A 144,179-nucleotide genomic window follows, 5' to 3' on the forward strand; every position below is an offset into this window, starting at 1 on the left:
ACTTTCCAGTAGACATTTGCATACTAGAAGTTCAGAAATAAATCCATCAAAATTCAGGGCCCATTTATCTCAATGACATTTCTAGAGGTCCAGTTGATGTGTCATGTGGAGATATATCGTCTAAGTAAAGGATAAATTGTTGCATCTAGCCCTTCTGTGGCCAGAAAAAGAGGTGTAACACATAGTGGAAATGTGGATTTTGGAGGCAACATTATCTTTATTTGAGTGTATTATTAGAACCCATTTATCAAATGTACAGAAATGCTGCTGGTTTATGTGTGTTTTTTTTAAATTGAGATCAATTAACCAACATATGGTACATCATTAGTCTTTGATGTAGTTTCCAATGATTCATGAGTTGTGTATAACACCCAGTGCTCATCAGATCAGGTGCCCTCCTTAATGCCCATCATCCAGTTACTCTCACCCCCCTTCTATCTCCCTTCCACAACCCTCAATTTTTTTCGCTGACTCTTGGTTTCTCATGGTTGGCTTTCTCTCTCTGATATCCTCTCATTCAGTTTTCCTTCCCCTTCCCCACAGTTCTCTGTGCTACTCCTTATATTCTATGTATTAGTGAAACTGTATGATAATTTTGCTTCTACTTTTGAGTGTGATTTCAAAAAGGAGGACTTGTGAAAGGTATGGGCTGCTATGCAAGCTGCACTAGCACTTGGGTTACCTGATCCACCAAAAACAGTGGTGGTCCAATTGGCAATAGCACAGGGGGATGTTGTATGGAGTCTTAGGCTGGTGTCTGTGGGTAAATCACAGCACAGATGCTAAATTTCATGTTAAGCTCTGCCATCACTGTGGACAACTACTCTCCATTTGATAAAGAGCTATCGGTCTGCTACTAGGCTTCAGTAGAGATTGAATGCTCAACCATGGCCAGCAATTTCCCATGGAACCAGAGCTGCCTTTCATGAACTGTGTATTGTATGACCCACCAAGACATAAATTTCAGAGTACATGGCCACAGCATCATCAAATGGGTGTGATATACACATGATGTAGTCTGAGCAGTCCCAGAAGGTATCAGTAAGTTACATGAAGAAGTGGTCCAAATGCCCCGGTTCCCCATGCCTGTTGGCCTGGCTTCTCTATTCCAGCCATACTTCTGAGCTCATGGAAGGTTCTCTGTAATAAGTAAACAAAGGGAAAGATTACCTGGGCCTGGCTTACTGATAATTCTGTAAGATATGCAGATACCTATCAAAAGTGAATGATTGCAGCACTACTGCCTTGCTCTGGGACATCACTGAAGGACAACAGTGAAAGAAATTTCTCCCAGTGGGCAGAATTTTGAGTAGTGAACCTGGTTGTTCACCTGCCTACAAGGAGGAATAGCCATGTGTCTGATTATTTAATAATTCAAGTGCTTTGAGAAATGGTTTGGCTGGATGGTCAGGGAATCTGAAGGTTTATGACTGGAAAATGATGCAAGGAAATTTGTGGAAGAGGCAAAAAACATAGAAATATTTATGTCCTATGTGATGCTCAGCAAAGGGAAACTCAGCAGTGGAGGATTTTCATAATCAAGTAGGAAGAATCACCAAATGGGCTCATGAAATAGGGGGCTATGGTAGTAGGAATGGAGGTTTATATATGAGCTCCACAACATGGAACTCTACTCACCATATACAATCTGGCTACAGCCACTGTTGAATGTCCAGTCTGCCAGCAGCAGAGATTGAATCTGGGTCCCTGATATGGCACCATTCATTGGAGTGATCAGCCATCTACCTCATGACTGATCGGTATTGGCCAGATTCCAATGTGTGGAAAGGAAATGTTTTGTTCTTATAAGAATAGACACGTATTCCAGATACATATTTTCAGTACTGCAAGCAATGGTCCTGACAAAACTATCTGTGGACTAACAGAATTCCTTGTTCACTGTCATGGTATCCCATGCCCATTGCTTCTAATTGAGCAATTTACTTCACAGTAAATACAGTCTGGTAATGGCCCCATGATAACAAACTACCTTGTCTTACTATTTTCCCCACCATCCTGATACAGGGAGTCAGCTAGAATGATAGAATCATCTTTCAAAACACAGTTATTGCACCTTCTAGGTGCTGTTATCAGGCATGGCTCAGCAAGGCTCTCCAGAAGCCTGTAGATTTTCTCAATCAGTGTCCAATACACAGTATAGTTTCTTCCATAGCTAAAATTCATCAGCCCAGGAATTCAGTAGTGAAAATTTGAGTGATACTACCCACCACTACCACTTGTTAATGACACACTAGTGTAATTTTTGCAAGTCATCCTTTGCCTTAATGCTCTGCTGTCTAAAAGTCTTAGATCCAGAGGGAAGAATGTTTCCACCAGCACACACAACAACGATTCTGTTCATCAGGAAGTTAAACCTGGCACTGGGCCACTTTTTCTCCCTGCATCATTATGCAAAGAAGGGAGTTACCCAGCTGGTGAGACTACCAAGGAGAAATTGGACTAGTTCTCCATAATGGGGATGAGGCCAAGTATGTCAGAAATTCAAATCACTTGTATTTTTCTTTAGTAGTACCATTCCCTGTAGTTAAGGTCAATAGAAAACTCCAACAAACCAATTCAGGCAGGATTTCTAAGTCAGACCCTTAAGAAAGAAGGTAGAGAAATCTGACCAGTGAATGGTTTGCTACAGAATAAAGGATTGTGGAATGGGTACTGGAAGAAGAGGTAATTGTAAATAAGAGCTACGACCACATGACTGGTCTCAGAAATGAGGACTGTAGTTGCCATAAAATGTTTAATCCTCAGCTTGGTTAAGAATACACTCGTGTGTGTGTGTGTGCATGCGTGCGCACATGCGCACACATATGTGTGTATACCCACATTTGTATATTTGTATACACATAACAAATTTCTTTGCTTTCCTTCCACTTCTATTCCCTTATCATGTAAAATAAAATGAAATGAATTTATGTCATGGTAACTAATTATTGTTAATTTGACATCATAGTGTTTAAGATACCAGATATCAAGGAAGCTCTCATCAGGTATACGGTATAAAAATCACTGAAGTATTTTAACTCAATTTCTGGGGAAAGGTATAGTGCATTTTCAGCTTTACACAGCATAGTTGTATCATGTTAAGTGGAATTATGACCCTGCTATTGGTCTTACCTGGCACTTAAGTATGGTTTAAGGAATTGTGTATGGGTGTCAAGCTGACAGTGGGTGGACTTGTGATAGTTCATTGTATATGCCAACTTGACTAGTGTGCAAGATGTCTAGATAATTGGATAAATATTATTTCTAGCTGTATGTGTGAGGGTGTGTCCAGAAAAAGTTGGCATTATGTCAATTGACTGAGTAAAGTAGAGGACTTTCCCTGATGCTGGTGAGCATCATCCTAATCCATTGAAAGCCTGAATGGAACAAAAAGCCAGAGGAAGTTGAATTCACTCTGCCTGGTTGGTTGATCTGTAACATTGATACTTTTCTGCCCTTGGTGTTCTTGATCCTCGGTCCTTTCTTCAGAGCTGATGGGTGGAATTTATACCTTTTATTGGCTCTCTTATTCTTACACTTTAGAACTACAACATCATATTTCCTGGGTCTCAAACCTTGCAGACCACAGATCATGGGACTTCTCAGGCTCCATGTTCATATGAGCCAATATCTTATAGTAGATATATTTTATATATATACATATGTATATATATTCATATTTATATATAATATTACATATTTATATGCATATTTCACTTATAGATTGGTAATTTATTAGTTCTGTATTCTGGACAACCCTGAGCAATATAAACTTTGCCACATTAGTGACTTCTTCTTAATCTGAGAAAGAGAGGGAAATATGAAGCAACTGGTAGCTATTGAAGTCAAATAACTCTGTCTTAGAAGGTAACTTTTATGAAGAGGTATCATTATATGTTACAACATGTGTATTATCTTGTATACAAAATTAATTTGAGAAAAATGATTCAAAAGTTGACCCAGCATGACATTAAATTTTCTAATGAACAGATAGCCTTGCCATTAACCTTTGAGAAAGTGGGCTCTTAATTGGCTATCATCATTGTTAATCATGTTTTCAAGAAAAAAATATAGAATCATCCACAATACTTCATTTTTTGAAGAATATGTTCCCTTGAAACCTGCGTTCAGCTGTCCAAACAGAGATAAAAGTATGAAAGCCCTATAGGACAGGAGAAGCCATTGCCCTCACCCCCTCTCCTCTCTGTAACCCCTGACCTTCCCTTCAAAGATCTGTGAGACTTCTTGATGATCCTTCCTCTCTTCCTTGCACAATTCCCGCTACTAACTGCTGCCCCTCCCTGGGGAGCTGGTGCTTTTTCTTTCAGTGGGAAGAATCAAAGATTCTGCCCCAGAAGGGTGAAAAGCTGAAATTGGAGGAGGGACAGAAGCAGTGAAGGCAATGGTAGTACATTCATAAGGTAGTGTTGTTTGAGGTCAGGCCCTAAATGTTGTCCTATCAGAGGAAAACAAGATGAGGGGAAATAAAGAATAAACCACTAGAGCCACAGGCAGGACAAGAGATAGATTTCCAGGGTTCCAGGGCAAACAGAGGGATATCCACGGGTTAAACATGCTTCCTGGTGATGAGGAAATATAGCCACATGTCCCCCACCCTTCTTCCAACCCAGCTCCAGCGCTAGACTTTTCTTTTCATCCCTCTTCCTCATTACAGTTGTGGCCCTAGCCATGTCCTCATGTTCCTGTGTCTCCTGTATGCTCTCTACCCTTCCCTCCCTCTTTTTGCGTGGATCCCATTACAATAAATTTTAAATAAAAACCTGTCTCTGAAAAAAAAATGACAATGGAAATCTTCAAAATACTTGCAGAGTGCTATTTAAGTAAGGAATAGAGAGTATGCAGAAACTGCATTTTCACAGGTCTAATATCATTTAAAAGAGAATTTATCTAGTTCAGTCCCAGCCAAACAACATAAACTACTGAGGAAGGAACTCTATATCTATAGATGGAACCCATCAATCTTTGTTTTCGCAAATGCTCCATGTGATTCTGAGGTCAACTAAAGTTTAAGAACCATTATTTTAAAATCAAAATCAAAACCTTCTGCACAGCAAAGGAAACAGTCATAAAAACAAAGAGGCAACCCACGGAATGGGAGAAGATATTTGCAAATGACAGTACAGACAAAAGGTTGATATCCAGGATCTATAAAGAACTCCTCAAACTCAACACACAAAAAACAGACAATAACATCAAAAAATGGGCAGAAGATATGAACAGACACTTCTCCAATGAAGACATACAAATGGCTATCAGACACATGAAAAAACGTTCATCATCACTAGCCCTCAGGGATATTCAAATTAAAACCACATTGAGATATCGCCTTACACCAGTTAGAATGGCCAAAATTAGCAAGACAGGAAACAACATGTGTTGGAGGGGATGTGGAGAAAGGGGAACCCTCTTCCACTGTTGGTGGGAATGCAAGTTGATGCAGCCTCTTTGGAGAACAGTGTGGAGATTCCTCAAGAAATTAAAAATAGAACTTCTCTACGACCCTACTATTGCACTCCTGGGTATTTACCCCAAAGATACAGATGTCATGAAAAGAAGGGCCATCTGTACCCCAATGTTTATAGCAGCAATGGCCACGGTCGCCAAACTGTGGAAAACACCAAGATACCCTTCAGCGGACGAATGGATAAGGAAAATATGGTCCATATACACTATGGAGTAATACACCTCCATCAGAAAGGATGAATACCCAACTTTTGTAGCAACATGGACAGGACTGGAAGAGATTATGCTGAGTGAAATAAGTCAAGCAGAGAGAGTCAATTATCATATGGTTTCACTTATTTGTGGAGCACAACAAATAGCATGGAGGACATGGGGAGTTAGAGAGGAGAAGGGAGTTGGGGTAAAATGGAAGGGGTGGTGAATCATGAGAGACTATGGACTCTGAAAAACAATCTGAGGGGTTTGAAGTGGCGGGGGGATGGGAAGTTGGGGTACCAGGTGGTGGGTATTATAGAGGGCACAGATTGCATGGAGCACTGGGTATGGTGAAAAAATAATGAATACTGTTATGCTGAAAATAAAAAAAAAAATTAAAAATAAAAAAAAATAAAGAGGGATGTATGAATGAAGGAATAAATAAATAAATAAGGCCTTAAAGGCACTGAAAGGAAGAAAAAAAAAAGAACCATTATTTTAAAAGAAAAACAATAACAAAAGAAGGCCTAGACTACAGAGGTGTTCATAATACATATATACTGATAAGATTATACCTAGCTAGTCTACAACACAGATTGTGAAAAACTGTTCAGGATTTGATTGGTATTTTTTTGAATTTTAAAAATAAACTCCTCTATCTTAGTTTATTATTTTGGGGTCTTTTCTTTTTGGTTTGTTTTCTTGGGGGCTTTGTTTTGTTTTGTAGTTTAAAGCTTTGATTTGATTTCCAGTTGGTTAACATACAGTGTAATATTAGTTTCAGGTGTAGAATCCAGTGATTCCTCACTTACATATAACACCTAGTGCTCATCACAAGTGCCCTCCTTAATACCCATCACCCATTTAGCCCACCCCCTGCCCATCTCGTCTCTAGCAAGCCTCAGTTTGTTCTCATAGCTAGAAGTCTCTTTTATGGTTTACCTCTCTCTTTTATTCCCCCCACCTTCATTTTTTTTCTTAAATTCCATATATGAGTGAAATCATATGGTATTTTTCTTTCTCTGACTTAGTCTAGTTCATCTACATCATTGCAAATGGCAAGATTTCATTCTTTTTTACAGCTGGGTAATATTCCATTATATATATATATATATATATATATATATATATATATATAATGGAATAATAATTGCATTCCATATTCTTATATAATGGAATAATAATATTCCATATATTATATTCCATATTATTCCACATATATATTCTGTGTGTGTGTGACTGTGTATGTGTATAAATAACTCAGCTTTTCTTTATTCTTCATTCAATGATTCAATGATCATTTTGGGCTTTTCCCACAATTTGGGTATTATTGATGATGCTCCTGTCAATATTGAGGTACATGTATCCCTTAAAATTGGTATATTGGTATCCTTTTGGTAAATAACTTGTAGTGAAATTGCTGGATCATAGGGTAGTTCTATTTTTAACTTTTTTAGAATCCTCCATACTGTTTTCCAGAGTGGCTGCACAAGTTTGCATTCCCATGAACCACATCCTCACCAACATCTTCTGTTTCATTTATTTTTAATTTAAGCCATTTTGACAGGTGTGAGGTAATATCTCATTGTAGTTTTTATTTTTATTTCCCTGATGGTAAGTGACGTTGAACATCATTCCATGTGTCTGTTAGCCCACTATATGTCTTCTTTAGAAGCACTCCTGGGTATTTACCCCAAAGATACAGATGTCGTGAAAAGAAGGGCCATCTGTACCCCAATGTTTATAACAGCAATGGCCACGGTCGCCAAACTGTGGAAAGAACCAACATGCTCGTCAACGGACAAATGGATAAGGAAGATGTGGTCCATATACACTATGGAGTATTATGCCTCCATCAGAAAGGATGAATACCCAACTTTTGTAGCAACATGGACGGGACTGGAAGAGATTATGCTGAGTGAAATAAGTCAAGCAGAGAGAGTCAATTATCATATGGTTTCACTTATTTGTGGAGCATAACAAATATCATGGAGGAGAAGGGCGTTGGGTAAAATGGAAGGGGAGGTGAATCATGAGAGACTATGGACTCTGAAAAACATGTTAGAGAGGAGAAGGGAGTTGGGTAAAATGGAAGGGGAGGTGAATCATGAAAGACTATGGACTCTGAAAAACAATCTGAGGGGTTTGAAGTGGCGGGGGTTGGGAGGTTGGGGTACCAGGTGGTGGTTATTATAGAGGGCACGGATTGCATGGAGCATTGGGTGTGGTGAAAAAATAATGAATACTGTTTTTCTGAAAATAAATAAATTGAAAAATTAAAAATAAAAAAGGAAATATGTCCATTCTTCTTTTCTGCTAATTTCTTAACTGGGTTACTCTTGCTTTTTTGGTTTTTGAGTTGGTAAGTTCATTATAGATTTTGGATATTAACTCTTGATCAGGTATGTCATTTGCAAATATCATTTCCCATTCTAAAACTTGCCTTTTAGTTTTTTTGATTCCTTCCTTTGCTGTACACAAGGCTATTCTCTTGATGAGGTTCCAATACCTCACTTTTGCTTTTGTTTCCTTGCCTCCAGTGTCTAGTAAGAAGTTACTACAGACAATGGAGAGCCCAGATGCCTCAGTCAGTTAAGTAGCCAACACTTTTTTTCTTTTTTAGGAAATCTTATACTTTATTAGAAAGTTGTTCATTTCATACATATTTTTATTTTTGAAAATATGTCCTAAATTTTGCTAACAGCTTATCCTAGCCATGGTTACATCTTATTTCCCATTCTTTATTAAAATTTAATTTAATTTTTTCAGTGTTCCAAAATTCATTGTTTATGCACCACACCCAATGCTTCATGCAATATGTGCCCTGCAAAATACCCACCACCAAGCTCATCCAACCCCCCATCCAAAACTCTCAGTTTGTTTCTCAGAGTCCACAGTCTATCATGCTTTGTCTCCCCCTCCAATATCTCCCAACTCACTTCTCCTCTCCATCTCCCCATGTCCTCTGTGTTATTCCTCATGCTCCACAAATAAGTGAAACCATATGATAATTGACTCTCTCTGCTTGACTTATTTCACTCAGCATAATCTCTTCCAATCCCAACCATGTTGATACAAATGTTGGGTATTCATCCTTTCTGATGGAGGCATACTATTCCATTGTATATATGGACCATATCTTCTTTATCCATTCATCTGTTGGAGGGCATCTTGGTTCTTTCCACAGTTTAGCAACCGTGGCCATTTTTGCTATAAACATTGGGGTATAGATGGTCCTTCTCTTCACTACATCTTTATCTTTGGGGTAAATACCCAGTAGTGCAGTTGCTGGGTGATAGAGAAGCTCTCTTTTTAATTTCTTGAGGAATCTCCAAACTGTTTTCCAAAGTGGCTGCACGACTTGCATTCCCACCAACAGTGTAAGAGGGTTCCCTTTCTCCACATCCTCTCCAAAACTTGTTGTTTACTGCCCCAGAAATGGACCTTCAACTCTATGGTCAAGTGGCCAACTCTTGATTTTGGCTTAGATCATGATCTCACGCCCTGGTACTGAGCCCTCTCCCTACTCAATCTCTCACTCTCTTTCTCTCTCTTTCTCTGGAATAATAATAATAAAAAAAAAAGCAAAAAACAAAATAGAAGTTGCTACAGCTGATGTCAAAGAAGTCATTGCCTGTGCTCTCCTCTAGGATTTTGATGGTGTCCTGTTTCACATTTGGGGCTACTACCCATTTTGAATTTATTTTTCTGTATGCTATATGAAAATGGTCCAGTTTCATTTTTCTATATGTTGCTGTCCAGTTTTCCTGAAAACTTTTGTTGAAGAGACTATCTTGTTTCCATTAGATATTCTTTCTTGCTTTGTTGAAGATTAGTTAACCATATAGTTTTGGATCCATTTCTGGGTTCTCTATTCTGTTCCATTGACCTATGTGTCCTTTCTTGAGACAGTACCATACTAACTTGATCACTACTGCTCTATAATATAGCTTGAAGTCCAGAATCATGATGCCTACAGCTTTGCTTTTCTTTTTCAAGACTGCTTTGGCTATTTGCGGTCTCTTTGTGGTTCCATACAAAATTTGTAATTGTTTGTTTTAGTTCTGTGAAAAATGCTATTGGTACTTTCATAAGGATTGCATTAAATGAGTTGATTGTTTTGGGTGGTAAAGACAATTTAACAATATTTGTTTATCCAGTCCATGAGCATGTAATGTTTTTTCATTTCCTTATGTTATATTCAATTTCTTTCAGAAGTGTTTTAAGCTTTTCGGAGTACATTGTATCTCTTTGGTTAGGTTTACTCTTAGGCATCCTATGGGTTTTGATGCAGTTATAAATGGCATTGATTTCTTCACTTACATTTCTGCTGTTTCATTATCAGTTTATAGAAATGCAACAGATTTCTGTATGTTGATTTTGTATTCTGTGACTTTGCTGAATTCATATATCAATTCTAGCCATATTTTTGTTGGAGTCTTACAGGTTCTCTACACAGAGTATCTTGTTGTCCACAAAGAGTGAGTGTCTGACTTCTTCCCTGCTGGTTTGGAAGCCTTTTATTTCTTTCTGTTGTCTAATCATTGACCCTAGAACTTCCAGTACCATGTTAAACAATAGTGGTAAGATGGGACATCCTTGTCTTGCTCTTGACCTTTAGGGGAAAAGTTCTCAGTTTTCCCCAGTAAGGATGATTTTAGCTTGGGTTGTTCATATATGGCCTTTATGATATTGAGACATATTCCCTACATCCCTACTTTGCTGAAGGTTTTTATTGAGTAGTGATGTTGTACTTTATCAAATGATTTTTCTGCATCTATTGAGAGGATTGTATGGTTCTTGTCCCGTCTTTTATTAATGTGGTGTATCATGTTGGTTGATTCATGAATATTGAGCCACCCTTGTAACCCAGAAATAAATACCATTTGATTGCAGTGAATGATCTGTTTAATCTACTGTTGGATTTGATTTGCTATTATATTGTTGAGAATTGTTTGCATCCATATTCACTAGGGATATTGATCTGTAATTCTCCTTTTTAGTGGTGTCTTTGGTTTTGGGATCAAGGTAATGCTGTCCTTATAGAATGAGTTCCAAAGTTTTCCTTGCATATCTTTTTTCTGGAATAGCAGGAGAAGAATAGGTATTAACTCGTCTTTAAATGTTTGGTAGAGTTATCCTGTAAAGCCATCTTCCATGGTCTTTGGTGTGTTGGGAGATTTTTGATTACTGATTCAATTTCTTTTTTCTTTTAAAAGTTTATTTATTTATTGAAAGACAGAGATCACAAGTAGGCAGAGCAGCAGGCAGAGAGAGACGGGAAGTAGGCTCCCTGCTGAGCAGAGCGCCCCATGCAGGGCTCAATCCCAGAACCCTGAGATCATTACCTGAACCCAAGGCAGAGGCTTAACCAACTGAACCAGATTTCTTTGCTGGTTATAGGTCTTTTCAAGTTTGCTATTTTTTCTAGTTTCAGTTTTGGTACTTATATGTTTCTTGAGATTTATCCATGTCTTCCAAATTCCCCACTTTCTTGGCATGTAATTTTTCATAATATGCGCTTATAATTTGTATTTCTGTAGTGTTGGTTGTGATTTCTCCTCTCTCATTAGTGATTTTATTTAACTAGGGTCCTTTATTTTTCTTTTTGGTAAGTCTGGCTAGAGGTTTATCAATTTTATTAATTTTCTCATAGAATCAGCTCCTGGTTTCATTGATCTATTCTACTAAGTTGTTTTGTTTTTGTATCATTTATTTCTGCTCACATTTTTATTACTTCCTTCTTCTGTTGGCTTTAGGCTTCATTGGTTGTTCTTTTTTCTAGCATCTTTAGTTGTGCAGTTAGGTTGTGTATTTGAGATTTTTCATGCTTCTTGATGTAGGCATGTATTGCTATATACATCCCTTTTATAACCTCTTTTGCTGCTTCCCAAAGGTTTTCGATCATAATGTTATCATTTTTCATTGTTTCAATCCACTTTTTTTTAAATTTTCAGCATAACAGTATTCATTGTTTTTGCACCACATCCAGTGCTCTATGCAATCTGTGCCCTCTATAATATCCACCACCTGGTTCCCCCAACCTCCCACCTCCCCACCCCTTCAAAACCCTCGGATTGTTTTTCAGAGTCCATAATCTCTCACAGTTCACCTCCCCTTCCAATTTCCCCCAACTCCCTTCTCCTCTCTAACTCCCCTTATCCTCCATGCTATTTGTTATGCTCCACAAATAAGTGAAACCACATGATAATTGGCTCTCTCTGCTTGACTTATTTCACTCAGCATAATCTTTTCCAGTCCCGTCCATGTCGCTACAAAGGTTGGGTGTTCATCCTTTCTGATGGAGGCATAATACTCCATAATGTATATGGACCACATCTTCCTTACCCATTCATCCGTTGAAGAGCATCTTGGTTCTTTCCACAGTTTGGCGACTGTGGCCATTGCTGCTATAAACATTGCGGTACAGATGGCCCTTCTTTTCACTACATATGTATTTTGGGGCAAATACCCAGTAGTGCAATTGCAGGGTCATAGGGAAGTTCTATTTTTAATTTCTTGAGGAATCTCCACAAATCAGTGGCTTTCTTATACACTAACAATGAAAATACAGAAAGGGAAATTAGAGAATCCATTCCATTTACTATAGCAACAAGAACCATAAGATACCTGGGAATAAACCTAACCAAAGAGGTAAAGGATCTGTACTTGATGAACTACAAAATACTCATGAAAGAAACTAAAGACACAAAAAGATGGAAGACCATTCCATGCTCTTGGATCGGAAGAATAAACATTGTTAAAATGTCTATACTAATAGAGCAATCTGTAGTTTCAATGCCATTCTGATCAAAATTCACTGGCATTTTTCACAGAGCTCAAGCAAAAAATCCTAAAATTTGTATGGAATCAGAAGAAACTCCAAATTGATAAAGAAGTGTTGAAAAAGAGAAACAAAACTGGGGACATCATGTTGCCTGATTTCAAGTTATATTACAAAGCTGGGATCACTAAGACAGCATGGTACTGGCACAAAAACAGACACATAGACCAGTGGAACAGAGTAGAGAACCCAGATATGGACCCTCAACTCTATGGTCAAATAATCTTCAATAAAGCAGGAAAAAAATACAGTGGAAAAAAGACAGTCTCTTCAATAAATGGTGCTGGGAAAATTGGACAGCTATGTGTAGAAGAATGAAACTTAACCATTCTCTTACACCAAACATAAAGATAAACTTGAAATGGATAAAAGACCTGAATGTGAGGCAGGAATCAATCAGAATACTAGAGGAGAACATAGGAAGCAACCTCTTCTACATCTGCCACAGTAACTTCTTTCATAATGACTCCAAAGGCAAGGGAAACAAAAGCAAAAATGAATTTTTGAGATTTCATGAAGATCAAAAATTTCTACACAGCAAAAGAAACAGTCAAAATAAAACAAAGAGACAATGCATAGAATGGGAGAAGATATTTGCAAATGACACTACAGCCAAAGGGCTGATATCCAGGATCTATAAAGAACTCCTCAAACTCAACACGCAGAAAACAGATAATCATGTCAAGAAATGGGCAGAAGAAATGAATAGACACTTCTCCAATGAAGACATACAAATGCCTAACAGACACATGAAAAAACGGTCATCATCACTAGCCATCAGAAAGATTCAAATCAAAACCTTATACCAGTTAGAATGGACAAAATTAACAGGACAAGAAACAACAAGTGTTGGAGAGGATGTAGAGAAAGGGGAACTCTCTTACACTTTTGATGGGAATGCAGGTTGGTGCAGCCACTTTGGAAAAACGTGTAGAGATTCCTTAAGGAATTAAAAATAGAGCTACCTTATCACCCCACAATTGCATTACTGGGTATTTGCCCGGAAGATAAAAATGTAGTGAAAAGAAGGGCCATCTGTAACCCAATGTTCATAGTGGCAATCGCCAAACTGTGGAAAGTACAAAGAGGCCCTTCAGATGAATGGATAAGGAAGATGTGGTCCATATATACCATGGAGCATTATGCCTCCATCAGAAAGGATGAATACTCAACTTTTGTATCTACATGGACAGGACTGGAAGAGATTATGCTGAGTGAAATAAGTCAAACAGAGAGAGTCAATTATCATATGGTTTCGCTTATTTGTGGAGTATAAGGAATAACATGGAGGACATGGGGAGATGGAGAGGAGAAGGGAGTTGGAGAATTTGGAGGGGGAAATGAACCATGAGAGTCTGTGGACCCTGAGAAACAATCTGAGGGTTTTGGAGGGAGGGTGGTGGGAGGTTGGGTGAGCCTGCTGGTGGGTATTATGGAGGGCACATATTGTATGGGGCACTGGGTGTGGTGCATAAACAATGAATTCTGGAACACTGAAAAGAAATTTTAAAAATAAATAAAAATTTTAAAAAATTGTAATAAAATAAAATGAATATATGGAGGTGTAGAAAATAAGCTGCAGAAAGTCTGAAATTAAGGTCAGGAATACTAGTAAAAATGTTACTACTATTGAGTGTTCTCAAACCAGAACCTATAGTAAAACCTCAAATCTATATTTTTTTTAATTTTTTTAAATTTATTTATTTATTTGAGAGGCAGAGATCACAAGGAAGCAGAGAGGCAGGCAGAGAGAGAGAGAGAGAGAGGAGGAAGCAGGCTCCCTGCTGAGCAGAGATCACGATGTGGGACTCGATCCCAGGACCCTGAGATCATGACCTGAGCCAAAGGCAGCGGCTTAACCCACTGAGCCACCCAGGCGCCCCTCAAATCTATATTTTGCTTAAAATGTCCTCATTCTGGGAAAAGTTATATGCAAAATATAGATTTGATGTTTTACTGTAGATATTGATTTAGTGAATCAATTATAAAGGCTAATAATCTGTATTCTACTTGAACTATAAGTGACCCAAACATATGTGACATGGCTAAACTATATGTGAGATGACATTGAGTTTGATGGGAAGATGAAGAGATAGATGGAAAGTGTTCAGAAGGTAGATGCAGTGCCTCTCTGACACATTTCAGAGTTAGTCATTAAAGAATGAATTATCACTTGTCAACTTGGTAGATTCTCATCAAAATTTGATTGAGAACTTAGATGCAGTGTCCAGTTTGTGGACATCCAGTGCATGTGTACTTGGTAGTTTGAGTCTATTTCAAATCATGAATTGAAAATCCTTGGGGTAGACTGAAGATATAGTTATGTATGACCTATCTGTTGGAGAATACATAAAGTGAAGAGAATGGTGAATAACTAAACTGACAACGTATGTTAAAGTGGAGTAAGATATATATCACTTTTAGGTAACCAAACTGATCCTCTTTTCTACGACATAATTTTGATGCCAGCAAACTGTACCACCCATCGTAGGTCCCCAAAGTGCTACAGTTGACTTTCCTATCTCCTGACAACTAGGGTGAGGCGATATGATGTAGGTTTGGTAACTCTACATCACTCACACTAGACTTGAAATTTGGATTGAGGGAGGAAGAGGGACAAGGACAAAAGATAATCTGAATTGCAAAGGCAGCCAAGACACAATATGAAGGTTCCAGCAAATGCACCCTGCATCCACACCAGTAACTCTGTCCATGTGAACAGTGGCATTCTCACATAGCAGTGGTGACAACAGCCCTCATGGAGTCAATGTTGGAATATAATTTTTGCTATTGGCAGATGGCCATGCTTGCTTCTGTTCCTGCCCATTTTTTCTCAGCAGAGTCCTTTAATTTCCCAGCATTTCCATGTTAGATTCCATTCCAAAAAATTTTTTGTTGAAACTAATAGTTCTGACTGGCAGTGAATAAAGACAGGGAGAGACCAGGAAAGGATACTGAGCAGAGTGATCAAGATGAGTGATGAGTATCATGAACACACAGAGAGGAAGATAGTTAAGAAGGACAAAGAAAATTATGGTACCAACTTTATTTATTAAAATAAATGCTCTACTAGGATAAGGAGTGAACAGGTGTGATTGAGCATGGAAACTAATGGCTTTAGCGAGAGCAATTTCTGTTATGTGATGCAGTGGAGGCCAGAGCATAATGGCACTGAATGGGAAACAATTGCACAACAGTGAGAAGGGAAGCAAGATTGAATATTCCAAGAATGTGGACAACAGTTGTTATATGTCTACTGCAGGTGGACAAATAGAACATTTTTCCTTGACGTGGCTTTATTAAAATTTTTCAAAACAGAGAAATGGAGAGAAAGCCATAAAAAGAAGAAAGAAGACAGCAGAAGGAAAAGTTTGGGTGGGTGAAGATCACAAGGTGCAGGAACAGAAATAGGCAGAGAATAATAGACATATGGGTAGATGAGTGTGGGAAAGACAAGTAAAAAAGAATTAAGAATCTATCAGGGGTGAATGGGTGGCTCACTGGGTTAAGAGGCAGACTTTCAATTTCAGTTCTGGTCATAATCTCAGAGTCCTGGGATTATGCCACATATTAGACTATGCAGTCAGCCTGACATCTGCTTGAGGATTCTCTCTCTCTCTCTCTCTCTCAATATGCCCTTCTACCCACTTTCACTCTCTCTCTCTCTCTCTCTTTCTAAAATAAAGAAATCAATATTTAAAAGAAAAAACGAATGTATTAGAGAAAGACTATGGACAACAAAAAAGTAAAAGCCTAGGGTTTAGGGATAAATGTTTATTTTAACCCTGGGTGTTGTTTAAAGTTGTCAACAATGGGAATCTTTTCTTTCCTTATTTTATTCAAATGTCCAAATTTATTTTTCTATGGGATATTTGTATGTAACAGATTTTCCGGTTAAATTTTACATCACAAACTTTACTCATAAATATATTAACACTGCCTGAAATGTTTTTCATATTTAAAAGTTGCCTTACATTTGCTATAACAATGATTAGGACTGACTTTTTTCTAGAAATCCTTATGGTTTTACTTGAGAACACCTTTTCTCTACCAGTGTTTTTGCAGAATAAAATTGAGGCAGAATGGAGTGGAATACAGGTGATATAAATAACAAAGCTACTAATTTCACATGATAGAGGTATTTTTATTTGAAAAGCTTTCTAGGCAATTCCAAATCACTAAATAATGAAAAAATCTCAAATTCAGTTTTCGTGGGTACTTATTAAGCTATAAATGCTGGAAAGAGAAGTGAAGAAGCACCTACTGCCTATTTCCTGCTACATGTATATAAATAGTCAATGAAATGCTTGTCAGAAGTGGGAGATAGCATAGAGTTAATACACAATCGACTTACCTTAAAAGTTTGATTCAGAAAATGTGATCAGTTAACGTAATAGAGCTTTTAATCAGAATAAGCAGAAAAGATTACTTATGTAGAAATCATTATGGAATGATATTTAAATGTAGTTTAAATTGTTGAACACTCTAGTTCATGAATACTTATAAAGTCCTTAGAGATATGCTAAGAAATAATAAAACATTGTTAAAGGGAGTAATTCAGTCTTACAGCTATTTTGCTTACTAGAGGAGAGTCATTAAGATTTAATATGTAAATTATTCAGTATTTATTTCCCATTACTCACCTGGCTTTTAGGCTCTTGTAAACCCAATGTAAAATTATTAAAATTCAAGAGTATGTCAAACTTATATATAAAGAATAATGAATTTTATAGTAATCATTTCTCTCTTATCCATATCTTATAAGAAACTGAGAAAATTCTTTTGAAGTGTTAGATTTTCTAAAGTAGATAAGAAATGCAGTAGCACTGAAATGACCAAAACATGTGTATTAACTTCTTGCACACTGATTCACTTTGGAGGCTTCCTTTAACAAGCTCAGGAGAATGTTGTTTATATCAATTTGTTTCAAGCACAAGGGTCAACCAGTTTTACAACTCTGGGATTTTTGCCAGAATAGGAAGGAATGAAAAACTAAAATTGTCCCAATAGCACCAAAGGCTTCCCTTTAGGACAAAACTAAATTGTTCTTCTGGACAATGTAAACTTCAACATGTGTGAAAAATCCAGGTAGCTCATAGGGCATTATAGACTCTGAAACCATAAACATCAAATCATCATAGATATTATATTTTGTGCCCCTATTTTCCACTACTAATGATGCCTCTGACATATTTATGCATATTTAAATGTATAAATGTTGATGCTTTCAGTGCTTTGATTAGTATGATCACATCTGAGCCAGTCATACGTGATTTTAATGAAGCCAAAGTGCTGCATTCCCTTCAGGGGAACCTTAACTACAAGTGTCCTTTTCATACAAAGTGCAGCTCATGTTCCAGAACTACACTGAACTTTCACACTTTAATTTGTGACAGGTGAGAAATCTTACTTCACAAAGGTCAAGGGAAGGTGAAAGGGAAAACAAAACAAAGGACCATAGTGGGAGTTGGCATATATCCATGCTTCTCAAACATTAATGCCTGTGAATCGCCTAGTAATTTTCTGAAAATGCAGATTCTCTTTTGATAAGTCAGGCAGGATGTCCAAAGTCTTCATTGACAAAGTGATGACCTGGACATTTGCTACCTTTAGGGCCTTCCATCCTTGGAGGACCTAGATGATCTCAGAGCTAGAACATTAGAGAAGCACATAAAGAAAAGTGGTAATGTAGCTGGTATCCAAAGAGAAGCAAGAGGAGCCAGATGGGATGAGAAAGACCAACATGGTTGGGCTCACATGGGATCTGAAGGGTAGGTCAGGCACTTTGATTTTTATCCCAATTTTAAGGACAGATAGTGAGATATTTTGAACACAGTGGTAAGGTGTTCATACTTACCTTTCAACATGAAGAGAGAAGTGACATAATGTTCACTCAGAAAATAATGACATTATATGTGTCAAAAGAGTACAATGTACAAATTGTTTTGATTTAGTATCTAAAGAGGAGTAAAAGTGCTTAACCTCCACATGGGACTTGATGGCAGCAAGTGGGAAAGCAAAGGGCCTATATTCTGATGTAGTCATTAATCAGTTATTCTGTGTTCTTAGACTTTGTTTGTGAAAGCCAAAGAAAGGGGGGAAATAAACTACATAGATAAAAGAGAAGCCCTGTCATAACTTAGTAGAAGGGTGTGTAAGCAATATGTGCACTGGGAATTTCAACATAATCCAAACTTGAGTTAAATCAAATTCTTCTCTTCAATTTTGTGTATTTATCTCTCACCTCATATTGTGGTCCATCTACGGTACAAAAGTCTGTATTGCTGCTTCAATATTAGTAGTCTTCTCAATTTTAGTTATTTTCTTAAAGATATCTATCTATTTATTTATTTATTTAGAGAGAGAGAGAGAGCACAGAGGAAGCATTAGAGGGAGAAGCAGACACCCCACTGAGCAAGAGCAGGATGCAGGACTCGATCCCAGGACCCTGACATCATGACCGGAGCAGAAGGCAGATGTTTAACCAACTGAGCCACACAGGTGCCCCTCAATTTTAGTTATTTTAAGTGGTGGGTCAATGTATCTCACTATGGTCATTTGATTTTCCCAATGATGAATTTTATTGAACATATTTTTGTGTCTCCATTTAATATCTGTGTATCTTGTTTACTGAAGTGTCTACATAAATATTTTCTCTTTTTTAAATTGAGTTATATATTTCTTATTTTTTAGCTTTGATATTCTTCTTCTATTCTGCTTATGAAGCTCTTATCAGATACATGATTTGCAAATATTTACTCAATGACCTTGATCTTCTTTCCCTTTCATAAGATATCACATTTATTCCTTATGGAGCAACTACTGTAGACCTATTGGTAGATATTTGTGTACCAGAAATTGAGAAATATAGTCAACAAAATTCAAGGCCCATTTATCTAGGTGAAATTTCTAACCGTCCAGTGGTGGGTCATGGGGAGACATCTCTTCTAAGGTAAAGGATAAGTTGCTGCATCTGGCCCTCTTTCAACCAAAAGAAACATATAACACCTATTGGGAGCCTGTGGATTTTGGAGCCAATGTCATCTTCATTTGGGTGTATTATTCCAACCCACTTACCAAGTGTCTAGGAAAGCTGTTAGTTTTAAGTGTGACTCTGAACAGAAGAAGGATTTACAAAGGTGTAAACAGCCGTACAAGATGCTCTACTCCTTGGGTCACATGATCCACCAAAGCTAATGGTAATTGAAGGCATAGTGGGAGATAAGGACACTTTTTGGAGACTTGGGCAGGTCTCTCTGTAGGCAAATCACAGCACAGGCCCTTAGGTTTAGAGCTAAGCCATGCTATCACTGCAGACAATTACTCTTCATTTGAAAACCAGAAGGATGGACTAGAAAGAACTAGAACTAAAAGGATGGAATTGTCATTAATGGAAATGGGTAAGAGGGTGGTTTGGGGAATAGGTTTGGCAAAGAAAATCAAAGTTCCTATTCATTTAGGTTTTTGTCTTCTCCACCTTCCTAGTCTTCTTGCATATCTATTCTCATTCATTTTACTGCTCAAACTGTTCCTTCCTTGTGCCCATGACTTAAGCCTACTGCTGAGAACTACTGGCATTCACTGAGCATCAGTGAATCCTGTGTGTCACTCAAGGCCAAATAAGTTGCTGTCCTCTGGGAACATCTTTCTATATCACTTTTTATTTCAGAGAATAATTACTAAAAGGTTTTTTTTTTAATGTTTATAATTAAAACAACAAGTAGTCATTGTTGTTCATGTTGCAGAGTCACTTGATGTGGTCACAAAATGCATAAGTTTCACACTAAATGAGCAGTTCATGGAGAAATTTGTTGATCTTAGAAACCATAGTAGAGGGCTTGATCTGCTTCAGACCTATGAGTACATTGATCTCAGCAGTACAGTTGGGGGGAAAAGGAAATAAATTTGCCATTTGTTGGTCTCTGCTATTGACCCAGATGAGTCAGTACATTGCATCAACTTGGAATAAGTGGTATCCCAGTAAACTCTGTTCTGTTGATAATATACTCTAAAGTTACATACATACTTACCAAAAGCAGTGAACCCATTGGATGAATATAGACCTCCCCAAAAGATGTAATTACTGGGCCATTTTAAAGAGTGAAATTTATTTTATTTTATTTTTAACGTACAAAGAAATTTTACTTTCTGGTCTTGATGACAAGTAAATGCATAATGAGCAGCAACCCTTGAATCTTCTCTTCATATTCTTTTTTCTCCCCTAATAGAACAGTGAACCTTGCAATAAGGTTTTTTCCTTCCTCCCATCCCCCAGTGGCATCCAGGAAAAATAGTCAATTAGTGTTTGTGCCCATGAATTACTAAGATCCTTCCAACTTCTCTGAGGCAAAGAGAATTATATGGTTTATATGATGAAATCAATAGCTTTTTTAAAAATTAACATATACTGTATTATTTGCTTCAGGGATACAGTTCTGTGAATCATTAGTCTTATACAAATCACAGTCCTTACCATACCACATACCCTCTCCAATGTCCATAATCCAGCCACCCATCCCCCCCCACCACCACCAAACCCAGCCACCCTAAATTTGTTTCCTCAGATTAAGAGTCTGGGGATTTTTCTCCCTCCCCAGTCACATCTTGCTTCATTTTCCCCCTCTTCCCTCCTTGACCTCCCCACCTATCTCTCAAATTCCCCATATCAGAGAGATCATATGATAATTGTCTTTCTCTGATTGACTTATTTTGCTTAGCATAATACCCTCTCGTTCCATTCACATCAATACAAATGACAAGATGTTGTGGGGTTTGGGGTTTTTTTTTTTGAGATTTTATTTATTTATTTGACAGACACATATCACAAGTAGGCAGAGAAGCAGGTGGTGGGGGGGAGAAGCAGGCTCCCTGCTGAGAAAAAAGCCCAATGTGGGGCTCAATCCCAGGACCCTGGGATCATGATCTGAACCTAAGGCAGGGGCTTGATGACTGCCTATTATTCCATTGTGTATATATACCACATCTTTATTCATTCATCTGTTGATCGACATCTAGGTTCTTTCCATAGTTTGGCTATTGTGGACTTTGCTGCTATAAACATTCGGGTGCACATGCCCATTCAAATCACTACAATTCTCTCTTTAGGGTAAATATCCAGTAGTGTGATTGCTGGCCATGGCATAGCTCTATTGCCAACTTCTTGAGGAACCTTCATACTGTTTTCCAAAGTGGCTGTGTCAGCTTGCTTTCCCACCAACAGTTTAAGAGGGTTCCCCTTTCTCTGCATCCTTGCCAACCTCTGTCATTTTCTGACTTGTTAATTTTAGCCATTCTGACTGGTGTGAGATGGTATCTTACTATGGTTTTGATTTGTATTTCCCTGATGCTGAGAGATGTTGAGCACCTTTTCATGTGTCTGTTGGCCATTTTGGATGTCTTCTTTGCAGAAATGTCTGCTCATGTTTTCTGCCCATTTCTTGATTGGATTATTTGTTCTTTGGGTGTTAAGTTTGATAAGTTCTTCATGGATTTTGGATACTAGTCCTTTATCTGATATGTCGTTTGCACATATCTTCTCCCATTCTGTCAGCTGTCTTTTGGTTTTGTTGACTGTTTCCTTTGCTGTACAAAAGCTTTTGATCTTGATGAAGTCCCAATAGTTCATTTTTTTCCCTTTCTTCACTTCCTTTGGTGATGTTTCTAGGAAGAATTTATTGCCGCTGAGGTCGAAGAGGTTGCTGCCAGTGTTCTCCTCAAAAATTTTGATGGATTCCTGTTTCACATTGAGTCATTCATCAATTTTTAGTCTATTTGTGTGTGTGGTGTAAGTAAATGGCCCAGTTTCATTTTTCTGCATGTGGCTGTTCAATTTTCCCAACACCATTTGTTGAAGAAGCTGCATTTTTTTTCACTGGATATTCTTTCCTGCTTTGTCAAAGATTAGTTGACCATAGAGTTGAGGGTCCATTTTTGGGACATCTATTCTGTTCCATTGATCTACATGTCTGTTTTTGTGCCAGTATCATACTTCTTGTTTATTACAGCTTTTTAATAGAGCCTGAAGTCTGGAATTGTGATACCATCAACTTTGGTTTTCTTTTTCAACATTCCTCTAGCTATTTGGGGTCTCTTCTGGTTCCATATAAATTTCCTTGGAAAAAAAGTGGTATTTTGATACGCATTGCTTTATATGTGCAGATTGCCTTAGGTCTCATAGAACTTTTCACAATATTTGTTCTTCCAATCCATGAGCATGGAATATTTATCCATTTCTTTTGTCTCCCTCAATTTCTTTCATGAGTAATTTATAGAAATAAGGAAGGTATCAAGTATACAACCTAACCCTACACCAGAAAGAAAGCATAAATCCTGCAGGAGCTTGAGAAAGAACAGCAAAGAAAGCCTCAACCCAACAGCAAAGAAAGCCTTAACATAAACCATAAATAATTAAGATCAGAGTAGAAATCAATGAAATAGAAACCAAAAAACAATAGAACAAATTAACAAAACTAGGAGCTGCTTCTTTGAAGGAATGAATAAGATTAATAAACCCCTGGCCAAACTTATCAAAAAGAAAAGAGAAAGGATCCAAATAAATAAAATCATGAATGAAAGAGGAGAGAGAACAAATGACACCAAAGAAATACAAACAAGTATAAGAACATATTGTGAGCAACTATACACCAGCAAATTTGACAATCTGGAGAAATGGATGCATTCCTAGAGACACATAAATTACCAAAACTGAACCAGAAAGAAATAGAAAACCTGAACAGACCCATAACCAGGAAGGAGATGTAAGTAGTCAACAAAAATCTCCCAACAAACAAGAGACCAAGGCCAGATGGCTTCCCAGGAGAATTCTACCAAATTTAAAGAATTAATGGTCATTATTCTGAATCTGTTCCAAACAATAGAAATGGAAGGAAAACTTCCAAACTCATCTTATGAGGCCAGCATTACCTTGATCCCAAAACCAGACAAAGACCCTGCCAAAAAGGAGAATTACAGACCAATATCCTTGAGGAACAGGGATACAAAAGTTCTCACCAATATATTAGCCAATAGGATCCAACAGCACATTAAAAGTATTATTCACAACGACCACGTGGAATTTAATCCTGGACTGCAAGTTTGGTTCAACATCTGCAAATCAGTGTGATACAATGTATTAATAAAAGAAAAAACAATAACCATGATACTATCAATAGATGCTGAAAAAGCATTTGACAAAGTATAGCATTCTTTCTTCATCAAAACTCTTTCACAGTGTAGGGTTAGAGGGTACATACCTCAATATCATAAATCGATCTATGAAAAGCCCACAGCTCATTCTTAATGGGGAAAAGCTTAGTTTTTCAGGAACACAGAAGGGTCAGGAACACAGAAGGGCTGTCTACCATCACCCCACTATTCAGCATAGTACCAGCAGTCCTAGCCTCAGCAATCAGACAACAAAAAGAAATAAAAGGCATCCAAATTGGTGAAGAAGATGTCAAATTCTCACTCTTTGCAGATGATGTGATACTTCATGTGGAAAACCCAAAGGATTCCACTCCAAAATTGCTAGAACTCATACAGGAATTCAGTAAAAAGTGTCAAGATATAAAATCAATGCACAGAAATCAGTTGCCTTTCTATTACACCTACAGCAAGACAAAAGAAAGAGAAATTAAAGAGTCAATACCATTTACAATTGCACCCAAAACTATAGGATACCTAGGAATAAACCTAACCAAAGAGGCAAAGAATCTTTACTCAAATAGTAAATTTAGATAAATAACAAATTCCTATATTTGAGATAAACATTTCAGTTACCTGAGTTTAGATAGGGATATCTGAAAAAAGTTGATTAAAAGCTCTATATGAGTCAAAGTTCAGGGTTACGAGAAATGTTAATCCAGTCTTCTGCAGCAGTAACAAAAGTATAGATATCAAGAACAATGAATATATTTAAGAGGATTCTGTTCTTTGATGGTCAGCCTACTTAGGAAATACTGTCTTCATATTTAGACCTGATATTCAGGCTGTAGATACTTTCTGGCACTTATGAGAGGAAGCATTGAATAAATATGGCAAGTAGACTTGACCCTTGAATAATGTAGGGGTTAGACTACTGACCCTTTCACACAATCAAAAATCCATGTATAGCTTTTCACTCCCCCAAAACATAACTATTATTAGCCTACTGTTGATCAGAAAGCCTTACCAATAACATAAAACAGACAATTGAGACATATTTTGTATGTTATGTGTATTATATGCTGTATTCTTACATAATGTAAGTTAGAGAAAAGAGAATGTTACCAAGAAAATCATAAGGAAGAGAATATACATTTACAGTATTATGCTATTAAAAATCTGCATGTATGTCAGTCTGTGCAGTTAAATTGTGCTATTCAACATATTCAATTTTGTATTGCAAATATGTAGGAAGAAGTTTATAATTGACAGACTGAAGGGAAAATGGAAAAAAAGATTTGTGTAGTTCCAAAAGTAAAACAAGCCCTAGAAAGTCGAATTTGGTTTAGAGTTGGTATTAAGACATTACTAATAATTAAAATAATGTATAAATGGAGGATGGTTTGTAAAGTCATCAGCTATCTTCCTATGTTGTTGAGGAAATTTATGGTAATTAAAGGTGCCATTTGTTGAGTGCTGAGATCCTCTGCTTTATGCTTTATGTATATTCTTTCAATAGGTCTTTTATAATCACCATTCACTTACTACTTATTCCTGCCTTGAGATCCTATAAGGATGTAGATTTATTTGTATGTAGAGCCAGGAGGTTTTGCTTCTAATGCTGGCTCTACCAATTACTTGTTACCTTGTACAAGTTATTTGTACCTCTTGCCTCGGTGCCCTCATTTATAAAATTTATACATCCTTCATAGGGCTTTAGGGAGGATTAATACACAAAGCATGTGCAGAACAGTACCTGGCACAATGAGCCTCAGTAATTGTTAACTGTTAATGTTCTTTTACTTTAATCTGGTAGCATCTTTTTTAATAAAGTGCTTTAAAGAAAAATTCACAATATTAAAGTATTCCTTTCTCACTTTAAAAAAAATATTTTAAAATTTATTTTAGAGTGAGAGAGGAGAGAGATAGCATAAGTAGGGGGAGGGGCAGAGGGAGAAAGAGAGAGAATCTTAAGCAGACTCCCCGCTGAGCATGGAACCCAGCACAGGGCTCTTTTTCAGGACCCTGAGATCACCACCTGAGCAGAAACCAAGAGTGAGATGCTCAACCCACTGCACCATCCAAGGCCTCCTTTCTCACTTTTTGATAAAAGATCTTATTAGTCCATGAAACTGTCATTGTGCAAAAAAAAACTGTCTAAAATCGTGATAACATATCCTTTTTTTCTCTTTTTTCAAAATCAGATCTTTGACGTTGCCAGTTCCTTTCCTCTTCTTTAATCTTGAATTGATGTGCTTTGGGGCTGTGATTGGACTTTGTGCTTGCATTTGCCGGAGTTTGTATCCCACCATTGCCACAGGCATTCTCCATCTCCTTGCCGGTGAGTCTTGTACCTTTTATCTTCTTCCTGTTTCCATAGAGACAGAGTCATAATTCTTAAACATTCACATATTGTTGCCCTGTCGTGTTGCCTAAAAAGCTCTTAGGATGCTCTTACTTAGTTATGTTTTGTTTTCCTCAAAGATTGTACGCTGGACTCAGTGAGTTGTTATGTTGCTGGAATTGAGCTACTCCACCAGAAGCTAGAGCTGCCTGAGAAGGTGTCTGGTGAATTTGGATGGTTGTTCTGCCTGGCTTGCATCTCAGCTCCCTGACAGTTCATGGCTTCTGCTCTCTTCATCTGGGCTGCTCATACCAACAGGAAAGAGTAACCTTAATTAAAGCATATTGTGTGGCATGGGTGGGAAGCTACCTGCTTTGCAATTGCCATTTTATTATTTCTCAATATTAATATTTCCCCCTTGTCCCCCCCCCCACTGTTTTTAATTTAATTTTTTTTCTTTGTGGATATTTCCTAAAAATCCATTCTATCTATTTACAGACAATTGTTTCTTAATACCACTAAACCTTATATGGATAATTCTGAATGAGTCCATCTTTTAAACAAACTAATCTAGGTTTAGAGTCCAGACAGCAAGAAACGGGTAGACAGCTGCCACACATTTGTGAAAGAAAACTGATATTGGGAAATTAATCCAAACACATCTACTGAAGTCTGTTAAAGTTTCCAGGTAAACCGATAGTAAATAACGATCTGTTGAACTAGAAACTCTATTTAGAGTCTCTGAGAAGCCTCTCATTGTTGTCAGAATCTGTGGTCACTTTGCCATTGTAGATAGCCTGTCAGCCAGAGCATTAATGCTCTTTTCAAAGACTTAAGTGATATAAAATAAGGAAATTATCTAAGAACCTTTTCCCCAAATACAGCTTTATTCAAGGTGAAGTATGGCAGCTGTTTAACCAGACTGTGTCTGTCTATAAGAATGGAAGTGAAAAATACAGTGTTTACTTGAAATTTTAACTTTGTAAACTGTAAGAATTCCAATTCAGCTAGACAAGAGGATTAACCTTATTTTACTTCACTTTTTTTTTAAGCTTTCCTTAATGTCAGTAGGATTTTCAGTACAACCAAACTATTTTGGATATTTGCTCCTTGCCTCCTCACACATCAGGCTTATTAAAAGTGCTTTCTTTCTAACACGACTTTGGGGTCACAGAGTAAAATTTTCCAACTCCTATCTTATTTATTCCAGCTCAGTACCATGAAGAAGTTTCCTCCATAATGACCCTCCAGAGCTAGGAAAACTACCACAAGACCTATAGCTATGGGTGGTCATTAACTTACAACTAATATCTTTATTTCTTGTGGTGAAATAACATGCTTTTCCTTGTCTAAATCCCTTCCCAGTGTGCATCAACATTATTTAACATGTTCTAATTCAGTCATTATTTTTATTAATATGTCTATAAACACTGAACATTAAAAAAATCTTATTTATTCCATTACTGTAGACTTGATAGATTTTTAAAAGGTAACAGTAAAATCTCACAATATCCTATATCGGTCTTTTTAAAAAAATATTAAAAATGAGAAGAAACTCAATTGTGTATCACATCTGAGTTGATTTAAATCTCACTATTTCAGGATAAAGAAGTACAGGATTCTGAACGAGTGTCTCTGTGGTTCTTCAGAAAATGCCTTGTTTCTGGCGTCTCTGTTTTATCCTCCAAAAAATATGGGAAGTCCTTGCGCCCATTAGAAAATAAGAGCCTCTTTATCCATTATGTTTCAGAGTTTTAAAAACATGTTTTCAGAGTAGTTTTGTGGCCCTGTGTGTCCTATTTAACATGGCTAGATTTTTAAAAAGTCATATAATGGCTGTGGGTATTTGTGTTCTATAGCATAGAAATAATCAAGTCTGCTTACAGACTTACAGTAGAGCCAGTACTACTCTGCAGCTGATAACCGCCTATGCAGTTGCTGCTTATTCGCTTTTCTACCTCTTCCTCACTCTTCAAGTATTGTGCCTTTCAGCACCTTCCATGGAAGGCAGAAAACCTAAACAAAGATACAAAGCACTTGGGCATGGGGTTTTAAAATTATTGACTAACATGGCATTTTTCTATTAGGAAGTTATTTATTTAGGACAATATCCCTGCCTCTTGTCACCCCAAAGTTGTCTGTGAATGTGAGCCCAGCATCAGTCTTTTAATATGCACTGTGGAAAGTCAGGCACTATGGCACTATTGGACCTTGTGAGTTACAGCCTCACTGGTAGTATCCTGAAGCATGGGATGCTGGCACCATAAACCCTGGTGTTGAATATATGTTGTGATTAGTATGTATTTCAAGCATATTTCAAAATAGCTGAGGTCATCCTCTCTTGAGAAGACTTTGTTAGAACACATGGGGTGGGTTGTTTCATTTAATGCAAAAATTAGTTTTCCAGCTGTCTCCTGTTTCTAATTAGGTAGAATCATATGAAATTGCTGATATTTGACTATTTTTTATTAAAATATATAGTAGAAAATGAGTTTCAAATAAAGTTTTGTTAATGTCTTTTCACCTAATCTTTGAAAGCAACCCCCAAAGTGAAAACATAATTTTCAGGTTTTTTTAAATATGAGTTTTAGGACAATATAAGAAACGTGTTTTAAAATCTTAATTTTATGAAAAAATGAAATAAAATAAAAGTTCTAAAAAAAAATAAAATCTTAATTTTATGGTTCCTAATCTCATTAAATAATGTGAATAAATATTTTTATATCCTTTTGGGAAAAGATTCATTTCTTTTTTTTAACTTTTTTTTTTATTTTGTTCAGTTAGCCAGCACATAATACATAAGTTATTGTAGTGTTCAAGGATTCATTAGTCATGTATAGCAACTGCCAAAGTGTCCCTCTAAGAAAGTGCCTTTATTGACAAAAGATGATTAGGAGGCGATTGGTGGAACCATTGCTGAAACATCCTGCTGGTTTGCCGGAGGAAATAGGGAGGAGGTTACCTCAAGTTAGAAAGACCCTCAAACATTATCCTCAAAAACCATGCATCAAAGGGGCCCAAATTTAATTGCGTATGAATGTAGAACAACTTATTCCCTAAGGCATTTGAGAGAGAGAAAGAGAGAAAGAGTGCTATTGCTAGGAGTTAATGGGGCCTAACAGCTGTATGTGATCAAAGAAAAAGAGGACCTATGATAAAACCATGGTCATCCCAAAGGACTGTGTAGATGCTGCATCCTCTGAAGAGCAACATCAGAGTCTTTACACTGCAGAGGAAATGGACTTCTCTCTCTCTCTCTCTTTCTCGCTCTCTCTCTCTCACACACACACACAAACATTATCCACCCAATTCCTAAACAAATCAACAAAGATATAACAAGACCGAAGGATGAATGAGTATCCAGAGTTCTACAGTGTATTATTTTAAATGCCAAATTCTCAACAACAACAAAAAAAGACATGAGATAGGGAAAAATTGTTACCTATACATCATAAAATTAGCAGACAACATAAACTGTCTGTTAGAGTAATAACATATTGGATTTAACAAAAAAAAAACTTAAAAACTAATCATGATAAATGTGTTCATAGATCTAAAGGAAACCAGGATTAAATTTTAAAAAAAGGAAGGTATGAATGCAAAGTTATGTGAAATAGACTATGAATGAAGAGAAAGTATAAAGAAACAATTAAGTAGAAATTCTGTAATTGAAAAGTACAACCGAAACTTAAAACATCACTGCAGAAACTCAACTGTAGATTTAAACTGATAGCAGGAAGATTGGTGAATTTGAAGTTATTTCAACAGAGAGTATGCAATCCAAAGGATGAAAGAGAAAAGAAATGAGGAGAAATGCACAGACCCTCAGAGAAATAAAGCCAGCACTAAGTGCATCAGCATGGGCTTTTGGGTGTACCAGGAAAACATGTTTCTGATAAAAGACTTGTATAAGAAGATCCAAGTTGTTTGTTGTTTGTTGATAAACAAAGAACAGAAAGCACAGAAACAATCCAATAAAAATTGGGCAAAAGGGCTGAACAAACATTTTACCAAAGAAGAAATACAGATGGTAAATAAGCATATGAAAATCTGCTCCTCATTATTTGCCATAGGGAATTACAAATTAAAGCAATAATTGCATAACATAAAAGAAATCTAAAATTTTAAAAAAAAATTTTAAAGTTATCAGTTGCTGGCAAGAATATGGAATGATAGGAGGACACACACATACCCTAGCTCTGCCAGCTGACAGGACCCAGAAGCAATGACATTGCAGAAACAATTAGCATACTTATGGCCCAGATGTTTGTTCGTAATATCATTTTCCAGTCGAAGGAATTAAATCTACTTGGAGAAATAGCTGATGTGGTGACGAGGGTAGACAATAAATATGCAGGATGAGCCTGGAACATCTTGTAATGCCAGAAAATAGAAAAAAGAAGAGAGAGAGAAGAGAGAGAGAGAGAAAGGGGGAAAAAAAGACGGGGAGAGAGGAAGGAAGGGAGAGGGAGGGAGGGAGGAAGGAAGAAAAAAATCAAAGCTAAAGAACAAACGAACACAAAACTTCCCCTGCATACACAGTGATGGATGTATGCCAAAGGGACACAGGAGCCCATGGAAAGAGCTCCCTGTGGCCAAAACTAGAATGATTTGAGCACCAAAATTAACAGAGTAGTATTAAATTTTCTCTAAGTGTAAAATAAATATCTATGATTCTATACTGATGTAAATAGAAGATTGAATGTGTAAATAAGTGAGGTGAATCGACAAATCTTCCATGCAGAAGAATTCCAGTTTATATAGATACTTCATCCCACGGAGGTGATCCATTTCTCTCTTCTCTGTAAGTGTGGGCTGTAGATAGTGACTTCTTCCTTACCCAACACAGTAAGAGAAGGTGGAGAAAGAGAAGCTCCACAATGGAGAAACCCGGCAAACTCTACCTCAACCAAGTGGTCAAGTTCAACATCAAAAGAGTTACAAGCAATAAGGACAGTATTTGCCACCAGTAGGATGTAAAGAAAATGGTGATTTACCTCTGTGGCTTTTCTCCTAAAAAGCTATCCCCCGCAGCCTAATCATGAGAAAAACATGAAAAGGATCCCAGTTGAGGGACATTCTACAAAATGCCTGATTAGTACTTCTCAAAACTTACCAAGGACATCAAAAATAAGGAATGTTGGGGATTGGGAGGGAGACAAACGATAAGTGATTCTTAATCTCACAAAACAGACTGAGGGTTGCTGGGGGGACAGGGGACGGGAGAGGGTGGTGGGGATATGGACATTGGGGAGGGTATGTGCTATGATGAGTGCTGTGAAATGTGTAAACCAGGCGATTCACAGACCTGTACCCCTGGGAATAAAAATACATTATATGTTTATTTAAAAAAATTAATAAATTCATTTTTTTAAAAAAAAGGAATGTTGAAAAGCTATCACTGACACCTGATGACTAAAGGGGGGTGATGAGTAAATATAAAGTGATACACTGAATGGGATTCTGGATGCAAGGACACAAATTAAACTATGGAAATCTGACTCAAGTATGAATTTCACTTCATCATAATGTATCAATATTGGCTCATTAATTAAAACAAATGCACCATACTAATGTAGAGTATTAATGACACGGGAAAATGGATGTGTCATATATGGGAATTCTCTACACTATCTTTATTATTTTCTATAAATCAAAATTGTTGGAAGAACTTTTAAAAATTTATTAAAATCTTTGAGGTAAAGTTTTTGTTTCTCAGAATGAACTCAGAGAACACTTGGGGAAAAACAATCATCAGCCTTCTGCTTCCAATGATAATAATTGATTCAAAAATTTAAAGACATCAGATGCTAAAACTGTTGATGAAAAATTATTAGGGAACAAGAAATTCACATGACCTTAATATATCACCCTAAAGATTGATTTTAATAGCAAAGAAATAAGTTATTTTTATCATAGTGCTGAGGGCACCACCTTAATGAAGTAATCAGTGAACAGTTAACAAGACAAGCTGATGTGATAGACCTCATGATGGGAGAAGAAAACAGTACACCCATGATTGCTGAATTGTTTAATTTAATCTAATCATGAGCATACATTACAAAAATAGAGATGGTGGGATACTATAAATGATGTCTGACACAAATATTTAAAAATTTTAATATGTCATGAAAGAAAAGAAAAGCAAGAAGTTTATTCTACATTACAGGAGATCAAATAATGATAATAAAGCAAATAATGGCCCTTAATTGAATTCTTGATGAAAAAATAAATTGCTAGAAAGGAGAATTTTGGGAAAATTTTAATATGAACATCATATTAGGTGATATTAAATTTCTTGGGGATAATAATTATATGATGGGGTGCCTGGATGGCTCAGTCAATTAGTGTCTGTCTTCAGCTCAGGTCATGATCCTGGAGTCCTGGGATCAAACCCAAACACCTGGAGCTCCTGCTTCTCCCCATCCCACTTATGATCCCTCCCTCTTTCTCTCTCTCTCTCTCTCTCCCAAATAAATAAACAAAATCCTTAAAAATATGATATGACAGTGTAGGAAATCTCTTTGTTCTTTTGAGATATATGTTGAATTTATGGATAAACTGTCATAATCTTATATATATGTATAGACATAAATACATACATTAAATATGTATATATACACATTTGCAGATGTATTTTTGGGCAAAGGTGGTGCAAGGTTACAATCATCTTGATATAAAAAAATTCATGGACATTCTCTCAACTTTTCTGTAGGTTTGAAATTTTTCAAAATAATCTGGAGAAAAATGTCATTGATTCACATTTTTCTTGACCCACTGCCCTATTTCTCTATCCACTTAACAGCTAAGTTTCTTGTAAGTTTTCCTCTCCAACTACTTTTCACTTCTCTATGTTGTCTATAATATGACATAGTAGTTAAGAACATGGATTTTGGGTTTGATCTCTACATTTGATCCCTGAGCTCACCTTAATATTTCTGTGGACAAATTATGAAACCTATCTGTTCCCCATTTTTTCAGTGGGGTTGTAGGAAATTAAAATATAGAAATAAAAGAAAAAATGTAATAGATATGTTGAATAGTTAAATGGATACTGATAAAAAGTTATTGGCAAGTTTAAAAGGTATCTGTGAATAAATTTAAAATAAAACAAAAATGACATGAGGCAAGAGATATGAATATATCTGTTAATATTTACTCAATTGTAATAAAAGCATTTTTTTCCAAACAAGTTTAATGGTAAGAAGATCTATTGGATTTTGAAATGAGAAGGGATGCTTAATTCTACAGATTCTGGATCTGCTCTGTGATTCCCTCAGTTATGCCCTCATTTGTGTGTTGACTTCATTTCCAGGCTGGTTTCTCTTTTGGTGGCAAAATGGTTCGGGACTGTGCCAAATTTCATATCCACACAGCATGACATTCAGAAGAAGAAAGACTACATTTTCCTGTGGATCTCTTTTAAAATAAAGGAAACATATAACCCAGAAACTTTCACAAAATTACCTCTTGACTCACTGGACCTAAGTAAGCCATGGACACTTCCCTTAACAGACCTCTAGGCTTCAGTGTTGGTAAGAGTTGGAAGCAGTTGGCACAGAAATACATAAAGAGAATTTGTGGTACCCCTTAAAAAGGGAAAGGGACCAATGAATGTGAATATGATAACCAAAATTATCTTCTAAAACAGAGAGTGGATACAAAGGAACACATTCAATGAACTCAGGGTTCTGGATTACTATACACTTTTAAAAAAATGTGTTTAAGACCCTGTAGAGCTTTGTGTTTGTGGGTTATAGCTAAAAGTATTTGCAATACTAGAAATTAAAACCAAGAAATTAAAAATATTCACTGACTTATTTAAAAATAAAAATAACAAACATGTCATATATTAAATTAAATGATTATATTAAAATACATTTACAGAAAAGGCTAATGAATGACCAAATGTGTCAGGTAGCTTTTCAAAGATTAGTGATAGGAAATCAGTCACAACCAGGTTGGTACTCACAGGAAGAAGACAGGCCTTCATTTTATTATCAGGTAGTCACAGTTTACTATTTTTTCTTTAAAATGTTGCTTTTATCTGTGCCCTCCTCCCCTTTCATCCTCCAGTGTCAGCTCTCATCATTTAATATATGAATTCTGGCAGTTAGCCTCATTGTTTCTAGCCTCCTTCCCAATCAATTGCCGATTCGTTTTCTGAAAAATAGAGTCATATTATCTGGTTCTAGGAAGAATTCAGGGTCTGATGCCTCTGCGATAAATTCAGAATTTTTAGGGTGGCATTTAAGATTCTCAGTAACCTGATTCCCTTCCATCCTTTTTCCCCATATTCCGCAACAGCTTTTATGGACAGTTTCATCAGCTTTCTGACTCTGTCCATGGTTCACCTCCTTCATCCCAGTTCCCACTGTCACACTTATTTCCATAAACACTGTGGTCATACTCATTCCTTTTCTCTTCCAAACATCATTTTCTAAAAATCATTTTTAAGACACATCTTACTTCTGATGCTGCATAGGACTAAATATCCCATGTGACAAGGCTCTCCATTCCCTTAACTTCTAAGCAGCATTGATACAAATTTCAGCTCAATCTGAATCACCTGGTTGAACTTGAGCAAGCCACTCAGTGTTTCAAAGCATGAGGATTTTTATTGAGAAAATTCATTAGAAAGTATATCTAACCAGTTGGTAGGTAATATCTATTTAAGGTGTAGCTTTGTGCCTAGCAGATAACATGTTTTCAGTAAATCATTTTTTTCATTCATATTTGTATATGTAAGAGATCAATAAATATTTATGTTTAGATATTCAGAAATTTTACTATATTGTGCCTCAATTATGCTTATAGCATCTCCAACTTTTTTGTTAATGCTATTAATGTATCAGTAATTTACACTGGAATAAGTACAAGTGGGTGGAATTCCTAGTAACAAACGTGATAAGTAATATCAAAGAGAAAAACACCTTCATTATGTATAATGTATTCAAAATTGTGCTTCATTTTTGATGGACACCTAATCAAACTATATAAAAATATCCAAATCTATATGGATTTATGTATGAATACCATCCATTTCATCTAGAGATTGATAAATCACAAGTATACAGATACACTACTTCAGAAAACATGAGAGTAAAATTGACTGACACTAAAGATCAAAATAGTCTTTTTTTATTATAACTCTTTACTAGTATTCTTTTCTTGTCTTTAATACTTTTAATTGTGGCAAATGATACATAACAAAATTTCCCCTTTTAAAGGCGAAAATATTCTTTTTTACTGAAAGATTTTATTTATTTATCTGACAGAGAGAGATCACAGGTAGGCAGAGCAGCAGGCAGAGAAAGAAGGGAATCAGGCCCCCTACTGAGCAGAGAACCTGATGCTGGGCTGGATCCCAGGACCCTGAGATTATGACCCAGGCTGAAGGCAGAGGTTTAACCCACTGAGCCACCCAGGCTCCACAAGAATGAAAATATTCTTCTTTTTGAGAATAGATATTCCGTATAAAGTAATATTCAAATATTGTCTCTTGAAAAAACTCAAAGAAAATTGGGAATCAAATATATACAGTGTATTTCTGACAGATGGTATAGGTTAAGAATGGATTAATTCTTGAGAACATGGAATGTGCCAGACTTTGTATGATTATGCTTTGGAATTCCAGAAACTTGTTGGCCATATTAAATGGAGGTGACCTTTACATATACTGACTTATATTCCTAGTATTTGTTGTATTTCTTAAAAATTGTAACTCATTACTCTTTGAAACAATTAGTTAATAGTTTGGCTAATTTTTTTGTGGCACAGTTTGTGACCTCAGGAAAAATTATTTAATTCATTCTTGAAGGAACCTAGTAACTAAGATTTTGGAAAACATTGTAGCAGAATCTCTCCTTGCAGAACTTACTTATTTGATTCCCATACTAACATGTATTAGTAATTGAATATTTTATGGACAAAGTGGTCCTTTTCTACTTTCTCAATATTCTATGATTTTGAATTTTTTTTCAAATTTAAATTAATTTTCACAGGGATGATATTTCTTCTAAGAATGTTATAAAATTTTCTTTATAACTTTTTTCATAGCATTTATTACCTCCTTATTTCTTAGACTATAAATAAAAGGGTTTAATAAAGGGATCACTAGAGTATAAAAAACAGCACCAGGTATGTCTTCATCCTCTTCTTTAAGTGACTGTGGTCGAGTGTACACAAAGAGAAGAGAACCATAGAATATTGAGACAGAGAGAAAGTGAGATGAACAAGTAGATAAGGCTTTGCCTCTTCCCTCTTTGGATTTCATTTTGAAAATCATAAAAAGGATGCAGAGATAAGAAATTAGGACTACGATAACAGAGAAGACTAAAACTGAACCTGCAAAGATAAATATCATCAATTCATTGATGTAAGGGTCAACACAGGAAAGTCTGTATAATGGAAAAGCATCACAAAAAAAGTGATTAATTTGATTTGACCCACAGAAAGTTAACCTAAAGAGAAACCCTACATGAATCATGGGATGCAGGTTTCCAGCTATATAGGCCCCTATGGTCATCTGAACGCAGAGTTTCTTTGACATTATGGTGTGGTACTGCAGAGGGCTACATATGGCCACATAGCGATCATAGGCCATTGCTGCCAGGAGAAAACAGTCTGTAGTTTCAGCAAGGCAGAGAAAATAAAACTGTGCCATGCATTCATAAAGGGAAATCATTTTGTCCTTTGAAAAGAAGTTCTCTAACATTTTGGGGGTAATAGCACAGGAACAACAGGAATCCATCAGAGCCAGGTTGCCCAGAAAGATGTACATTGGTGTGTGAAGACGATGCTCCATAAAAATCAATACCACCAGACCCAGATTCCCCACCATAGTGACCATGTAGATAGTGAGAAATACCACAAACAGGAGGCTCCTCAACTCTGGGTGATCTGTAAATCCTGTGAGGATAAATTCAGTGGTGAGGGAGTAGTTATCCTCAGTCATATCCACCTTCTCTGTTGAGATAGGAATTCTGGAAATACAAGATTCTAATTTAGAGTGTGTATAACTTTCCTTCCAACTATATCTTTTTACAACAAAGAGAGGAGCTTCTTCAAACTTCCCTTAGTATCTCTGGATACAGACACACAAACCTCTAGGAGATAGTCATTCCCCTAACATGTCAGTTTTATAACCTCAATTCTGAAAATCAACATTCCCATGAATATTTTTGTAATTGCAAGAAGAACGCTTACAAAGGAAAAGGTTTGTCTTCATGAATTCATGTATGAATAGTGTACAAATCTTCCATACCCATATTTGGTTCATTGTTGACATAATTTCATTGTTGACATAATTTTAGTGTCAATTTTTGTATTAATGATCCTTAAAATAAATTTACCATCAATTTCCATATATACACATTTTTGTAACTGAGCAAAAATACTTCATATACTCTCCCGGTGGAGTGAATGCCTGAAAATAGCATTCAACAAATATTAAATTTATATCTTAGGAATTGTTGAAGATCACAAAGGTTTAGGAATAGGACTTCATTTTTAAAGAAAATTACTTTGGCTATCCAAGGAAGTAATTATCTGTATATTTTCACCTCATTCATCACTTTCTCTGGGATTAGATCCATTTCCATTAAAACTGATTTTGTCCATCCCATCATTCCTGTTGAGTTTTCCCAGATATCTAAATCCTCTTTTTCTTTATGTAAAGTTTACATATAATGTTACTTAAGAAAGTTTTAACTAAATGCCCCAGACCACACTGATTTTTACTTCTTGCATTCTCAAGCATATCCTATATATGCAACACAATCTAGAATTTCTTGTGTATAATCTACATGGCTTTTTCCTTATATGCATGCACAGTTTCCTTATTAGAATTGTAGACATTTGAGTTTAGTTATGACTTATGAGTTGTTTATGCTATAGAAGAAAAAAAGTATTGATTCCAGTCCTAGCTTCTCTCATACTACCACTGATCCCTAGTGATCTCTTCGGTTTCTGCAAATTGAGACTGCTAATTTTGAACAACAGCCTACAATGGAAATTCTTGGAAATCTATCATTAAAAAAATTTCTGTATCATTTTCTTATCTGAATTGACCCATATAATATATTCCTGCTTCCTAAGAAACTTATATAAGATTTTCTGGTGTATAGCACTGTAGTTTGAAATCTAATAAAATAAGTTTGCCTGTATATTTTAGTTTTATACTACTTAGAGAAAGAGAAAAAAAATCTTAATAAGATTTTTGAGATGGGGCTCCTGGGTGGCTCAAATGGTTAAGTGTGCCCTTTGGATCAGGTCATGATCTCCAGGTCCTCCAATTGAGCCCCATATCTGGCTCCCTGGTCAGTGGGGAGTCTGCTTCTTCCTCTCCTTCCACTCTCTGCCAGCTTGAGCTCTCTCTGTCTACCTCTTTCTCTCAAATGAATAGATTTTAAAAATTTGTTTTAAATATGATTTTCAAAGACAAATTTTGCTTTGCCTCAAAGACTATATTCTATCATTACTTTGGGATCCATTGGGGTATTTTGACCAATATGTATAATTATGTAAATTTTCTGGTCAAAATGGGTTTATTTTTCCATAATGAAAACATCAAAATATAGGCACAGGTTGAACATTTTATTTTCTTGTTTTAAAGTACTAAATATAAGCCATTTATTTATTCAGCTGTGTTAGAAATTACTCTCAATGTACTTATCTGAATTATTTAACAGAATTAAGCTGCATTCTTACCTGTATGTTTTGAACGTTTACCTTATAATCAGAAAAGGTCAGCAGGAACTGAGTTTAAATCTCATGCTAATTTGCCATAGCCCTCAGTTGTAAGAAGAGCTAGGAAGGTGAGAAGTTGAAATCTGCTAACTAATTCAGATAAATCAATACTTATGGATGCTAATAGCAAACGTAAAGATAAATTTGAATACTTCCTTTACCTGAGTGCTCTGAGAAGAGTCTTACAACTTCAGATTTCTTTTTTTTTAATGGTGGTATGTCTTGTAGAATTTCAGAATATAAATTATGGTCTCAAAAACATTTTGGGATTGAAAGAATGAAAGTCTATTAGACTACTAAGAGGTCAGTGTCAATAATTATGTTCCTTACAATGCAAAGGTAACTTTCCCATCAAATGCTTATGGGACTTCCCTATGATGACATCAATGTATTTCTATGGGGAGATTCAGCTTCCAAAACATATTAACTCTGTGACATGAATTAAAGATGACCTGTGAGACAATGAGGTTAAAGTAAATGACCTTTGCTAAAGTCCCTAAGTCATTTGATGATCATCTTGCTGGTTCTTATGTAACTGACATCATTTCTAGAATTCTGTTCATTATCCTATGCATAAAATGTAAAATGAGGCAAAGAGAGTCTTGGGTCAGCTTGGACAGTTACTGGAGAGATTAATACGGTTTATAAAAGATGATTAGCATTTAGAGAGGAGAACAAAAGGTGTGGGAGGATTAGTTAGGCTCATCAACTCCTTCACTCTGAGTTGAATTTGTTCCATGTATTGCAAAACCCTCATGGAAATGATAGTCTACTGCTCAGGAAGTTGCCATGCTCTTTTTCTAGTGTCTAACCAAATCCATTTTTCTTTTTTTTTTTAAGGTGTTTTTTTGTTTTTGTTTGTTTTTGTTTTTGTTTCAGATTTTACTTATTTACTTGAGAGAGAGAGTGAGTGAATGAGAGAGAGGGAAGGAACAGAGGAAATAGAAAGAGAGAAGTTGACTCCCTGCTGAACAGAGAGCTGGACATGGGGCTCTGGGGTTTGGCCCCAGGACTCTAGGACCATAACCTGAGTTGAAGGCAGAAGCTTAGCTGACTGAGCCACCCAGACACCTCCAAATCCATTTTTCTTATTTTGGTATTCCAGATTTTCCAAAGTCAGCCTGTGTCTTACCTATCAGTTTCCTTTCTTCCTCTTACATCAAGGCACTTGGCCATGTACATCCCTTCACTGACCTTCTGTGCTTCAGCTAATCATCCCTTCACTGATAATGTTTACATCATCTAAAACTCCTTCTCTCTTTCCTTCCATCTCAATACTACTCATCCTTGAGCTCAAATCAGATCTCCTCCATGAGAACTTTCCTAGGTCTTTTAAATAGATTTGATTTTTTTTCTTTTCCTGATTTACATGATACTTAACTGCTTTTATAATGCATTCACCAATGTATCAGGGGCGACTCTTACATGTCCTGATTGTAAAAGTCTTGACTAAATGTTAAGTCACCAGTCATGTCATGCATCTTTTGAGAAACGATCAACACACTGAGCTAGATCCTCAATACCTGCTGCACTAACTGCTAACATTTCCATTCTGCTCAACTTTTATCAAGTACTTTCAGTATGCAGGTAATGGAAAAGACAAAGGGGACTGTGGAACTGGATGTGCAAATGGTGGAGGCAAGTTCTTAGTTTTTATATATGGCTCCTACTAGAGCTCATCTTCTAGTGGGGAGAAATAAAGGTACTTACATTGGTAACTAGTGTGTAATTTCTGATTATATCCTTCTTTCTGATTATATCCTTGACCTTCCTCTTCTTTCATTCTAGACTTTTCCCCATATTAGCTCATCTACTCTTGTTTTTCCAACTACCTTTCATCTTCTGATGGCTTTGGTAGAGGAGATATTTCAAACCATTTTGGTGTACATTCATACTAATAAGATCATTGGTAGTATGTCTTAAATATATATATTCTTACTTACAAATTAGATAGGTGTGCTACTATGCTAAAATATTATGCATTATAAAACATGAAAAGAGAAATTTAAAAGCAGTTAAACTAAAGAAATGGTATTAAAATTTTTAATTTTATATATCAATAATATTAAAACTTTGTTTACTCTCCACTAACACTATTATTAATTAAACATTCTGGTCAGAAAAATTGTGATATATGGCTTAGTATTTAAATTGTAGCTTAACACAATAATACAGCAATTAATTAATTAGTTAATACAGCAATTCAAGCACTTGCTTGAATTTATTTCCAAACATCTCTTAAAATCCTACAAAGTTGAAAAGATACTATACACAGATAGACCTGCTCAAATGGGAGAAGAATACGAGTTTTGAGTGGGTCTCAGAACAAGAAAGCGCTCTTCACCAGGTCAATACTGACTCAGCATCCAATAGTATTAGAAATATCTGAGACACAGCAATAATATGGATGTCCTGGGGGGAAAGCATTTGCTGTGATCCACTCCTTCCTTTTCTAGGGCTTGGGGATATCCCTCAGGAGCAGATGATCTGGTCTAATCTTGTGATGTGTACTTCCAGACTATAGAATAGTTAAAGTGTTTGAATAGTTAAACATCTTTTAAACAGATCGATGTTTAAACTAAACTAATTGAATAGCTTCTTCCTGCTATTTTGTCATAGCCCAACCCAGAAGCCTATCCTAGCAAGAAAAACAAAAATAATTCACTTTAAGTGTATGATATAAGCAACTGTTATATATATTATATAAATATATTTTATTATATTTATTTTATTTATAAATATGTAATAAAAATAAATAAATCTAGACAGACACATGAACACAAACATATACAAGTGCATATATGCAGATCTAGATATATACTGGATTTGCACATACTCTGGTAGCAATGACAATCCATTAAAAATTATGAAAAAAAGATATGATTTAATCAGAGTTGTTTCTGAAGAATAACAAGGTGGCTATGTTAAGGAAGGAATCTTGATACTTCAAGATGTAAAAGTTAAGTAACCAAAGTGTTGCAAAACACAGAAGCAGGGCGAAGCCTTCAGGAGAATCAGTAGTAAAGAGTGTGGAGTTTCAGTGTTGAGAAAGGCAGGACAGGAATGAACTTGAGGATGGGTCACTCATTATACTTAGAGTATGGGGTACAAGAAAGCTAACATTTAAGAATTCTTAGGACAGGGAATATCCAAAATCGTGCTCATTTTCATGTCTTTCCCAACCATCCACTAGGCACTCTGACATCACATTATCTTAACATTATTTGAATTTTGGAAACATACTTTTATTTTTTTAATTTTTTATTTTTTATAAACATATTTTTATCCCCAGGGGTACAGGTCCGTGAATCGCCAGGTCCATACACCCCAGGGCACTCACCAAAACACACCCCCCACAATGTCCATAACCACACCCCCTACTCCCAACCACCCTCCCCCAGAAACCCTCAGTTTGTTTTGTGAGATTAAGAGTCACTTATGGTTTGTCTCCCTCCCAATCCCATCTTCTTTCATTTATTCTTCTCGTACCCACTTAAGCCCCCATGTTGCATCACCACTTCCTCATATCAGGGAGATCATATGATAGTTGTCTTTCTCCAATTGACTTACTTCACTAAGCATGATATGCTCCAGTTCCATCCACATTGTTGAAAATGGCAAGATTTCATTTCTTTTGATGGCTGCATAGTATTCCACTGTGTATATTTACCACCTCTTTATCCATTCAACTGTTGATGGACATCTAGCTTCTTTCCATAGTTTGGCTATTGTGGACATTGCTGCTATAAACATTTGGGTGCACGTACCCCTTCAGATCACTACGTTTGTATCTTTAGGGTAAATACCGAGTAATGCAATGCTGAGTCATAGGGCAGTGCTATTTTCAACATTTTGAGGAACCTCCATGCTGTTTTCCAGAGTGGTTGCACCAGCTTGCATTCCCACCAACAGTGTAGGAGGATACCCCTTTCTCTGCATCCTCGCCAGCATCTGTCATTTCCTGACTTGTTGATTTTAGCCATTCTGACTGGTGTGAGGTGATATCTCATTGTGGTTTTGATTTGTATTTCCCTGATGCCGAGTGATATGGAGCACTTTTTCATGTGTCTGTTGGCCATCTGGATGTCTTCTTTGCAGAAATGTCTGTTCATGTCCTCTGCCCATTTCTTGATTGGATTCTTTGTTCTTTGGGTGTTGAGTTTGCTAAGTTCTTTATAGATTTTGGACACTAGCCCTTTATCTGATATGTCGTTTGCAAATATCTTCTCCCATTCTGTCAGTTGTCTTTTGATTTTGATAACTGTTTCCTTTGCTGTGCAAAAGCTTTTGATCTTGATGAAATCCCAATAGTTCATTTTTGCCCTTGCTTCCCTTGCCTTTTGCGTTGTTCCTAGGAAGAAGTAGCTGTGGCTGAGGTCAAAGAGGGTGCTGCCTGTGTTCTCCTCAAGGATTTTGATGGATTCCTTTCACACATTGAGGTCGGTCATCCATTTTGAGTCTATTTTCATGTGTGGTGTAAGGAAATGTCCAATTTCATTTTTCTGCATGTGGCTGTCCAATTTTCCCAACACCATTTATTGAAGAGGCTGTCTTTTTTCCATTGGACATTCTTTCCTGCTTTGTCGAAGATTAGTTGACTGTAGAGTTGAGGGTCTATTTCTGGGCTCTCTATTCTGTTCCATTTATCTATGTGTCTGTTTTTGTGCCAGTACCATGCTGTCTTGATGATGACAGCTTTGTAATAGAGCTTAAAGTCCGGAAATGTGATGCCACCAACGTTGGCTTTCTTTTTCAATATCCCTTTGGCTATTCGAGGTCTTTTCTGGTTCCATATAAATTTTAGAATTATTTGTTCCATTTCTTTGAAAAAGATGGATGGTACTTTGATAGGAATTGCATTAAATGTGTAGATTGCTTTAGGTAGCATAGACATTTTCACAATATTTATTCTTCCAATCCAGGAGCATGGAACATTTTTCCATTTCTTTGTGTCTTCCTCAATTTCTCTCATGAGTACTTTATAGTTTTCTGAGTATAGACTCTTAGACTCTTTGGTTAGGTTTATTCCTAGGTATCTTATGGTTTTGGGTGCAATTGTAAATGGGATAGACTCCTTAATTTCTCATTCTTCTGTCTTGTTGGTGTGGAGAAATGCAACTGATTTCTGTGCATTGATTTTATATCCTGACACTTTACTGAATTCCTGTACAAGTTCTAGCAGTTTTGGAGTGGAGTCTTTTGGGTTTTTGACATATAGTATCATATCATATGTGAAGAGTGATAGTTTGAATTCTTCTTTGGTGATTTGGATGCCTTTAATTTCCTTTTGTTGTCTGATTGCTGAGGCTAAGACTTCTAGTACTATGTTGAATAGCAGTGGTGATAATGGACATCCCTGCCATGTTCCTGACGTTAGCGGAAAAGCTTTCAGTTTTTCTCCATTGAGAATGATATTTGCGGTGGGTTTTTCATAGATGGCTTTGATGATATTGAGGTATGTGCCCTCTATCCCTACACTTTGAAGAGTTTTGATCAGGAAGGGATGCTGTACTTTGTCAAATGCTTTTTCAGCATCTATTGAGAGTATCATATGGTTCTTGTTCTTTCTTTTATTGGTGTGTTGTATCACATTGACTGATTTGCGGATGTTGAACCAACCTTGCAGCCCTGGAATAAATCCCACTTGGTCGTGGTGAATAATCTGTTGAAACCTATTGGCTAGCATTTTGGTGAGAATTTTCGCATCTGTGTTCATCAAGGATATTGGTCTATAGCTCTCTTTTTTGATGGGATCCTTGTCTGGTTTTGGGATCAAGGTGATGCTGGCCTCATAAAACGAGTTTGGAAGTTTTCCTTCCATTTCTATTTTTTGGAACAAATTCAGGGGTATAGGAATTAGTTCTTCTTTAAATGTTTGGAAGAATTCCTCCGGGAAGCCGTCTGGCCCTGGGCTTTTGTTTGTTTGGAGATTTTTAATGACTGTATCAATCTCCTTACTGGTTATGGATCTGTTCAGCTTTCTATTTCTTCCTGGTTCAGTTGTGGTAGTTTATATGTTTCTAGGAATGCATCCATTTCTTCCAGATTGTCAAATTTGTTGGCTTAGAGTTGCTCATAGTATGTTCTTATAATAGTTTGTATTTCTTTGGTGTTAGTTGTGATCTCTCCTCTTTCATTCATGTTTTTATTTATTTGGGTCCTTTCTCTTTTCTTTTTGATAAGTCTGGTCAGGGGGTTATCAATTTTATTAATTCTTTCAAGAACCAGCTCCTAGTTTCATTGATTTGTTCTATTGTGGCTTTTTTGTTTGTTTGTTTCTATTTCATTGATTTCTGCTCTGATCTTTATGATTTCTCTTCTCCTGCTGGGCTTAGGGTTTCTTTCTTGTTCTTTCTCCAGCTCCTTTAGGTGTAGGGTTATGTTGTGTACCTGAGACCTTTCTTGTTTCTTGAGAAAGGCTTGTACCGCTATATATTTTCCTCTCAGGACTGCCTTTGTTGTGTCCCACAGATTTTGAACCGTTGAATTTTCATTATCATTTGTTTCCATGATTTTTTTCAATTCTTCTTTAATTTCCTGGTTGACCCATTCATTCTTTAGAAGGATGCTGTTTAGTCTACATGTATTTGCGTTCTTTCCAAACTTCCTCTTGTGGTTGAGTTCTAGCTTCAGAGCATTGTGGTCTGAAAATATGCAGGGAATGATCCCAATCTTTTGATAACGGCTGAGTCCTAATTTAGGACCGAGGATGTGATCTATTCTGGAGAATGTTCCATGTGCACTAGAGAAGAATGTGTATTCTGTTGCTTTGGGATGAAATGTTCTGAATAGATCTGTAATGCCCATCTGGTCCAGTGTGTCATTTAAGGCCTTTATTTCCTTGGTGATCTTTGCTTGGATGATCTGTCCATTTCTGTGAGGGGAGTGTTAAGTCCCCTACTATTATTGTATTATTGTTGATGTGTTTCTTTGATTTTGTTATTAATTGCTTATATAGTTGGCTGCTTCCACATTGGGGGCATAGATGTTTAAAACTGTTAGCTCTTCTTGTTGGACAGACCCTTTGAGTATGATATAGTGTCCTTCCTCATCTCTTATTATAGTCTTTGGCTTAAAATCTAATTTATCTGATATAAGGATTGCCACTCTTGCTTTCTTCTGATGTCCATTAGCATGGTAAATTCTTTTCCACACCCTCACTTTAAATCTGGAGGTGTCTTTGGGCTTAAAATGAGCTTCTTGGAGGCAACATATAGATGGGTTTTGGTTTTTTATCCATTCTTATACCCTGTGTCTTTTGATTGGGGCATTTAGCCCATTATCATTCAGGGCAACTATTGAGAGTTATGAATTTAGTGCCATTGTATTGCCTGTAAGGTGACTGTTACTGTATATGGTCTCTGTTCCTTTCTGATCTACCACTTGTAGGCTCTCTCTTTGCTTAGAGGACCCCTTTCAATATTTCCCGTGGAGCTGGTTTGGTGTTTGCAAATTCTTTCAGTTTTTGTTTGTCCTGGAAGCTTTTAATCTCTCCTTCTATTTTCAATGATAGCCTAGCTGGATGTAGTATTTTTGGCTGCATGTTTTTCTCGTTTAGTGCTCTGAAAATATCATGCCAGCTCTTTCTGGCCTGCCAGGTCTCTGTGGATAAGTCACCTGCCAATCTACTATTTTTACCATTGTATGTTACAAACTTCTTTTCCCAGGCTGCTTTCACGATTTTCTCTTTGTCACTAAGACTTGTAAATTTTACTACTAGGTGACGGGGTGTGGGCCTATTCTTATTGATTTTGAGGGGCATTCTCTGAACCTCCTGAATTTTGATGCTCATTCCCTTTGCCATATTGGGGAAATTCTCCCCAATAATTCTCTCCAGTATACCTTCTGCTCCCCTCTCTCTTTCTTCTTCTGGAATCCCAATTATTCTAATGTTGTTTCATCTCATGGTGTCACTTATCTCTTGAATTCTCCCGTCGTGGTTCAGTAGCTGTTTGTCCCTCTTTTCCTCAGCTTCTTTATTCTCTGTCATTTGGTCTTCTATATCGCTAATTCTTTCTTCTGCCTCATTTATCCTAGCAGTGAGAGCCTCCATTTTTGATTGCACCTCATTAGTAGCTTTTTGATTTCAACTTGGTTAGATTTTAGTTCTTTTATTTCTCCAGAAAGGGCTTTTATATCTCCTGAGAGGGTTTCTCTAATACCTTCCATGCCTTTTTCGAGCCTGGCTAGAACCTTGAGAATTGTCATTCTGAACTCTAGATCTGACATATTACCAATGTCTGTATTTATTAGGTCCCTAGCCTTCAGTACTGCCTCTTGTTCTTTTTTTTTGTGTGTGTGGTGAATTTTTTGCCTTGTCATTTTGTCCAGATAAGAGTATATGAAGGAGCAAGTAAAATACTAAAAGGGTGGCAACAACCCCAGGAAAATATGCTTTAACCAAATCAGATGAGATCCCAAATCCTGAGGGGGGAGAAAAGGGGATAAAAAGAGGTTCAAAAAGAAAGATAGGAAAAAGAAGAAAAGAATTAAAAAAATAAAACGAATAAAGAAAAGTATAAAAAAGAAAAAATATATATATATTAGATAAACTAGTTTAAAAAGTTAAAAAATAAAGGGCAAAAGTTAAAGAAAATTTTATCAAAAGAAGAGAAAAAAATGAAAAAGAAAAAAATTAAATTAACTGCAAGACTAAAAAAAATCACAGGAAAAAAGCCATGAGTTCCGTGCTTTGCTTTCTCCTCCTCTGGAATTCTGCTGCTCTCCTTGGTACTGAAACTGCACTCCTTGGTAGGTGAACTTGGTCTCGGCTGGATTTCTTGTTGATCTTCTGGGGGTGAGGCCTGGTGTAGTGATTCTCAAGTGTCTTTGCCCCAGGCGGAACTGCACCGCCCTTACCAGGGGCCTGGCTGAGTAATCCGCTTGGGTTTGCTTTCAGGAGCTTTTGTTCCCTGAGCGCTTTCCGTAGAGTTCTGGAGGACAGGAATACAAATAGCGGCCTCCTGGTCTCCGGCCCAGAGGAGCCGTGAGCCCGGGGCCCCACTCCTCAGTGCACCCTCAAAGAACAGCGCCCAGTTACTCCCGTCTGCCTGACCTTTGGCCACGCTCCGAGCGCACCTAGTCTGCAACCGGTTCAAGGTAACCCCGAGCTGTGATCTTACTGTCGGCTCTGTCTCTGTAACCGGCTTTCCCGTTCTAATTCCCACAAGCTCTGCGACACTCAGACACCCCCGATCCTTCTGTGACCCTGTGGGACCTGAGGCCATGCTGCCCCCGCGTGGGCTTTGTCCCGGTTTAGCCTCTGGAGCGATGTCCCTCAGTGGAACAGACTTTTAAAAGTCCTGATTTTGTGCTCCATTGCTCCGCCGCTTGCCAGGTCCAGCCCCTCCCCCCAGGGTCTATCTTCCTGTTGCTTTGGATTCTCTTCTCCACCAGTCCTACCTTTCAGAAAGTGATCGTTTTTCTGTTTCTAGAATTGCTGTTCTTCTTCTCTTCCAACTGCCGATGGATTTGCAGGTGTTTGCAATCTTTAGATAAGCTATCTAGCTGATCTCCTGCTAGCTGAAGTAGTCTCAGCCTGCTACTTCTCCGCCATCTTGACTCCTCCCCTCGGAAATATACTTTTAAAGCCCTCTTGTCATCAACACATTTTAAAAATCACATATTACTGTTGTATTTTACTAGCATCACTCTTTTTTTATTAAAGGAAGATTGACCATTTCCTTTCTATTCTGCTACTTCTCTTTTCTTCTCCAGACCATCCCACTTAAAATTCTGCAGTCTCCTCTCTTAGCTTTCTGAATTAGTGAAGTTTTACAGATTAACTTACAACATACAAACACAGCTCGAAGAGGCATATAGAAGGTGTTGTAGGCAATGAAAGGCAACTTTACCCTTCCCCCTGCCCTGCTCCCCTCATTTCTCATACACACACACTGGGCTAAGACCATCTCTTACAATTTGGCTCGATCCTCACTGTTTAAACTCCCTGCTTATATTTTCCTAATTGCTCCCCCATTTCTTTTTGTTTCCCTCAGTGCTACGAGAGTCATTGAATTCCCACATGAAGTGAAATTCACCATGCCACAAATAAAGTGGAAGGAGAGACCTTTCAATGGCTAGCAGAATTCTTGGGATTTGTTGCCATTTGTTCAATCATAAACCTTCCTTCACTGTGGAGTGAAATGTGTGTGGCCCTCGCTCCAGACTATATGGCTATAAAATGATCAAAGACATCATAACAATTCCTGTTCAGAAGAAGTACACTCTATAGTACTGAATGATTTTATAAAATTACAACGAAGAATATATAAGCATACAAAATGTTTTTATTTGTTTCATGCTTCAAATATTCTAGTATGATATGAACACATGTAATAAATCATTAAACCCTAGGGAAATCATAACTGGAAAATCTTTGCACACTTACCAACAGAACCACATATAATCTGCATAATTTGTGATGCTTTTAATGAAAAAGAGAACAGATAATAGTGTGAGATCTATATACTTCCCTTTAACATTTTTCTCAGTGACTCTATAATTTTTTTTTAAATTTCTCAGGCTATAGATCATTGGATAAAACAAAGGAATTATGACAGTGTAAAATAGAGTCCATCATATCTTGATCATCTGATTGTGCAGATCCAGGACACACATAGCTAAGGAGAAGGCCATACTATAAAGACACAGACAAAAGATGGGCTCCATAGGTGGAAAAGGCTTTTTTCATGCCCTGCAGAGACTTCTTTCTTCAAATTGTAAAGAGAGTAAGTGTATATGAGACCAGAACAATCAGATTGGTAAATACCTGTATTGACCCAAAGAAAATAAAAACCATCAGAACATTAAGTGAAGGATCAGTACATGTAATCTTAAACAATGGCATGATGTCACAGTAAAAGTGATATATTATGTTAGAATTACAAAAAGTTAATCTGAATAAGAAACATGTATGAATTAAAGAATGAACAAAGCCACCTACAAATGATGAGACTAATAGCCAGCTGCAAAGTCTATAGATCTTAATCATTGGATAAAGTAATGGTTTGCATATGGCTACGTAGCGATCACATGCCATTGTTGCCAAGAGTAAACATGCTGTGGTTCCCCCAATGCAAAGGAAAAAATCTGTATCATGCATTCAGAGAGATCATCTTACTCTTCGCTAGGAAGTTGACCAGTATATCGATTTGGGCAGAAAGCTCATGAGAATTGGCCAACATTGTGCAGTAATTCAGGCATGCTTGCCCTGTGTTCGGAGCACGTTCTGCGTAGGTGCTTGTTGAGACCCTCAGGGACAATGGGATGGGCCCACGTGGCTCCCCTGAGGGCCCCGCTGAGTCAAGCTCCCCGGGAACAGAGTTGATCAAGGGGATCAGACTGAGAAACAGGCTCCAGTTTTGTGGCCTTGTGGCAGCCTAAGGTGGGGGTGGCCCCAGGAGTATGCAGGTTTCTCCCACTCTGAAGGTTCTGCACAGCTCCAAAGGGCACGGATTCCTACTGGGTGGCAGGTGGAGTCCTGGGGTTGGCTCAGGGGTCCCTAATCTGGAGGGCTTGGGGGCCAGGACTCTGGGGACAGAAACCTGAAAACTCAACTTAGATTTCATGTTAGGGCCTAGGACATAGCAGGCCTGATCTGCCAGTGCTGAAGCAGATTCCCAAGGGGCTACGTGGAGGAAAGAGGCAGACAAGGCTTCAAGCTCTGGGTTTTTGCTCTGGGGGTAGTCTCCAGAAGCATTCTCTGACTCTGAGGGTTTTGCACTGCTACAAATGGCAGTTTCCTCCTGGGTAGCTGGCAGAATCCTAGAGTGTGGCTTAGGGGTCCCCAGTCTGGAGGGCTTTAGTGCCAGGCTTCTGTGGACAGAAGCCTGAAACTCCAACCAAGGGTTAGGGTTAGGGCCTAGGTGCAGTCAGACCTGATCTCCCAGAGCTGAAATGGGCTCCCAAGGGGGCTGAGTAGAGGGAGGGGTTGGCCATCCTTGCACCTGGTGCCTAGTGTGCTTTCCTGCAGGGCTCTGGCCACGACCACTCAGGACCATGGATCAGGCCTAAGCGGTTCCCTGAAAGCCCATGCCACATGAAGCGAGATCGCCCGGGTTTCTGGCCAATTCTCAGGAGCTTTCTGCCCAAGTCAATATTGATTTGGGCAGAATTAGCCGAGTGTTGAGAACTGACTCAGTGTTGTGCAGTGATTGATCTTCTTTCCTCCCATAAGATCAGTATCTTATTCTGATTTGACCTAATGAGCAAGAAGTAACAATTACTCTAGACTGTAGTATGTACCTAAGAAGAAGGAGTCCAGAAGGATTTCAGTAACTCATTTCAGCATAACACAGAATCCATTAGGAGTGTTTTAGGAGACTTCAGAGTCAAATCAAGGTTTTGGGGGGGGTGAATCTCCAGTAATGCAAGGGAGAACATGTGTATATGTGCACATGAATACATACATATTAAAGATATGCATAAAATAACTTTGGGACTAAAGTCATTAACACTAGGACAATTATAACTGCAAACATTATTTAAAATCAGTCAATACAGGGGTGCCAGTGTGACTCAGTCAGTTGGTTGTCTGACACTTGCTCCCTGCTGGGGTCTTGATCTCAGTGTCATTAGATCAGGCCCTGTGTTGGGCCCAGCACTAGGCATGGAGCCTACTTTAAGACAGCAACAACAACAGGGGAACTTTGGTGGCTCAGTTGGTTAAGCTCAGTTTGTTCTGCCATTGGCTTAGGTCATTATCCCAGGGTCCTGGGATGTAGCTCCACATCGGAATCCCTGCTGTTTGGGGAGTCTGCTTCTCCCTCTGCCCATCTTCTCTACACCTGTGTGCTCTCTTGCTCTCTCTTTTTCAAATAAATAAATAAAACCTTTAAAAATTATTATAACAACAACAAACTAATCAAAACATAACAAATATATAATCTGTCAGGGATATATACAATCTATATAATATGTGTAGAGATATCTACTTATATCATTCATTTTGTACATATTCCATATGAATAAATATAGGGATATAAAGAGTACTAGATATGTATACCATTTTTAATAATCTGGTCAATATGAAAAGATGCTGAAGTGGGATATTATTTAGTCAATGTTTTGGAAGTAAGAGAATATTAACAGGATGTAGAAAAAGTAACAAGATTACAACAAATGACAGAAGTGAGGAGTCTTAGTTATAACAATAGAATGATGTAGGTAATCAGTGATGAGAGAGGAAGGGCAGAGGTGAACCTGAAATCTGGTCACTCATTATACTTTTCGGTACTTGTTCACTCAAATACAACCCTGACTCCAATGTGGAATGAATGTAATGTGAGTCTTTGGGGCACATAGCTGTATGGCAGTCCAATATACCATATTCAAAGTCTCTTTAGAGAAATTACCCTATTTCAATGCTTAATGCATTTACGAAGCCACACTGAAACATGCAAACATATAAAATATTTTATTTCCTTTTAAGTTATTTTTTCATGAACACTTGATTAAAATTCCCTTTGTTTTGACTACATATACATATATTTATTTTGTAATCTCACCTTAAGTCATTTAAACATTAGGACAATTATAACTTCAAAAACTGAACCCTAATCAACACAGAGAAAATATGTAATCTGTACAGTTTGTCATTCTAGTGAAAAGAGAACAGATAATAATGTGAATTCTCAGAATTTCTCTTCAATATTTTCCTCAACTAATCTATGACTTTCTTATTTCTCAAACTGTAGATAATTGGATTTAACAAGGGAATTATGATAGTGTAAAAGAGAGAGTCCTTCACACCTTGGTCTTCTGATTGTGTAGATACGGGGCACACATACATGAAGATAAGAGCACCATAGTATAAGGAGACAGATAAGAGATGGGCTCCACCAGTAAGGAAGGCTTTCTTTTTTTTTTTTAAGATATTAATTATTTACTTGACAGACAGAGATCAAAAATAGGCAGAGAGGCAGAGAGAGAGGGGGAAGCAGGCTCTCCACTGAGCAGAGCGCCCGATGCGGGGCTTGATCCCAGGACACGGGGATCATGACCTGAGCCAAGGCAGAGGCTTTAACCCACTGAGCCACCCAGGTGCCCCAAGGAAAGCTTTCTTTATGCCTTGTAGAGACTTCTTTTTTAAGATTATAAAGAGAACTAATGTGTAGGAGACAAGAGTCTCCATCAGAGTGGTGAATATTTGTATTGACCCAGCAAAAACAAATAATATCAGATAATTGATAGAAGGGTCAGTACAAGAAATCTTAAGCAATGGTATAATGTCATAGTAAAAGTGATGTACTATGGGAATTGCTTAAGATTAATCTGAATAAAAAAGAACTATGGGGGCGTCTGGGTGGCTCAGTGGGTTAAAGCCTCTGCCTTCGGCTCAGGTCATGATCCCAGAGTCCTGGGATCAAGCCCCACATCGGGCTCTCTGCTCAGCGGCAAGCCTGCTTCTCCCCTCTCACTCTGCCTGCCTCTCTGCCTACTTGTGATCTCTCTCTGTCAAATAAATAAATAAAATCTTTAAAAAAAAAAAAAGAAAAAGAACTATAAATTATGGCATGAAGAAGGCTACCTAAAAGTGACAACACTAACAAGCGGATGCACAGTACATTGGACATAATCACTGGATAATGTAATGGTTTGCATATGGCCACAGAGAGATCATATGCCATTGTTGCCAAAAGAAAGCATTCCACTTTTATACTTACTGTAAAGGAAAAAAATTGTATCATGCATTCTGAAAGAGATATCATTTTGGTCTTGGCAAAAAAGTTGACTAGCATCTTGGGGGATACTGTGGGTGATATCCAAGCATCCACAAGTGTCAAACTCCTGAGGAATAAGTATATGCAGATGTGAAGCTGAGGGTCATCCCATTTGAGAGCAATTAGAACAAGAATCCCCAAAATGGTGAGAAAATAGATAACCAAGAACACCAGGAACAGGGATATCTGCCACTGTGGTTCATATGTGAGTCCTGTGAAAATCAAATCGGTCAGCAATGTTATATTTCCAAGTTCTTTTCAATGTTCCTTTTCCAAATCCTCACTGAGTGTTGCCTGAAATGAAATTTAGTAAATGGGAAAATGTCACTCAATTTATAACATGAAAATATGGATAGGAGATATGAAATAGATTATACACATCAGAATCTCGATTTTGTGTATTGACTCTCTGTTGATTGGAATCTATTTTGAGGGCTTCAAAATAGTGCAATTATTTCCATTTTTAAAATGTGCAGCTATGAAAAGAATTAGAAAAATGAAAGATATTGTAGTAAGTCCTAAATTTATGGGATAGGATTGGTGTGATTTGGAAATTGTATGTTTGGGACATGGATACAGGGCAAAAGGATAAAGGAGCTTGAAGGTTTTCAGTAACAAAATGAGCTAAATGGCATGTGAAAGATCATGAATATTATTCATCATGAAAAAAGCATGCACTGAAACTTAAGAGAAGGGAGTACTACCGGTAGATTCTTTTTTAAATGAATATACAGACATGTAGAAAATAGGCCATAGAGAGTTTGAAATTAAGGTCAGGAATACTAGTTAAAAAGTTACTACTATTCGGTGTTCTCAAACCAGAACCTATAGTAAAACTTCAAATCTACATTTTGCATAAAAGGTTCCCCAAAATGTGTAATACAGGGAATATTTTATACAAAATACGTATTTGAGGTTTTATGGTAGACACTGATTTAGTGAAGTAATTATTAAGGCTAATAATCTGTATTCTTTTTTTTTTTTTTTTAGAATTCTTTTTTTTTTAATATAATTTTTTATTTTTTATAAACATATATTTTTATCCCCAGGGGTAAAGGTCTGTGAATCACCAGGTTTACACACTTCACAGCACTCACTAAAACACATACCTTCCCCAATGTCCATAATACCACCCCCTTCTCCCAAACCCCCTCCCCCCAGCAACCCTCAGTTTGTTTTGTGAGATTAAGAGTCACTTATGGTTTGTCTCCCTCCCAATCCCATCTTCTTTCATTTATTCTTCTCGTACCCACTTAAGCCCCCATGTTGCATCACCACTTCCTCAAATCAGGGAGATCATATGATAGTTGTCTTTCTCCGCTTGACTTATTTCGCTAAGCATGATACGCTCTAGTTCCATCCATGTTGTCGCAAATGGCAAGATTTCATTTCTTTTGATGGCTGCATAATATTCCATTGTGTATATATACCACATCTTCTTGATCCATTCATATGTTGATGGACATCTAGGTTCTTTCCATAGTTTGGCTATTGTGGACATTGCTGCTATAAACATTCGGGTACACGTGCCCCTTTGGATCACTACGTTTGTATCTTTAGGGTAAATACCCAATAGTGCAATTGCTGGGTCATAGGGCAGTTCTATTTTCAACATTTTGAGAAACCTCCATGCTGTTTTCCAGAGAGGTTGCACCAGCTTGCATTCCCACCAACAGTGTAGGAGGGTTCCCCGTTCTCTGCATCCTCGCCAGCATCTGTCATTTCCTGACTTGTTGATTTTAGCCATTCTGACTGGTGTGAGATGATATCGCATTGTGGTTTTGATTTGTATTTCCCTGATGCCGAGTGACATGGAGCACTTTTGTATGTGTCTGTTTGCCATCTGGATGTCTTCTTTGCAGAAATGTCTGTTCATGTCCTCTGCCCATTTCTTGATTGGATTATTTGTTCTTTGGGTGTTGAGTTTGCTAAGTTCTTTATAGATTCTGGACACTAGCCCTTTATCTGATATGTCGTTTGCAAATATCTTCTCCCATTCTGTCAGTTGTCTTTTGATTTTGTTAACTGTTTCCTTTGCTGTGCAAAAGCTTTTGATCTTGATGAAATCCCAATAGTTCATTTTTGCCCTTGCTTCCTTTGCCTTTTGCGTTGTTCCTAGGAAGATGTTGCTGCGGCAGAGGTCGAAGAGGTTGCTGCCTGTGTTCTCCTCAAGGATTTTGATGGATTCCGTTCTCACATTGAGGTCGGTCATCCATTTTGAGTCTATTTTCGTGTGTGGTGTAAGGAAATGGTCCAATTTCATTTTTCTGCATGTGGCTGTCCAATTTTCCCAGCACCATTTATTGAAGAGGCTGTTTTTTTTCCATTGGACATTCTTTCCTGCTTTGTCGAAGATTAGTTGACCATAGAGTTGAGAGTCTATTTCTGGGCTCTCTATTCTGTTCCATTTATCTATGTGTCTGTTTTTGTGCCAGTACCATGCTGTCTTGATGATGACAGCTTTGTAATAGAGCTTGAAGTCCGGGATTGTGATGCCACCAACGTTGGCTTTCTTTTTCAATATCCCTTTGGCTATTCGAGGTCTTTTCTGGTTCCATATAAATTTTAGAATTATTTGTTCCATTTCTTTGAAAAAGATGGATGATACTTTGATAGGAATTGCATTAAATGTGTAGATTGCTTTAGGTAGCATAGACATTTTCACAATATTTATTCTTCCAATCCAGGAGCATGGAACATTTTTCCATTTCTTTGTGTCTTCCTCAATTTCTTTCATGAGTACTTTATAATTTTCTGAGTATAGATTCTGTGTCTCTTTGGTTAGGTTTATTCCTAGGTATCTTATGGTTTTGGATGCAATTGTAAATGGGATTGACTCCTTAATTTCTCTTTCTTCAGTCTTGCTGTTGCTGTAGAGAAATGCAACTGATTTCTGTGCATTGATTTTATATCCTGACACTTTACTGAATTCCTGTATAAGTTCTAGCAGTTTTGGAGTGGAGTCTTTTGGGTTTTCCACATATAGTATCATATCATCTGTGAAGAGTGATAATTTGACTTCTTCTTTGCCGATTTGGATGCCTTTAATTTCCTTTTGTTGTCTGATTGCTGAGGCTAGGACCTCTAGTACTATGTTGAATAGCAGTGGTGATAATGGACATCCCTGCCGTGTTCCTGACCTTAGCAGAAAAGCTTTCAGTTTTTCTCCATTGAGAATGATATTTGCGGTGGGTTTTTCATAGATGGCTTTGATGATATTGAGGTATGTGCCCTCTATCCCTACACTTTGAAGAGTTTTGATCAGGAAGGGATGCTGTACTTTGTCAAATGCTTTTTCAGCATCTCTGGAGAGTATCATATGGTTCTTGTTCTTACTTTTATTGATGTGTTGTATCACATTGACTGATTTGCGGATGTTGAACCAACCTTGCAGCCCTGGAATAAATCCCACTTGGTCGTGGTGAATAATCTTTTGAATGTACTGTTGAATCCTATTGGCTAGTATTTTGTTGAGTATTTTCGCATCTGTGTTCATCAAGGATATTGGTCTATAGCTCTCTTTTTTGATGGGATCCTTGTCTGGTTTTGGGATCAAGGTGATGCTGGCCTCATAAAACGATTTGGAAGTTTTCCTTCCATTTCTATTTTTTGGAACAGTTGCAGGAGAATAGGAATTAGTTCTTCTTTAAATGTTTGGTAGAGTTCCCCTGGGAAGCCGTCTGGCCCTGGGCTTTTGTTTGTTTGGAGATTTTTAATGAGTGTTTCAATCTCCTTACTGGTTATGGGTCTGTTCAGGCTTTCTATTTCTTCCTGGTTCAGTTGTGGTAGTTTATATGTTTCTAGGAATGCATCCATTTCTTCCAGATTGTCAAATTTACTGGCGTAGAGTTGCTCATAGTATGTTCTCATAATAGTTTGTATTTCTTTGGTGTTAGTTGTGATCTCTCCTCTTTCATTCATGATTTTATTTATTTGGGTCCTTTCTCTTCTCTTTTTGATAAGTCGGGCCAGGGGTTTATCAATTTTATTAAGTCTTTCAAAGAACCAGCTCCTAGTTTCGTTGATTTGTTCTATTGTTTTTTTGGTTTCTATTTCATTGATTTCTGCTCTGATCTTTATGATTTCTCTTCTCCTGCTGGGCTTAGGGTTTCTTTCTTGTTCTTTCTCCAGCTCCTTTAGGTGTAGGGTTAGGTTGTGTACCTGAGACCTTTCTTGTTTCTTGAGAAAGGCTTGTACCGCTATATATTTTCCTCTCAGGACTGCCTTTGTTGTGTCCCACAGATTTTGAACCATTGTATTTTCATTATCATTTGTTTCCATGATTTTTTTCAATTCTTCTTTAATTTCCCGGTTGACCCATTCATTCTTTAGAAGGATGCTGTTTAGTCTCCATGTATTTGGGTTCTTTCCAAACTTCCTTTTGTGGTTGAGTTCTAGCTTTAGAGCATTGTGGGCTGAAAATATGCAGGGAATGATCCCAATCTTTTGATACCGGTTGAGTCCTGATTTAGGACCGAGGATGTGATCTATTCTGGAGAATGTTCCATGTGCACTAGAGAAGAATGTGTATTCTGTTGCTTTGGGATGAAATGTTCTGAATATATCTGTGATGCCCATCTGGTCTAGTGTGTCGTTTAAGGCCTTTATTTCCTTGCTGATCTTTTGCTTGGATGATCTGTCCATTTCAGTGAGAGGAGTGTTAAAGTCCCCTACTATTATTGTATTATTGTTGATGTGTTTCTTTGATTTTGTTATTAATTGGTTTATATAGTTGGCTGCTCTCACGTTGGGGGCATAGATATTTAAAATTGTTAAATCTTCTTGTTGGACAAACCTTTGAGTATGATATAGTGTCCTTCCTCATCTCTTATTATAGTCTTTGGCTTAAAATCTAATTGATCTGATATAAGGATTGCCACTCCTGCTTTCTTCTGATGTCCATTAGCATGGTAAATTCTTTTCCACCCTCTCACTTTAAATCTGGAGGTGTCTTCGGGCTTAAAATGAGTTTCTTGGAGGCAACATATAGATGGGTTTTGTTTTTTTATCCATTCTGATACCCTGTGTCTTTTGACAGGGGCATTTAGCCCATTAACATTCAGGGTAACTATTGAGAGATATGAATTTAGTGCCATTGTTTTGCCTGTAAGGTGACTGTTACTGTATATGGTCTCTGTTCCTTTCTGATATACCACTTGTAGGCTCTCTCTTTGCTTAGAGGACCCCTTTCAAGATTTCCTGTAGAGCTGGTTTGGTGTTTGCAAATTCTTTCAGTTTTTGTTTGTCCTGGAAGCTTTTAATCTCTCCTTCTATTTTCAATTATAGCCTAGCTGGATATAGTATTCTTGGCTGCATGTTTTTCTCGTTTAGTGCTCTGAAAATATCATGCCAGCTCTTTCTGCCCTGCCAGGTCTCTGTGGATAAGTCAGATGCCAACCTAATATTCTTACCATTGTATGTTACAGACTTCTTTTCCCGGGCTGCTTTCAGGATTTTCTCTTTGTCACTGAGACTTGTAAATTTTACTATTAGGTGACGGGGTGTGGGCCTATTCTTATTGATTTTGAGGGGCGTTCTCTGAACCTCCTGAATTTTGATGCTCGTTCCCTTTGCCATATTTGGGGGAAATTCTCCCCAATAATTCTCTCCAGTATACCTTCTGCTCCCCTCTCTCTCTCTTCTTCTTCTGGAATCCCAATTATTCTAATGTTGTTTCGTCTTGTGTTGTCACTTATCTCTCGAATTCTCCCCTCGTGGTCCAGTAGCTGTTTGTCCCTCTTTTGCTCAGCTTCTTTATTCTCTGTCATTTGGTCTTCTATATCTCTAATTCTTTCTTCTGCCTCATTTATCTTAGCAGTGAGAGCCTCCATTTTTGATTGCACCTCATTAATAGCTTTTTTGATTTCAACTTGGTTAGATTTTAGTTCTTTTATTTCTCCATAAAGGGCTTTTATATCTCTCGAGAGGGTTTCTCTAATATCTTCCACGCCTTTTTCGAGCCCGGCTAGAACCTTGAGAATTGTCATTCTGAACTCTAGATCTGACATATTACCAATGTCTGTATTGATTAGGTCCCTAGCCTTCGGTACTGCCTCTTGTTCTTTTTTTTGTGTTGAATTTTTCCGTCTTGTCATTTTGTCCAGATAAGAGTATATGAAGGGGCAAGTAAAATACTAAAAGGGTGGCAACAACCCCAGGAAAATATGCTTTAACCAAATTAGAAGAGATCCCAAATCGTGAGGGGGGAGAAAGGGGATAAAAAGAGGTTCAAAAAGGAAGAACGAAAAAAAAAAAAAAGAAAAAAAAAGAGAAGAAAAGAATTAAAAGAAAAGAAAACACCTAAGAAAATATAAAAAAGAAAAAATATATATATTAGATAAACTAGTAAAAAGTCGTTAAAAAAGTTAACAGTTAAATAAAAAATTTTACCCGAAGGCGAGAAAAAAAAAAAACAAAAAATGAAAAAGAATAAAATTAAATTAACTGCAAGACTAAAAAAAATCACAGGGAAAAGGCCATGAGTTTAGTGCTTGGCCTTCTCCTCCTCTGGAATTCTGCTGCTCTCCTTGGTATTGAAACCGCAGTCCTTGGTAGGTGAACTTGGTCTCGGCTGGATTTCTTGTTGATCTTCTGGGGGAGGGGCCTGTTGTAGTGATTCTCAAGTGTCTTTGCCCCAGGCGGAAATACCTTGCCCTTACCCGGGGCCGGGGTGAGTAATCCGCTCGGGTTTGCTTTCAGGAGCTTTTGTTCCCTGAGCGCCTTCAGTAGAGTTCTGGAGGACGGGAATACAAATGTCGGCCTCCTGGTCTCTGGCCCGGTGGATTCGAGAGCCCAGGGCCGCACTCCTCAGTGCACCCTCAGAGAACAGCGCCCAGTTACTCCCGTCTGCCTGACCTCCGGCCGCGCTCCGAGTTCACCGAGCCTGCGACCGGTTCAAGGTCACCCCGAGCTGCGAGCTTACTGTCGGCTCCGTCTCTGTAGCTGGCTTTCCCGTTCCAATACCCGCAAGCTCTGCGACACTCAGACACCCCCAATCCTTCTGTGACCCTGCGGGACCTGAGGCCACGCTGACCCCGTGTGGGCTTTGCCCCGGGTAGCCTCTGGAGCGATGTCCCTCAGCGGAACAGACTTTTAAAAGTCCTGATTTTGTGCGTGGTTGCTCAGCCGCTTGCTGGGAGCCAGCCCCTCCCCCCGGGGTCTATCTTTCCGTCGCTTTTGATTCACTTCTCTGCCTGTCCTACCTTTCAGAAAGTGGTTGTTTTTCTGTTTCCAGAATTTCTGTTCTTCTTCTGTTCAATCTGCTGATGGATTTTCAGGTGTTTGCAATCTTTAGATAAGCTATCCAGCTGATCTCCGGCTAGCTGAAGTAGTCTCAGCCTGCTACTTCTCCGCCATCTTGACTCCTCCCCCTGCTTTTGATTTTTTATTTTGATTTCTTTTTTGATCCATTGATTGTTCAATAGTGTGTTTTTGGTTTCCACATATTTTTGAATTTTTTAGTTTTTTAATATTACTAATTCCTGTTTCTTACTGTTGTTGTTGGAAAAGATACTCATATGATTCTATATTTTTAAAAAATGATTCCAATATCCTTAAAATTGCCAGGGATTCTTTGTGGCCCAGCCTATGATCTGCAGAATGTTCCATGTGCACTTGAGAAGCAGGTATATTCTGGTGCTACTAAATGGAATGTCCTCTTACACTCATTTTGTCTCTTGTGTTATTCAGGTTGCTGTTCACTTATTGGTTATTGGTCTGGATGATCTATCCAATGTGAGGTATTGAAGTACTCTTCTCTTCTATTTCATAAGGGCTATTTCTCCCTTCATTTCTGTTAATATTTGTTTTACATATTCAGGTGCTCCAATGATAGGTGCATATGTATTTGCAATTGTATCCTCCTGATGAATTGAACCCATTATCACTATATAGTGACTTTATCTTGTGACTGATTTTATATTTTTATTCTTATTTTTAAATTTACTTTTATTTTTTTCAGTGTTCCAAGATTCATTGTTTATGTACCACACCCAGTGCTCCATGCAATACATGCCCTCTTTAATTCCCAACACCCGGCTCACCTATCCCCTCATCCCCTCCCTCTCCTTCTATGACTGATTTTAAGTGAAATTCTATCTTATTCTGAAATTCTATCCTATCTGTTATCATAGTAGCCCTTTTGGTTATTGTTTGCATGATTCTGTGTGTGTTTTTAAAGCTAAAGTGAATTTCAAAAAAAAAAGCTAAAGTGAATTTCTGACAGGTAGCAAATTGTTGGATCTTATTTTTTGTTTTGTTTTTATTCACTCAGCCACTCTGTCTTTAGATTATAGAATTTAGTCCATTTACATTTAAAGTAATTATTGATAACTAAGGGCTTACTATTGCCATTTTGTAAATTGTTTTCTGATTTTTTTAGTGTCTTTATTCTTTTCTTCCTCTCTTGTTGTCTTCCTATGTGATTTATTTTTTGTAGGGGTATGCTTTGATCCTTTTTTATCTTCTAAGTATCTATTATAGGTTTTTTTTTGTTGTTGTTATTACCATGAGGATTAAGTAAAACATGTTATAGATCTAATAGTCTATTTTAAATGATAAAACTTACCTTCAAATGCATATGAGAGTGCACTTTTGTTTCTTTTGTTCCCACATTTTTATGCTGTTGCAATGTTAACACTTTGCATCTTTTTCTGTAGGGTATCCATTAAATTACTGTGACTATAGATATTTTTAATATTATTATTTTACACTTTTATACTTGAAATAAAAAATGATTTATGCATCATCATTACAGCATTAAAGTATTCAAAATTTGGCTACACATTTCCCTTAAGAATGAGTTTATACTTCTATATGTTTTCATGTTGTTTCTTGGTGTCCTTTCATTTCCTCCTGAACAACTCCCTTTAACATTTCTTGTAAGGCAAGTCAAGTGGTGATGAAATCCCTTAGATTTTGTTTGTTTGAGAATGTATTTCTCCTTCAGTTCTGAAGGGTAATTTTACCAGTTATGGTGTTCTTAGTTGGTAGAGGGTTTTTTTTTGTTGTTGTTGTTGTTGTTTGTTTTCCTTTCAGTATTTTTACTAAATCATTATACTTCCTCCTGCTGTACAAGGTTTCTGCAAAGATATTTGCTTATAATCTTATGGGGGTTCCTTGGTAGGTCACAAGTCATTTTGCTCTTACTACTTTCAAAATTCTCTTATTGTCTATTACTTTGATACTGTGTTTATAAAGTGTATAAGACTAGTCTTCTTTGGGTAGATCTTGCTTAGGGTCCTTTGAGTTTCTTGTGCCTGGGTATGCATATCTCCCAAGATTTGGGAAGTTTTCAGCTATTATTTCTTTAAGTAAGCTTCCAGCCCCTTTCTTTCTCTTCACCATCTGGAACTCCATTGAAATAAATTTTCATTTAATTTGTGATATACTATAATTAACATAGACTTTTTCACTCTTTTTCAATCATTTTTAAATTTTTGTTCCTTTAACTGGCTTATTTCATACAATCCCTCTTTGATTGTTTTGATTATTTTTTCTGAATGATTAAATTTCTTGTTAAAACTCTATTGAATTTTTTACTTCTGTAATTGTATTCTTCAGCACCAGGATTTATTTGGTTATTTTTTATGGTTTCCATTTTTTAAAAATATTTTATTAATTCATTTGAGAGAGAGAGAGAGAAAGAACACAAGTGTGGAAGGGAGCAGAGGGAGTAGAACAAGCAGATTCCCTGCTGAGTGGGGAGCATAATGTGTGACTTCATTCTAGGACCCTGAGATCATTACCTGAGGCAAAGTCAGACACAACTGAATGAGTAACCCAGGTGCCCCTATGGTTTCTATTTTTCTATTTAACTTCTAATGTTATGTGTGCATTGTTTCCTCATTTCATTTAGTTACCTGTTCTGTTGTATTTCTTTGAGTTTCTTTTATATAATTATTTTGAATTCCTTGTCAGACAAACTATAGATCTCTATTTCTTTGATCAATTACTGGCTTAAATAGTTTCCTTGATGGTGTTCTATTAGTATGGTTCTTTATGAGCTGTAGAGCCTTGCATTGGTGTCTGTTGATTTGAGGGAGCAAACACCTCTTCCGGTCTTTACTGACTATTTTAACAGGTAAAAATTTCTTTTCTTTGCTGGTTCCCCATGTCAATAGGATTACCACATAACTACAGTAGTGCTGATTTGTAGCCAGTTATGTAGCTGTTCCTAGGTCTGCAGTGGGGACCATGACTGGCAGTCTTGTAACCAGACATTCAGGAGGTTGTGATCCTGTCTGGTACCTGGGTAGAAGGGACTAACTTCTGTACCTTTTTCAGTGAAGTGGCAGTGCATCTACTTTCTGAACTCTTTCATCTGTCCCTTCATCTTCCCATCAATCTCAATGTCATTTCAAACATGAATCAGCCATGTCACATATATTTGAGTCACTTAGAGTTCAAGTAGAATACAGATTATTAGGGAGGGAGGAGTCAAGATGGCAGAGAAGTAGCAGGCCGAGACTACTTCAGCTAGCCGGAGATCAGCTAGATAGCTTATCTAAAGATTGCAAACACCTGAAAATCCATCGGCAGATCGAAGAGAAGAAGAACAGCAATTCTGGAAACAGAAAAACAACCACTTTCTGAAAGGTAGGACCGGCGGAGAAGTGAATACAAAGCGACGGGAAGATAGACCCCGGGGGGAGGGGCCGGCTCCCGGCAAGCGGCGGAGCAACCACGCACAAAATCAGGACTTTTAAAAGTCTGTTCCGCTGAGGGACATCACTCCAGAGGCTACCCGGGGCAAAGCCCACACGGGGTCAGCGTGGCCTCAGGTCCCGCAGGGTCACAGAAGGATTGGGGGTGTCTGAGTGTCGCAGAGCTTGCGGGTATTGGAACGGGAAAGCCAGCTACAGAGACGGAGCCGACAGTAAGCTCGCAGCTCGGGGTGACCTTGAACCGGTCGCAGGCTCGGTGAACTCGGAGCGCGGCCGGAGGTCAGGCAGACGGGAGTAACTGGGCGCAGTTCTCTGAGCGCGCACTGAGGAGTGCAGCCCTGGGCTCTCGGCTCCTCCGGGCCGGAGAACAGGAGGCCGCCATTTGTATTCCCGTCCTCTGGAAATCTACGGAAAGCACTCAGGGAACAAAAGCTCCTGAAAGCAAACCCAAGCGGATTACTCACCCCGGCCCCGGGTAAGGGCGGTGCAATTCCGCTTGGGGCAAAGACACTTGAGAATCACTACAACAGGCCCCTCCCCCAGAAGATCAACAAGAAATCCAGCCGAGACCAAGTTCACCTACCAAAGAGTGCGGTTTCAATACCAAGGAGAGCAGCAGAATTCCAGAGGAGGAGAAGGCCAAGCACTAAACTCATGGCTTTTTCCCTGTGATTTTTTTTAGTCTTGTGGTTAATTTAATTTTTTTCTTTTTCATTTTTTGTTTTTTTTTTTTTCTCGCCTTCAGGTAAAACTTTTTTATTTTTTAACTGTTACCTTTTTCTTTTTTAATGATTTTTTACTAGTTTATCTAATACATATATTTATTCTTTTTTATATTTTTCTTAGGTGTTTTCTTTTTTTAAAATACTTTTCTTTTTTTTTCTTTCTTCCTTTTTGAACCTCTTTTTATCCCCTTTCTCCCCCGTCACGATTTGGGATCTCTTCTAATTTGGTTAAAGCATATTTTCCTGGGGTTGTTGCCACCCTTTTAGTATTTTACTTGCCCCTTCATATACTCTTATCTGGACAAAATGACAAGACGGAAAAATTCAACACAAAAAAAAGAACAAGAGGCAGTACCGAAGGCTAGGGACCTAATCAATACAGACATTGGTAATATGTCAGATCTAGAGTTCAGAATGACAATTCTCAAGGTTCTAGCCGGGCTCGAAAAAGGCGTGGAAGATATTAGAGAAACCCTCTCGAGAGATATAAAAGCCCTTTATGGAGAAATAAAAGAACTAAAATCTAACCAAGTTGAAATCAAAAAAGCTATTAATGAGGTGCAATCAAAAATGGAGGCTCTCACTGCTAAGATAAATGAGGCAGAAGAAAGAATTAGAGATATAGAAGACCAAATGACAGAGAATAAAGAAGCTGAGCAAAAGAGGGACAAACAGCTACTGGACCACGAGGGGAGAATTCGAGAGATAAGTGACAACACAAGACGAAACAACATTAGAATAATTGGGATTCCAGAAGAAGAAGAGAGAGAGAGGGGAGCAGAAGGTATACTGGAGAGAATTATTGGGGAGAATTTCCCCAATATGGCAAAGGGAACGAGCATCAAAATTCAGGAGGTTCAGAGAACGCCCCTCAAAATCAATAAGAATAGGCCCACACCCCGTCACCTAATAGTAAAATTTACAAGTCTCAGTGACAAAGAGAAAATCCTGAAAGCAGCCCGGGAAAAGAAGTCTGTAACATACAATGGTAAGAATATTAGGTTGGCATCTGACTTATCCACAGAGACCTGGCAGGGCAGAAAGAGCTGGCATGATATTTTCAGAGCACTAAACGAGAAAAACATGCAGCCAAGAATACTATATCCAGCTAGGCTATAATTGAAAATAGAAGGAGAGATTAAAAGCTTCCAGGACAAACAAAAACTGAAAGAATTTGCAAACACCAAACCAGCTCTACAGGAAATCTTGAAAGGGGTCCTCTAAGCAAAGAGAGAGCCTACAAGTGGTATATCAGAAAGGAACAGAGACCATATACAGTAACAGTCACCTTACAGGCAAAACAATGGCACTAAATTCATATCTCTCAATAGTTACCCTGAATGTTAATGGGCTAAATGCCCTTGTCAAAAGACACAGGGTATCAGAATGGATAAAAAAACAAAACCCATCTATATGTTGCCTCCAAGAAACTCATTTTAAGCCCAAAGACTCCTCCAGATTTAAAGTGAGAGGGTGGAAAAGAATTTACCATGCTAATGGACATCAGAAGAAAGCAGGAGTGGCAATCCTTATATCAGATCAATTAGATTTTAAGCCAAAGACTATAATAAGAGATGAGGAAGGACACTATATCATACTCAAAGATTTGTCCAACAAGAAGATTTAACAATTTTAAATATCTATGCCCCCAACGTGGGAGCAGCCAACTATATAAACCAATTAATAACAAAATCAAAGAAACACATCAACAATAATACAATAATAGTAGGGGACTTTAACACTCCTCTCACTGAAATGGACAGATCATCCAAGCAAAAGATCAGCAAGGAAATAAAGGCCTTAAACGACACACTAGACCAGATGGGCATCACAGATATATTCAGAACATTTCATCCCAAAGCAACAGAATACACATTCTTCTCTAGTGCACATGGAACATTCTCCAGAATAGATCACATCCTCGGTCCTAAATCAGGACTCAACCGGTATCAAAAGATTGGGATCATTCCCTGCATATTTTCAGCCCACAATGCTCTAAAGCTAGAACTCAACCACAAAAGGAAGTTTGGAAAGAACCCAAATACATGGAGACTAAACAGCATCCTTCTAAAGAATGAATGGGTCAACCGGGAAATTAAAGAAGAATTGAAAAAAATCATGGAAACAAATGATAATGAAAATACAACGGTTCAAAATCTGTGGGACACAACAAAGGCAGTCCTGAGAGGAAAATATATAGCGGTACAAGCCTTTCTCAAGAAACAAGAAAGGTCTCAGGTACACAACCTAACCCTACACCTAAAGGAGCTGGAGAAAGAACAAGAAAGAAACCCTAAGCCAAGCAGGAGAAGAGAAATCATAAAGATCAGAGCAGAAATCAATGAAATAGAAACCAAAAAAACAATAGAGCAAATCAACGAAACTAGGAGCTGGTTCTTTGAAAGACTTAATAAAATTGATAAACCCCTGGCCCGACTTATCAAAAAGAAAAGAGAAAGGACCCAAATAAATAAAATCATGAATGAAAGTGGAGAGATCACAACTAACACCAAAGAAATACAAACTATTATAAGAACATACTATGAGCAACTCTACGCCAACAAATTTGACAATCTGGAAGAAATGGATGCATTCCTAGAAACATATAAACTACCACAACTGAACCAGGATGAAATAGAAAGCCTGAACAGACCCACAACCAGTAAGGAGATTGAAACACTCATTAAAAATCTCCAAACAAACAAAAGCCCCGGGCCAGACGGCTTCCCGGGGGAACTCTACCAAACATTTAAAGAAGAACTAATTCCTATTCTCCTACAACTGTTCCAAAAAATAGAAATGGAAGGAAAACTTCCAAACTCGTTTTATGAGGCCAGCATCACCTTGATCCCAAAACCAGACAAGGATCCCATCAAAAAAGAGAGCTATAGACCAATGTCCTTGATGAACACAGATGCGAAAATACTCAACAAAATACTAGCCAATAGGATTCAACAGTACATTCAAAAGATTATTCACCACGACCAAGTGGGATTTATTCCAGGGCTGCAAGGTTGGTTCAACATCCGCAAATCAGTCAATGTGATACAACACATCAATAAAAGAAAGAACAAGAACCATATGATACTCTCCAGAGATGCTGAAAAAGCATTTGACAAAGTACAGCATCCCTTCCTGATCAAAACTCTTCAAAGTGTAGGGATAGAGGGCACATACCTCAATATCATCAAAGCCATCTATGAAAAACCCACCGCAAATATCATTCTGAATGGAGAAAAACTGAAAGCTTTTCCGCTAAGGTCAGGAACATGGCAGGGATGTCCATTATCACCACTGCTATTCAACATAGTACTAGAGGTCCTAGCCTCAGCAATCAGACAACAAAAGGAAATTAAAGGCTTCCAAATCGGCAAAGAAGAAGTCAAATTTTCACTCTTCGCAGATGATATGATACTATATGTGGAAAACCCAAAAGACTCCACTCCAAAACTGCTAGAACTTATACAGGAATTCAGTAAAGTGTCAGGATATAAAATCAATGCACAGAAATCAGTTGCATTTCTCTACAGCAACAGCAAGACTGAAGAAAGAGAAATTAAGGAGTCAATCCCATTTACAATTGCATCCAAAACCATAAGATACCTAGGAATAAACCTAACCAAAGAGACACAGAATCTATACTCGGAAAACTATAAAGTACTCATGAAAGAAATTGAGGAAGACACAAAGAAATGGAAAAATGCTCCATGCTCCCTGATTGGAAGAATAAATATTGTGAAAATGTCTATGCTACCTAAAGCAATCTACACATTTAATGCAATTCCTATCAAAGTATCATCCATCTTTTTCAAAGAAATGGAACAAATAATTCTAAAATTTATATGGAACCAGAAAAGACCTCGAATAGCCAAAGGGATATTGAAAAAGAAAGCCAACGTTGGTGGCATCACATTTCCGGACTTCAAGCTCTATTACAAAGCTGTCATCATCAAGACAGCATGGTACTGGCACAAAAACAGACACATAGATCAATGGAACAGAATAGAGAGCCCAGAAATAGACCCTCAACTCTATGGTCAACTAATCTTCGACAAAGCAGGAAAGAATGTCCAATGGAAAAAAAACAGCCTCTTCAATAAATGGTGCTGGGAAAATTGGACAGCCACATGCATAAAAATGAAATTGGACATTTCCTTACACCACACATGAAAATAGACTCAAAATGGATGACCGACCTCAATGTGTGAAAGGAATCCATCAAAATCCTTGAGGAGAACACAGGCAGCACCCTCTTTGACCTCAGCCACAGCAACATCTTCCTAGGAACAACGCAAAAGGCAAGGGAAGCAAGGGCAAAAATGAACTATTGTGATTTCATCAAGATCAAAAGCTTTTGCACAGCAAAGGAAACAGTTAACAAAATCTAAAGACAACTGACAGAATGGGAGAAGATATTTGCAAATGACATATCAGATAAAGGACTAGTGTCCAGAATCTATAAAGAACTTAGCAAACTCAACACCCAAAGAACAAATAATCCAATCAAGAAATGGGCAGAGGACATGAACAGACATTTCTGCAAAGAAGACATCTAGATGGCCAACAGACACATGAAAAAGTGCTCCATATCACTCGGCATCAGGGAAATACAAATCAAAACCACAATGAGATATCACCTCACACCAGTCAGAATGGCTAAAATCAACAAGTCAGGAAATGACAGATGCTGGCGAGGATGCGGAGAAAGGGGAACCCTCTTACACTGTTGGTGGGAATGCAAGCTGGTGCAGCCACTCTGGAAAACAGCATGGAGGTTCCTCAAAATGTTGAAAGTAGAACTGCCCTATGACCCAGCAATTGCACTATTGGGTATTTACCCTAAAGATACAAACGTAGTGATCCAAAGGGGCACGTGCACCCGAATGTTTATAGCAGCAATGTCCACAATAGCCAAACTACGTAAAGAATCTAGATGTCCATCAACAGATGAATTGATCAAGAAGATGTGGTATATATACACAATGGAATACTATGCAGCCATCAAAAGAAATGAAATCTTGCCATTTGGGACAACATGGATGGAACTAGAGCGTATCATGCTTAGCGAAATAAGTCAAGCAGAGAAAGACAACTATCATATGATCTCCCTGATATGAGGAAGTGGTGATGCAACATGGGGGCTTATGTGGGTAGGAGAAGAATCAATGAAACAAGATGGGATTGGGAGGGAGACAAACCATAAGTGACTCTTAATCTCACAAAACAAACTGAGGGTTGCTGGGGGGAGGGGGTTTGGGAGAAGGGGCTGGGATTATGGACATTGGGGAAGGTATGTGCTTTGGTGAGTGCTGTGAAGTGTGTAAACCTGGTGATTCACAGACCTGTACCCCTGGAGATAAAAACAAATGTTTATAAAAAATAAAAATAAAAAAATAAAAATAAATAAAAAGCATCTATAAAGAACAAAACTACAACATTCCAAAAATAACAGGATAATGCAAAAATAATTCTAAAAGGGAAGTTTACAGTAATAAAAGTGTACATTAAAAAAGATCTACCCAACATTAAATTTCAAAGAATTAGAAAAAGAAAAAAAATTAACCGCAAAGTTAGGGAAAGGAAGGAAATAGTAAAGATTAGAGCAGAAATAAATAAAAGACACTAAATGGCAATAGAAAAGATCAATAAGATTGAGTTTGTTTTCTGAAAGATGAACGAGATCAAAAAACCTTCAACTCTATTAAGAGAAAGAGAAAGGACTTAAAGTTCTAAATGAAAGAGGAGACATTATGGCTGACACTACAAATATACAAAGAATCATAAGAAGCTATGAGGAACAATTATAAGGAAGCAAACTGAATAACATAAACTGATGGATAAATTTCTAGAAACATACAATCTACCAAGCCTTAACCATTAAGAAACAGAAAACGTAGACTAACCAATAACAAGTAAGAAGATATAATCAGTAATCAAAAATCTCTGAATAAAGAAAAGCTCAAGAATGGGTGTTTTCACTGGGGAAGTCTACCAAACACTTAATGGATTAATGTCAGTTCTCAAATACTTCCAAAAAGGAAAAGAATATGTTCAAACTCATATTTTAAAGAATTACCTTGATATCAAAGTCAGATAATAATACTAAAAGAAAAGAAAACTATAAGATAATATCCCTAATGAATGTATATGTAAAAATATACAACAAAATTCTAGCAAACTTAACAGGATCCATTAAAAGGATCATATATCATGATCAAGTAGGATTTATCCCTTGTATACAAGGATGGTTCAACATACATAAATCAATAAATGTGATATACCACATTAAAAGAATGAAAGATAAAGATCATATGATTATTCAATAGATGCAGAAAAAGCATTTGACAAAATTCAACATCCTTTCATAATAACAGCTCTCAACACATTGAATATAGAAGTAGCATATCTCAACATAATAAAAGCTATATACAACAATCTCACAGCTAACATTCCAAGCGACAGTGAAGAGCTGAAATTTACCTTCAAAAATCAGGAAAAACACAAAGTTGCCATTCCAACCATTTCTATTCACCATAGTACTAGAAATTAGAAATCCTTGCACAGTAATTAGATTTAAAGAAAAAAAATGAATAAAGAGGAAAGGAGGAAGTAAAATTGTCCTTGTTTGCAGATAGCATAATCTTTTTTTTTAAATTTATTTTTTATTTATTTTCAGCATAACAGTCTTATATGTAGAAAACTCTTAAGGACTCCACCAAAACAGTTAGAAGTCATCAACAAATTAAAGTTGCAGGATAACAAAAATCAACATACAAATATCAGTTGTGTTTCTATTCACCAACAACAAAATAGCTGATAGAGAAAGAAAATAATACTATTTACAATATTATTGAAAACTAATAAAATACTTGGGAATAAATTGAACCAAGAAGGTGAAAAATTTGTACACTGAAAACTGTAAGACATTGATGAGAGAAACTGGAAAATATGCAGATAGATGGAATAATAGCTTGTGCTCATAGATTGGAAGAATTAATATTGTTAATATGTCTATGCTACCAAGAGTCATCTAGAGATGCAATGCTTATAAAAAATCCACTGACATTTTTCATAAAAAGAAAAAGGAACCATAAAATTTGTATGCAACCACAAAAGAATCCAAATGTTAAAGTAACCTTGTGAAAGAACAACAAAATGGGAAAGATCAGACTTTCTGATTTCAAACTAAAAATCTATAATAATCTAAACAGTATGGAACTGGCATAAAAATGGTTACATAAATCAATGAAACAGAATTGAAAGCCCAGATAAAAAAATCACACATAAGCAGTCAATTAATATTTGAAAAAGGAGTCAAGATCTTTTCAGTAAACAATGCTAGGAAAATTGGATATTCCCATGCAAAAGAGTAAAATTTAATCATTACCTTACACAACTCACAAAAATTGAGACCAAATGAATTAGAGATCTAAGACCCTAAACCATAAGTCTCCTTAAAAAAAAAAAAAATTCTTGATTGTGGTCTTGGTCAATGATATTTTGAACATAATGTCAAAAAGCACAAGCAACAAAAGCAGAAATAAACATTACTTTCATCTAAACAGCTTCTGCATAGCAAAAGAAATGATCAGCAAAATGAAAAGGGAAACTATGGAAAAGAAGCCAGTAATAATAATCTGATTAAAAATGGACAGAGGTCCTGAATAGACTTTTTCCAAAGAAAATATACAGATAGCCAACAAGTCAATGAAAAAGATGCTCATGGTTGCCTGGGTAGCTCAGTGAGTTAAGCCTCTGCCTTCAGCTCAGGTCATGATCTTGGGGTCCTGGGATTGAGCCCTAACTGAGCTCTCTGCTCAGCAAGGAACCTGCTTTTCCCTCTCTCTGTGCCTGTCTCTCTGTCTACTTGTGATCTCTCTCTCTCCGTCAAATAGGTAAATAAAATCTTTTTTTAAAAAAAAAGAAAAAGAAAAAGATGCTCATCATAAGAAAAAAGCAAATCAAAACCACAATTAGATATCACCTCACAACTATCAGAATGATTATTTTCTGGGGACAAGAAATAAGTTTTGGTGAGGATATGGAGAAAAGGAAATTTGGTGCACTATTTGTAAGAATGTAAACTGGTACAGCCACTATGGAAAACAGTATAAAAGTTTCTCAAAAAATTAAAAGTAGAACTCCATCTGATCCAGCAGTCCCATATCTGGGTACATATCCAAAGAAAATGAACTGACTATCCTGAAAATATAACTTCATCCCCATGTTTATTGAAACATTACTCACAATAGTCAAGATATGCAAACACCCTAAGTGTTCATCAACAGATGAAGAAAATGTGGTATATGTGTACACATACACCTGTATACATGTACAGACACATGCATACATACATATGATGGAATATTACTCAGCCATAAAAAAGAAGAGGGTCCTGCTATTTTTGACAACATAGATAGACCTTGAGGACATTATTCCAAGTGAAATAGGTCAGACAGAGAGAGACATTTAAAAAGTTGCTGATTTTAGGAGTCATATATTTTTCTGCTAATAAAAGACAAGTGTTCTAAATTTGCTGCTCCATTCTCTGATGATAAGACCCTATTCAACAAGTATTTTAGAAGTCATTAACATCTTTATTTTGTCCTTTGATATAAATGTGATGTTTAAGCAGAAAGCAATTGTTTTTCAAAAGGAAATCAAGCACTACTGAGAATTTTGAAGACATATTTGGGATGTGTCCACATATCTTGATATGATTTTGTAGGTAAAAATTATATGAGCAGCATGTTAATTTTTTTCATGTCTGCATATATTATTTTAAAATCTTGGAAATGGAATTTTATCACCTACATGAAAATATTCCAAAGAAGCTCAGTGATGTTTGATTTATCTTAAACATAAAGAAAAATTGAGCACATTCTCATTAGTTTGCAAGAGCAGATGATTACAAGGGAATATGGTAACTTACTAGGTAAATACTGGGAAAATCCTTTTAAAAATTAGCAGTTAGCTTTCAAAACAGAAACCCATCATTTTGTAAATGTATTCAAGGATGCACTCTTTACAACAAATGTATATTTGTGAGGAAATGAGGATCTAATACAAATCCAAAGACTCCTGGGGGGATGGGGGGACAGTAATGTAGAAATAGAAAATGTTATCACAGAAGCCTGATGAGAGAGTTTGAGTGTGGTCAAGAGTTCCATATAATATAGTTAGTTAATTAAGATAATAATAATTGACAAATGTGCTTTGGATTGGGTGACTAGGAAATGAGTTTGGTCTTGATGAGAGATCAGTGTCATCAAAATATAGGGGGAAGATGTAGAACCAGTTACCACCTGAACCTCCAATTCCTCTTCTTATCCTAGCATGCACCTAGACTCTGGTTACTTGCCCTGTCTCATTCTGCATTCCTTAAATATGCCTATACATTGAAACTCCCATGATTTTACCTTTAATTATGCTCTCCTTTCAGCCTATAAATCCTTACCACACATTTTCTGCTTATTGAAATCTAATATATCTCTCAAGAAACATCATTCTCAAGAAATGTCATTTCTTTGTAACGTTTTTCTCTTAGTCCTCTAAGTTACTTCCTCTTTTGTATTCCCATATATTGCTTATAGATCTTTGGGTTTTTTTTTTTAATATTAAAAAATATACATGCTCTATATACATTTTCTTTTTTTTAAAGATTTTATTTATTTGACAGTGAGAGCTCAGAAGTAGACAGAGAGGGAGGCAGAGAGAAAGGGGGAAAAGCAGGCTCCCCACTGAGTAGAGAGCCCAATGTGGGGCTCAATCCCAGGACCCTGGGATCATGACCTGAGCCAAAGGCAGAGGCTTAACCCACTGGGCCACCCAGATGCCCCACTATATACATTTTTGTAAGTGATTTTACTCTCTGAATTAGCAGCTCCATGAGGGCAGGATTATTTCTTACTTATCTATGATGTTTCTTTCCCAACCCTACTCCTATTGTGGGTTTCTCTCTAATCAATGCTGACTCAGTGACTTGTTCATTGTAATTATCACTTAATAAATGTTGAATTTCATTTAAATTTTGTAAACATTTTAATAAACATTCTTTGAAGGCCACTATTATCTGTTATATATACTAAGATATGCATAGTGTGAAAAGTCAGAAAGAAAATTAATCCACCTGAGAATAAACAAGATTTTCACATGAAGAAGAGCTGGCCAAACATACAAGGGAAGCACAGGTAAGAACTCTTTGTGTTACAAAGACAGTAAGCATTTTGCAGATCAGTCAGTTGAAGATGTCTTCATGGAAGGAATCAGACCTCCTATAAAGACAAAATAAGACTTGGGTAGAGGAATAAGTCAAAGAGGGCATTTTAGATAAGAAGTAGATTCTGAGTAAATATTCTAAGTTATGATGTAGCTCTAGTGCTTCAATGAATTGAGAAGTGATTGGTATGTTTCTGGAGATAGATTCTTAAAGGTGAATGGTAGAAAATTAAGTCATAGGTATTATAAACCTAGTGTATGAAGTCCTTGAAATACTGAGATAAGGGACAAAAATTTGGTTTGAGAGTAAAGAAGAGCTAAAAACATTTCCAGTCCATAAGAGCATGTGTACAATAGAAAAAGATATTTATAGAAAACCAATTAAAAAGTGCTCTTAATCTGTAAGAGGGAAATGAAACAGTACAATATCAGAGTTGTTTCAGAGGATGAATCTATAGGATTCGGTCAGATTAATCAAAGGGAATGAAGAAGACTGCAACTTTGGTATATATCACATTTTTGCCTCTTTTCTATAAATCCTAATATCTCTCCTAATCTTGGTTTAACTCCCACTTCTTCCATAATTAATCAACATGAATTATTTTTCTCTTCACTATTGTTTTCAAATAAAGAACACTTGAGAGAGAGACAGAGGAAGAGACTGTGCAAAAAAATCCAAAACAAGATGGGATTGGGAGGGAGACAAACCATAAGTGACTCTTAATCTCACAAAACAAACTGAGGGTTGCCGGGGGGAGGGGGTTTGGGAGAAGGGGGTGGGATTATGGACATTGGGGAGGGTATGTGCTTTGGTGAGTGCTGTGAAGTGTGTAAACCTTGTGATTCACAGACCTGTACCCCTGGGGATAAAAATATATGTTTATAAAAAATAAAAATAAATAAAAATAAATTAAAAATTAAAAAAAAAAAATCCAAAATATACTTAGGCTAACTTTAGTAAAAGCCTTTTGATCTAACTTCAGAATTCCAAAGGATATCCATCTTTAATTGATGCCTTTTGGTTTACCTCTGTTTTGGGAACCATATCTCTCAGGCTAAGAGTCTTTACCGAAATACCCAGATGCTAGTGCCAAGGAATCCCTCTAGAATCAATGGAGAACTTTAACTTTACCCCAAGGCTAACATAATTATTGTCACTGACCTACTGGTAGAGTGTGCTAGATCATAATTTATTCCCAAATGCTTTAAAGACCAAGATATTTATTCTTAATTTCTGTAATAACAAATATCACATGGCCAGTCAGCTACTATAAAATGTTTGTCAGTGAACTCAAAATATGAGAATTGATTTCTAACTTATTTAGAATATTAAAATGCAGAAATACACATTTCACTAAAATACATCAGCATTTTAATTGGTAATACATTTTATCTATTTAATAACTAAATTTTTGGTTTGTCTCTAAATTGAAGATACTATGTAAAGCCATAATGAGACACAGTAAAGTGGATCATTCTGACCTATTCTGAGTTCAAAAGTACCATTGTGTTATCAATAAATATACAGGTAAGGGTATAAATGATTCTGTAATATAATCCTGAGAGATAGAATAAAATTGATTTTTATTTCAGCTGGATAATTTACATTTTAAATTAAGGGAGAGAAAATGAACTTTCATTCATTATTATTCTAATTCAGTATCTTCTATATAAAATAGTGATTATAGAAAACTAACCTAGATTCCACACATTTTTTCAGTTGATTCACCATTACGTGTTACTAAAACAATGATAAAAAGCTGTCTTTGAATACTTTTACTGTTTTTCCAAAACATTATAATTCTGAAAGATTTTTTACAGTGTTATAGACCTAAAATATCAAAGGCAAACTTATTTTATTCATTTGATTACAATCCTCTAGTGATAAAACTCCAGAAAGCCTTACCATACTATGTGAGTAAATAGAAAAAATAGGATATTAAATTCAATGTAGAGAAGGATAAGAAATAGAAGACTAACCAAAATGTGGTTTTGGAACAATATACTAAGAAGTTACAGGCTCTTCTCCAAAATTGTCTAATTGAAAAATGGTGAGGCCATAGACTTATAGCAATTTTTGGAAGAAAAGTATTTTATCATTCTTTAAAACCAAAGTTTCTTTTTATATTGTGTTTGCTAACCTATACTAAATATAAATTTAGTGATCATTGAATTTTAATAAATCTGTAGTGGGTTAGGAGTAAATAATGAGTTTATAAACACAAATAATCATATAACAAAGGTAGAATCTTTATGGGATTCACAAAAACAAGAACATTGGTTTCTACAGAAGTATAAAAGAATACAAGATAGGTATTTATCATGAGGAAGATAAACATTCTGAATGAAGACTTGGTAGTCAAATCTCGTTAGATATGCATGTAAGACACTTAAAACTAGAACGTATTTGGATAAATTAATAATTAAGAATAATAATTTATTGGAGTGTATCATAACCTCTATAGGAATAGGATCTAGAATGTATTGAAATAAATACAAAAACAGTATCAAAATTAACTTACTAAGAAAATTTTAAATGTTCTATATTTTTACCCCATTTTAGAGACTGAATAGGTATTAAAATATCCTTTGGTAAGCTTCTCCATGAAGGAATACTAAGCTAGAGAAATCATTTTTTAAAACCCACTGTGATTCCATGAAATTTTAAAAATAATACACTTAGACATTTAAAAGGTCTAAAGTAACTTTTTTCCAAACATTACATCAACCCAATAGAATAGTAGTTAAAATGTGTCTATTATTTTATTTTCTTGGAGAAAATGACACCATAAGAAAATGTCTTCTAATTTTGGAAATGCTAAATTATATATACTGACCAGGAAATCATACATTAACATTGGATAATTTATGCAGAAAATACCTTTCTGCCATGGAAATTCACACAGTCATTTTTAGATGATCACTGTGTATATAATCTCTTATACTTTTCTTCTTGTATTCTGACCTACAGTGCGTGTGCTAGTTTGTTAAAACAGCATAGGATGATTTAAAAACAGCTTCTTTCTTTTTGTACATGCAAAAATGAGAGGGGAGAATAAACACAAATTTAGGATTTCATTTTTCTATTATTTCTATCTCAGCTGAGAAGCCAGGAATGTCTAAGGAGAATCAATCCTTGACAACAGAGTTTATCCTCATAGGATTTACAGATCAGCCAGTAATGAAGATTCTTCTGTTTTTGGTGTTTGTTGCCATTTATTTGATCACTATGGTGGGGAATCTTGGTCTGGTGGCATTGATTTTTATTGAGCGTCGTCTTTACACACCAATGTATATCTTCCTGGGCAACCTGGCTCTGATGGATTCCTGTTGTTCCTGTGCCATTACCCCCAAAATGTTGGAGGACTTCTTTTCAAAGGACAGAATGATTTCCCTTTATGAATGCATGGCACAGTTTTATTTTCTCTGCTTTGCTGAAACTTCAGATTGCTTTCTACTGGCAGCAATGGCCTATGATCGCTATGTGGCCATATGCAACCCACTGCAGTACCACACCATGATGTCAAAGAAACTCTGCATTCACATGGCTATAGGGATCTTCATAACTAGTAATCTGCATTCCATGATCCATGTAGGGCTTTTATTAAGGTTAACTTTCTGCAGGTCTAATCAAATTGATCACTTTTTTTGTGATATTCTTCCACTCTATAGACTCTCCTGTACTGACCCTTATATCAATGAACTAATGATCTATATTTTTTCAATGCCAATTCAAATCATCACCATTGCCATTGTCTTTGTCTCTTATATCTGCATCATTTCCACCATTTTCAAAATGAAGTCCAAAGAAGGGAGAGGTAAAGCTTTTTCTACCTGCGCATCCCACTTTCTATCTGTTTCAATATTTTACATTTGTCTTCTCATGTATATTCGACCTTTTGAAGAAGGGGACAAAGATATACCAGTGGCAGTTTTTTATACAATAGTAATTCCTTTATTAAACCCTTTTATTTATAGTCTAAGAAACAAGGAGGTTCTAAGTGCTCTTAAAAAACATATGAGGAATAATAATATTGTTAAAAAACTTCGTCTTCCATGGAAAATTGATTTTGATTTATAAAAATGTTTTATAAAGAAGGGACAAATAAAAAGAAAACTGTTTTTATATAAAATATTATCTCTAAATCATTAGACTGTTTTGCTCAAAGATATATGGATATAATTTCAAAATTGTTTGGCAAATCTTACTGCAAATTCCACAATTATCAGAGCAAATCATGAGAACACTCAATGGTAACTTTCATTACCAACTCTTATTACCATCTCTGAATTGTGTCAGGCTGTTATTCCAAACCTTAATAAACCAACATAGCATCAAATTTAAATGTCTAAATGTGTAGAAAAGTCACCCTGATTTATCTTGTCTAATTAATGGAAGATATTATATCTGGTCCTATTATACTGTTTGAAACATTTAAAATTTCCTAACAGGGAAATAAAATGATAATTTTCATTTCAAAAACTGACATGGGAGACATATGTCAGTAAGTCTGGGGGGAGAGAGGTTAAAATAATGAAGTCTGATCTAGATAAGACTCCAAGAATGAGCAAAAATGGAATGATAAGGAACACTCATAGTCAAACACACATTTTATAGAATAATTAACAATGAATTATAACAAATTGGCTACAGTAGATTAAGATCTACTTTAACACATAGTATGACTAAGGTTCTTTTTTTTTTAAAGGGGTCAATCATATAATGTATTACGAATATAGAACAGCAACATAAATAGTAAATACTCAATAAGCATTTAAAAATATTTTAATGAAGGTACTGCTGCATGTTTTAATATTTTGAGCAAGAGTAAAATGTATTACTACTTTATGTGTTTATTGGTCATTTTTGCTTCTACAAATTATCTGATCATTTTTTCTTTAAGTCTCAATTTTCCTCATTTATTTGTACCACTCATTACAGACAAAAGATATTAAAATGTAGCTATTTGTGGCTAATAATTTCTGTGTGTTAAGATTATTTTAATATATGTGTTATTTATAAATGATAAATATAATCTTATATACTCACATTTATTAATTTTTATCTTATGCAATCCCTTACATGCTTTGTTTAGAATTTTTCTTAATCTGACATCTACTATTAACCAATATTTTTTTCTTCTAGCTCCTACCCTTTTTCCTCAACTTCCTCCTCATCGTTCATTTTTTTAATAGTTAAATTTTTTGCACTAAGCTCTTAATTCTTCCTGGAGTTTATTTAGTATATAGCATGAATTGAGGATATGACTCTATTTGACTTCTTCTTTCAAAAATAATACACAGATTAAGTTACTCAAATAAATATCCAAGGAAGACTTCTTTAGAAACCTGGCAAAATAATTCTAAACTTTTTCTAGAAAACTAATAACCGACAAACAGACTTGATGTATCATGTATTAAAATATATAATGAACTTCCAATAATTAAAACAACTTGGTTTTAAATCAGGAATCAGTGACTAGATCAATGGAAATTGATTATCCAAAAGTAAACTTTCATGTAAAATAAGAACATCATAAATAGATCAGTAAAGAAAAATTATTTAATGAATAGTCCTAGGTTAATTGATTAACCATTCATCTTTTCCACTGTGTTAACTGTATAAGTTCCATCTCATTCAGAGGTATTATATAAACATAATTAATATTTTTTCTTTTTTCATACCTCAAATTTTTATATATAGCACTTTTACTCAACTGGGATTAACGTCATAATGTGAAGTGAGAATTAAAGTTTTATTTTTTCATGGCTAATCAGTACTGCTAAAAAGTTTATTAACTAACTCTTCCTCACTCACTGATTTTTTTTTATGCCTCCTTTTTTGTTCCTACACTCACATGCACATATATAAACTAAGTCTATTTCTAGTCTACCTAGTTTGCACAACAAAAACAAGAGAGCTCTGGCCCCTATATTGACATTGCAGAAGGGAAGACAGGCTTTTTTTTTTTTTTTTTAAGAGTAATTAAACTAAATTGCAATAAGTAGCAGGATTGGGACTCTTCTGCCTCTACCCATAGTTGAAATGATAGGATTGAAAAAGACTCAGCTGTAAGATTCTTTATTCTAGTATTTCTATTATTTTTATATGATTTCATCTATTTTTATGGATTTTTAAAAAGATTTATGTATGCATGTATGTTATGTATGTTTGTATATATTTATTTATTTGACAGAGAGAGAGAGAGCACAGTGTTGGGGGGGGGGTGAGCAGCAGAGGGAGAGGGAAAATCAGCTCCCTGCTGAGCAGGGAGCCTGATGCAGGGCTCTATCCCAGAACCCAGAGATGGTGAACCAAAGGCAGATGCTTAATCCACTGGCCCACCCAGGTACCTCTATTTTTGTGGCTTTAATTTCATTAATATGAAGGTGACCCAAAATGCATATTCCCAGCCCGACATCTTCCCTAATCTCCAAACTTATTCAATTGCTAAGCAGGATTTGAAGTAATTTGAATATTTCAAAGACATCTCAAATTTAACATGTTCAAAAGGCCACTCTAATTTGCCTATAAACATGGATATCCCTGGTCTTCTCTATCTTGATGGAGCATCCTCCAACTAGTTGGGCAAAGAAGAAATCTTGCATCTCTCTCTGCTTTCACATGTAACATCTCACACAATCTATCAGTTCTATCTCAGAAATATACCCTGACATGTGTCCACATCCTTCCATTTATAGTAATTCTCACACACTATGCTTCTATCATCTCTCACTGAATAATATTAGTGGCTTCAGCTCTCACTGCTGTTAGTCCTTTTATTTCATTTTAATTTTCATTCAGGAACCAATTTAAAAAATAGTATCACAAAATGCATTCCAAAGACTACAGTCTTCTGCCCACATGACCTTGTGATTTTCTTTATTTTCTGTAGCAACTGGTTGTGATATTAAAAGAAAACAAAACCCAGACTCTCAGATGGAGTTGTGCATGTAGAAGTTTGTTGGAGAATGCTCTCAGGCTCCATAATTATTGATGGATTGAAGGAAGTAACATTGGACAGAAGGTTGAGTTGACTATAGTCACAACAAAGACCTTAGCCAATCTGGTGAAGAAGTAGGGATTTGGGTTCTCCCATCAAAGTTTCCACGCCTAAGGCAGGGACCTGGAATTTACACTTTCCATGGAACAGTCATTAACAGTATTTAGCAGCAATACATCTTGGCTTGCCCCAATATACCAAGCTAATTATCTAAGAACCAACATGGCTGCTGACGTCGACAAGTGAGATGAGGACAAGAGATCAGTGCAATGGTGGAGGATGACACAGAGGTCTGGATTACCTATTTGGGCAACCTATTGTATTCTCAGGCTCTGTTCATGCCAGATGCTTGCATGTGCCTTTCTCATCTTCTAGTGAATTACTCCTAGGCCTGCTCAATCTTATACTTACTTGTCTGACTTATACTTATTTGTCTGTCCAGCTCATGAAGGCAATTCTGGCCCCTTGGTCATGTGATGTCCCAAGGTTAGAATCTCTTCCTCTAGCAAGGTTCATAGCACAACAGGAAGTTATTTTTTGAATATTTTATAATTCTCTCCTAACGAGAATAAAGTCTCTCTGTGAAACCAAAAGGGTGTATGTTATGGTTCTCCTATCCCAGTTTTCCATAAACTCTAATATTGGATATTCTATATCCAGTTTATTTCCATAAACTCCAACTCAGGTATTTCTAATACTATTGGTCTGCTCAGTCAGTGTTAACCTGCTGAAGAAAGCTTTCTGGTTCTGAGACCCACTCAAAGCTTGCATTCTTTTCCCATTTGAGCAGATCTATCTGTGTATAGTAACTTTTCAACTTTGTAAGACATTAAGAGATGTTTGGAAATAAATTCAAGCAAGTGTTTGAATTGCTGTATCACAGTGCTAAGCTATAATTTAAATAATCCATAAGTCACATTTTTCTGAATATGATTATTGATTAATAATAGTGTTAGTGGGGAGTAAACAATGTGTTAAATCTATGAATACATAAAACTAAACATTTTAATACCATTTCTTTAGTCTAATTCTTTTTGAATTCCTCTTCTCATGTTTTATAGTACATAGTAATTTAGTATATGGGTACATCTATCTAATTTGTAGGTAAGAATATATATATTTAGAACATACTACCAGTGATCTTATTAATATGAATGTTCACCAAATGGTTTGAAATATTTTCTCTAGTGAAGACATCAGCAGATGAAAGATAGGTGAAAACTCAAGAAAAGATGAGATAATGTGGGGAAAACTTTAAAATGAAAGAAGAGGGAGGTCAAGGATACAATCAATCGAAAAGAAGCATCATTCTTTCTGGGCAAAGAGGGAAACACGACTGAGTGTCAACACTTAGATGGAACAATCAAGAGGACAAAGGCAGAGAGGGTTACCAAAAGAAGACATAGAAGACTTCATAGTACAAAACCTATATTTGGTTAGGAATATAATTAAATACTCCTTAGAATGATGGCCAAATGTAATATATGCATTTAATTAAATATTTCAATTAGATTTACACCCTATAAAGTAACTTCACATGTACTATTTCATTTGATCATTGTGACATTCTGTGAAGTATGTGCTAAAACTATCCCCATTCCACCAGTGAGTAAATTCTGACTCTGAAAAAAAAAAAAATAAAATAAAATAATTAAATATTCTTCAGGGCTGACATTTAAAGTTAGTTGTGACCTTAGAGAGAGAAGGTTTTAGTGAATTGGCAGGGCAGAGAAAATAAATGGGAAGGATTCAAATAAGACAATTTCCAATCTATTTTCCTATTCTTTTTATATTACCTATTGGGTCTCCTTGTTATCATGTACAATAAACTTCAGCAACTCTAGTTTATTGTCCTTTTTTAAAAAAATTAGATCTGACTCCTCTTAAAGTCCAGCTTCTATACATGGTTCCTTCAGTCTACTGCTTTTCCTCATGTTCTTCTCCAATTCTTATCCTGCTTATCCTGTAAAGTTATCTGAAATTATACTTCCTCTGGGAAGCCTTCCTTTCTTCTTCTGGGTCACCATTCATTTCCCTCACTATATTTTTACATAACATGTTCACAGAAAATCCTCAAACTCAGAGAAAATCAATGACATAGAAACGCAGAAAAAGAATTAGAGAACACACCAAGAAGAAAAATGAAGTATTAATAAATATTGATAAACAAATGGCCTGACTTATCAAAAGGAAAAGCCATCTCCACATGAAAGCAATTCCAATCAAAGTAAAATTTTTTTTATATTACAGCCTAAATTGCAAATTAGTTCACAATGTAAGTGCCTTTCTTTCTGTCCACTAGATGATGACCTTCTTGTCAGGAGTCACATATAAAAACTAAGAACTTATCTCCACCATTTCCACATCCTGTGCACATACTTCTCATAGTCTTTTCCAATACCCTTCATGTTGAAAGTACTTGATAAAAGTTATGCAGAATGGAAATGTTAGCAGTTAGTGCAGCAAGATCTAGCTCAGTTTGTTGTCAGTTTCTCAAAAAGATGCATGACATGATTGGTGACTTAATATGCAGTCAAGACTTTTACAGTCAAGACACATATGAGTCACACTTGATACAGTGATGAATGCATTATAAAAGCAGTTAGGTACCATGTAAATCAAGAAAAGAAAATATCAATTCTGTTTAAGGACCTAGGAAAGTCCTCATGAAGGAGATCTGATTTGAGCTCAAGGACAAGTAGTTTTGAGATGGAAGGAAAGAGAGAAGGAGATTTAGATGAGGGAAATATAGTAAGTTAATTAGCTGAAGCACAGAAGAGCAATGAAGGGATGCACATGACCAAGTGCCCTGACCTAAGAGGAAGAAAGGAAGGGGATAGATAAGACAGCTGACTGTGGAGTATCTGGAATACAAAAAAAAAAAAAAATAGAATTCGGTTTAAAAACTAATAAGAGACCATTGCAAATTCCTGGGCAGTAGAGTATCATTTTTTAAATTCATTTAACAAATATGTGTTAAGCACTACAAAGTACCACTATTGAAGGCTTTAGAAATGAAGAAATGATAATTGTCTTTCTCTGACTTATCTCACTTAGCATAATACCCTCTAGTTCCATCCACGTCGGGGCAAATGGCAAGATTTCGGGGTTTTTATGGCTGCATAGTATTCCATATGATCTCTCTGATATGATGAAATGGAGAGAGAAATAGGGGGTTGTGCGGGGAGGGGAAGGGAGAAAATGAGACAAGATGGGACGGGAGATGGAGACTAACCTTAAGAGACTCTTAATCTCAGGAAACAAACTGAGGGTTGCTGGGGGGGTGGGGGGGATAGGGTGAATGGGTTATGACATTGGGGAGAATATGTGCTATGGTGAGTGCTGTGAATTGTGTAAAACTGGTGATTCACAGACCTGTGCCCCTGAAGCAAATAATACATTATATGATAATAAAATAAAAAAAGAAAAAGAAATTAAGGAATGAATGTCACAGAGAAATCCCTTCCATGTTATGTCTATAGCAAATGGTGGCAGTGGAAACAAGGGACTGCTTATAGACCTGATCTACGTATGGTATTTTTATTAAATATACAGTATATCTATGTGATTAGTAGAGTGAAGGGGGAAAACAGGGTAAGAGAGATAAAGGAATTGGGGTGAACTGAAAAGAACAGAGGACAACTCAGTAAATCATATGTGGGGCTAAAGGGTAACAGCAACGTTTCCATGAGGGTTTGGCAATACATGGGAAAAAATTCAACTCAGAGTGAAGGTGTTGATGAGCCAGCTAACCCTACTACAACTTTTGGTCTCCTCTCTAAATGCTCATCATCTTTCATAAACCCTATTAATCTCCAGTAACTGTCCAAACTGACCTGAGACTCTCTTTTGCTCATTTTATGTTTATATGCACAGGATAATGAACAGAATTCTAAAAATGATGTCAGTTACATAAGAATCAGCAAGATAATATCAAATGACTTGTGACTTTAACTAAGATCATTTATTTTAACCTCATTGTCTCACAGGTTATCTTTAATATGTCACAGAGTTAATATGTTTTGAGTACTGAATCTCCCCATAGAAATCCGCTGTCATTGTAGGGAAGTCCCATAAGCATTTGATGGAAAGTTTAATTTTGCATTGTAAGGAACATAATTATTGACACTGAACTATTAGTAGTCTTCCAGATTTACATTCTTTTAATCCCAAATGTTTTTGAGACCAGAATTTATATCCTGAAATTTTACAAGACTTAACACCATTAAAAAAAAAAAAAGGCAATGTGATTTTATAAAACTCTTCAACATTCAGGTAAAGAAGTATTCAAATTTATCTTTACCTTTACTATTAGCACCCATAATTATTTATTTATCTGAATTAGGTAGCATTTTTTCATTGTTCCCAGATTTCAACTTCTCACCTTTCTAGGTTTCCTACAACTGAAATTTATAGTAAATTAGCATGAGATTTAAACTGAGTCCATGCTGATCTTTTCTGATTATAAGGTAAATTTTCAAAACATACAGGTAAGGATACAGCTTAATTCTGTTAAATAATCCAGAAAGTACATTGAAAGTTACTTCTAAGACAGCTGAATAATTAAATGGTTTATATTTAATATTTTAAGACAAGAAAATAAAACATTCAACCTGTGCCTTCATTTTGATGTTTCAATTATGGAAAAATAAACACGTTTTGACCATAGAATTCACATAATTAGATTGGTCAATATATCCTAGTGGATCACTAAGTAATGATAAAAGATAGTCTTTGAAAGAAAACAAATTTTGTCCTCAAAAATCATATTTTTAACCTTTTTTGGTGTATATTCATTTGACAGAGAGAGAGACAGAGAGTGCAAGGAAGGGGAGAGGTAGTGGGAGAGGAAGAAGCAGACTCACCACTGAGCTGGGAGCCAGACATGGGACTCAATCCCAGGACCTGGATGTCATGACCTGACCCAAAGGCAGATGCTTACTCATCTGAGCCACCCAGGAGCCCCATCTCAAAAATCATATTAAGATTTAAGGTTTTCCCCCTTTGCTAAGTGTTACAAAACTAAAATATACAGGCAAGCAGGCAAGCTTATTTTTTTTAGCTTTTAAAGTACTGTGATATTCTTCAGAAAATCTTATATATAAGTTTCTTAGGAAATAGGAAAATAGTAGACGGGTTAATTGGATTAGAGAATGATACAAAATGTTTCTAATGATAAATTTTGAAGAATTTCCTTCTGTAGGCCATCCTATAGGATAAGCAGTCTCAATTTTCAGAAACCAAAGCTGCCACTAAGGATCAGTGGTAGTATACTGACAAGTTCACCTATCTCAGGTGTTTGAAGCTAGGGCTAGAATCAATACTTTTTTTCTCTATAGTATTAAATAACTCTTACTATAAGTATAGGTCATAGCTTAACGCAAATGTCTACAATAATAAAGAAACTGTATGTGCATATATGAGGGGGAAAAGCCACGTAGATTATACACAAGCAACTCTAGATTGTGTTGGGTATCTAGGATATGCTTGAGAATCCAGGAAGTAAAAATCAATGTGGTCTGGAGAATGTAGTTTAAACTTTCCTAAGTAGCATTATATGTATGCATAAACATTATATGTAATTATTATATGTATGGTTTACATAAAGAAAGAAGGGATGTGGAAATCTGGGCAAAGATCAACAGGAATGATGGCATGGACAGAGCTAATATCAGGGAAAGGGATGAAAAGAGGTGAAAATATATAGATATTTATTTCACTGGATATTCCAAGTAATTTTGTCTGAAGGTGAAGATCCCATTTTTAATCCTTTGTGATCTTCATACAATTCCTAAGATATAAATTTAATATCTGTTGAATGTTATTTTCAAGCATTCACTCCCCTGGGAGAGTATATGAAAGCTTTTTGCTCAGTTAAAAACTGTGTATATATGAAAATGGATTGTAAATTTAAGGATCTTTAATACAAAAACTGGCACTGAAATATTTTCCAACAATGAACTAAATATAGGAATGATAAATTTACACTAATCATGCATGAATTCATAAAGATAAACCTTATCCACTGTAAGCATTCTTCTTGAAATTACAAAAATATTCATGGGAATACTGATTTACAGAGCAGAGGTTATAAAGCTGGCATTTTAGGGGAATGTGTGTGCCTGTATCAAGAGATATTAAGGGAAGTTTAAAGAAGCTCCTCTCTTTGTTGTAAAAGAAAAATTTGGAAGGAAATTTATGCATACTTTAAATTAGAATCTTATAACTCCAGAATTCCTATCTCAACAGAGAAGGTGGACATGACTGAGGATAACTACTCCTTGACCACTGAATTTATCCTCATAGGATTTACAGATCACCCAGAGTTGAAGAGCCTCCTGTTTGTGGTGTTTCTCACTATCTATGTGATCACTATGGTAGGGAATCTTGGTCTGGTGGCATTGATTTTTATGGAGCATCATCTTCACACACCAATGTACATCTTCCTGGGCAACCTGGCTCTGATGGATTCCTGTTGTTCCTGTGCCATTACCCCCAAAATGTTAGAGAACTTCTTTTCAAAGGACAGAATGATTTCCCTTTATGAATGCATGGCACAGTTTTATTTTCTCTGCTATGCTGGAACTGCAGAATGCTTTCTCCTGGCAGCGATGGCCTATGATCGCTATGTGGCCATATGCAACCCACTGCAGTACCACACCATGATGTCAAAGAAACTCTGCATTCAGATGACCACAGGGGTCTACGTAGCTGGAAACCTTCATTCCATGATTCATATAGGATTTCTCTTTAGGTTAACTTTCTGTGGGTCAAACCAAATTAATCACTTTTTTTGTGATGTTTTTCCATTATACAGACTTTCCTGTGTTGACCCTTATGTCAATGAAATGGTACTATTTATCTTTTCAGGCTCAATTCAAGTCTTCACTATTGCCAGTGTCTTAATATCTTACCTCTACATTCTCTTTACTATTTTCAAAATGAAATCCAAAGAGGGAAGAGGCAAATCCTTATCTACTTGTGCGTCTCACTTTCTCTCTGTCTCAATATTCTATGGTTCTCTTCTGTTTGTGTACCTTCGCCCACATTCAGTTAAAGAAGCTGATGAAGATATACCTGGTGCTGTTTTTTATACTCTAGTGATCCCTTTATTAAATCCTCTTATTTATAGTCTGAGAAATAAGGAAGTAATAAAAGCTATGAAAAAAATCATAAAGAATATTTTATAACATTCTAAAAGAAATATCTTCTGTGGAAAATTAACTTAAATTTGAAAATAATTTTTTAAATCATGGAATGTTGAGAAAGTAGAAGAGAGCCACTTTGTACATAAAATATTCAATTACTAATACATAATAGTATAGAAGTCAAATTACTAAGTTCATCAAGGAGAGATTCTGCTACAATGTTTTCCAAAATCTAAGCCACTACCTTCCAGTATAATGAACTAAGTAATTTTTCTTCAGGTAACAAACTGTTTCACAAAGAAATTAGTTAAACTATTAACTTTGTTTCAAAGAATATTGAGTTACAATTTTCAATAAATGTAACACTAGGAATAGAAGTCAGTGTATATAAAGATCACCTCCATATAATATTGTTGACAAATTTCTGGAATTCCAAAGCAAACTCTGGGATATCCCAGGATCTCAAAATTAATCCCTGATCAAGCAACACCATCTGTCAGAAGTAAACTGTATATATTTGATTCTTAATTTTCTTTGAGTTTGTTCAAGATAATATATTTAAATATTAGTTCACACAGAATATTCTCAAATCAATATTTTCATCCTTGAAAGTGGAAATTTTGTTATATATCTTTTACCACCATTAAAAATTACTAAAAACAAGAATACTAATAAAATGTATAATAAAAAAGACTATTTTCATCTTTAGTGTTAGTCAATTTTATCCTCAAGTTCTCTGAAATACCGTATCTATACACTGGTGATTTATCAATCTGTAATTAAAATAGTTGATACTTGTGGATTTTATATCCACATGGATTTGGGTATTTTCATATACTTTGATGAGGTGTCATTCAAAAATGAAGTGTAAGCTTGAATACATTAAATTAAAAGTTTTTTCTCTGATATTACTTATCTTGTTATCAGGAATTCCACCAACTTGTACTGACTCCAGTGTAAGTTACTGATACATTCACAACATTAACAAAAAGTTGGAGATGTTGTAAAGCATAAATGAGGCACAAATTAGTGAAAATTGTAAATACGTAAACAAAAATATTTATTGGTCATTTAAATACACAAATATGAAAGAAAAAAGTAATTTACTGAGGACATGTTATCTGCTAGGAACGAAGCTAGAACTTTCATATATATTACCTACCAACTGGTTAGATATGATTTTATATGGATTTTCTCAGTAAAAACCTCATACTTTCAAACAATGAGTGGCTTGCTCAAGTTCAACCAGGTGATTCAGATTGAGCTAGAATTTGTATCAATGTTGCTTGGGAGCTTAGGAAATGGAGATCCTTGTCACCTAGGGTATTTAGTCCTTATGCAGAATCAGAAGTAAGATGTGCCTTAAAAATAATTTTTAAAAAATGGTGTTTGGAGGAAAAAAGATATGAGTATAACAGTCAATGTTTATGGAAATAAGTGTGACACTGGGAACTGGGATGAAGGAGGTGAACCATGGACAGAGTCAGAAAGCTGACAAAAACTCTTGTTAAAAGCTGTTGTGGAATATGGGAAGTAAGGGTGGAAAGGGATCGGGTTACTGAGAATCTTAAATGCCACCGTTAAGAGTCGGACTTTATCTCAAGAGGCATCAGACACTGGATACTTCCTAGAATCAGGTAATATGACTGTATTTTTTAGAAAACTAATCCAGCAATTGATTGGAATGAAGGTTAACTGCAAGAATTCATATATTAGATGATGAGAACTGACACTGGAGGATAAAAGGAGAGGAGGGCACAGATATAAACATTTTAAAGAAAAAGTAGGAAACTGTAACTACTGGATAATAAAATGAAGGCCTATCTTCTTCCTGTGAGTACCAACCTACATATTACTAATTTCCTATCATTAATACTTAAAAAGGTATCTAACACATCTGGCCATTTATTAGCCATTTCCTTTAATATAATCATTTATATTAATATGTAATGGGTTTGTTATTTTTATAACAAGTCAATAAATAATTTTAATTTCATGGTTTTAGCCTCTAATATTGTAAGTAGTATTAGATATAACTCACAGACATAAAGCTCTACAGGGTCCTTAACACTTTTTTAAGGGTGTAAAGGAATCTGGAAACCTGAGTTCTAAGAATGCTTTTCCTTTTTAGCCACTCTCTATTTTAGGGGATATTTTTAGTTGTCAAATTCACATGCTTTAATCCCTTTCCTTTTTCCAGGAATATGACAAATTCTGTTTTTGTATTTCTGCACTACCCACTTCTAACCCTTAGCAGCCCTGAAGCCTAGAGGTCTGTTAAAGGAAGAATCCATGACTTATTTGGGGCCAATGAGACATAAGAGGTAATTTTCTGGAAGTTTCTGGGATATAGGCTTCCTTTGTTTTAAAAGAGATTCACTAAAAAAGGTAGTCTTTCTTCCTCTGAATGCTATGTTTTGTGGATATGAAATGTGGCACAGTCTACAACCATTTTGCCTCCAAAAGAGAAACCAGCCTAGAGATGAAGTCAACACACAAATGAGGGCATAGCTGAGGGAATCACAGAGAGGAAGACTCAAGGTCCTTGGAATTAACCATCTCTTCTCACTTTAAAATCCAATAGATCTTCTTACTGTTAACTTTGTTTGGAAAAAATGATTTTATTACAATTCAATAAATATTAACAGATGTATTCATGTCTCTTGCTCATCTCTCACTTTCTGCTATATTTTAAATTAATCCTAGCATACTCTTTTAGCTTGCAAATAACTTTTCATCAGTATCCATTTAACTACTCAATTTATCTATTGTATTTTTTTACTTCTACTCCTGTATTTTAATTTCCTATAGCCCCACTAAAAAAAATGGGGAAAAAAGGAGTTTCCTAATTTGTCCACAGAAATATTAAGGTGGAGCTCAAGGAGATTAAATTGAGGGATCCAATCCAAAATCCATGTTCTTAACCACTAAGTTGTATCGTACACAACATAGAGAAGTGAAAGTAGCAGGAAAGGACAACTTAACAAGAAACTAAGCTGTTATGTGGATAGAGAAATAGGGCAGATAATCAAGAAAAATGTGAATCAATGACATTTTCCTTCAGATTTATTTTGAAAAATTTCAAGCCTAGTTGGGAAAGTGTCCATGAATTTTCTTAAATTAAGATGATTTATTGTTAACATTGCACCACATTTGTCCAATAATCCATCTGAAAATGTATATGTGACATAACAATGAGATTATGACAGTTTACCCATAAATTCTTGAACATATTCCTCATAAGAACAAAGACATTTCCTACACTGTCATATTTTTGTTAAGATTTTGTTTATTAGAGAAAGAAAGCAAGAGTGAGAGAGAGAGAGCAAGCACTAGTGGGAGGGTGTGTGGTGAGGAGAGAAGGGGAGGGAGAAGCAGGCTCCCTACTGAGGTGAATGTGGCTTGATTCCAGGACCCCAGGATCATGACCTGAGCTAAAGGCAGACACTTAACTGACTGAGCCATCCAGGCACCCTATCATATCATTATTAACCACAAGAAATTTAACATCACCTGATAGGGTGTTCACATTAAAAATTTTCCTAGTTTTCCCCAAATTGTCCTTCTTAGCAATTTATTTTTCATCGAGAATTCAATTAAAGGCCACTATTTTTATCCCCAGGGGTACAGGTCTGTGAATCGCCAGGTTTACACACTTCACAGCATTCACCATAGCACATACTCTCCCCAATGTCAATAACCCCACCCCCCTTCTCCCAACCCCCCTTCCCCCAGCAACCCTCAGTTTTTATTGTGAGATTAAGAGTCACTTATAGTTTGTCTCCCACCCAATCCCATCTTGTTTCATTTACTCTTCTCCTACCCCCTTAACCCCCACTGTTGCATCTTCACTTCCTCATATCAGGAAGATCATATGATAGTTGACTTTCTCCGATTGACTTATTTCACTAAGCATGATACCCTCTAGTTCCATCCACGTTTTGCAAATGGCAAGATTTCATTTCTTTTGATGGCTGCATAGTATTCCATTGTGTATATATCCCACCTCTTCTTTATCCATTCATCTGTTGATGGACATCTAGGTTCTTTCCATAGTTTGGCTATTATAGACATTGCTGCTATAAACATTCGGGTGCACGTGCCCCTTCAGATCACTACGTTTGTATCTTTAGGGTAAATACCCAGTAGTGCAATTGCTGGGTCATAGGGCAGTTCTATTTTCAACCTTTTGAGGAACCTCAATGCTGCTTTCCAGGGTGGTTGCACCAGCTTGCATTCCCACCAACAGTGTAGGAGGATACCCCTTTCTCCGCATCCTCGCCAGCATCTGTCATTTCCTGACTTGTTGATTTTAGCCATTCTGACTGGTGTGAGGTGATATCGCATTGTGGTTTTGATTTGTATTTCCCTGATGCCGAGTGATATGGAGCACTTTTTCATGTGTCTGTTGGCCATCTGGATGTCTTCTTTGCAGAAATGTCTGTTCATGTCCTCTGCCCATTTCTTGATTGGATTATTTGTTCTTTGGGTGTTGAGTTTGCTAAGTTCTTTATAGATTTTGGACACTAGCCCTTTATCTGATATGTCGTTTGCAAATATCTTCTCCCATTCTGTCAGTTGTCTTTTGGTTTTGTTAACTCTTTCATTTGCTGTGCAAAAGCTTTTGATCTTGATAAAATCCCAATAGTTCATTTTTTCCCTTGCTTCCCTTTCCTTTGGCAATGTTCTTAGGAAGATGTTGCTGTGATTGAGGTCAAAGAGGTTGCTGCCTGTTTTCTCCTCAAGGATTTTGATGGAGTCCTTTCTCACACTGAGGTCCTTCATCCATTTTGAGTCTATTTTTATGTGTGGTGTAAGGAAATGGTCCAATTTCATTTTTCTGCATGTTTTCATTTTCTGCAATTTTACCAACACCATTTATTGAAGAGGCTGTCTTTTTTCAATTGGACATTCTTTCCTGCTTTGTCGAAGATTAGTTGACCCTAGAGTTGAGGGTCTATTTCTGGGCTTTCTATTCTGTTCCTTTGATCTATGTGTCCTTTTTTGTGCCAGTACCATGCTGTCTTGATGATGACAGCTTTATAATAGACCTTGAAGTCCGGAATTGTGATGCCACCAACTTTGGCTTTCTTTTTTAATATTCCTCTGGCCATTTGAGGTCTTTTCTGGTTTCATATAAATTTTAGAATTATTTGTTCCATTTCTTTGAAAAAAGTTGATGGTATTTTGATAGGGATTGCATTAAATATGTAGATTGCTTTAGGTAGCATAGACATTTTCACAATATTTGTTCTTCCAGTCCATGAACATGGAACATTTTTCCATTTCTTTGTGTCTTTCTCAATTTCTTTAATGAGTACTTTATAGTTTCCTGAGTATAGATTCTTTGCCTCTTTGGCTAGGTTTTTTCCTAGGTATCTTATGATTTGGGGTGCAATTGTAAATGGGATTGACTCCTTAATTTCTCTTTCTTCTGTCTTGTTGTTGGTGTGGAGAAATGCAACCTATTTCTGTGCATTGATTTTATACCCTAACACTTTACTGAATTCCTGTATAAGTCCTAGCAGTTTTGGAGTAGAGTTTTTTGGGTTTTCCACATATAGTATCATATAATCTGCGAAGAGTGATAGTTTGACTTCTCCTTTGCTGATTTGGATGCCTTTAATTTCCTTTTGTTGTCTGATTGCTGAGACTAGGACTTTTTTTTAAATTTATTTATTTTCGGCATAACAGTATTCATTATTTTTTCACCACACCCAGTGCTCCATGCAATCCGTGCCCTCTATAATACCCACCACCTGGTACCCCAACCTCCCACCCCCCTGCCACTTCAAACCCCTCAGATTGTTTTTCACAGTCCATAGTCTCTCATGATTCACCTCCCCTTCCAATTTACGCCAACTGCCTTCTCCTCTCTAACACCCCTTGGCCTCCATGATATTTGTTATGCTCCACAAATAAGTGAAACCATATGATAATTGACTCTCTGAGCATAATATCTTCCAGTCCCGTCCATGTTGACACAAAAGTTGGGTATTCGTCCTTTCTGATGGAGGCATAATACTCCATAGTGTATATGGACCACATCTTCCTTATCCATTCATCTGTTGAAGGGCATCTTGGTTCTTTCCATAGTTTGGCTACTGTGGCTATTGCTGCTATAAACATTGGGGTACAGATGGCCCTTCTTTTCGCTAAATCTGTATCTTTGGGGTAAATACCCTGGAGTGCAATGGCAGGGTCATAGGGAAGTTCTATTTTTAATTTCTTGAGGAATCTCCACACTGTTCTCCAAAGAGGCTGCACCAACTTGCATTTCCACCAACAGTGTAAGAGGGTTCCCCTTTCTCCACATCCTCTCCAACACATGTTGTTTCCTGTTTTGTTAATTTTGACCATTCTAACTGGTGTAAGGTGGTATCTCAATGTGGTTTTAATTTGAATCTCCCTGAGGGCTAGTGATGATGAACATTTTTTCATGTGTCTGATAGCCATTTGTATGTCTTGATTGAAGAAGTGTCTGTTCATATCTTCTTCCCATTTTTTGATATGTTTGCCTGTTTCATGTGTGTTGAATTTGAAGAGTTCATTATAGATCCTGGATATCAACCTTTTGTCTGTTCTGTCATTTGCAAATATCTCCTCCCATTCCGTGGGTTGCCTCTTTTTTTTTTTTTTTTGTTTGTTTGTTTGTTTGGTTGGTTTTTTTTGTTTTTTGGTTTTTTTGACTGTTTCCTTGGCTGTGCAGAAGCTTTTGATTTTGATGAAGTCCCAAAAGTTCATCTTCGCTTTTGTTTCCTTTTCCTTTGGAGATCGGAAGAATAAACATTGTTAAAATGTCTCTACTGTCTAGAGCAATCTATACTCTTAATGCCATTCCAATCAAAATTCCACTGGTATTCTTCAAAGAGTTGGAGCAAATAATCCAAAAATTTGTATGGAATCAGATGAGACACCGAATCACTAAGGAAATGTTGAAAAACAAAAATAAAGCTGGGGGCATCATGTTACCTGATTTCAAGCTTTATTACAAAGCTGTGATCACCAAGACATCATGGTACTGGCATAAAAACAGACACATAGACCAGTGGAACAAAGTAGAGAGCCCAGATATGGACCCTCAACTCTATAGTCAATTAATCTTCGACAAAACAGGAAAAAAATATACATTGGAAAAAAGTCTCTTCAATAAATGGTGCTGGGAAAACTGGTCAGCTATATGTAGAAGAATGAAACTCAACCATTCTCTTACACCATACACAAAGATCAACTCAAAATGGATAAAAGACCTCAACGTGAGACAGGAATCCATCAGACTCCTAGAGGAGAACATAGGCACTAATCTCTTCGATATCAGCCACAGCAACTTCTTTCAAGATATGTCTCCAGAGGGGGCGCATGGGTGGATCAGTGGGTTAAAGCCTCTGCTTCGGCTCAGGTCATGATCCCAGGGTCCTGGGATCGAGCCCCACATCGGGCTCTCTGCTCCTCAGAGAGCCTGCTTGCTCCTCTCTCTCTGTCTTCCTCTCTGCCTGCTGGTGATCTCTGTCTGTCAAACAAATAAATAAATCTTAAAAAAAAAAAAGGCTGTCTTTTTTCCATTGGACATGCTTTCCTGCTTTGTCGAAGATTAGTTGACCATAGAGTTGAGAGTCTATTTCTGGGCTCTCTATTCTGTGCCATTGATCTATGGGTCTGTTTTTGTGCCAGTACCATGCTGTCTTGATGATGACAGCTTTGTAATATAGCTTGAAGTCCGGAAATGTGATGCCACCAACGTTGGCTTTCTTTTTCAATATCCATTTAGCTATTCGAGGTCTTTTCTGGTTCCATATAAATTTTAGAATGATTTGTTCCATTTCTTTGAAAAAGATGGATGGTACTTTGATAGGAATTGCATTAAATGTGTAGATTGCTTTAGGTAGCATAGACATTTTCACAATATTTATTCTTCCAATCCAGGAGCATGGAACATTTTTCCATTTCTTTGTGTCTTCCTCAATTTCTTTCATGAGTACTTTATAGTTTTCTGAGTATAGATTCTGTGTCTCTTTGGTTAGGTTTATTCCTAGGTATCTTATGGTTTTGGATGCAATTGTAAATGGGATTGACTCCTTAATATCTCTTTCTTCTGTATTGCTGTTGGTGTAGAGAAATGCAACTGATTTCTGTGCATTGATTTTATATCCTGACACTTTACTGAATTCCTGTATAAGTTCTAGCAGTTTTGGAGTGGAGTCTTTTGGGTTTTCCACATATAGTATCATATCATCTGTGAAGAGTGATAATTTGACTTCTTCTTTGCCGATTTGGATGCCTTTAATTTCCTTTTGTTGTCTGATTGCTGAGGCTAGGACCTCTAGTACTATGTTGAATAGCAGTGGTGATAATGGACATCCCTGCCATGTTCCTGACCTTAGCAGAAAAGCTTTCAGTTTTTCTCCATTGAGAATGATATTTGCGGTGGGTTTTTCATAGATGGCTTTGATGATATTGAGGTATGTGCCCTCTATCCCTACACTTTGAAGAGTTTTGATCAGGAAGGGATGCTGTACTTTGTCAAATGCTTTTTCAGCATCTATTGAGAGTATCATATGGTTCTTGTTCTTTCTTTTATTGATGTATTGTAACACATTGACTGATTTGCGGATGTTGAACCAACCTTGCAGCCCTGGAATAAATCCCACTTGGTCGTGGTGAATAATCTTTTTAATGTACTGTTGAATCCTATTGGCTAGTATTTTGTTGAGTATTTTCGCATCTGTGTTCATCAAGGATATTGGTCTATAGCTCTCTTTTTTGGTGGGATCCTTGTCTGGTTTTGGGATCAAGGTGATGCTGGCCTCATAAAATGAGTTTGGAAGTTTTCCTTCCATTTCTATTTTTTGGAACAGTTTTAGGAGAATAGGAATTAGTTCTTCTTTAAATGCTTAGTAGAATTCCCCCGGGAAGCCGTCTGGCCCTGGACTTTTGTTTGTTTGGAGATTTTTAATGACTGTTTCAATCTCCTTACTGGTTATAAATGGTGCTGGGAAAATTGGACAGCCACATGCAGAAAATGAAATTGGACCATTTCCTTACACCACACACGAAAATAGACTCAAAATGGATGAAGGACCTCAATGTGTGAAAGGAATCCATCAAAATCCTTGAGGAGAACACAGGCAGCAACCTCTTCAACCTCAGCCACAGCAACATCTTCCTAGGAACAATGCCAAAGGCAAGGGAAGCAAGGGCAAAAATGAACTATTGGGATTTTATCAAGATCAAAAGCTTTTGCACAGCAAAGGAAACAGTTAACAAAATCAAAAGACAACTGACAGAATGGGAGAAGATATTTGCAAACGACATATCAGATAAAGGGCTAGTGTCCAAAATCTATAAAGAACTTAGCAAACTCAACACCCAAAGAACAAATAATCCAATCAAGAAATGGGCAGAGGACATGAACAGACATTTCTGCAAAGAAGACATCCAGATGGCCAACAGACACATGAAAAAGTGCTCCATATCACTCGGCATCAGGGAAATACAAATCAAAACCACAATGCGATATCACCTCACACCAGTCAGAATGGCTAAAATCAACAAGTCAGGAAATGACAGATGCTGGCGAGGATGCGGAGAAAGGGGAACCCTCCTCCACTGTTGGTGGGAATGCAAGCTGGTGCAACCTCTCTGGAAAACAGCATGGAGGTTCCTCAAAATGTTGAAAATAGAACTGCCCTATGACCCAGCAATTGCACTATTGGGTATTTACCCTAAAGATACAAACGTAGTGATCCAATGGGGCACGTGTACTCAAATGTTTATAGCATCAATGTCCACAATAGCCAAACTATGGAAAGAACCTAGATGTCCATCAACAGATGAATGGATCAAGAAGATGTGGTATATATACACAATGGAATACTATGCAGCCATCAAAAGAAATGAAATCTTGCCATTTGCGACAACATGGATGGAACTAGAGCGTATCATGCTTAGCGAAATAAGTCAAGCGGAGAAAGACAACTATCATATGATCTCCCTGATATGAGGAAGTGGTGTTGCAACATGGGACTTAAGTGGGTACGAGAAGAATAAATGAAAGAAGATGGGATTGGGAGGGAGACAAACCATAAGTGACTCTTAATCTCACAAAACAAACTGAGGGTTGCTGGGGGGAGGGGGTTTAGGAGAAGGGGGTGGTATTATGGACATTGGGGAGGGTATGTGCTTTGGTGAGTGCTGTGAAGTGTGTAAACCTGGTAATTCACAGACCTGTACCCTTGGGGATAAAAATATATGTTTATAAAAAATAAAAATTATATTAAAAAAAAAAAGATATGTCTCCAGAGGCTAGGACTTCTAGTACTATGTTGAATAGCAGTGGTGATAATGGAAATCCCTGCCATGTTCCTGAACTTAGCAGAAAAGCTTTCAGTTTTTCCCCATTGAGAATGATATTTGTGGTGGGTTTTTCATAGATGGCTTTGATAATATTGAGTTATGTGCCCTCTATCCCTACACTTTGAAGAGTTTTGATCAGGAAGGAATGCTGTACTTTGACAAATGCTTTTTCAGGATTTATTGAGAGTATCATATGGTTCTTGTTCTTACTTTTATTGATGTGTTGTATCACATTGACTGATTTGTGGATGTTGAACCAACCTTGCAGCCCTGGAATAAATCCCACTTGGTCATGGTGAATAATCCTTTTAATGTACTGCTGAATCCCATTGGCAAGTATTTTGGTGAGAATTTTTGCATCTGTGTACATCAAGGATATTTTTCTGTAATTCTCTTTTTTTATGAGATCCTTTTCTGGTTTGGGGATCAAGGTGATGCTGGCCTCATAAAATGAGTTTGGAAGTTTTCCTCCCATTTCTATTTTTTGGAATAGTTTCAGGAGACTAGGAATTAGCTCTTCTTTAAATGTTTGGAAGAATTCCCCCGAGAAGCTGTCTGGCCCTGGGCTTTTGTTTGTTTGGAGATTTTTGATGACTGTTTCAATCTCCTTACTGGTTATGGGTCTGTTCAAGCTTTCTATTTCTTCCTGGTTCAGTTGTGGTAGTTTATATGTCTCTAGGAATGCATCCATTTCTTCTAGATTGTCAGATTTGTTGGCATAGAGTTGCTCATAGTATGTTCTTATAATTGTATTTCTTTGGTGTTAGTTGTGATCTCTTCTCTTTCATTCATGATTTTACGTATTTGGGTCTTTTCTCTTTTCTTTTTGATAAGTCTGGCCAGGGGCTTATAAATCTTATTAATTCTTTCAAAGAACCAGCTCCTAGTTTCATTGATTTGTTCTATTGCTTTTTTGGTTTCTATTTCATTGATTTCTGCTCTGATCTTTATGATTTCTCTTCTTCTGCTGGGTTTAGGCTTTCTTTCTTGTTCTTTCTCCAGCTCCTTTAGGTGTAGGGTTAGGTTGTGTATTTGAGACCTTTCTTGTTTCTTGAGAAAGGCTTGTACCGCTATGTATTTTCCTCTCGGGACTGCCTTTGTTGTGTCACACAGATTTTGAACCGTTGTATTTTCATTATCATTTGTTTCCATGGATTTTTTCAATTCTTTATTTTCCTGGCTGACCCATTCATCTTTAGAAGGGTGCTCTTTAGTCTCCATGTATTTAGGTTCTTTCCAAATTTCCTCTTGTAATTGAGTTCTAGCTTCAGAGCATTGTGGTCTGAAAATATGCAGGGAATTATCCCAATCTTTTGATACCAGTTGAGACCTGATTTAGGACCCAGGATGTGATCTATTCTGGAGAATGTTCCATGTGCACTAGAGAAGAATGTGTACTCTGTTGCTTTTGGATGAAATGTTCTGAATAGATCTGTGATGTCCATCTGTTCCAGTGTGTCATTTAAGGCCTTTATTTCCTTGTTGATATTTTGCTTGGATGATCTGTCCATTTCAGTGAGGGGAGTGTTAAAGTCCCCTACTATTATTGTATTATTGTTGATGTGTTTGATTTTGTTATTAATTGGTTTATATAGTTGGCTGCTCCCACATTGGGGCCATAGGTATTTAAAATTGTTAGATCTTCTTGTTGGACAGATCCTTTGAGTATGATATAGTGTCCTTCCTCATCTCTTATTTTAGTCTTTGGCTTAAAATCTAATTGATCTGATATAAGGATGGCCATTCCTGCTTTCTTTTGATGTCCATTAGCATGGTAAATTCTTTTCCACCCCCTCACTTTAAATCTGGAGGTGTCTTCAGGTTTAAAATATGTTTCTTGTAGGCAACATATAGATGGGTTTTGTATTTTATCCATTCTGATACCCTGTGTCTTTTGATTGGGGCATTTAGCCCATTAACATTCAGGGTAACTATTGAGAGATATGAATTTAGTGCCACTGTATTGCCTGTAAGGTGAGTGTTACTGTATATTGTCTCTGTTCCTTTCTGATCTACTACTTTTAGGCTCTCTCTTTGCTTAGAGGACCTCTTTCAATATTTCCTGTAGAGCTGGTTTAGTCTTTGTAAATTCTTTGTTTTTGTTTGTCCTGGAAGATTTTTATCTCTCCTTCTATTTTCAATGATAGCCTAGCTGGATATAGTATTCTTGGCTGTATGTTTTTCTCATTAGTGCTCTGAATATATCATGCCAGCTCTTTCTGGCCTGCCAGGTCTCTGTGGATAAGTCTGCTGCCAATCTAATATTTTTATCATTGTATGTTACAGACTTCTTTTCCCAGGCTGCTTTCAGGATTTTCACTTTGTCACTAAGACTTGTAAATTTTACTATTAGGTGACAGGGTGTGGACCTATTCTTATTGATTTTGAGGGGCTTTCTCTGCACCTCCTGGATTTTGATGCTTGTTCTCTTTGCCATATTAGGGAAATTCCCTCCAATAATTCTCTCCACTATATCTTCTGCCCCCCTCTCTCTTTCTTCCTCTTCTGGAATACCAATATTTCTAATGTTGTTTCATCTTAAATAAATAAAAATAAATAAATTTAAAAATTTATAAATCACAAGTGTGTTGCTTTTCTTACCTCATCATGAAGCCTATCACATTAGCTTGTCTTGTTAACTGAAACTCTTCAACAACTACTTCATTAGGGTGGTATCATCAGCTCTATGAAAAAGATAACATATTTCTTTGTTATAAAAATCTAATTTGTAGGGTGGTACAATGACATCATGTGAATTTCTTGTTCCCTAATAATTTTTCATCAACAGTTTTAGAATCCTGTGACAATAACTTTTGAATCAATTATTGTCATTGGAAGCAGAAATCTGGTGATTGTTTTTCCCCCAAGTGTTCTCTGGCTGCATTTTGAGAAACAAGAACTTTACCTCAAAGAATTTTTAGCAAATTTTGGATTTATGGAAAATAATAAAGATAACATAGAGAATTCCCATATCTAACACACCCATTTTCCCATGTCATTAACCTCCTACCTTAGTATAGTACTTTTGTTATAATTAATGAACCAATATTGATACATCATGATGAAGTGAAATTCATACTTGATTCAGATTTCTATAGTTTAATCTAGTGTCCTTGCATCCAGAATCCCATTCAGGATATCACTTTATATTTAGTCATCATGTCATCAAGATGTAATTTATTGTCATCATTTAGTCATTTAGTCATCATGCTTCAGTTAATGAAGTTCTAGAACCTAAGTGAGGTTCAGTGGGCTGAGGTCCAGAGCCAATGACCAAGAAAGAATTCTTGAGACATCTTTGGTGCAAAATGGTGGTTTATTAAAGCACGGGGACAGGACCCGTGGGCAAGAAGAGCTGCTGCCCCGGGTTGCAAGTGATGGCAGGTTATGTACCCTTTGGTTGGGGAAGGTGAGGGGAAGGGAGGTTTCAACGAAGCTTTCATATGCTAAAGAGGGCCTACAAGGTACCCTGATACCGGAGGCCTTGCGACTTGATCAATGTTGTCTTTAGGCCAGCAATTAACATCAAGATAGTTGGGAGATTCTTGGAGGGATGTCATAATCAATCGTCTTTGTTAGTGAGATTTAGGTTTAGAAAAGATTTAACTATATTTACATTCCCTTCTACCTCAGCCTCCTCCAGTTTTGTTTATGGTGAAGAGGGAGACATTAGGGCTTGAGGAACTCAGTTATTTGCCTCTGGAAATTTGTGCTATTGATAAGGTCAGGGGTGCCTGAGGAATGCTACACATATTACTGAGGGGGAGTGGATGGAGAGGGGGTGCAAGGTACCAGCTTTTGCTTTGTCTTCAGCCAGCCTCCTGCTCCCTCATCACAGACATCAGGCATCTGTGATAGTTTCTCTAACATTCCTTGTTTTTGAAGTCCTTGGTAAGTTTTGAGAAATATTAATCAGGCATTTTGTAGAATATCCCTCAATTGGGATTATTCTGATAATTTTTTCTCATGATTAGGTTGGGGGGATAGCTTTGTTGAGGAAAGGCCCCGGAGGTAAATCACCATTTTCATTACATCCTGTCCATGACAAATACTATCCTCACAACTTGTAACTCTTGATATTGACCTTGACCACTGGTTGAGGAAGTGTTGTTAGCAGTGAAGCTGCTTTTTCTCCACCCTCTCTTACTGTGTTCTGTGGAAGGAAGTAACTATCCACAGTCCACACTTACAGAGAGGAAAGAAATGGACCACCTCCCTGGGGCAAAATATCTGTATAAATTGGAATTCTTCTGCATGGAAGATTTTCTATTCACCTCACTTGTTTATATATGCAAACCTCTATCTACATCAAAATAGAATTATAGATATTTATTTTATACTTTGATAAAATTAAACACTACTTTATTAATTTTGCTGTTCAAATCATGCTAGCTTTGGCCACAGGGAGCTGTTTCCATTGGTTCCTGTGTCCCTTTGACACACACCCATCATTATGTATGCAGGGTGGGTTTGTGTTTGTTTGTTGTTTTGCTTTTTTTTTTTTCTATTTTCTGGCTTTACAAGATGCTCCAGGGTCATCCTGCATATTTATTTCCTACCCTAGTCACCAAATCTGCTATTTCTTCAAGTAGATCTAATTTCTTTGACTGGAAAATGGTATTAAGAACAAAAATCTGGGCCATAGGTATGCTAATTGTTTAAGCAATGTCATTGCTTCTGGGCTCTGACAGTAGGCACAGTAAGGGTATATGTGTGTGTTCCTGTCATTCCCTATTCTTGCCAATAACTGGTATTGTTTTTCTTAATTTTAGGTGTTCCTTTACATATGCCATTATTGCTTTAATTTGCAGTTCTCTATGGCAAATAATGTAGAGCAGCTTTTCATATCCTTATTTATCATCTGTATTTCTTCTTTGGTAAAATGCTTGCTCAGTCTTTTTACCCTATGTTTATTGGATTGTTTGTGTGCTTTTTAAAATTTTTTATCAACAAATAACTTGAATCTTTTTATGTAATCTTTTATCAGAAATGTGTTTTCCTGGTACTCCCAAAAGCACATACTGATGCACTTAGTGGGGCCTTATCTCTCTGAGGGCCTGTGCTTTTTTTTTTTTTTTTCACTCTTTTTTTCCTTCTTCCTTTGGATTGCATACTCTCTGTTGATATAACTTCAAATTCACTGATCTTTCTTCTGTCAGTTTAAATCTACAGTTGAGTTTCTGTAGTGATTTTTTAAATTTGAGTTGTACTTTTCAATTACATAATTTCCATTTGTTTTTTATACTTTCTCTTTATTGATAAGCCTGTTTCACATAATATTGCATTCACACTTTCCTTTACTTATTTAATCCTTTTTTCCTTTAGCTCTGATCTGAACACATTTATGATTATTTTTAAGTTTTTTCTGTTGAATCCAATGTTCTCACAGGCAATTTATGTTTTCTGCTGATTTCCTGCTGGACGGGTTACATTTTTGCCTATCTCATGACTTTTTTCTTGTTGTTGAGAACTAGGCATTTAAGATAATACACTGTATTAAGATAATATGTGTAAGATAATACAATGAAACTCATCCTTTAGTCTTGTTATATTTTTGTTTAGTGACTTGGAGGGTGTGTGTGTGTGTGTGTGTGTGTGTGTGTGTTTGTATGAAGTCCATTTCCTCTGCAGTGTAAAGCCTCTAATGTTGCTCTCCACCATGACTTTATCAGAGGTCCTCTTATCTCTTTCTTTGACCATATGCAGCTCTTATGCCACATTAACTCCCAGCAACAGCATAAGCATGTTCTCTCCCTCTCTTTCTTTCTTTTTAATGCCTTGGGCAATAAATTGTACCACATTATATCCAATTAAATTTGGGCCCCTTTGAAGCATAGTTTTTGAGGATAATGTTTGAGACTCTTTCTAACTCGAGGCAAGCTCGTCCTTACTTTCTCCCATCCTGTATTTTTCTTGGCAAACCAGCTGGATGTTTCACCAATAGTTCCACCAAACTCCTCTTAATCATCTTCAGCCAATAAAGTCACTTTCTGTGGGGGACACTTTTGGAAGTCCCTGTTCTTAAGGGCTTTCTTCCCTTTTGGGTAAAATCTGTAAGACTCAAATTTCAGACTTGCGAGTAGTGATAGTGACCCACTTCTCTCCATGTGATAACCCTGCTACAGAAATGGGTCACTGGGTAGGTACAGCAAGCAACCTCTGATCTCAGCTTGCCCCTCCCAGTCTGGAACAAGTGCCTTAGAAATGAGCTGGGCTCAAGGGTGATCTGGTCCTGGTATTTATGTTGTGTCACAATCTCTACCTTATGAGTGAGGACTGCGTAGAAGGGATCCCCAAACACTTGATCACAGTCACCCAGAATTAAACTTCCACAATACATACCTGGAAGGAGATGAGAAAAGTTGTAGGTGTGGGCCTCCTGGGAGGTAACACAGTCAACTACTAGGAGGTAGACGAGATGTTGGGGGGAATTTTTGTGTACTTGGCTACACATGAGTGGAGTGGAACTTTAGTCACACTGAGCTGGGAAGGCACAGGTTATGATTCAAATGCTATAGATTCTCATTGTTCTTACCAAATTTTAATTTCTTTTCTTGAATGAATGTTTCATTTGCTGCATACCCTTAGCACAATTTCTAGAGATTTTTTTTTCTTTTTCTTTTTCTTTTTTTAAAGAGGACATAAATACCTACAGCCAGGAACATCATCCACTTGGTGCCAAAAAAACCTGTAGGCAGTGGGAGGGATGCTGACACCATAAGCTTACCCAGACTGCTATGGCCTGAAACCAGAGTGGCCACATCTCCAGGTCCCATCTCATGAGGCAGTATGAGGTTTGTAGCAATCCCTGATCTGGAAGGAGCCCTAAGCTGGAGTAGTAGAGATATGAACTCGCTGGTGCTCTCAGGTGAGTCCTGTCCTCACAACACTTCAGCTTTCACAGCTTAATGTGGGCACAGAGCCCAAAGCACAAGGCTTTCATGGCCTCTGATGAGCACAGGTGTGTAGAGCAAAGCGGTGATGGGCACCATATTGATCTCCATTCTCACCTTGCTGTCGATGTCAGGCAGCCCCATGTTGTCATACTTCACCTGGTGGTAGTTCTCATCATAGTGTAGGCTCAGCAGCATCTGCAGGGGGCCCAGAGGGAAAGCCAGAGGTCAGCATGCCCCCCCTGCACTAGATGCAAGCACGTTATTGCGCACGCAGAGGTGCTTGTAGCTGTAGTAGCTGCTCTCTTCCTTCTCCTCGTACATGGGAGAATGCACCCACCAGCTCATCCAGAGGAGCCCGAGGCCTGTGGGGGACACTGAGCCAGTCCTCCTCAGCACCCTGTGGTGCCCTGGGCCCTGTCATGCAGTCCTGTGTTAGGACCGCCTCTGTGGCCAGAACGAACCAGAACACTAGCACAGACACCCCCACTTCCCAAAGATTTTTAAATCATGTTTTTACATAAAATTGTCACCATTTATGCTGTTCTGTTGGAAACTGGGCCACGGAACTTCTCATACTGCCATTCAGAAGTGGACCTACAGCTATGGCTTTTTCAGAAATGTTCTTCATCAAGTTGAAAAGTTCCCCTTCTAGCCCTAGGTTACTGATAGGTTTTACTCTGCTCTAGTTCTCCCAACCTTTCACTGCGTCTCAATCCAGGTTCTGTCACTTACGAACTGTGGCATATTGAGCCAGCTCATCCTTGCTCTTAATTATAAGTATTCATTAAATATTTCATCTACTTATTCAAGATCACTTTATCCCCCTACAACTTCAAAGTTTTTAGTGAAGAAATATCAATTCCCACACCACTATCCAATCTTCGACCTGTCCTTTTGTTAGACATGCTTGTATTTTTAAATCATATGCTTATGTCGCTATTTGTTGATTTTTTTAATGATTTTATTTATTTGACAGAGAGAGATCATACACAAGTAGAGGAGAGGGGCAGAGGGAGAAAGAGAAGCAGACTCTGGCTGAGCAGTGAGGCTCATGCCAGGCTCAATCCCAGGACCTTGAGATCATGACATGAGCCAAAGGCAGGTACCCAACTGACTGAATCACCCAGGAACAACACTTTTTGTTGATTTTGTAGTTTTAAAAATTATTAAATTCCTACATTGAAATATGAGAATTTCCACACTTAATTCTTCATATCCCCTCACCCTTTCAATATAGCTATATTAGAATTATAAGTTTATCAATATTCAATGTTAACATTATGACTGTATAAATTATAAATTATATTCATAGGAAAAACACATAGAGTACTATGATGATGTTTCCTTTCTTCCACATAATTTTCCTTTCTTTAGGGTTAATAATCTCCTTGTTGTTTTTTTTCCCCCTTTGGATATTTTTTATCACCAATTCAGATGTCAAATAGCCTATCAATTCCAGGTTTTTCTTGTGAATGTTTCACCCAGGGCCCCTGCCTTTCTTCCACAGTCTGTATTAGTGGTTCTTTAGGACTGTGATCAGTGACCATGAAACCTAAGTGGGGGTAACAACATTGCAGTTTTGCTATATAGGTCTTTAAACTTTCATATGCTTTTCTGTGGTTGATTCAAAAAGCATAAACAGGAAGAAGAATGTCCTTTGGGTAATAAATGTGTATACCTAAGCATTTCCAATTCTTTTAATTCTCATGTTCTGTTTTAATTATACAAAATTATCCTAGGAATCATCTGGAAGAATAAATGCTTGCCACAAACTTTTAGAATACAAAGCAATATGGTAGACTGTCAAAATATACAAAGAGATATATAGAACTAAATAAAAGTAAAGAAGTAAACCTAAATTGCTTTAAAATTTCAGAAGATGTTAAAGGTATTCATCTTTTCTGATGGAGGCATAATACTCCATAGTGTATATGGACCACATCTTCCTTATCCATTTGTCCGTTGAAGGGCATCTTGGTTCTTTCCACAGTTTGGCGACCATGGCCATTGCTGCTATAAACATTGGGGTACAGATGGCCCTTCTTTTCACTACATCTGTATCTTTGGGGTAAATACCCAGGAGTGCAATGGCAGGGTCATAGGGAAGCTCTATTTTTAATTTCTTGAGGAATCTCCACACTGTTCTCCAAAGAGGCTGCACCAACTTGCATTTCCACCAACAGTGTAAGAGGGTTCCCCTTTCTCCACATCCCCTCCAAAACATGTTGTTTCCTGTCTTGCTAATTTTGGCCATTCTAACTGGTGTAAGGTGAGATCTCAATGTGGTTTTAATTTGAATCTCCCTGATGGCTAGCGATGATGAACATTTTTTCATGTGTCTGATAGCCATTTATATGTCTTCATTGGAGAAGTCTCTGTTCATATCTTCTGCCCATTTTTTGATATGCTTGTCTGTTTTGTGTGTGTTGAGTTTGAGGAGTTCATTATAGATCCTGGATATCAACCTTTTGTCTCTACTGTCATTTGCAAATATCTTCTCTCATTCCGTGGGTTGCCTCTTTGTTTTTTTGACTGTTTCCTTGGCTGTGCAGAAGCTTTTGATTTTGATGAAGTCCCAAAAGTACATTTTCACTTTTGTTTCCTTTGCCTTTGGAGACACATCTTGAAAGAAGTTGCTGTGGCTGATATTGAAGAAATTACTGCCTATGTTCTCCTCTAGGATTCTGATGGATTCCTGTCTCACATTGAGGTCTTTTATCCATTTTGAGTTTATTTTTGTGTACGGTGTAAGAGAATGGTTGAGTTTCATTCTTCTACATATAGCTGCCCAGTTTTCCCAACACCATTTATTGAAGAAACTGTCCTTTTTCCACTATATATTTTTTCCTGCTTTGTCGAAAATTATTTGCCCATAGAGTTGAGGGTCCATATCTGGGCTCTCTACTCTGTTCTACTGGTCTATGTGTCTGTTTTTATACCAGTACCATGCTGTCTTGGTGACCACAGCTTTGTAGTAAAGCTTGAAATCAGGGAGCGTGATGCCCCCAGTTTTATTTTTGTTTTTCAACATTTCCTTAGTGATTCGGGGTCTCTTCTGGTTCCATACAAATTTTTGGATTATTTGCTCCAGCTCTTTGAAGAATACCGGTGGAATTTATGCCTCCATCAGAAAGGATGAATACCCAACTTTTGTAGCAACATGGATGGGACTGGAAGAGGTTATACTGAGTGAAATAAGTCAAGCAGAGAGTCAATTTTCATATGGTTTTACTTATTTGTGGAGCATAACAAATATCATGGAGGACAAGGGGTGTTAGAGAGGAGAAGGGAGTTGGGGTAAATTGGAAGGGGAGGTGAATCATGAGAGACTATGGACTCTGAAAAACAATCTGAGGGGTTTGAAGTGGTGGGGGGGGTGGGAGGTTGAGGTACCAGATGATGGGTATTATAGAAGGCACGGATTGCATGAAGCACTGGGTGTGGTGAAAAAATAATGAATACTGTTGTGCCGAAAATAAATAAAAAATAAATTTAAAAAAAGAAGATGTTAAAGGTATAATTTTAAATCAATGGAGAAATTATGGTGATGGGAAAATGAGCCTGTCATTTAGAAATAAGGTTGGATTTCTATTCACATCTTTTATCAAAATATGTAAGAACCAAAACTGAATACAACTAGTACAAGAAAAAATCTTGAGAAAAAACTTTATTACCAAAACACCAAATCTAGAAATCATAAAGAGAATAACTGAAGTATGAGTTTCTTCTGATCATTTTCCTATTTGCCCTCAATTCATTTCCCAATTTTTCCTGTTTTGTTTCACAATCAAATGGCTTCTCTAAATTCTGTTTCCCAGATTCCCTTTCCAGTAACTTTAGACTAGACTTGGACAATGAGAGGTACTAGTAAGAAATTCAAGAGTCTAGAGAAAGAAACCACAATATTTCTCCCTCTTGCTGTGCTATAGGCAGTGTCTCCAGTATAAGCTGCCCCTCTTTATCAATACCAGCTCCTGAAGCAAAACTCTGCATGTGACTGGAATCATGGATTCTGTTAATACCACTCCTCTCCATAGGAACATCCCACTATTCGTCATCTCTGGGTATCTTACTACTCCATGTTTGACTTGTTGGTTTTGTAATTCTTTGAAACTGCTTACTGAATAGTTTTTGGTTTTGTTTTTTTTTCCCTTCTAACTAGTGGGCAAGAACACAGTTCTCCTGGGTAGACCATCTTACAGTGACTATGTAAAACTTTAGAACTTCTATACCATTAAGAAAAAAAGAGTTAACAGCTAAATAATAATATAAGAAAAATATTTAAGACCTTTACAAAAGAAAAAGATTAACATCTTTAATATATAAAAAGCTCTTGCAATTGGTATGAAAAAGGAAAACATATAAATAGAAAGAAGTACCAATGGACATACAAAAAAAGAAGAAATACAAATAGCCACTAAATTTAAGAAACTATGTTTAATTTATTTAAATTTAAATTAAGGAAATTAAGGGGCACCTGGCTGTCTCAACTGGTAGAGCATGCGGCTTTTGATCCCAGGCTTATAAGTTTGAGCTCCTCTTTGGCTGCAGAGACTACTTAAAATAAAATCTTAAAAAAAAAAAATTAGGGTGCCTGGGTGGCTTAGTTGGTTAAGTGACTGCCTTCAGCTTGGGTCATGATCCTGGAGTCCCGGGATCAAGTCCTGCATCAGGCTTCCTGCTCGGCAGGGAGTCTGCTTCTCCCTCTGACCCTTTCCCCCCCTTTCATGCTCTCTTTCTCACTTTCTCTCTCTCTCAAGTAAATAAATCTTTTAAAAATGTTTTAAATAAATTAAGGAAATTAAAACATCCTTGGGGTTTTGTTTGTTTTACTTTTGGAGGTGAGGGGAAAGAAGAGCTATCAGTTTGGCAAAAATTAAAAGGGATGATGATAGCCAAATTGTTGGGAGTATCATGGAACAAAGACTTTTTCCAGATTGTTACAATCTTTCTGGATGGCAAATAGGCAAAAGAAAAAAAAAAAGGTTTAAAACCTCTGAAATATTCATGCACTTTGATCCAGACATTTTACTTTTATTGGCTCAGAGAGCAAGGATGTATTTAAATAGATGTTACTTAGAAGCCTGTTCATGATAAGTGAAAGTAGAGTTAAGCAAGATATCCATCAAAAGGGAATGAAATTAAAATGGTACCTGAAGCCTCATGGTAATCACAAAGCCCAACACTGCAATAGGTATACTAAAGATAAAAAGTAGGGAATCAAAGTGTACCACTACAGAAAACCATCAATTCAAAGCAAGCAAGAAAGAATGGAACAAAAAGACTACAAAATAGCCAGAAAACAATAAGATGGCATTTATAATTACTTACCTACATTCAGTTATCCTGCACTATATAGCAGAGAGTAAAACAGAAAACCCTGCAAGCCATGGATTTATAGGTCTAGGCTGCAAAGATCATGCATTTTCAATTACACCAATTAACTATCTAGAAGGCAACAAAGAAATCAACATCCAATCTTTATTAAAGGAATTTATCATTATTACAAAAAGCCTGGGCATTGAAAGAATGGTCTTTATATGTCTTTTGAGTTAGAGACCAAAACACCTAATTTTCTCTTTCAGAAAATTGGGGAGAAAAAAATCTACCTTTTTTTTTTTTTTTTTTTTTTAAATTTTTTTATTTTTATAAACATATATTTTTATCCCCAGGGGTACAGGTCTGTGAATCACCAGGTTTACACACTTCACAGCACTCACCAAATCACATACCCTCCCCAATGTCCATAATCCCACCCCCTTCTCCCAAACCCCCTCCCCCCGGCAACCCTCAGTTTGTTTTGTGAGATTAAGAGTCACTTATGGTTTGTCTCCCTCCCAATCCCATCTTGTTTCATTTATTCTTCTACCCACTTAAGCCTCCATGTTCACATGACAGAATAGTGAGGCTTCAAAGATAAAAGAAAGCTCCCCCCACTACTAACCAACATCTTAAGAGAAATAGATCTTAATGAGGTACCATGAACTCTTATACACATAGGAGCAACATTGTCAGTTCTTAACTCCACCAGCCTCTCTTTCCCCCTTCCTCAAAGTACAATTCAAATGGTGGGAGTTTACAATACTCTGGTTCTTTTTAATTTTTTTTTTAATTTTCAGCATAACAGTATTTCTTGTTTTTGCACACACCCAGTGCTCCATGCAATCCATGCCCTCTCTAATACCCACCACCGGGTTCCCCCAACCTCTCACCCCCCACCACTTTGAAATCACCTTACACCAGTTTGAATGGCCAAAATTAGCAAGACAGGAAACAACATGTTTTGGAGGGGATGTGGAGAAAGGGGAACCCTCTTACACTGTTGGTGGAAATGCAAGTTGGTGCAGCCTCTTTGGAGAACAGTGTGGAGATTCCTCAAGAAATTAAAAATAGAGCTTCCCTATGACCCTGCCATTGCACTCCTGGGTATTTACCCCAAAGATACAGATGTAGTGAAAAGAAGGGCCATCTGTACCCCAATGTTTATAGCAGCAATGACCATAGTCGCCAAACTGTGGAAAGAACCAAGATGCCCTTCAACGGATGAATGGATATGTGGTCCATATACACTATGGAGTATTATGCCTCCATCAGAAAGGATGAATACCCAACTTTTGTAGCAACATGGACGGGGCTGGAAGAGATTATGCTGAGTGAAATAAGTCAAGCAGAGAGAGTCAATTATTATATGGTTTCACTTATTTGTGAAGCATAAGAAATAACATGGGGGACAAGGGGAGTTAGAGAGGAGAAGGGTGTTGGGGGAAATTGGAAGGGGAGGTGAACCATGAGAGAATATGGACTCTGAAAAACTCTGGTTCTTTTTAAATCCTTGTTTATTCCTGTTTTATTGGGACCATTGCTGGGCACCCACTCATTCTCATTCCCACAGCTCCTGTTAATTCACTGGGATGTGATCCTCTGAACACTTATCAGGACCATATTCCTTTCTCTCAAAAGCAAGAAATATCTCTAGAAATAAAAGATCAACAAATCATAAAAGAATCTACAACAAATGGGTCAGTACTAATACCTGTCTTTCCCATAATTCAAATTACACAGCATAGAGTTCTTAACACTGTCCCTGAAATCCTTTGATCTAAATGTTCTACTGACATTGGATACACATACTCTGCTCCTTCTGTAACAGTTTAGATTGACTCTTCTGAACCCCTTCCCAATATTAAGCAATACCCATTGAATACTGCAGCCATTAAAGGGATTAAACTCACAATCAAGGAATATTAAATAAGGGTTTAATTATTCCATGCACCAGCCCTTATAACATCCCAATTTATCCCATCCAAAAACGTCAGGGAAGAGGACAGAGATTCATGTAGACCAAAGAGCAATAAATAATGGTTATACCTTGGCACTCTGTTATGCCCAATCCTCAAACTTTAAACTGTGCTATTTCCCTCACTACTAACAGTAAGGGATCTCTGTAGTTCCTTTTGCAATATACCAATGGATCCCAGAAAGTCAATTTTTACTTGCTTCCACTTAGGAAAAACAATATAATACTTGGACATTCATGCCACATGGCTACATTGAAATAAATCTCTATTTGTTTTTCTCAGATTTTAAAAGCCAACATAGCTGATGTAATTTTTCCCAAAGACTCTACTTTGTTACAACATGAGGGTAACTTGCTCCTTTGTTTTCCTTCAGAAGAAGCTTGAGAAACCAACAATATCCATTTACTAATGAAATTGGTGACAAATAGACATAAGATATCCAAGAAAAAAACATAATTTAAGAAGCCACAAGTCACATTTGGGACCTGTCATTGGTAACCAAAAGATTCTCCTAGGTCCAGGAGAAACAAATTTGTTCCTTCCCCATTTCCCAAACTGAAGTTACTTGGATTTTACTGGAATTGGATCCCTAATTTCTCTGCTATTGTTCAACCCTTATGTACCCTGCTTAAAGCTAATCAATCTGAGTCACTTCAGTGGACTGAACTAAAGCAAAAGGGATTTGAAGAAACATAGTTTACAAAGACCCTCCAGCATTGGGGACATCCATATTGTTAAATTACCTTTCTTTTTCTTTATGAACATGAAGGCAATGCCTTAGGCATTTTAACTCAAAAGTATAGAGGCCTTTAGGATATTATGGTCAGCAGTTAGACTCTGTAGCCAAAGGACTGTCACCCAATGCAAGAGCCATAGCAGTAACTTCTTGTCTGCTGGAAAGTGTAGAAGAATTAGTCTTGTACTTTCTTTTGACTATTGATGTTCCTCATTCTGTAGAACCTTTGTTAACTCTCACCAGGCTCAATACCTATCTGTTGGCAGATTAATTTCCTATGAAATCCTCCTGCTTTCACCTCTAAATGTTACTATCACCAAGTGCCATCCTTGACCCCAGCTAATCTTCTCCTTCTTCCTGCTGATAAGACTCTTCGTGACTATATTGCAATGACTGACCAATTACTAACCTCCTGCGTGGGTCTTCAAAAAACTCTTATCGGCAATGCTGAATTATTTTGGTTACCAAAGATTCTACTTCGTTGCAGTATGAGGATAGGTTATTTCCTTGTTGTTCTTCAGAATAAGCTTGAGAAACCAATTGTACCCTTTTACTACCCACTTAAGAGATGGTTCATATTTGAAAGAGGGAAGAACAGCCAGGCCATGCTCTAACTTCAACTACTGAAGTTACTAAAGCAAGCCCCATACCAGAGGTTTCTCTGGCCCGAGACTGAACTTTTTGCTTTAACACAGGCCTGCCTTTTGGCAAAGGATAAAATAGTTAACATGTACAGTAGACAGGTGATATGTATTTGGGACTGCACAGTATTTCAGAATGCTTCAGAAACAGAGGATATCTAACTTCTGCTGGAGAACAAATTAAAAATAGTTCTCATGTCCTAAAATTAATTGATCATCTCAGCAACCCAAACAACTACCTATAATGAAAGTTCCTGGTCATTATGCAGCAAAAGTAGAGGAAAATTAGGACAATCACATAGCAGATGCTATAGTAAAAATTGCAACTTTAGAAAATCATTTCACATTAAAATTAATGTCAACCTTAAATCCTTTTGAGACCTTAAATGAATTCCTTTTGGGTGACCTGAAACAACTAATTAAGGACATTCAAAAGAATGTCACTACTAATGAAATAAAGAAGTAAATAGAATCAAATTATAAATTTGATCCCAACACACAGCTTTGGTATAGCCCAAATAGGCAGCCTGCCTTTCATGACTGCTTACAGAAAGTGATTTTAAAATTTGTCCATGAAATGACCCTTTGGAACATGGATAAAATGACATATTGGTGAAAACAGTATTTTTGGAACCCATATCATAAAACTGTAGCAGAAAATTACCATTGCTGTTTTATTTGCAACACACATAATCCTGGTCATAGTTCCATGAGGCATTTCCCATTACCCTCAAGGCCCTTTGAATTTTGGCAATTGGATTTTACCCATATGACCCCCTCACAAGATAAAAATATGTACTGGTAATAGTATGCATGCACTCTCATTGGGGGAAACCTGTCACTGCCTCAGCATTAATCCCAGTATCATTATTAGAGAAAATCATACCTATCTAGGGAATTTCATCTGAATTACATATGATGGAGGAATTCATTTCACAGAACAAATAATCAAGGCATTGTGTGAAATTTAATCTATTCTACAGCATTTTCCCTGTACCTACCATCCTCAATCATCGGGGTCAGCAAAGGGAAAAAATGGCATAATTAAAACACACTTAGCTAAAATTATAGAAACTTTTGATTTACCCTGGCCTAAGACTCTGCCACGTACGTTATTAAACTGAAGAGACACGCCTTTTGGAGAATAGATACTATTTCTCTTCATCACAGGTGGAAGATCTATGAGACTCTGGAGCCTATGAACCCAAAGGTTAAATACTTGAATACTATAAAGAACTGGTAAAGGCATTAAAGAAAAACGCATGCTTGGTAGGAAAACCCTCTCCCAGCATACTCCCATGAAGAACTCCTCTGCCATAATCTACAGCCTAGATATTTTGTCTAACAAAAAAGACTTCGCCACAAACTCACCCTACAACCCTTATGGAAAGGACCCAACAGGATACTGTTAACCAACCCTTGCACAGCTAAACTCAAGGCATTGACTTTTGGATTCATGTTTCTCATTTAAAGAAAGCTCCAGCCCTTCAGTGGACATCAGAACTAACTGCAGACCTAAAACTCCTATTGACTCAGGGTTGAAGCAGAGGACATCTGTGTACACAGTTGTCTTAACACACTGCAACAAGGTCTGTTTACTTTCAAATCCTTTTTTGTTCTTTATACCAATAACTTGCTATTTTCTTCATTACCTTTTTCATAATCATCGTATTGGGGAAGCTCCTTTATCTATTTTTCTATGAAGGAATGTGACACCATCTGTAACATGTATCCTGTACTCCTTCTTATGGACCTATTCACACAAAGTGAAGAATTCCAAGGTTTATACTTGGCATTTAAACTTGGAAAGCACACCTTAGATTCTTTGGGGAATTTGTTCTAAAGGACTATTGAAACATTTGGGATATTTGTCCTAATAAGTATTCTAATGCATTTTGCTATGTAACACAGTAGGATTTTTTTGTTGGTGGTAAAAACCCTATAGTATCAGGAAAAAGCACTATTTTCATATTGGCTATTGTCCTACAGATTTAATCTCTTGCCTATTAATTGCTCTAGCCTGCCTGGAACTCATATACTAGTCAACATATCTTTAAGTTCTCCTTACAATGGCCTGTTATTTGGAATAGTTCTAGCCCCTAGCCTAACATTTTATTTTTCTTCTTGTGATCCTCATTGCTGATGGTCAAGCTTTACCACATTCTTTTGCTCTTACCCTGCAAAAACTTTCTTATTCTGCAAACCTGTTGGACTTATGCCAGAGCAAACCATCCTCATAACGTGCCTGAATTAATAGCTTGACCTCTATCCTTAGAGTGATGGAAACACTTCACTGATAAAAATGTAAGATTCTCTTTTTATGTCTTGGAACATATTCATCAACTACCATCCGGAAAACATGCCCCAAATATAAATACCTTCTTTTGGATTCCCCCTGCTCATAAGGGAATACCTCTAACTCAGATTTAGGCATTGACAAATAATCTTTTCTTATGTTTTAAAAATATAAATGGTATGGATAAAACATCAGGTTTTCTTTTACTGCATGTTTGTAATTATGCACTTTTATATGACTCAGATGATCATGAACTTGCTCCACACTGGAGTCTATACAACTACAAAATGCTTCCTTGTAATGTATCCTTGTGATGGGGAAATAAGATCTATAATGAAACTGGATATTAGGAAGCAATATCCCCCTTAAAGACAATGGGACAATATGGGATATTGATGAAAAATCTGGAGAATGGTAGAAACTTCATTCTTCCTATCTTTATCCCAGAAGTTTCCCATACCTTAACCTGAATCTGACTCACAATATTCAAACTCATTTATTGCTTCAAGTATATAGAAATATAAGATGTTCTTAAGATCTCTGATGGAATTCTAATAAACCAGATTGCCATGTAGTCTGTGAAGATGATTACATTTTGATCACAAGATTTCATCCTTGGAAAGTGATAAAAGAGTTGGAGCAAAGGGACCCACATATGCCTCACCCCTAGAAGGTTTTGGATGTTTTTAATTATGTGGCACCAATATGTTGTATGATTGTTGTTCTTGCCCCTGATGCCACCATTAGAAAAATTCTTCCTTCCACTGCTCATATACCAAATCTGAGACCTGTATTATATCAGTTAAAAAGACCTCAGTGAAACTGGGAAGGTTAAAATTTTGGATTGACACAAAGCAATTAGAGACACAAAGGGCCTTAGTCATGTCTTTGCATGAGCATTCTTTCCTTGGATTAGAGTAACAGACTTGAAAAAGGCAATATATAAGCTATCCATAGTCATGGTGACCACCACCTTCAGTGCTTGAGGTTCAAGGATTTGAGTATCAACAAACCCAAGTTGGTAGCCTTGTAGAAACTACCCTACAGAATAAAAGTGTACTTAGTATCTTAGCCCAGAAAGGAGGCATTTATGCCCTATTTGAAGAATGTTGTTTTCATGTTAACTGAACTGGCAGAATAACACAAGAACTAAAATCTGTAAAGGATAATAGCCTATTAGCTGATAGGACACATGCCAGGAATTGGAGATTATACTAATTTCTTTAGTTGGTTACCATCAGGAATAGTATCATGGTTAAACGATAACACAAACTGGTTTAGTAACTATTATTCTTAATAACATCCATATTATGTTGACCAAATGCTTTCTAAAAATTGTAACTTCTGCTGTAACTCACTCAACAATGCAGCTTATGTTTGCTCAGATGGCCTTATTAGATGCTTTTTATCAGGATGGTTTTTATGGACTGGACAAGTTGGAGTGAAATTAAACCACTCTGGCCTCAAGGGACTAATATTACTCTATTTATTTTTTTTTCTCCAAGAAAGTATGAGCACAAGGTGGGGGGGTTAGTGAAAAGAGTTGTTAGCAATTATTACATTTTTGTACTTTGGACTTGATCTTGTTAAAATATGGAACTATATTAGCCTATCTAACTTGCCAACAACTGATGTTAAGAGTTTACTTCCTCAGATTTGCTCTATCACTCTAAATAGCTTATAGAGCCCTTAGATACCTAGTAATTTAACATTCTTAATAATTTCCTAGATTAATGTGTAGTATCCATCAGGCTTTTAAAATATTGCTAATTGCTCTTCTTGTGCTCATCACCTTGCTGAGAAAGATCCACCTAAAACTTCTACAAGAGCCTGATTATGGTTAGTCCATAAGTTGGTTATTCTGAGCTGCCATGTGGCTTAATAAAGCTCTCAGGTGAGGAAAATAAGAACCATTTCCTGATTGCTTCCTTGTTTCTCAAAGGCTCCTTGAAATAATCATTAAAGATTAAAAACTGCCCCCCTGATCCCAATGTGGGACATGACTTCCTGGGTAAATCTAAGGATGAGCAGCAATGCTTTCAGAAAAAAATCTGGATGGAAAAGGGAAAACATGAAAGGTGAAATTGAAACCATATTGGATGAAAGAGGTTAAAACTGTCACCAGCAAGACCCCCACTGACCTCCCATTCCTCACAGGAATGTTAACTTTATCTTTTAGAGGCAAACAACAGGCCAGCCTAGGCCAGTTTGAGCTTGATCACTGAATTACACCTGCAAAGATGGACCTTGGAATATCCCACACCTACCTCTACCTCATTATAATGTCAAAATCTCTGCCCAAGGAGGAGCACAAGCATCATAACATACACTTGGTATAGTCTCTATCTGTAACTCACCAAGGAGTGAACTCAGTTGGTTATAAAATGAATTGGAGTAAGTCATCTCAAGGGGCTTTAAAATGGAGTCAGGAGGTGAGTAAGGAAGTAAATGAACCATGACCGATGAACTGGGACAATGTAAAAATCTAAGAACTCAGCCTGCAATCTGGTACAATGAGATAGTAGATGAATGATAAGCTTAGCAACCAATTTAGTCAAGATTTCTGCCATCAATACCAATCAAAATTCTTTAAACTACACATACGGACAAGCATTCCTTTTTGTCGTTTAACATCTTTGATATTTGTTCACTCTGGGGACAGATTTGGATTGCAACCTGAATCTGTGCTCCCCAAATTGCAGTTGTTAAACCTCACATAAATGCTTTCATTTCAGCTCTCTTTTCTCAGTTGACAATACACTTGAGAATTGCTAAGAATAAATTTGAAAATTTCTACCATGCACACAAAAATAATAATTATGTGAGTGACAGAGTACTGTCATACTCAGTTCACAATATATACATGTATCAAATCATCATGTTGTACAGCTTCAACTCACACAGTGCCATATGCAAACATATCTCAATAAACTTGGAAACAAATAATGGTACCAATCCAATATGTATGTACCTGAGGCTGTTCTTCAGGAGAAAGTCTCCAGACCAAGCACCGTGGTCTCCTGAGTCGAATTCTCAGCTTGCTGTTACCAGGAGGAACAGGCTCCAAGCATATGGCATGGGATGGGGCATTGAGGTTGCTTTGACCCTGAACCTTAGCAGACCTCATAGTGGTGTCGCCTCATGCTAGGCCAGAAGCCCACATAGCTGACCCATGGCCTTCAGACTCCTGGAAGGAAATAGAGAGACTGGCAGTCTGGCGCAAGCATAGTGCACTCCGCAAGTTCCTCTCGGGAAATTCCGCCCCTGCATAGCTTTTGGGCTAGAGCCTGGTTCACCCACACCTGGCAGGGCCTCTGGATTGAGGGGCTTTTGCACTGTAACTCTGACTGGGGCTTCGGATGCGGCTTCAACAAGGATTGGGGTTTGCTTGGTAGGTGGCATGAGGTAGACAGGTAACATATTAGAAAGAAGGAAGGGGCTTCTAGCACTTGAGCACTTGCTGAATTATGACATAGATTGTTTGTTTGTTGCTGGAAGCAGGGTTCTTTTTAATCCCATCAAATTGGGGGCACCTGGGTGGCCCAGTCCAGTTAGGCATCCAACTCTCGGTTTCACTCAGGTCACGATCTTCCGGTGGTGGGATCAAGCCCCACCTCCGGCTCAGTGTGGAGTCTGCTTCAGATTCTCTCTCCCTCTCCTGCTAACTCTCTCTGTCAAATACATAAATAAAATCTTTAAAAAAAAAAAATACTGTTAAGCTAAAATACTGTTTCCATTATGATTCCACCTTCCTAAAAAAATATGAAAAATAACTCTGAACAGATACATATAAGTGGCAATAGTAGTTATTTCACATAACCACCGTGTGTGTATTTTATTTTAATTTCCTTTTATATATTTCTCATTTTTTGTCTTTTTTCATTCTTTCTGAGCATAGATAAAAGTAATAATTTATAATAAAAACTTTTCATTTTGATAAATGTAAACTCACAAAGAAATAGAGAATATTGATGTTGCTTTCTGTCCATGGAACTACCTTCACTTAATGTTTTCATGGCAGTGTCATATGGACATATCAAAACAAGTCAGGTTGGCTTGATTCAGCTCCTGATCCTGGGTTCAAAAAGCAGCTTGAGTCAATGTGGTGGAGTGAGTGTGCTGCTCGTTCACTGAAAGAGGAGCCATTCTCTCTCTCTCAAACATGGCTTGAAGTGGCCAGTCATAATCATCCCACTTCACCTTCGCTGACAGTGTTTTGATTCTGGGTCCAGTCAGAATTCCAGCAGGAACCTAGATAGTGAGAGACGAGTTTAGTGACAAGCTTTAATGAGCCTAGGAATATTCACATACACTCACACAAGTAGAAGGGAGTCTAGGTAGGAGAACAAAGGACAGAATAGAACTGTTATTTTTATTCTATTTTTAGGTAATCTCACACCCAATGTGGAGCTCAAATTTACAACCCCGAGATCAGCACTTGTGTACTCTACCGACTGAGCCAGCCATGTGCCCCAGACTGTTATTACTCTTACTGGGTATTTTTGTTGTTGAAAGCTCTCATAATATTTCACAAGAGAAGGAGAGCATGAAATATTTGTTCACTAAGTTATTGTCATTGACGATGCCAGGAGAAATTCAGGCCAATAACGCTTCAAGGTCCTTTACTGGAGAAGTCATTATCAGTTTAAAGCTAAAAAGTGTAGAAGTCCTTTATGAAAAAAACCTTTAATATATACTGGAGTCAGGTCCCTAGTGTGGTTTTCCTGACATTGGATCATTGTCATTTTTTCTTTAATAAAAAGATTATTGGCCTTCAGGAGAGATTTTTTAGTTGTTTTTTTTTTTAAATACAATGAAAGTGTGATCTTTGAAAAATGAACTCAGCCCTTCTTGCTAATGATGTCTCTGGTCTAAAGGGCTGCCTCAACACAAACTCTCTCCTCATTCTGTCACACTAATGTACATTTCCTGGAAATCCCTATCTCTTTCCTAATAATGTCCATTGTGCATTGTTTGAAAACAAAGCAAAATCTATTTGTAATTATGGAACTTATCCAATTCCCAGTCTCTAAGGGTGAAACTTTTAATAAAATCTCTAGTGAGGACATTCAGGTTTACTAAAAATTTCACTGGGTATTATTAATTCATGCAAATATTCTCAGCTAATGAGTTAAAATTAAAATGAACCAATTTATATAAAGACATTAATGATTTTAGCAACATGCTCTAAAAAATGAAAAGACACAAAGACATTAAACCAGACAACAATAATTACAACAAAATTAGTATGCTAGTACAATAAGGTTTCAGAGAGTCTATAAAAGTACCCACTAGTAATGAAAAGTTTTCTTGGTTGTCCTTCATATAGTGCTTCTATCTTGAAAGAACTGTTCACTGGAGTGGCCAAGCTCTCCTACATATTCATGAGATAAAATTTTAACATTTTTCTATAGTACCAGGTCAGTGTTACATTTCATTTCTGAACACCTATTTGCTGTAGGTAACACCCCGCTTTACAATGCCACAGGACCCAATCAATTAATATCTGATGGATAGTACCAGATCATAATATACGGTCAGTTGTACAAAAAGTTAATTTTGCAAATTAACCAAAATATGAAAAAAGAATTTTATTAATATTGATCTTATTGATCTCCAGGTTGTGACCCCCTGCGCGGAGTCTAAAGCACATGAACTGAGAAACATGGAACATAATACTGAGTGACATAACAGAACTTTTAAGAAACCATGGAATTTGTTGGCAACTTGATGACAAATTGGATATGGGAAGTGAAGACAACAGCAGTGTCATAGATGATCCTGAAGATTTGAACCTAGGAATATTGAATGTCTTCCTTTTCCTCTTAGAATACACTTGAGAATCTTGACCCTGGACTATGAGGTCCTTTGATATCTAAACCCTGACTCCCATTCTAGCTTCATTTACCAATGTTACCCTCCTAATGCTATACATGCACTGGTTTCTCCATTCCCAGAATACACCAGGACAATTTCCCAACTCAGAGCCCGCAAATGTTATCTATGGCATAAATGCCATTTGTCTCATTTATTCCCCTATTATCTGGTTAAATCACATGTTGCCAAACCTTCAGTTTACATGCTATTTCCTCTGGGAAATTTTCCCAACTTCTACCCCAGGCTACAGTAAGACCTCTATTAAATATAATTTTCATCATAGCACTTAGTACAGTTATAATGACTGTCTTTCCACCATGCGATGATAAGCTCCATGAGGGCAGGGACCACGTTATACTTGCTCAGTGTTCATCCCAAGAGACTGGCCTCAGTTTATGTGTTGTTTTCTCAGAGATATTTTTCCATTTCCATCTCCTTCATTCTGTTACAAACTGGGGAAGTTAACAGGGAAAGCTCTTTCTTGGTACCAGTAATTTCCCTTTCAAGTGTGACAAGTTTGAGGCATGATTAGAAATTATGGAAATATCCCACAGGCATCAGACATGTGGAGTGATCATGGCTGTAGATGAAGATTTGGAAGCCAGCAGCATCCAGATATGAGTTACTAATTTTGAGAGAGAAGAAAGGGTTAGAGATGGAACTTCAAAAAATGCCTCTGTGGAGATGGAAACAGCTTTAAGAACAATAGAATGGTTAAATTTTCAAATATTTTTGAGACATCAAAGAGAAGGAAGGTTCTGGGAATATAATTGGACTCGGTCCAATTGGTCACTGTTCTTACAAAATAATGGGAATGAGATCTGGGTTGCAGACAATTTAAAAGTGTTAATGAGTGTAGAATGCTTTTTAAGAAGCGTGGTGCTAAAAATTGAGAGAAATGGAACAAGAATTAAAGAGATGACACTGAGGTCAATTAAGGTTTTCCAAAACAGGGCAGAACTTTGCAGCTTTAGGGAATTTTTTTTTAAAAAATTATGATGGGTGGGGTGCGCCTGGGTGGCTCAGTGGGTTGAGCCGCTGCCTTCGGCTCAGGTCATGATCTCAGGGTCCTGGGATCGAGCCCCGCATCGGGCTCTCTGCTCAGCGGGGAGCCAGCTTTCCTCTCTCTCTCTCTCTCTCTCTCTCTCTCTCCCTCTCTCTCTGCCTGCCTCTCCATCTATTGTCAAATAAATAAATAAAATCTTTAAAAAAAAAATTATGATGGGGAGGTCTGGTCAGTTGAATCTTTTGATCACTCATTTTTTTTTTTTTAAAGGACCACTATTTCCTTGGCTTTTATTCCACTACACCAACTCTCCCCCTCTCCTTTTAGCTCCCTCTTATCTCTCTTTTTTTTTTCTCTCCCCACCCTAGACCCATTCTTTCCAATTGTAACTCCTCAACACATGGCTAATGAGTACTTGAAATGTATATAGTCAGAATTATGACATGCTGTAAGTATCAAAATCACACCAGATTTTGAAGGTTTGGAAGGAAAAGAAGGTAAAATACTTTCTTAATAATTTTATATAGATTATGTGTTGGAATGTTTCAGATGCATTGAATTAAATAGAATATATATTATTAAAATTATTTTCATACTTTTATAATGTGGGTCCCCTCCCCACCTCTCCACCTTCCTTTGCACCATTTACCTCAACTCTCTTTGCCTCACTGAACCTCTTTCACTACCTTGAAATTGTCATGCTCCCTCCAGAAATAGGGTCTTTGTGTATGTTTTCCTTACAACTCACCCACTCTATCTTTTCCTGGAAAATTCTCTTCAGCCTCCAGATTTCAGCTCAGTCATCACTTCTTCAAGGAAATCTTTCCATCACTTCCCCCCACTCTCCGACCCACTATAGGTAATGACAGTGCTGGTGGTACTGGTGATGAGTGACACAACATGTAACATTTAAAGAGCACTTGCTAGATTCTGGGAGCTCTCATACTGTTTTAAACATAATTCATTAAATCTTCAAAACTACCTCCTTAGTCCCCATTTTCAGACTATAATCCATTGTAATAACCATTTTTCTGATGAGGAAATTGAGCCACAGAGAAGTTAACTAATTTTCCTGAGATCAGTTAGAAAATGCTATAGCCAGGATTCAAAATTTGGCACTCTGATTCCAAAGCCCATGGAGTTAACTACTATGTTATACTGCCTTTTCAGACAGGGTAAGCTTCTCTATTATGTCTCATATCACTAATAATCTGATCTTTGCAATAGTGAAGTTGTAATTTAGAATTAATTTAGGTGATTTTTTGGTTAATATCTGTCTCCCCTAACTTCTTTCCAATTCTTTAAGGAGAGGGGAGACAGATACCATATCTGCTTTTGTTTATTGCTTAACCATAGTGACTAGCATTGTGGCTGACATAAAGTAGACACACATTATATTAGAATACAATTATACAAAATAAATGTGTCAATATATGAAAGAACAAAGGAAGGAAGCAAAGTAGGAGGGAAGGATGGGTGGATAGGGCAAGTCCCTCTCTATCTCCATTTATGGATTTCTCTGCTGAGCACAATTTAATCCATACTTTCTACTTCTCAATTCCTACATCTCTCTAAGGAAGTCCTGACTTTGACAACAACAAATTCAGAGACCCTGTCTGGTATATACTGAATGACTTAAGAACTTCTGAGCAGTTAGTTTATTATCAACAGCTGATTCATTCAGTGTGTATTTAAGGCAGAGGATGTCAAAACTGGATCAACCATTAAGTAATCTCCTATAACATAATTATGAGTACCAACTTCTCTAATTACACCCACACTGCAGCCAGTGTGGTGGCAGCTACTTTCTATTCTACTGGGAGCTACTTTCTATTCTTCTATTTCTATTCTATTTCTATTCTATTCCAATACTTCATGAGATTTCATGCCTCTGATACTTTGCTTAGCTTTCCCTTTCCAATCTTTCCTGCTGAGAAAATGTCTACATATCTTTCAAAGTCAGGATCAAATGGCCTTTTCTGGGTAATCTATAATAAAATACCCCCTATCATTTTTTGTTATCAATGTGTGTTTCTTATAGAGATGCCGGGCCTAACTGGAGGATATTTTAATATGATTACTCAGTTGAGGATATGTCTATATTCTTGCAGTTAGGTTTGAAGCTCCCCCTGGAGGGTTGGACATGCAGCGTCAATCACAGGGGAGTTAAATCCTCGGGTTAAGAAACTAGGAGTGGCACTCCTACTTGTTCGTTTGTCTCTCACATTTTTACAAATAGATCTCTTGGACATGAGCCATGTCTGAACTTCCAGGTGACTGAGAAAAAGATCTGCCTTTTGGATTTGGAGATAGGTAAGGAAGCCTTGATATAGGAAACCATAAATGCAAGATGAGCCAACTCACTCATCTAAACCAGATTATCAAGATCAGCAGGCTTCAAACTATCAAAACACCCTGATATGTCACAATCAGTTATGGCATGCATCACAATTAGTTTCTAATAATAAAGTACCATTGTTTAATAGGATTTATATTTTTAAAACATAACAAGCATAAAATCCAGATTACTTCAGTAATACTTTTCTCATTCCTTTGCATAACAATATACTAGCTTGAATGTGAGAAACTAAAGAGGAATCATACCTAGCCATCTGGCAATGGCTCATTACTGAAGAAAGCCCAGAGGAGTGTCAACATCATCTCCCAACCTGCTTTCTCAGTTGGGAGAGACTGTTGAGAACTGCTCTTCTAGTTCTATATTAATACACTTTGTTTTCCACCAGTTATCTCCAAGTCAAGTGAAGACATGTACAACTGATCCCTCATAATTTCTGTGCTGCAGAGAATCATTTGGGTCAGAGTGAATGGGAGAATTTCTTCTTGTGGCCACCAACAGTTTGGCAACAGTGGTGACTAATTCCTCAGGGAGAAAATGAAAATCTGGAAAAAGGTTGGGAGGCTGTGGAGATTTGCTCCTCCCACATAAAGATTTAATATCTAAAGTATTATTTTATTTGGAAAAAAGACAGTTGTCCTACTGAAAACCTTTTTAACATGCCCAAGCAAATTAAGTCACTCCCATCTGTTCTGAATGTATGATTTATACTATAGATTCTATCACTTTGCATTCTAATAATTTATATGACTGCCTCTCCAGTAAGGTAAGTCACAGCAAAGAATTATTTGGTTTTATACTGCTGTGAATTACTATTGCTTATTAGCACTATGTTTGGCATTATAACAAACACTACCAACTTTTGGTGATGAGTAAAACATGTCTAGAAAAGCAAAACAACATTCATCACATGAATTTGGGTCTTTTTGTTGTATTCACTGTTTTATATATAAAAATCTTAATTTAAAGTCATCTTTATTCCACAGCTGTAATCTTACATTGTACATAAGGTGCCCCTTATGTACAATGATTAGGTACCTATATATCAGGTAGGTACGTGATACCAATGTACCAATACCATAGATATCAATGGACCTATGATTAATTTATCACCCTTGCCATATCAATATTTAAAATGTAACATAAAGATTAAAGCAATAAGCCACACAGGGAATTGTTTTTCTGAAACTTGGATTTGGTAGTCTGTCTCTTGACAAATTTATTCAGGGCCTACTAAGTGAAATTCACACTTCCTGATTTGGCATTCTGACCTCCTTATTTTTAGGATACTTCCTGTAATTTCTAGATCACTGAATTTTACACCAACCAGGCATTTTGTATGCTGGATAATCTGGTCTAATCTAAAGCAGAAAGTACCAAAGGGCTCTCTCTTGATCACCCTTCTCTCTTCTGCTTTCCCACTCTTCCTTGTTGTTCTCACTCAGTTCCAAGGCTTTAAATATCCACATGCCAAGGACTCCTAATCTCCAGCCTTTTCTTTCATACTCAATTGCCTATTTGACATCTCTGCTTGAATAACTGATATGCATCTCAAACATCACATTGAGAAATTAAAACTCAGATTTTTACCTTCACTCCCCCACCAAGAAAGTATTTCTTCTCATGTCCTTCAATTGAATAAATGCTATCATCTTCCCCTTAGATGCTCAAAGCAAAATAATCTAGGCATTTTCATTTCTACCTCTTTAACATCCTCACATCTCCCTCTCAAATCTAAATCATCAACAAATCCTATTGACTCATCCCCAAAACACAATCCAAACCCATCTACATTCCTCCATGTCCATAACTACCATCCTAATTCTGAATTACTGCCATATCCTCCTGGCTGGTCTCCCAGTTCCACTCTCATCCTTCATGATCCATTTTCTGAGAGATTGATCGAGTCTTTGTCCTAAAGTATAAATAAGGTAATGCCATTTCCCTGCCCAAAAAAACCTTTGGTTTGGTAGGCAGAATAATGACCCACCAAAGAGGTCTTCATCCTAATCTTTGGAAATTTTGAATATGTTACACTACATGCATGGGGGAATTAAATAATCCTGCATTTCCAGGTTGGCCCAATGTAATTTTTTAAATTTGAAAAAAAAATTGAAAAGTTGAAACAAAGCAGAAGAGTCAGAGTCAGAGTGATGCAATGTGAAAAAGATTTGGGTGGCGATTTCAGGCTCTGAAGGTCGAAGGGGGCCATGAACCAAGAAATGCGTGGAGACTCCAGAAGCTAAAAAAGACAAAGGAATATTCTCCCCTACATCCTCCATAAAGGATATTGACACTAATTTTAGACCAGTGAGACTCATTTAGTACTTCTAACCTCCAGAACTGTAGAATAAATTCCTGTTCTTTTAAAATTACTGAGTTTATGGCAACTTGTTACAGTAACAATAGAAACCTAATACACTCTCCCAAGGCTTCTCAGTGCACTGGAAATGAAATGCAAACTCTATATTCTATGTTACAATCCCTACAAGATCAATTTTTCAATCCCATTACCATCCACTTTAATCTGGCTTTTATGGATTCTTCAAACATGTAAATCTTATTTCTGCCTTAAGGAATTTTCAGTACTTCCTCTGTTCCTATCATGCTCTTTTCCAGACTGCAATGTCTGGCTTCTCACTACTCAGGTCTCAGATTAACTGCTAACTTTTTCCTATAGAGCTTTTCAAACCATCTGATCTAAAGTAACTCCTAGACAGTTTTTCTCACGCTATGTGATTTTATTCTCAGCGTAACACTGATTTTCGCTATTTTTCTCATTTCTGTATATATCATCTCCCCCACTGTCCTCTTAGAATGTAAACTCCATGAGAAGAGTCTATAATTGTGATGGCACATAGTAGGCACTAAAAGTATTTGTCACATGAATGTATGAATAAAGGAGCAATAAATGCCCCCTAACATTTGTGGTACTAAATATAAAGGTTTTCCAAAAGTTTTAAGCAAGCATAAAAATTTTTGTAAATTTGCAAGAAAAAAGTAGAATAATAATAAGCTGCACAATTCTTTTCTCTGACTCCATGAATCTTTCACTGACCCCACATTATTTCATGGGTTAAGAATGGAATAGTGGGATGCATTGTTGGCTCAGTCTGTTAAGTGTCTGCCTTTGGCTCAACTCATGATCCCAGGATCCTGGGATTGAGCCCCACGTTTGGCTCCCTGCTCAGTGGGGAATCTGCCTGTCTCTCTGCCCCTCCCCCCATTCTTGTGCTCTCTCTCTCTCAAATAAACAAATTCTTTAAAAAAAAAAAAAGACTGTAATAGTAAGCTAGAAGCATCATTTATCATTCTTCATAGTTCCTTTGGTAGAGGCCCTTCCCCATCATTTCTTACCAAGCTCTTATTACAAGAGGAAGTTTCCCCATTCTGCCATACTGGCACACACTTAGTCCTACATTGTCAGGGAAATGTGGTCCTCACCTGAAACAATCACATTGCTCTAGAATTTAAATTCTGAGCAGTGGGATTTTTTTTTCTTCTTTGTTCTTTGCTGTGTTCTTAGGGTATATCTCAGATATATACATGAACCTGATATTAGTGAGGTTGTAAACAAGTGGAGAGAAGCCAGAGTTAACCTATGAAATGTTAGGGGACAGTATAAGGCAAATACTGTTACCTGGTTGGTATTTTATGGGTAACAAGAGCTTAGGAGGTTGGGAAGAAAACAAAGAAGTTTATCATAGGAAAGCTATATGGACATTGGTCTGAAGATTAAAAGGAGAAAGGATTTTCATAGATGAAAGAAAATGGTGGACAGAATACAGATGAGGCAAAAGGCACAAAATGAAGAATGAAAGTGACTTACTCACTTTCACTGAAGAGAAGAGCTTGGCATAGGAATAGCACACAGGGAGAGTGGAATATAAAGAGAGAAAACAAGCTCAAGTGATGAAAAATTAGGACAATCGAGATAAATAATTAACCAAACGAATTGAGATTGAGGTTGATGGACAATAGAGATTCATTACATTATAAATGATAGGAGAGTCCTAAATAAGGGAGTAGTTTGAGAACAGGAGCTTTTTGAGAAGCTGCTTCGGAAATTTGCAAGAAAAAATTAAAGTCTATTCTAGTAACTAAGATGTAAGATTAAACACATTATGAATATATTTTCAAAGGAAGATTCTAGAAGTTGTATATTGTTTTTTTTAAAAGGTGGGAAAGGTGTTACTTTATGACTCCTGTTCACACCACACCTTCTCTTTGTGGCAACAAATCTTAGCTTTCACTTCTTCTATGATCCTTTACTGACCAATCCAGTGGGATTTTTTTTCTTTCCACTTAGAATTCTATTTTCAGATTGATGAAAAGGATAAATATTATAAATGCAAGTAAATTAAAATCAAAACACAGCCCTTAAAATTTGTTTGGAAATGGGCATTTGATTTACTCTCCAGGTCTCAAAGGATACATTTAATTATTCCCATTCAGTGTGTCTGTAATGTTTAAAAAATTAGGTCTCTCAGGCTATACTTGATGCCCATGCCAAGTAAATCCCTTCAGAATTATTTAAATTTTTAAACCATTCTCTATCAATGACATAAGTATTATCACTGACCTTTTGGTAGAAATATTTTACCAAACATTCAGAATGATAGAGTTTTATTTCTGGATCTACTTTAAAAATCAGCACCAGACAACCAACTAGTTTTTCTAAAACTCTTAACAGAGAAACAGGTAAGCGAGTATTTAAAATCTGTTTTATTTTTTTGTTGTTTTATTTTGTTTGATTTGGTTTTTTGGAAATATTAACTTCCAGAAACAATTCTTTAAATTCTTTAAGGTTTTTTTGGTTGCAATTCTTATTTTTCAATCTTTACTTTAGTGTAAATTCTATTGTGTAAGAATTATACAAATAGCTATAACTCATTTACATCACTCCTGAATTTAAGAGAAGCCTAAGTTTACCAAAAATAAACAAGTAAAGGTGTACTTTTATAGTAATAACAGAAAACAACAGTATTTTTGAAACTTCTTTAATATGGTTTGCAATGTAACTTATAACTTAACAGATTAAATAGATTATTATTCTTTATAATGAAATGGTGCTTAAACTGTTTGTGTTGGACATTCCCTACATATTAAACAAATTCTATAAGAAAGAAGTATATAGTTAACTCTTGAACAATGTAGGTATAAGGATGCTGACCCCATGTATAACTGAAAATTCACATATAATTTTTGACCCCTAAATCTTAACCACTAATAATTGTAGTTAACCAGAACTATTCACTGGTAGCCTTTTTGACAACATAAACAGTTGATTAGCACATATTTTGTGTCATACTGTATTCTCACAATAAAGCTAACTAGAGAAAAGAAAATCCTACTAGGAAAATCATAAAGAAGAGAAAATGCATTTACAATTTGAAAAAAAAAATCCAAGTTTAAGTGGACCTGCATAGTTCAAGTCTGTGTTGTTCAAGGATCAGCTATAATTTTAAGCCATTCTTTTAATATCTTGATGTAATTTGAGGGAACTTTCCAGTTTCCCTTTTGATTCTTAGAGAAATAAAAATATCAATGTAAAACTTACTTCTGTCTGACTAATTATAATCAACCAGGAAAACTGAAGGAAATCTTACTGTTTTATGTAACTTTAAGCTGACAAGTGTAAGGCATTAAATGAAAAAAGTTATTCAAATTATATAGATATAAAATATTCATTTTTAGACTTCAGGTTGCCAACAGTAAGCCATTTTAATGAAAAGCTAATTAAAATATAATGACCTCAAGTGTTTTGTTTTTAAATATTGCTCCTAAAGGAATCAATCCAAAATAGTCTGAGATTTAAAAGTTAATAATATTTTCAGGAAGACAAAAAGGAAAAGATCTGCTTACATCTCTCTAAAATGCCTTTCCTCAGTTCCTGGAATACAAAATATGGTTATGGTCAATGAATATCCAGAAAACTGTCAATGTGGAAATGTCCAGAGGATCAGGTGACATTCTAAGAAAGTATTATTAGCACAGAGCAGTCATTTAGTAAATACCAGGTCAATGAACAAATGATTCTTGAATTCACTAAAACAAGCCTGCTTCTCCCTCTCCCGCTGCCTGCCCCTCCCCCTGCTTTGGCTCTCTCTTTCTCTCTCTCTGTCAAATAAAAAAATAAAAATTTAAAAATTTTACATATTCTGATTATAAAAGCAAAATTTATTGCAGAAAATTTGAAATAGAGGAAAACATAAAGAAAAAAGTGACCTATAATTCTCATTACACAGAGAAAACCAGTATTAACATTTTGATGTGTTTCTGTACTGCCTTTCCTTTACATTCATAGTAAGTATTTATTTGGAAAATTAGGATTATTCTGTATATGAACATTATATTTTATTTTTCACATGTTTTATTATGTCTCTTTTATCACTAAATGAAGTATTAAATAATGATTGCACAATATACCATCACATGAATGATTCATACTTAATCATACTGAGCAAATGTTTACCATTTAGATGTTTTTAATTTCTCACTATTATAAATTACTTTACAATGGACACCATTATATGTAAGTCTTTATCTGAGGCTTTAATTCTTTTTTGTGAGATTTGTAGTTACTTGTCACAGGGTATGAACAGTTAAATTATTACCAAATTATTTTCCAATGATTATACCATTTTATACTTCTACTAGGCATGCATTTGAGTTCCCATCTCACGGTATTTTACACAACACTATAAACTGTCGTTTTTTTAAAAAAAAAATTCAATTTTGATAAGCAAAGTAAATTTGTCCTCCTAACTTAAAATGATGTCTCTCTGATTAGTAGTGAAAACAATTTCTTTTATTTTTTAAATTATATTTCCTTTGAGATTTTTCTGTTCCTTTCCTTTATCTAGTGATTATTCCTGCTGATTTCTTTTTTTTTTAAGATTTTATTTACTTATTTGACAGAGAGAGATCACGAGTAGGTAGAGAGACAGGCAGAGGGAGAGGGGAGGAAGAAGGCTCCCCACTGAGCAGAGAGCCCAATGCGGGATTCGATCCCAGGACCCTGAGATTATGACCTAAGCCTAAGGCAGAGGCTTAACCCACTGAGCCACCCAGGCGCCCCATTCCTGAGGATTTCTATAAGCTATTTCTAGAAAAAACTATAGAAACATTATATTCATTGCAATAATTTGCCAGTTTGCATTTGACACTTGATTTTACTCATGATGTTTTTGACATATAGTTAAATAATTAAATTTATCAATTTTTAACCCTTATGATTTCTCCAATTTCTTCTGATAGCATTTAAATTTCTCATGCATATATAAAAATTTACATTGCATGCATAAATAGTATTATAAATGACCTGAAATATTTTATGTACAGCCTTTTTTCTTTTCTCTCTTCCTCTTTTTCCTGTATGCTTCCATCCACAATGCCTTCCCTTCCCAACCTCCACAATTTTTAATACCTTTGAAATAGCTCACTTTTACCCAAAAAGCACTTTATTTTTAAATGTATATTCTGTTATCATTGATGACAGTAAATTGCTAAAAATTTGCAAGTGAAAATAGTCTTTTAAAAAATTTTTATGGTGATAAAATACACATAATAAAATTTTACTCATATTTTAGTATATAGTTTAGTGGTATTAAGTACACTTATATTTTTTGTAACCATCATCACTGTTTCCAGAATTCTTTTATCATACCAAAATGAAACTCCACACATATTAAACAATAACCACCCATTTCCTTCCTCATGCTGACAACTATCATTTTACTTTCTCTCCCTATGAATTTGACTTTAATTCATGTAAGTAAGACTTTAATTCATGCAACATTTGTCCTTTTGTGTCTAATTTATTTCACTTAGCATGACATCGTCAAGTTTCATCCATGTTTTAACATGTGTCATAATTTCATTCTTTCTTAAAGTTGAATAATGTTTCATTGTACGTATATACCACATTCTGTTCATCCATTCACTCATCAATGGACATTTGGGTTGTTCCCAGCTTTCATTATTGTGAATAATTCTGCTTTGAACGTGAGTGTAGGAAATAGTTTTTTCAATATCATTGTTAATCAGTGCATATATAGTCACTGAAATTGTTTGAGAACACTGATGCTAATTGCTGGCACTAAAATTATGAATCCGTCTTACCTAACCCATATAGAGAAGTTGTTTGCACTGAATATTTCTCTTAAGACCTCGTAAGCCATCCCTGTGCATATAATCTGTTATTTTTCTTGAAAATATGCTGGAAGAATGTTAAAAGAGTAGCTACATAGGTAATAGCGTCAGGAGATAGATATTACCCCAGAATTGGGCATGTGCCATGTCCACATAAACTATGAAAGCTTTGAAAAATATGCTTCTTGTCCTTCTAAACCAGTGAGTTTAGCAGTCAAATTGGACATATTATAAATTAGTACCTCATTTATCCACAATTTTTTTCTCAACAGAGAAGTCAGGAATGACTGAAGAAAATCATACCATGAAAAGTGAGTTTATCCTCACAGGATTTACAGATAACCCAGAGTTGAAGACCCTTCTGTTTGTGGTGTTTTTTGTCATCTATCTGATTACCATGGTGGGGAATCTAGGCCTGGTGATACTGATTTCAAAAGAGCATCATCTTCACACACCAATGTACATCTTTCTGGGCAACTTGGCTATTGTGGATTCTTGCTGCGCCTGTGCCATTACTCCTAAGATGTTAGGGAACTTCTTTTCTGAGAACAGAATGGTTTCCCTCTATGAATGCATGGCACAATTTTATTTTCTTTGCACTGTTGAAACTGCAGATTGCTTTCTCCTGGCAGCAATGGCCTATGATCGCTATGTGGCCATATGCAGTCCACTGCAGTACCACACCATGATGTCAAAGAAACTCTGCGTTCAGATGACCACAGGGGCCTACATAGCTGGAAACCTGCATTCCATGATTCATGTAGGGTTTCTGTTTAGGTTAGCTTTCTGTGGATCTAATCACATTAACCACTTTTATTGTGATATTCTTCCTTTATACAGACTCTCCTGTGTTGACCCTTATATCAATGAACTGGTACTATTTGTCTTTTCAGGCTCAATTCAAGTCTTCACCATAGGCAGTGTCTTAATATCTTACTTCTACATTCTCTTTACTATTTTCAAAATGAAATCCAAAGAAGGAAGGGTCAAAGCCTTTTCTACCTGTGCATCCCACTTTTTATCCGTTTCATTATTCTATGGATCTCTTTTTTTCATGTACATTAGACCAAATTTGCTTGAAGAAGGTGATAGGGATATTCCAGCTGCGATTTTGTTTACAATAGTAGTTCCTTTACTAAATCCTTTCATCTATAGCCTAAGAAATAAGGAAGTAATAACTGTCTTGAGAAAAATTCTGAAGAAAAAAAGATCTCATGAAAGTTGGAAACAAATGACATCTACTATAACCTAATGATTTAAAGGTGGAAAATACTTCCAAGTGAAATTACACAGAGAAAATGCACAACTTATATGTAAAATATTATAATATATAATAATAAAATCAATTTAGGAAGCAATACATATGGGAGAAAATATACAGGAAAGAGAAAACTGCTAAATCTTAACTCAAAGTAACAAAAATCAAAACCAAATTTGTAATTTATTCAAGAAAGAGCTTCAAATGTTGCCAAGTTCATGAATAGTTTCAGCATCAGGGATTGGGATTATCAGCCTCCAAAAGGAAAAAAATATAAGTTGCACACATAAAGGAGAATTCTGTTTAACATTTAGAGGCAGTTTACCTTAATAGCACGGAGTATGAGCACTCCAGTTAGGATGAAAGACCTTAGGGACATGTGAACCTTCAACCAATGAAATCACTCACAACCGTGAGAGACAAAGTTGAAGCAAGTAAATTTTGAGGAAGTAGTCTTAATAGCATTGTGGAGGACACTATAGTTAGGATAAATGTAGTAAGAAAATGAAGCTATCAAATAAAAGTGAGTATTATATTTCCAAGTTAAAGTTCCAAAGGAGTAGAAACACTACTCTGGGATATATTAGTTACCAAAACACCAGCTTTTCCATCTTCTTAAGTAATAGAACACTGTTATGATTTTAATGACTAATTTCTGGATTAAGGAGGACCCATATCAAAAAGAAAAATTTCCCCTTCTATCTCTTCTTTTGATGCTCTGAGGTCACATCTAAATTCCCAAAGGCAATTGATGGATTACAGCTCTGGCCCAGGCTAGCCAGCCACTAAAGCTGACTTCACATGGAAAATCAAGAGGTTAAATCCATTTAGAAAAATTTGTGGGAACATAGATGCAATATTTCCAATCCCCCAACTCACAAATACAAACTCATAATCACTTTGTTTCCATTTGTAGCTTCCAAAAAAAATCTAATCTAGCTAATGCCATATAAACAGACATTTTAAGATTTGAAATTGAGACATTTCAAGATCTTTCTTGGTTGTTTCTAATTTATTTTCTTAAAATACTTCATTTACTTATTTATTTTAGAGACAGAACACAAAAGTGAGAGGAGCAGCAGAGGCAGAGGGGGAAAGAATCTCAAGCAGGCTCCACACTGATTTGGGAGCCCAACTCAGGACTCCATCTCATGACCCTGAAATCACAACCTGAGCCCAAACCAAAAGTCAGAGGCTCAATTGACTGAGACCCAGGTATCCCTTATGGTATCTAATTTAAACCCCATCAATTTAAGCTTTACCCAACCCTACCACCGCCCTTCCTTGAGTGCATCTAAATGTATAGGTACTTGTCTGATATGTCATTAAAGACAGGTGTCATATTACAGTTTGAGCTTTGTCCGTGCTATATCCCTTTGAGATGTTTGATCTTTGACTTTCTGGTTATCTCTTGATTCCACTTTCAGTTTTTATTTCTGTGCTCATATCTAGTCCCCACGCTAGATGTGGAAACACGATTTCACCTAAACCTTTACTTTTTAATTTCACAAGTCTTCTGTCAAGTCTGCTGGGTCAGTCTCTCTTGTTTTCTCCCTCTGCTAATTTCTGAGTAATTTCTCTTGACCTCCCTGTCTAGGATATTTAAGAGTTGGGGAAAATTGGAAGGGGAGGTGAACCATGAGAGACTATGGACTCTGAAAAACAATCTGAGGGGTTTGAAGCGGCAGGGGGTGGGAGGTCCGGGGAACCAGGTGGTGGGTATTAGAGAGGACACAGATTGCATGGAGCACTGGGTGTGGTGCAAAAACAATGAATAATGTTATGCTGAAAATTAAAAAAAAACTTATTCTTCCTATCAGCGAAAAAAAAAATTATTTCATGTACTTAACCTTACATATTGTTATAGGACAATTCTATCTTAATAAAGCTAGAAAAAATCCCACAAATCACAGAAAAAAAAAAAAAAGAAGAAGAAGAAGAATATGGAAAAACTGGTATTTGGATAATTGATATACCCCAGCACCTAGCTGAAGGAAAGATCCACAAGAAGACTGAAGGGCACCATTTTTACACTTCTGATGATGCTCAGTATGGGTTTAGTGTAAGATTTTGAAAGCTATCATGGGTCCCTCTGGAAAGTTCCTCTTGCCATATTTCTCCAAAATTCAATGGGCATTTGATTGTCTTTCCATCTCATCCCCAGAACACCCCCCAGGAATGTAAGTTACAGAATACCATCTCAGCAAACACTAAGTATTTCCTTATGACTTTGCTTTAATCCCCCAACTCATTACATCTACATTTCTAGGGTGATACCTAGCTCTTACCTTATCATAAATGCTTCCCAAATCTAATTTTATGAAGTAAATTTATACTTTGGAACAGTCCTTAAAAACGAGGTTTTAAAAAATTTTAAAAATAAAATAAATAAATAAATAAACAACAACAAAACATGAGGTTTTCTCAGTCTACTCCTTCTGTCTGGATTTTCAGTTATGCTTAGGGAAAAAAGCAAGTGAGATTGACATTGTTGTGCTCTGATCTTTCTCGAAGCAATAAATCCGAACTGCACAAGCTACTGTCTGAAATGTCAGAATTGATTACTGGACAGGATTGAATCACAGACTGTTTTCACATAAGTACTGCTGGATATAGGAAGAAAAGTTTCATAAAATTAATCCTTTTAAAATCTTAACCAATATTCCACAGTAAGTGGAGAAAAGAGATTTGTTTAGGACATTATTTTGAAAAACAAAACAAACTTATGGAAATTAGTATGCTATCTTACACTTAACCAAAATTTAGTTATAATCACAAATGTGTACAAATTTGGCAAACAATGAGTTAGGTGTCAAGTATTTTTCTTGGCCTTATTTTCCAGAAGAATAAAGTGTGATAAGTAGATACAACCTTTACTGAACTTTTGAATTGAAGGAGTGATAATAATGAATACTAATAATGGGACAATTTTGTAAAATGTCCAAAGTCTCCACCAATTTTTCCCAAGTGTTCCTCCTAATTCTTATTGTACAAATTCTTATCCACTGAATGTGCTTTTATTTTTCTCATTTATTATTCACTTTTTAATCGTCCTAACTCTACCAGGTCCTATTTGTCAATGGGGCTTTACATATCCTTCAAGTAGTTCTCCAAGAAGACATTCATCAACTATATTAAGTCTATTGCATCTCTCTAGATAGTCTCACATTGAATTTGAATAATGTTTACTATATCAGATTATCAGTAAATAATATGATGGCATGATGGTTGAAGACAGTAATGTTAAGCAGGGATGAATGTATCAGGGGAAATTAATTCTGTTAAGTGATTAATTCATTTAGGAATATTACATATTATGACAAGTCTTACCTCCCCAAGGAAGCATTGTCACTTCAGAGACTTACAAACTGATACTATATGAACAAGAATCTCTGTGTTGGTTCATCAGTTAACATTGAAATGTGACCTCATTATGTATACAAAGATTAACATTTGAGCTAATTTGTATGTATTTATAATTCTGGCAATACTTTCTTTTCACATTTTAATTATTGGGGTTTTACCTGAATCCTAATATGCCATCTCCTGTTACCAGGCTGAATTCAACTATCTGACTATCCAGAGTTTGGTGACATGAAGAATGTTTATTCCTTACATACACCTCTGTGCAAGTCTTTTACCTCTTCCATATAGACCATCCCTTTTTAGAATTATATTAGTCCTCACTTAATACCTATTGCCAGCCCAGAAAAATTACTCTAAAGTTGGCAATGCTTGCTTGCTTCATCAATGAACCAATTTCACGTCTTAATTTTATTTTATTTTTTTTAAGATTTTATTTATTTATTTTGAGAGAGAGAGAAAGAAGGAGAATGAGAAGCAGACTCCCCACTAAGCAGAGACCCTGACGTGGGACTCTATCCCAGGACTCTGGGATCATGACCTGAGCCAAAGACAGATGCTTAACTGACTGAGCCACCCAGGCACCCAAAATGATTTTAAATATTGCTTCATAAGTCATGCTGATTAAGTATTAGAGAAGGAGAATATAATATCTACTGACCATTCAACTCTAGAAATCATACTTACTATTAAAACTTTAATTCAGTTTAATACCATAACTCTCCAGATGGGACTATATTGGGACAGTGTGCATGGGAGGGGAAAAAAAAAACCCCAAAGTCATCCAGATTTTCTTCTATGTTTGTTTAGAAATATAAAAGTAAATAAAAAAAAAAAAACAGTGACAAGAGTTGAAGTGACTGACAGTTGGAGAAGGCAGAAATTGCAGTGAAGTTATAGATGCCTTGTTTCATTTTAAGCCGTGTAAAATAATAAGCATACAAATTATTTTGATAAAAATAAAAGATTAATTTGAAAACATTGATAACAATATATTACATTCAGCTTGAACATTTTGCTCCTGACCATTTCTACTGTTTAAGGTAGAAAACTAAGTTAGCATTTTTGAAGAAAGATATATTAGTTTCAAATGATTGAAATTCCATGCTTCTTTTGGCTTTCTGTGTCCATCAAAAACAACAGAAACTCCTTGAGAAAAGTGTTCCATGACAAGGAGCAGCAAGAGAATATGTACCATATTTGCCAGGGTAGGGTCTGAAGAAAGGTGTGTTATTAATTGTTCATACAGGGAGTGAAAGAATTGTCGGTAAAAGGTGAAAGATAGGCTTCAAGGATCTAAAAAGGATAAGATTTATTATGTTCATCTGAAAAATGCCAGAGCTGGTCTAGGCAGAAGGCAAGCAGGGCATGATCCTGTCACAGGTCCTATAAAATATTAGAACTACAAGATATATTGGCCCCTGCAGAAAGAAAACTTCCTTTCTATTCCACTGTGACCTATGCTCCAGTTAGTTACTGCTATATGGCCCTTACACTCAGTAACTTTACACGATAATAATAATTATGTCCCATGGTGGGGAGTTGACTGTGCTCACCTAAGCAAGTTCTTACTCAGTATTATCACATAGTTGCAGCCATATGATGACTGAGGCTAGAATCATCTTAAAAGTTCTTCCATTTTTATGACTGGCCATGGAACTGGCTGCCAGATGGGATCCCAGTCAACATGGAGTGTCTCCTTATGACCTCTTGTTACAGGTTGAATTGTGCCCCTAAAAAGCTTTGTTGATGTCCTAATTCCAGTACCTCAGAATGTGACCTTACTTGGAAATGCGATCTTTACTTAGTTAATCAAGTTCAAATGAGGTCATTTGGGTGGGCCTGAAACCAATGTGACCAGTGTCTTACGTAAAACGGGAAATTTGGGCACAGAGACACATATGCAGAAGGAAAACAATGCAGAGAGACAGAGGGAGAATGTCATATGAAAATGGAGGGTTACAGTGATATAGCTGTGAGCCAGACAATCCCCAAAATGCCAGCAAACCACCAGAAGCTAGGAAGAGACAGGGATGATCCTTCTGTACAGGTTTCAGAGAGACCATGGCCCTGACTAAACCTTGATTTCAAACTTCTAGGCTCCAGATGTGTGAGTTATAATTGTTTCTAAGCCACTTGCCTTGTGATACTTTGTTATGGCAGTCCCAGGAAACAAGTACATCTGAGTTTCCTTACAGTAGGACTACCGAGTTCCAAAAATGAGTGTACCGAGAGAACAAGGCAGAACTGCATGGCACTTTGAAGGTCTGATTTTGGATGTCACTCTGCTATCTTTCATCACTGAGACAGCCACAACATTTTACTTCCATTCAAGGAGAGGGGACCGAGACCCCTTAATGGGAAAAGCATCAGCAACACACTGTAAGAACATGTGGTATAAAATAGAGTGTGTTCGTCATCCTAGCTTACACCGAGTATAAGGACTTAGGAAAACTGAGAAAGGTAATAGGGCAGGAGTAAGGGTTGAGTTCAGATACAGAATGTTAAGGGCTGCTTGACTCACTTGTTCTTTGTAAAATTTGTTTTCCCCTGGAAAAAATGTGAAATGGTTGTTCCGAAACAAAAAGTATAGCAGCGAACTCTGAATTTGGCTCTTCATTTTCTGGGCTCCTCAGATCTTCTCTCACGTCTATCCCTCCAGAAAGCCAAAATACTATGAGAGAAGTACAGTTATTATCCCCATGTAGCATGCAAGAAAATAAAGCTCAGTATGGTTTAGTCACTTGAGCACTATTCCACAGTAGCATTTTTTATTTGAACTCCCAGCTAACTATAAAACCCACAGTCTCATTTACCACACAGGAAGTCCCAAATATCCTCCAGGGGTTGCACAGATTAGTTTAGCCTAGGAAGTGCAGAACAGCATAGTACTTTTTAAAAATTAATTTCCAAGATTTAAAAACCAGGAGAACATTTAAAATTTTAACCTCTCCTGAAAAGTTGGGAGATCTGGCAATAATTAGAACTTGTTATGCTATTTACCTATCCCCCTCGAACATTTGAATGTGTAATTTTGCATTACAAAATACTGCCTCTCATCATACTTAAGTATTTCAATATTTATTACACTAAAAACATTTTCCAACTTACTATTATAAACTATAAAATATGTTGTTTGAATAATTTCCTGGCTTTGGGTGTGTAAGAATAATAATAATAATATGATATTATTATAATAATAATAATCTGAAACAATGAACTGTTTCAGATCACTTTTTTATAGTGAAAACATTAAAAAGAAGAGAAATAACCAAAAAGGCCCAGAAGGGAGAATTTATTAATTCACTGATTAATTCATATGTAGTCAGATATATAGTAAGTGATTAAAAAAGCAAAAATAACTAATGCTAAATAAATAAGGTAACTACATTTATTTTTCAAAAAGAAAATCTTACATAGTAGACAGTTGACTGTTAAACAATAACTTTTTTTTATAATTGTTTCAGTTTTATAGGGCAGGAGGTATAGGTATGAAGTTGACACCTAATATAATTCACTTTAAGCAAATATGTGTTTTCCTTTTATTAACTAGAACTTATTATTTTATTTAGTTTATTTAGTGTTCACAAAGCAATTCTCCATAAAAGAATGAAAGCCAAGTGCAAATGTGGGAAAGAGTGCATTATCAAATTAGTATGCTAACTTTGGAGAAATGAATCATTATATGATGATATTACTTAAAGATGCACTTTCTTTAATACTTTAGAAAGTAAGGATAAAAACCTACCTGTGAAATAAAGGAAAACTGACTTGAGATAAAAGCCCAAATGAAGAGAAAAAAACCACTGGGAATTTTTTTTTAATACAGAAATATGTATCTGTGTGAAACTAATTCTTCATAAAAGCAAAGAGGAAACATGAGAAAAAAACCATCTTTGGGCTGTGACCCTGATGGGTAGACTAGGCTGGCACCTAGGCTTCCAGGTATGTCCTCTTAAAGGAGATTGTGAGACATACATTTAACATATTTGACATAAATCTGAACATAGACTAAAAGAGTTACTTGAGATGACCACAACTGGGAACAACTGGGCAGGGAAAATTGATTTATTCAACCCCGGAAGAGAACTCTTAAAGTAGTTCTATGAGTGTCAAAGTAATGTAATTTGAGGGGTTCCAAACTATTGTCCTAGTCAAAATATCTCTCTGTCTTTATAGCAGTGACATATTCCACCATTAGAATATTGAGACAAATATGGTGAATAAACTTTGTATTTCTTGCCAAATGAGCAAGCAATAGCATGATTAATTAATGAAGAGTATTGTTCTTAGACTCAAAATAAAATCTGTCATGCTTCCACATTAGCGAAAATAATCTGTGTTGTGTTTTTAGTAGCAGCCCATGTTCTACATGACTTCTAAGAGGGCAGGGTTGCCGTGTGCATTACCAGGGCCTATTGCAATGCCTGGCACCAGTTGAGGTATTTAAAGATTTGGCGGGGTGGTGTGGGTGTGGGGGAAATGAAGGAAGGTAGGATAGAAAGGAGAGGAAGAGAGAGAGGAAGGCAGGCAGGAAAGAAAGAAGGAAAGAAGAAAGACAAGGAAGAATGATATAAAACAAAAAATTAAGAATAAGTTCTTGGAAGTTCAGGGGTTAAAATGGAAATAGCTTACCTGGAAGAAGTGACTCATTATACCAGTAGCACGAATGAATTCAGTGGGTATTTTGACAGTGATTCAGAA

The 144,179-nt window shown here is 36.6% G+C and overlaps 5 protein-coding genes and 2 pseudogenes across 5 annotated transcripts; 4 read left to right on the top strand and 3 right to left on the bottom strand.

The window, feature by feature from the left end:
* The first annotated feature begins 20,321 nt into the window (after window positions 1-20,321).
* LOC123394343 (claudin domain-containing protein 1-like) lies at window positions 20,322-26,288 on the top strand. Its single transcript, XM_045088159.1, has 4 exons — window positions 20,322-20,400; window positions 25,240-25,254; window positions 25,887-26,015; window positions 26,150-26,288. The coding sequence occupies exons 1-4, from the start codon at window positions 20,322-20,324 to the stop codon at window positions 26,278-26,280; spliced, it is 354 nt and encodes a 117-aa protein (XP_044944094.1). The 3' UTR covers window positions 26,281-26,288.
* A 9,748-nt stretch (window positions 26,289-36,036) lies between these two features.
* LOC101676478 (olfactory receptor 5K3-like) lies at window positions 36,037-36,991 on the bottom strand. Its single transcript, XM_004771989.2, has one exon. The coding sequence runs from the start codon at window positions 36,964-36,966 to the stop codon at window positions 36,037-36,039; it is 930 nt and encodes a 309-aa protein (XP_004772046.1). The 5' UTR covers window positions 36,967-36,991.
* Window positions 36,992-49,268: 12,277 nt separating this feature from the next.
* Window positions 49,269-49,945, bottom strand: LOC101676777 (annotated as a pseudogene).
* Window positions 49,946-52,359: 2,414 nt separating this feature from the next.
* Window positions 52,360-71,406, bottom strand: LOC101677074 (annotated as a pseudogene).
* A 6,798-nt stretch (window positions 71,407-78,204) lies between these two features.
* On the top strand, window positions 78,205-79,170 carry LOC101677360 (olfactory receptor Olfr180). Its single transcript, XM_004771990.2, has one exon. It carries the CDS (start codon window positions 78,205-78,207, stop codon window positions 79,168-79,170), a length of 966 nt encoding a protein of 321 aa, XP_004772047.2.
* A 9,183-nt stretch (window positions 79,171-88,353) lies between these two features.
* Window positions 88,354-89,283, top strand: LOC101679946 (olfactory receptor 5K1-like). The gene has a single exon (XM_004771900.3). It carries the CDS (start codon window positions 88,354-88,356, stop codon window positions 89,281-89,283), a length of 930 nt encoding a protein of 309 aa, XP_004771957.3.
* A 45,854-nt stretch (window positions 89,284-135,137) lies between these two features.
* On the top strand, window positions 135,138-136,106 carry LOC101677929 (olfactory receptor 5K1). Its single transcript, XM_004771991.1, has one exon. It carries the CDS (start codon window positions 135,138-135,140, stop codon window positions 136,104-136,106), a length of 969 nt encoding a protein of 322 aa, XP_004772048.1.
* Window positions 136,107-144,179: the final 8,073 nt, after the last annotated feature.

Source organism: Mustela putorius, unplaced genomic scaffold, assembly GCF_011764305.1.
Source record: "Mustela putorius furo isolate JIRA1106 unplaced genomic scaffold, ASM1176430v1.1 tig00003834_pilon_pilon_pilon, whole genome shotgun sequence".
Classification (NCBI taxonomy): domain Eukaryota; kingdom Metazoa; phylum Chordata; class Mammalia; order Carnivora; family Mustelidae; genus Mustela; species Mustela putorius.

Excerpts from the sequence above, each read along its gene's own strand:
- LOC101676478 (XM_004771989.2), bottom strand. The coding sequence starts at position 36,966 with ATGACTGAGGATAACTACTCCCTCACCACTGAATTTATCCTCACAGGA.
- LOC101679946 (XM_004771900.3), top strand. The coding sequence starts at position 88,354 with ATGACTGAGGATAACTACTCCTTGACCACTGAATTTATCCTCATAGGA.
- LOC101677929 (XM_004771991.1), top strand. The coding sequence starts at position 135,138 with ATGACTGAAGAAAATCATACCATGAAAAGTGAGTTTATCCTCACAGGA.
- LOC123394343 (XM_045088159.1), top strand. The coding sequence starts at position 20,322 with ATGGAGAAATTTGTTGATCTTAGAAACCATAGTAGAGGGCTTGATCTG. Across the intron at positions 26,016-26,149 it reads TCTCCTTGCCGGTGAGTCTT|ATTGTACGCTGGACTCAGTG; the intron begins GTACCTTTTATC and ends TTTTCCTCAAAG.
- LOC101677360 (XM_004771990.2), top strand. The coding sequence starts at position 78,205 with ATGTCTAAGGAGAATCAATCCTTGACAACAGAGTTTATCCTCATAGGA.